Consider the following 126,901-nt stretch of genomic DNA (forward strand, 5'->3'; position numbering starts at 1 on the left):
CCGCCCCCTTTTTCAGCAACATTGGTTCCAGAAGTATTTAAAAAAAAAAAATAATAATAAAATCCGATAGGGATTTAAAAGAAGTCTTCATTATAGTGTTATTGGCCATTAACCAAGCCAACCAGCGCCACAAGGTGAATCATGACATTACAAACTTTGATTTGAAGCAAACAAGTATTTGAAAATCAGACAAAAATACAAAGGTACAAGACTGTGTACTTAATGGCTTAAGTGAGGGAAAGAACTACAATCCTATGAAGCATTGCTAACAGTATATATATATATACTGTTAGCAATGCTTCATAGGATTGTATGACTGATTGTATGTTGCTGAATATATATATATATATATATATATATTATGGGATGCCGTTCAGGAAATTATTGTATTTATAATATGAAGTTTGAGTATATGGAATGAAACTCTGAATGTATGGAATGAAACTTCAATATATGGAATGAGAGTGTGAGTGTATGGAATCAAACTTGAATATATAGTATGAGAGAAACTCTGAATTTATGGAATCAAACTTGAATATATAGAATGAGAGTGAGAATATATGGAATGAAAATCTGAATATATAGAATGAAACTTGAATATATATAGATTGAAACTTGAATATATATAGAATGAAAGTGTGAATATATGTATATATATAATATAAAATGAAATAATGTATGAATAATTAATAATGTATAGCTAAATGAATAATGTATAGCTAGTTATATCCTTGTTATCAGAGTGATGTTCCATGACTTTAAAAATGGCATTCCCTGAAATTTTCCAATCCTTTGTTGAACTAGAAAACTTTTTTGCAACAGCTGGTCATACTCCAAACAGCACAGACAGTTTGGAGTCTACATCCCGTCATCTTGAGGATCATATTTTCATTATTGCAGCATTCTAAATGCTTATGAGTAATCGTGTTCATCAAAATGTTGCTGAAAACATTATGCATCGTTATCGAAGGAATTTATGAATCTCTTAGGGAGATGTTGGCTGAAACAGCACTCCAGGTAGAAGCTGCTATACAAGCGAATGGAATGCACATTTGAAGTGCACATTCTGCATCACTTGTAGATGTGTGCTTGTATGGGTGCTTCTTTGGGTGCTCCCTGTGAGGTGGAAAGCATGATTCTTTCTGTGTTTATCTTTGCCTGATAAGCAGGAACTTCTGAATACGGTTACCAGTATTTTTCCCAGTGCATGCATTACTGCAGCTCATCATTACTTAGGATTGCTGCTACTTTGCTAGTTTCATTCCATATGTTCAAGTTTCATTATATTCAGAGTCCCATTACATATATTCAGAGTTTCATTCCATATATTCAGAGCTTCATTCAATATATTCAGAGCCCAATTCAATATATTCAGAGTCCCATTCAATATATTAAATAGTGCCTATTTTACAACCTGTTTAGATGCTTTTGCAGATCAACGCTCAACGCATTCATATAGAACGTACTCAACACTCCTTTGTTACTAGTTCTAAAGAGATGTAGTAGAATTAGTAGTTTTTCTTGTTTCGACCTAGCATGCACAAAGAGCACTCACATAATCTTCAGAAAATATGAAGATCTGATTCCACAAAGGTTTCCCATTATGATATGAATGTTTCCTCAAAGTTACAAGCATCAAAGATATTTTCACAAGTAAAACCGCACAGAGACACGAATGAACATCTTACACCAGACGTTCCAGGACACATTTTTGGATGACATAGGTTAATTGTGCTGAGATGAAACAATCATTTTTGGTGTAGAAAGATGTGTTGCGCTGTTCCACTCCTGAAATAAAAGACAAATCAGACACACAATTATTTGTTATATTATATTTAACAAATAATTCTTAAAACCCTTTACCCATCAAACAAACTGTATGGGATGACCCCCGAATGGCAATTTACACTGAGATGGAGGACCAGGCCTCTGGTTACCATGTCAAGCAATGACAAATCATCTGAAAAGACTGTTTTATTGCTCAAAAGAATGTGGAAGTTGGCCACATGCAAAAGCAAAGACCATAGAAAAGACACATAAAGCCTGTAAAACAGACTTTTCTTCATTCATTTATATAAAAACTATATGATTTAGATGAAAATAAATGAACATGCAGGACATTGTATCTATTATTACTGTTTAAAAAAAAATGTAGTATTGTTTCTTGTATTGCATTTTGTTTTAGGCATACCTTGTGATTGAACTAGATAAAGTAACCTTATTGGTATCATGCTTCCTATCAAATTAATCCTTGTGTGACGCCCTGCACATTGGTGTATATATTATATCCTTATAGCATATACTCAGAGCATAAAGGGACACAAACTGCCAGCTTACTCCAATCATGCAAATGAGTCAGCTTCCAAATAAAGTACTTTTCCCGCTTGAAAATTGCACCTTTTTTTATTGGTCAAGTCAAACCTAACCTCTGTGGAAATTAAAGAGCACCCGCACAGTTCCCCTCCCTGTCTTCTGAGCATCTTCTGTATGCTGTTCGTGTGGGACCTCACTTGGTCCCGGAGGCCTCAACACATCAAGCCATGTGCAACCTCCCTGGTCGGGAGAGAGGACTCTCCCAACAGTAACAGAGTCAGACTAACATCACTGAAGTTTCGACATCCTTCACTCAACCCTGAAGAATTGCAACTTCACCATCATTGAACTGCTGAACCATCAGGAATGTCTCCTGAAACTGCATATCCGGATGCTCGTTCAACGGCTAAGGCATTGCAAGTATCATACAATTAACTAACTAAACAGAGGTTTAGTATAAGTGGTAGACCCCTTGTTAACAAGGTGCTTTAAAATATGAGAAACTTATGGTTCTGTTCAGATGGTTAAATTACTCTTTTCCATATCTTCCTTCCCTGTTTCTGTTTCCGGTTTCATTCACTTTCACTTTTCATTTCACCCATGTATGCAAGATTGTGTGTATGTGTTTGTTTATATGTGACCCTGGACCACAAAACCAGTCTTATGTTTTTTTTTTGTTTTTTTTTAATTTATTTATACATCATCTGAAAGCTGAATACATAATTGATGTATGGTTTGTTAGGAGGATAGGACAATATTTGGCCGAGATACAACTATTTGAACATCTGGAATCTGAGGGTACAGAAAAATCGAAATATTGAGAAACTTGCCTTTAAAGTTGTCCATTTCTATTGGCGATAGTGCTGCATCCATTGACAAAAATAAATGTTTTATACATTTAAGGTGGGAAATTTACAAAATATCTTCATGGAACATGATCTTTACTTAATATCCTAATGATTTTTGGCATAAAAGAAAAATCTATTATTTTGACCCATACAATGTTTTGTTGGCTATTGCCACAAATATACCCGTGCACCATAAGACTGGTTTTGTGATCCAGGGTCACATATTAGTTATAAATGACCTTTTTAGGTAATTTACTACACTGTGCTTCATTCTCTGCCATTTCACTGGAAACAGTCTATAGCTTGATTGTGCATGATTTTACAATCCTTCCAAGCTTTTCCTTCTAGAAACTGTTTTACACACAAAAGGCTAAGAACTATCATCTGGCTTTCTCTACACTCCCCTTCTTTTCCCAGTCATGTGAAGTTGAAACGTCTGTGCACTCAGTAAGAGGCCAGATAAGCCTTCCCATCAGCCCTCTCACCCCCCTTACCCATGTTGGGGAAGATTTTGTTGATGCAAAGTCAGAGCTCCCCATGGCACTTCCACACTGGCACATTTCAAGCCCTGTCCTATAGGGCAAAATATTAGTGGCATTCTGCATTCATGCAGCGTTTGTTTTGTGGGTCCAAAACAGAAGGGCAAACATGTTCATGTGCAAGCACTTTGTTGATGGCGTGCTTCTGAAGTTACTGTAATGCAAATTTGACATGAGACATAATTGCTCAGCTGAGCTGGGACTCAGCTTATTTCCATGGAGGTATAACACAACAGGAAATCACAATCACATATTGCCAGCAATATGTATGGCAGGGTTCCAGATAACCCACTGAACCTGCCAGCAAATAAATGCAACACATTTGTATGTAGACATTTTCACATTTGTACACTCACAATACACAAGAGCAATCCTATTGGGTTTATTATGGCAGTGTTTGACTGAATACTCCCTAAATTCTAAACTAAAATAATAAATAAATCTTGAACTCGTAAATTGTTTTAAACTTCATGACAGGCATGTTTTTCCTCAGTAATCACATAATTGCAGGGAAAATCCAATGAGAGCAAACTGGTTGTTTTTCTCAAAGGGTTTAATAGTGGGAAACCAAGTGTGGCTGTGTGAGTGAGGACAGATGCGGTGGGTGTGGTATCAGTTTGTTTTAAATAAACCTGAAAATAAAACATTCAAACAAGGAAAATAAAGTGTCCATGATGATGCAATAACTGAGTGACGTACGTCCTTGCCCTGTTCGGATATTGTGGAGGATGGTGAGTGCAGGAAGTTTTTTTTGTCTTTGGAATAACATGCACTGATGAATCCTGCACAACACAATAAATGTTACAGGAGTTACTATGAGTGCATTTGTAATCCTTAAGAATATGAAATCCTTTTGAATACTGAATCAGTTGTATTAAATAAGGAAGACTTACAAATGATGTATATATATAAAATACACTCTAAACCTAAGTGGCTGTAATAGACAGGTATGAGAAACTTATATGGGTTTATATTTAATTTCATTACACCTGTGGACATGCATAAATATGCTCTAACATCCAGAATGTCAAAATTATTAGAAGTTATTTCTCACAAATGGCCCTGAGGGGCTGATAAAGTGCTTTGTAGAGCCAGTTAAACTGACTCACAGAATTCAGGCTGTTTGTATCAGCATATTGCCAAAGGAGATCTTATGTAACTCAAGCCAGCAAGCTTAGAGATGCAAATTGCTGTAACTTGCAAGATAATGTTTTGCCAAGGTTATCCCAACAAATAAAGGTTTTCCATGTTCATACAACTCATGAGAGTATATCAGTGGCATGTGGTTGACTTCTGAAATTAGGTAAAGTCTCATTTACTGTAGTTTTTTTTTTTTTTTTTTTTGGTCTAATGGAATTTCATATACCATTTGATGTTTATAAATGTTATGCTTTTTGAGTGTGTTAAGCCCAATGTATACTTAATTTTTTGCATGTACTCTAGAGTATGCATACAGTGCATGTGACAAACATTTCTTTGTTATCTTAGTGTATTTCTCTAACCACACATACTATGTGTAATCAACTCACACATTCGCTTTGAATTTGATTGGCCTCCTGACTCAGCCAAGACTCATTGACCTTCTTGTTGTGAGGCGACAGTGCTACCCACTGAGGCACCATGCTGCCCCAAAAATGAACTCTCCACAAACTATTTGATCTCATATTTAGTTTTTTCTCATCCATATTTTCACTGCTTCCCTTGCCTCCAGAGATAATGACTTAGCCCTATATGCTGAAAAAACAATCCAGCAATACATTCTTAAGTCTGCTCAGTCATGTCAATTCCATTTGGTCTGCCATGATACCTGATTTTATGAAGGCACAGATGATGCAATCAAAAAGAAGATGGTAACAGCATTGGATATTTTAGTCCAACATGCAGACTGAAATTATAAGAAAAAACAAAAAAACACATGGTGCAGGGATGTATGTATTTGATAGTTCCTATAGAGCGAAAACGGATGTATTTAGGGCATCTTTTAGTGGTCATAGGGGGAGAGGTAATGAGTATGGTTACCACACACTGCTATAACATCTGCTGCTTAATAAACATCCTACACAACAGCTTTTGGGTGTGCTAGCTTTCAAACAAAGTTTCCTGTTAAAATTTCCAGTCATGGCAGCACTATATAAAATATTATTAGGTTGACTTTACATGCATAGTTGCTCTAGGTTTGTAAGGAAGATTAAGGTAAAATTTTGTAGATTGTGAAAAAATATGTGGAAATTGAAAAACAGTATCACTCAGTAGAAACAGTAGAAACTCTTTTTTTGTCCTAAAAACTGCAGAGGTAAGTTATATATACACTCACCTAAAGGATTATTAGGAACACCATACTAATACTGTGTTTGACCCCCTTTCGCCTTCAGAACTGCCTTAATTCTACGTGGCATTGATTCAACAAGGTGCTGAAAGCATTCTTTAGAAATGTTGGCCCATATTGATAGGACAGCATCTTGCAGTTGATGGAGATTTGTGGGATACACATCCAGGGCACGAAGCTCCCGTTCCACCACATCCCAAATATGCTCTACTGGGTTGAGATCTGGTGACTGTGGGGGCCATTTTAGTACAGTGAACTCATTGTCATGTTCAAGAAACCAATTTGAAATGATTCGAGCTTTGTGACATGGTGCATTATCCTGCTGGAAGTAGCCATCAGAGGATGGGTACATGGTGGTCATAAAGGGATGGACATGGTCAGAAACAATGCTCAGGTAGGCCGTGGCATTTAAACGATGCCCAATTGGCACTAAGGGGCCTAAAGTGTGCCAAGAAAACATCCCCCACACCATTACACCACCATCACCAGCCTGCACAGTGGTAACAAGGCATGATGGATCCATGTTCTCATTCTGTTTACGCCAAATTCTGACTCTACCATCTGAATGTCTCAACAGAAATCGAGACTCATCAGACCAGGCAACATTTTTCCAGTCTTCAACTGTCCAATTTTGGTGAGCTCGTGCAAATTGTAGCCTCTTTTTCCTATTTGTAGTGGAGATGAGTGGTAACCGGTGGGGTCTTCTGCTGTTGTAGCCCATCCTCCTCAAGGTTGTGCGTGTTGTGGCTTCACAAATGCTTTGCTGCATACCTCGGTTGTAACGAGTGGTTATTTCAGTCAAAGTTGCTCTTCTATCAGCTTGAATCAGTCGGCCCATTCTCCTCTGATCTCTAGCATCAACAAGGCATTTTCGCCCACAGGACTGCCGCATACTGGATGTTTTTCCCTTTTCACACCATTCTTTGTAAACCCTAGAAATGGTTGTGCGTGAAAATCCCAGTAACTGAGCAGATTGTGAAATACTCAGACCGGCCCGTCTGGCACCAACAACCATGCCACGCTCAAAATTGCTTAAATCACCTTTCTTTCCCATTCTGACATTCAGTTTGGAGTTCAGGAGATTGTCTTGACCAGGACCACACCCCTAAATGCATTGAAGCAACTGCCATGTGATTGGTTGATTAGATAATTGCATTAATGAGAAATTGAACAGGTGTTCCTAATAATCCTTTAGGTGAGTGTATATAACCAGAGAATGTCTAATAGGAAGAGAATTGGCACTCTCTGCTTACTTCCGGTTTCTGGACTGGCTGCAGTAACACGTCTCTGTCCATGCGGGGGCGCTCGCAGGCGAGTGCAGAATGAATGGAGGTCTATGGCGAAAAACCCTCAAAATCCACTTTTCTCAGGATATAATTTTTTGTCTAGTAATTTGAATGTTGTATTCGAAAGGAGATGCAAAGAAATTACACATTGCTGGGTGTTAGATTTTTTAGAGTCACTTATTTGGTTTAAAAAGTCTTTTAAAATGTCAATGACGTCAGAATGCTGACGTCATTAGCAGAATGCTAGCGTGTTATGGGCAACAACAACTCAAACTGTAAGAAATCGAAAAGAAATAAGTACTCGTTCATTCAACTTTCGACCTATAACCCATGTTGAACTTGCAAAACCTACAATAAAATCTGAGAATTCTCAACGGCAATCGGGTGAAAGAGACACATTTAGCCGTCTAGCCCCATAGACTCTCATTCAGTCTGCACTCGCCCGCGATCACCTCCAGTGGAATTCTAATGGAACTGCAACCAAGATCGATACAATGGGGCTAATAGGAAGTGCCAAGGCTCTCCGTAGACGGGCTCTGATATAACTCAGGCTGCGTTTACACTTGGCATTAACATGCGATCACCTGTGATCCGAAGCCAATCAGGTAGCTTCTGTATCTGGATAACAAATCGAATCTCGTATTCCCGCGAAAAAAAAAAAAGGATGGCTCCGGTGCAAAGTCGACCTGAAGTGGTGGGTTTTCTTTTAAAAACAGTTTTCAGTCGGGGGACATTTTACAAATCTCGCAAAATGAGGAGGATGAAGAGGCTGCAAGTACTAATAATGTGGATAGATTCCGTAATGGAAACAGTACAGAGAAACATATAGGTCCGAGAATGTTGCCAGCTGTGCTGGGAAAAATGCGCATTCTAAACAGAAAATGAAGGATTCTGCAACTTCCGGGTGCGAAGGCAAACATTTCAGTATATTTGCTATGTACTTCGCACTCGACTGTTTCGCAAAACCACACAGCTACAGTACGTGCAGCAATTCCGGGAGAGAGGAGGGGAAATAATGGGGAATAATCATCCAATCCCACAATCCTGCATAACTGAGCTGAGTTTGGCATTTATCACCAGAATTCTGAAGCTCAAAGCCATAAGTGGCGGAAGACAGGCTCAGTTCCCCTCCAGAGAATCACTGACTCACCCTGTTGCAAGGTGAAAAAAAGCCAGGCTACACACAACTGTCTGAAACCATCAGTCATCCCTGAGGATTCTCAAACAGACATTTCCTCTTATTAAAATAATAGTTTTGGGTAACAACACAGCCACAATATTTACTAGATTATTTTACATTTTCTGAAGCAAATCAGCTTAGGTCCCTCCTTGAGTGTAACCAACTGAAAGTGTTAGACATTATGTGGGTCACTGCATTTTTATTTTTTTATTGTTTTTTGAGCTGGAAAGCCTGGTTCAAGGTCTTGTGTATCTCCACCCGCTCATTAACCACTCACTGATAGAGTCCTCATGACAGTAACACAGAGAAACACTTTGCATTTGGCAACTAAGAGTCGCTCTGGAGAAGATTCCATTAATTATACATAGAAATCATGTGCCAGTACTGCTGAGCAGAAAAAAACATCAACCCTTTTAAGGAACTGATGAAAGTATTTGGATTAAACACATGAGGTCATGTGTTTAGGTCTCGACAGGACAGATCGAGCATCTCTCCTCACCGGCCCAAAGAGATTACTCATTAATGTATCAGCAGTTCTACAGTGTAGCTCATATGCTGTCCAAGCATGCAAGTCATGAGAGGAGAAATGTACTATTGAATACACTGTTAAAAAAAGCTCTGCTCAAGAGCCCAGGGTAAAAGACAGTAAAAAGTAGGGATATGACGAGACACTTATCTCACGAGACGAGACACGAGATTGGTTTTACGAGGACGAGATGAGACGAGATTTTTTGCTTAATATTTTATTGAAATCCTCAATAACAAAATTCATGACTGTAAAAATAGTCTACAGGTGCATTTTGAAATGTTTTAACTAATAATCTTTTAATGAATGTCATTTCAGTCCTACTTTATATGAGTATGGGGTGGTGGTAGCGCAATGGATAAGACACATGCCTTTGGTGTGAGAGACCTGGGTTCGAATCCACTGTGAGACACCAATGTGTCCCTGAGCAAGACACTTAACCCCTAGTTGCTCCAGAGGCGTGCGACCTCTGACATATATATAGCAATTGTAAGTCGCTTTGGATAAAAGCGTCAGCTAAATGTAAAATGTAAATAGTATAAATTATCAAATGCATTGAAAGACAACACTATACAAGCACTATAAAAGGTTTTGCCACAAACTCAACTGAAGGAGAAAACAAACTGGCTTCCCTCCTGTATGATTTAACGTCAGTCTCTTCAGACCTTACTGTACATGAATTATGAGCTTCCAGAACTTCCGATTGAGGCTGTGTGTGACCTAATTTAACGAATTTCCACAAATTGAACATAGAAATAAAAACAGTATAAATAATTAATTAGAAATTAATTTGGGAACACTTTAAAATAAGGTTCATTAGTTAACTACCTTAGTTAACATGAACTAAGAATGAACAATACTTCTACAGCATTTATTAATCTTAGTTAATATTAATTTCAACATTTACTAATACAGGTTGTATTTTTTAACATTAGTTTATACACTGTGAACTAACATGAACAAACAATGAATTTTTTTTTATTAACTAACATTAAAGGAACACTCCACCATTTTTTGAAATAGGGCTTATTCACGTTCTTTCATACATTTAGATAGGTGGGTAAATGCATTTTTGTCTCAGTGCATGCATTGTTTTAGTTTGACAGGGTCTGCGCTAGCTTAGCTTAGCACAATGAATGGAATCCTTTGTTGCCAGCTAGCATGGCCCGAGTAAAAGTGATAAAAAAAATAAATTAAAAAAAAACACATAACATTACTTCTTGTGGCCTGCGTATTCACAACGAGTACAAATAGCGATGCAGATTAACACTAGGCGATTTCCTAGGCAGATATTGACTTGGGACTATATTAGGGGGAAGCACAGGCGAAGCACAGCTACTTAGGCGAAGCACTGCTACTTGGGCGCAGAGATCACGCAACACATGAAATCCCACGACTTCCGTCAACATACCGGTGTGCATTGCAACGAGTCAAAACACAGAAGAAGAACAACACGCGTGACCTGCACCGAGTGTCTTCAGAACAGAAATGGGATCCCTACCAACATGCCATGTTGTTGGCCCTTCCAGGGCCCTGCATAAGCCTCACTTCTCTCCCTTTATTAGGGGCAGTAGGAACCTTGGGCACATATCCGGGCCGGGGTCTCAGGACAACGTGAGAGTCAGCTGGTCCGAATTCTAGGCACAATTCGTCAACCGAAAACGCTTGCAGGACCCCTACCCTCTTGATAGAAGCCAGCGCCGTCAGGAGCATTGTCTTTAGTGACAGGATCTTTAGCTCTGCAGACTGCAGTGGTTCAAAGGGAGGTCTCTGCAGTGCGCTGACCACCAGAGACAGGTCCCAAGAGGGTATAGAGGGGGGATGAGGCGGATTTAGTCTCCTTGCCTCCTCAGGAACCTGACGATCAGGTCATGCTTTCCCAATGACTTCCCTTCAACTGCATCGTGATGCGAGGCAATGGCGGCGACATACACTTTGAGGGTGGAGGGAGACAGCCTTCGCTCCAACCCATCTTGCAAGAAGGAAAGCACAACTCTAACCGGGCATCTTCAGGGGTCTTCCCATCAGGAAGAACACCACTCAACAAATAGGTTCCACTTAAATGCATAGAGGTGCCTCGTAGAGGGGGCTCTAGCAGAAGTGATTGTGTCTTCCACCGCCTGGGGTAGGTCACCTAGAACCTCTGCGTCCCGTCCAGGGACCAGACATGGAGTTTCCAGAAGTCTGGACGAAGGTGCCATAGGGTGCCCCTTCTCTGAGAAAGCAGGTCCTTCCTCAGAGGAATGGGCCAGGGAGGGACTGTCGCGAGGAGTACTGGTTCTGGGAACCCGGTCCGGTTGGGCCAATAGGGGACCACTAACAGGACCTGCTCCTCGTCCTCCCTGACTTTGCACAAGGTCTGTGCAAGAAGGCTCACTGGGGGAAACGCATACTTGCGTAGGCCCCGGGGCTAGCTGTGTGCCAATGCATCTGTGCTGAGGGTTCCGTCGGTCAGGGAGAAGAACAACTGGCAATGTGACGTGTCCGGGGAGGCAAACAGATCTACCTGTGCAGCCCCGAAGCACCTCCAAATCAGCTGGACCACCTGGGGATGGAGTCACCACTCTCCCGGAAGCGGAAGCTTTTGTGAGAGCTCTTCGGCTGCACGATTGAGCTCGTCAGGGATGTGAATGGCACGAAGTGACCTCAGATGCTTCTGACTCCATATGAGGAGATGGCGGGCGAGTTGCCACATGCGACGGGAGCGCAGACCACCTTATCGGTTGATGTACGCAACGATTGCAGTGCTGTCCATATGGACCAGTACATGCTTGTCTCGAAGCGGCACCTTGAAGCGGCTGAGAGCAAGACGTACTGGAAGCAACTCGAGGCAATTGATATGCCAATGCAGCTGAGGCCCCGTCCACAGACCCGAAGCTGCATGCCCGTTGTACGTGGCCCCCCAGCCAGTGGCATCCATGAAGACCCGCACACCGGCAGCTTGATGGCACACGGCGCATTGAACGCTCAAGCCCTTGCGAGAAAGGGAAGATGAACAACATGCCGACGTGCGTTCAACCACCCATGAACGCAGTTTCAGCATGCTTAAGGCCAGGCATGTGAGACAGTGATTGTGGCCATCACATGAGGACAGGGAACGACCGCATCCAAAAACACACGAGTGGAATGTCACACTCATGTAAGCTCTTTTAGGAAATTTTGCTCTCTCTAGTGCTGAAGCGCACAGGGGGATGTCCGCGGCCATCAGCGGGAAATAGTGCAATCCGCTGAGGCACTCAGCCGAACCGCCACACTCAGAGCTGTGAAAACAGCTGTGTTTTTTTGTGTTTTTTTTCTGAGGTGATCCTACTGTAGTGCGCCGTGACACGTAACATGAAGGTGAGGGCTTCTTCCAAAAAGAACACTCGTAAAGTTGTCTCTTCTTTTGAAGTAAAACTGCTGGAACAGAACATGAATCAGCTCGGCTCCAAAGCGAAATGCAAAGATGCGTTGGACCTGCTGCTCATTATATACCCGCACTGAGTGATAGAAGCAGCTGGCACAATTATCGCATGCCAATATCCATTGGCCCATTTAGTTTCTCTCGAAGTAGATTAGTCTCTCTGCGAAGATCCCATTTCTGTTGAATCCCTCTGACGAACGTTGGAGTGACCTACCTGCACATGAAAGGGAACGTGACTTTACCTATAGGATTGTTGGAAGGGGAGAAATCGGTCCAAAATCACCCCGGATATCTTGTAATGTGTGGCCAGCATTAGTTGACATCACCTGATTGATCATTTATGATACCACCCCATTAAAGATGATTTTGAATTTTACCCATAGAGAACGGAAAGGAAATTCTGTGTTATATGGTGGCATGACATAAAATTGTGCCAAGGAGACAGGCGGAGAGCTGTAGCCCTGGATTATAGTTGTAAAAAGCAATGGCATTGGTCACATGTTTGTTGTTTTGTTGGTACCTGTTTTTATTTATTTATTTATTTTTCCTGTAGCCCACATGCACATTCTCGTAATTGCCAATGGAGATCAAATTGGATATTTTGATACAAAAAGTCCTCAATAAGATGGTAACATGATCCTTGCCAAGCCAAGTGAACCCACAGGACAAGCTAATGGATTCCCTTGAAGTTATTTCCTGCCTAGATGTGATTGCGGTTCTGGCTGATAGACTAAAAGACTAATGAGTGTGTCTTGAAAGGATTATCATCATTATCCTCTAGCTGCATCTTCCCGTCAATTCTAGTGACTGGTCTATGCACATTATGGAATTCTCATTCCATATAATCCCTAATGAACTCAGACCAGGAGCTCAATGACGAACACAAGTGCCAAATGTGATGACTTGTTAGTAAATCCAAAACATTTATACCATCCACAACCAGGGCTGGTAGAATTTGACTGCATGACTTTCACGCAATGTCGCCACTAAGCATCTGACCTGTTTACAGAGACAATCCCCCTGGATCAACCTACAATTAAGTGCCTTACTTAAGGGCACAATGGGAATGTTTTACGGCTTCTTGCAGGGATACCATTTTTCCAGTTACCAAACCTTAGTCACCATCACTCTTTTTACCATTCAGCTCTGTTTTTTGGAAGAGCATCAACCATCAACTTTGATATAGTTTGAAGACTGCTGTATGACAAATTGAGCAGAAAGAGAAAAGCTAAATCTGCTGTCTGGTTAAGTCTCAGTTGGTTCTGCTTAACCTGCAGCTACTGCTAATCAAAGGAATGTGGCACACTGCAATTTTCAGCCCACTAGAGATTTTCTGAGTCAGGAGACAGCAGAGCGCTCACGGCTAGTGAACATACTGCTGATTCAGAACACAAATCAGATTTCTATGGATTGCAAGTGTGAACATCTTTATAAAGGAACAACAGCTGTTAAATGATGGATTCTTATATTGGCTAATTTACCTTGGTGAACTCGTTTAGGTCCATGAACTATGTATGTTATTCATAAACCTAATGTTTTGGTTCAGGTGACATTAGGCAAACTTGAAGTCCTGCACAAATCACTTTTTTCAGAGTCACTTTACTAATCCACACTAGCTTCACTTTAAATCTCAGACTAGCCGATAGACAATGTAATTGGCAAAAATATGAGCAATGCTGGGCAAGGTCTTGACTGAGAAAAAGAGTTTGAATGTTTTTTGAGTGCCAAAAACTTGTTTTATCCACATAATCACAAATACACTTGTCAGTAGATTTGGTATTGTGTGAAATTCAGCATGCAGCTGACTACCATGGTCTGGCATAAATTGTACCAGATCTCACAAGAATTTGTTGGTATTTGCCATCAATATTAAACATACACTTTTGTGTCTGAGCCAATAGTGGTACGACACATGGCATGGTTGCAATTCAGATGAGTTCATGGTACATAGTACTTTCTGATCTCTCTCCCCCCCCCCTTTTCTCTCTTTTTTTTTCTGGATATATGATGGATATATAATGTTTGTAATGCATTTCTCAGGTGATCATCATGGGAAGAGTTACTGTTGCCAGAAACATCTACAGAAACATAAAAAATAAAAATACATTTTTAAAAAAAGTGTCTATAACACCCCTATTTAAAATAATTAGTAGTGTTTATTCTGAAAATTATGACAAAGACATTATTTAAATACTTATGGCTCAGCTTTATACCAGCATTGTTATACTGGATTGCTGATGCTTAGTGAATAAGATGCCAGTTTTGCTCTAAAAACCATGCAGAAAATTGGCGCAACTGTTCAGTAAATTCACCCCCTGCCTATAGCCGCATGATGCAATCAGTAAGAAACGAAATAGCATACAAAGCAGAAAAAGGTTTGGAATGAGAAGAAGGAGAGAGAGCTGAGATAAAAATAAACGCCACTACTGTTGGCGAAGGTCTGCATGGACGATAATACTAACAATCTGCTGCAGAACACTGCCAATGTGTACAGGAAGCGCAGCGGAACTGCACAGGGAGGGGGTGAGGTGCATATCCACATACACACATTCAAACAACTACATATGAATGCTTTAACATCCAAAGAAAGACCAGAGAAAAATCTGACAAAACCCAAACAAACACTCATAAACAAAAGTCAACACATATTCATAAATCCAAAAACAAACACTCCGAAAATAGAGTTTGGAACATGAGGCCCTTACAGACTTTCTGGACTTGGCTCCTTTCCCTGCACAGCTTTCTGGGTATTCAGCATGGTGGATGCACATATCTGGATGTCTTTAGCAACAGATGCGACATGATGGTTTAGGGAGCGTCTGGGTCACTAACGTCACACAAACACACCCACATGTACGCACAGGACTATGTGTGGCTGTCAGACAATGTGTGTTGCAGTGAATACAAACTAGCGGAGTAGTGCTTCATAGGAACTAACACCAAGAAGAATTTTTTTAAACCTTTCATGGTACGTTTGTGAACATCTGGATGCCAAGATCAGAAACATTTGAGGTTCTGAAAAATACCACAAACATGCATAAAAAAAATAAAATAAAAATAAAAAAAGAGATAATTTCTTACATTTTTCTTTAAATCTTATGACAATTACACACCTAGATAATAAGTGCTGCAAAAAATGTTGTTCATTGTTAATGTATGATTACCTATGTTAACAAATTAGTATGGTAACATGTTAGAATAAGGCCTCATTAGTTAGTAATGAATTAACTAACAAAAACTAACAAGCAATACAATGTATTTATTATTCTTTGATAATGTTAGTTAAAGGCACAATATGTAAGATTTTTCGATTAAAATATCCAAAAACCACTAGAATTTACAATGGAAGATATTTTGTTGACTTGTGTGCTTACATTATCCCAAATGTTTCCAACAATGTTTAAATCCAGAGAAATAAGCAATTTTAACCAGTGCAACGTCCCCTGTCTTTGTATCGCCTATGATGGAGGAGGAGGAAGAGTAGATGGGAGTGGAGGAAGAGGTGAAGGAAGAGGATGAGGAGGAAGGGGAAGGGCAAGGCCAAAGAGACAACCATTGCTAGTTGCCCATGTCATTGTCCATGGTATGACTATGAGGGATGCTGGGCAACGAGTACAGCCAAACTTGAGTCTCTTCACCGTCGCCTCGATCATAAGAACCTTCATGGAGAAAACAGGTACAGTAGATGTACTTCAGACTGCTCTCTACTGTAACTTTTGAGTGCAGTACACTGTGCTGTTACAGCACATACATGTACTGTAGCTGTTGCCCTATACTACTGTAATAAAAAGAAATGCATCAAATTGCCTCACATACAGTTTTCTGAATGCTTCCAGTTACAGTTACAGTAATCAGTACTTCTATTTTTCTAGGACACCGAGACGATGAAATGGAAGAAGTCTGCCGAATATTTCAGTTGATGCGTGCCAGCGGGGAACAGGCATGCAAGAGGATTTTACCCCTGGAAAATCCTAACATTTGCCTATTGTAATGACACTGGTCTTAAGGTTTGTCATTGTCACTTCACTCTGACCACATCACATCAATTTTGTAACTGTGCCACCCATTGGTTGAAAGTGATAATCCAATAAATCATATTTTTAGTTAATGTAAATGATTTTTCAGCCATTTTGCTTAAATTCATCTTTAAATGTTTTTAATTGCTCCTTGCTGCAGTTGGTCTGTTGGCATGTCTTGTCGTCTTCTTTGCGCTTGGGGCCGATAATGGCTACTTGCAGCTATATTTCTCCTTGAGTTTGCAGTCCTGTGCCAGATCGTTGTCTAATGTTTCCCGTTGTGTGTTGCCAGTGTACCTTGCCCGCTCCCTTCTTGTCCTGTCCTATCCTGTCCTGCTCTACTCAGTCCAGTCCAGTTGTCAGTCGTGTTTTTTCCCCCCAGGGGGTAGTTTTTTTAAAGTTTTTTTTTTTAATGTTTCTGTTTATTAAAAGAATAAAAAAAAAACATAAACACTGGACAATTACCGTTACACTTGCTATAACCTTGTTTTTTATCTGAATAAATGAATGCCAATGTAGCAAATTACAGGTTCCAAATGGATGCCATTAAATAACCATTTTGGGTTCCCCAAATAACCTTTCAGTGAACAGTTGTTCTTGGCGTGAATAACTTTTTGTTAAAGGGGTCATATAATGGTTCTAAAAATAACATTATTTTGTGTATTTGGTTTAATGCAATGTGTTTACGTGGTTTTAGGTTAAAAGGAGTCATTATTTTACACATACTGTACATTATTATTGCTCCTCTATGCCCCGCCTTTCAAAACGTGATGATTTTTTGCAAAGCTCATCGTCCTGAAAAGTGTGGTGTGCTCTGATTGGCCCGCGATCCAGTGCATTGTGATTAGCCTGGAAATGTCACTGCCCTTACCATATTTGGAACGTCAGGTCCCAAAGCAATAATGACAGGTACTACCTTAATAATTTGAGCCCGAATCTGATCAGAAAAATGCAGATGACCAAGCTGATCGATCAACTTTGCCAGCGCGACTGGACCAGGATGTATCAGATTGGTAAGGTTTTATTTCATTGTGGACATAATGATTAATGATAATGACTGATGACCCAAGCGTGCCGCACAAGCCCTGAAAAGTGAAGCCAAAACGTCTCGATCGCCCCCCGGTGACTGGTCCTAGTATAGGTCATAAGCCCCAAAATTACACTTCAAATATATTTTTTCCAAAGGTGGTTTCTTTCATTTGCTGTCGTTTTTATCACGCTGATGTAAGTTCAAGTGTTTTTAGTTAGTTATGTGATGCGGTGGTGTAACGTCATGATTGACAGCTGTGATTGACAGGTTCTCTGAGCGAAGTAGTCGCTGAAGCACCAACAGACATTTTTTCGGGATCTTCGGAGGACTGAGGAGATTGTGTTTACTTTATTTTAACAAGCCTCTTGTCGTACTGCAATCAATTTTTTAAAAAGTGTGCAGAATCCACTCTCCCTGAGTGCATTCTGCGAGAGTGAGGGCGGAGCGTTGATTTCGCGGCTTTACTTCCTGCTCACTACTGCGCAGGTCTGGTCCCGAAATCGCTACTGCGCAGACTCAAGTTCCAATATGTCAGCGCCATATCGGGACTCTGGCGGCTTCAGTTCTCATCAATGGAAGAGAGCGAAGGGGCGTCGTCCATCTTTTTTTACAGTCTATGGTCGCACCGCACTACATGGGATGAACACTAAACATAAAATTATGTCTGGATTTGTGATCGTAGAAACGACAAACAAGCACTACTCTATACTGCTCAAAACTCGCGTTTGAATAGTCAGTAGAAAATTATTAATGAAAACATACTTACAGGCTGTGTCTGTGAGTCAGAAGCGCCAGACTGTACTTGTAAAGATTGAATTGCCCCACTTTTAAAGGGGTCATATAATGCCATTTTTGTACAAGCTAATATGATTCTTTAGGGTCTAAATTAAAAGTTTGTAATATACTTTAATTAAAAATTCTCATTAGTATTGTAAGAAAACTCTCATTTTACCTGGTCAAAAACAGCTCTTTTTCAGCACGCCGTTTAAGTGCATGTGTCTTTAAATGATAATGAGCTTTGCTCACCCCTCCCTTCTGTTCTGTGGGCGTTTTGCCACAACAACACACGTGGAGTGTTGCCTTGACAACAGTTGAGGGTATATTTTGAAGAATGGCAGCGGGAGTCTCTGAGGACACTGTGCAACCGTATCAATTTGAACCGGAGTCGGAAAACAGGACGTTTCTGAATGGTTGGTTAACGTAATGTCACTTTGATCTATCTTTGTAACTTATGTACTGGCAGGGTAGAGTAGTGAGATACGAACGCTATGTGTTTACTGATGTATACGTTAGTTCATTGACAGATTGATGTTACAGCTAATGGTCATGAAAAACTTTTTTTCGGTAAATGTAGGCTTGTCCGTGATGCATAAAGTTATCTATGCAGTGTTAGGTACAACTGTCAGGGCTGAAGCACTAAAATTTTACTGATCTGTTTAAAAAATAACCAGTCTGTGAGACTATGACAGTCATTTAGGCACATAAACAACACATACTCAGACAGGAGCTAATAACTTTTTCAATGTTCTCGTTTATAAAGCAGTCTGGTGAAATGATTCGCGCAAACATGAAAGCATTGACGTTGATTGTGGGGAATATTCCCTTCGAAAACAAAACTCAGCCACTGCGTCTTCAGCGGTTCGGATTTAGGAACATCAAAATGACTGCTGTGTTCGTTATTACACCCAAGAACAGAACACCACAATCGCTTAGACGCCATTCTGCTCATAGACAGTGCTCCAGCGTATCAACAATGACGCGCGGACTATGATGACAGACAGCTCGTTCACGAGCGAGGGCGGGTCTGTGTTGAAACGCTGCTGTCAATCAACAATCGTGGGAGGGGCATCCGACGATGTAACACGGTCGAACGGCTTGATTTGAGAGAGGGGAAAACATATAAGAAGATTGAAAAAAAAAAAACACTGGATGGATTTTTATCATTTTATGATGGTTGTGTACAGGCACTGCCAACACACATTTCAGTACAACCAACTTGTAAAAGTGCATGTACCATTATAAATGAAACTCTGCCCCCACACACTGTCATAGATTTGTGGGGGCATGTTTGAACTAAGCGTTTTAGGAAGGTATGGCTGAGCCTTAACATTTACAAAGAATATATCTTTGGGTTTGAGACTTTTAGCTTTGTAACTCCGCAGATCTGTATGCACAAACAGCTACATAACAACTAAAGAAAAAAGAAAACAAGAAATCGCATCATATGACCCCTTTAATCTAAATGATGTTTCATTAACAAAGTTTGGGAGGAGCACGTTCAAATGTTCTATCCAATCAACATGTCATCAGCAATCAACACATCTATCCAATCAGCATGAGAGGAGGCCTACATATTAACACAGTCGACTCACCTACATTCCTCTGCAGTTTTCATCATCCCTCCACTACCCCGACTCCTTACTCTGAGCTTGTTCCTACCACAGCTAGGAATACAGGGGGAGTACTCTGGGTCCAGGCCAAATACAGAGCTCTGAGCCCTCTCCTTGGATAGCATGCCAAATATGCATACCATTTACTCTATCTGACTTATTTGTAAGCGTGAACTTATGAAAGAATCTTTTGTGTGATGGAAAGTTTCCAGGGATGTTAAAGGTTCTTCATGAAACCATAGATGCCAATAAAGAACCTTTACTTTTAAGATTGTATACTGTATGTGCAGCTAGATCCAGCATATGACTACACTAAACTGTAATCATGACTTTGCTATGTCAGTGCACAGTTACATCAGTGTTAATGATGGTGATATATCAAACCTGGAAACAATGCTGGCAGCCTCAGTGCACTTCCGCCCACAGGCCGTAGTTGCACCTCAATGTTATTTCACTCTTGTAATAACATTTGTGTCTTTAGAAAAATACAGTACACTAGAAGTCGCATGTCTGGAGAGAGGTTAATGACACACATGGGACTCAAGTGATGAGGTCTGTGATGTCATCTTTATGTGCCTAGAGTCAGTGGTGCTTTAGGAGAAGTCACTTTAAATGCAGTGAGGCAGATCAAGACCCACTGAGCCTATTGAGTAATGGCACCACAAAGCCCTTCATGAAAAGCACCTTAACCAGATGCAATGAAGCAATGACTCTGAGCTGTCTGTGTGTCCTTTGCCACTGCTGGATGTCTGTTACAGCTCCATTACGATGTTATAGAAAGGTTGTGATAAAGGAATAAGCCACTCAAGACCCTTCTTTACAGTTAAAGGTTGTTAATTTACATGATGCAAAAACAAAAATAACCCCAAACATGATAAAATCACTGGATCCTAATCAGAAGTTTTGGCCTAACCAGCTGTGAAGGTGAAATGTGATGTGTGACAAGGGATTCTATTTTTGGAATGGTTTCTATTTCGACAACATCACGGATGGAACTGCAAACCGTGTGTCCAATGACAATGAAAATAAATCTTATAGATACTGATGATCTGCGTTGTATACTTTTAAAAGGGTTTCATTTTAGTTTGAATATCATTGTGTGTGACAGCAACAGCAACAAGAAAAGTGACAATGGATAATTTACATCAGATCTTGAAAATAAATTGAAGCAAACAAGAATATTCAAACTGCGAACTCTATAATGAACAAACAAGTGTATTCCATAATAATAATAAAAAACGGTATCAGTCACTGAGTATGCATTTTGATAATGTAAATTTTATTATTATTAATATTTTATGCTCATCCATTTAGTTTAAAGTGTGAGACATTGCTTGCAGAAAGATCATAAAACATTTGCTTTCATAAAACATTAACAACCGTAATATAATGACGCCAAAGCCAATAAATAATTTATCACTTAGAAAAGTGATAGCATGCACACTTCTATAGAACTAGCTGTATCAATTGAGGTATTATTGTCCATGGCACAAACGGTGCTAGATGAGTTTAATAAGTTCAACCTTTAGAGAATGCAATTGTAAAAGTCATGCTTGCATTAGCAAATAATGATAAACAAAAGTTAAAAGTTATAATATCATAAGGCTTTAGAAATGACTTATAGTGCAATTATACAGTATCAGATAATTAGCATTGTGCTACTGTTATAACAGTGCTAGAATTAAATGTTGAGATGAATGATGAAATTCACACAGGCCTCTTCTTAATATATTTTAGCAAATTGCAATTCAGTGGTTGTTACCCAGTGGCCTCTGAGATACTAACTATGAATGTTACAGTATACTGTAAAAAAAAATTCTCATTGAGCCAATGTTAACAGACTATTGCAACAAGAATTACACTTGGGCCAATTTAAAAATTTTGATGTGACCAGTCACTAGAAAATTTTGACTTGGAGAGGTTAGAATTTTTTTACAGTGCTCAAACCAGCACCTGGAACAAGGTTGCTACTAAAACTTGAGCTACTAAAACGTGAACTAAAACATCTTTATGCGTCACAAAAGTCACATTTACATAATGTAAATGTCAGTCATTAGCGGTGATACAGAAGACTACAGGAATTTTACATTCAGACGACAAAGTACATTACATAAGCAAAATGCCTCCTCACATTTCAAGCAATTGAATTTATTAAATGTAACAAACTACTTGACGTCTAATAAATGGCTAGGCCCACACAGAATCTGCACCCACAGAACTCCACAGAAACACTTTAATATTCAAATGAAAGTTTAAAGTCATAAAATCAGAATATATATTTTTTAATGCAGAATTGCAGTATTTTTGATTACACTTTATTTTAAGGTGTCATTGTTACAGTGTAATAATTATATATTTAAGTACTGAGTAATAATAATTAACAACATGTACTTACTAGGGTTAGGGTAGGATTAGGATTTGGTTGAAGGTTAATTGCATGTAATTATGCATAATTTACTCTTATTACTATGGTAAGTACATGTAACCTATGTAACAAGGACACTGTCAAATAAAGTGTTACCGTATTTTTTAAAATAAAATATTTATCTGTGCACATCATTGTTTTTTTTGTTTTTTCATTTGTTTGTTTGTTTTTTAAATCATGTGCCCTCATAATCTTTAAAGGTGCAGTCTGTAAGAATGACGGCTAGTGGTCGAAATAGGCACTGCAGTCCAAATTCAAAATATCAGAGATCATTGTTTCCCCCACACCCTCCTCCCCAGACTTGACGCTCATGCGGGTTGCCAGTTTGAGGACACGCAACAGGAACGAGCGCAATTGACAATGAAAGCCGAGGAGACTTACACACTGTGCAACAGTCGGGTTCCGGAAGTAAAAACTCCATTCATTTTCTCCATAGGGAAATTGATTTTGAATGATAACTTTTAAACCTTTAAAGACAGGCCTACTGTGAGCTACAAGGTTGTTAATCCATGGTATTTCCTTCTGTCGAAGCCGTCAAACCACGTTATTTCAGTTATTTTCTTATTTTCAAAATACTTAAATATATATAATATGTGTGCACAAATGTTAATTATATATATACATATGCATATTTTGCAATAAACTATATTGTTTTTATGTATATAATTAACATTTGTACATGATAACTTTTATATTTATATGCCAGCAGCCATGTCACCCTGTAGCCCAAGACCGGTTGCCCACTGAAGCTAAGCAGGGCTGAGCCTGGTTAGTACCTGGATGGGAGACCTCCTGAGAAAAACCAGGTTGCTGCTGGAAGAGGTGTTAGTGAGGCCAGTAGGGGGTGCTCACCCTGTGGTCTGTGTGGGTCCTAACGCCCCAGTATAGTGATGGGGACACTATACTGTCAAAGAGCACCGTCCTTCGGATGAGACGTAAAACCGAGGTCCTGACTCTCTGTGGTCATTAAAAATCCCAGGATGTATTTCGAAAGAGTAGGGGTGTAACCCCGGCATCCTGGCCAAATTTGCCCAGTGGCCTCTGTCTATCATGGCCTCCTAATCATCCTCATATACTGATTGGCTTCATCACTGTCTCCTCTCCACCAGTAAGCTGGTGTGTGGTGGGCGTTCTGGCGCAATATGGCTGCCGTCGCATCATCCAAGTGGATGCTGCACATTGGTGGTGGTTGAGGAGATTCCCCCCTTCTATGTAAAGCGCTTTGAGTGCAGAGAAAAGCGCTATATAAATGTAATGAATTATTAATTATTATTTCTCCATAGTTTTTAATTTGATTATGCTGTCCGCAATGCTTCATGGGACTGTAGGTCTTTCCCTCACTAAAGCCATAAATACACAGTCCTGTACCTTTTTGTCATTTTGTCTGATTTTCAAAAACTTTTTAGCTTCAAATCAAAGTTTGTAATGCTATGATTCACCTTGTTGCTGATTGGCTTGGTTCATGGCTTATAATTCTTTACCGAAGGCTTTTTTAAATCACTATGGGGAAACTTAATGGAAAAAATACTTCCGGAACCAGCACTGCTGAAAAAAGGGTGCAAGAACTGTTGAACTCTATAGCAAACAACAAAAATGCAACCATCCAATCAATTCCCCAAATTCTAAATCACGTCCCACCCTGCATTTTTTCTTGCTCGAGAAGTCGTTTAATTTGGATGCACATCACAGAAAGGAAGAAAAGACTATTGCAACTTCCGTTTCATGCTGACTTTAATATGTTTTACCCTGTTTAAATCCATTCCTTTGAATTCTTCAAATTTACCCCAAAACTTGCAAAACAAACGTGAAACAAAAAATTTCGTCTGGGTCCGTACATGACCATTGATTTCTCAACTTAGTCTCTGCGCTACAGGGAGTTCTCATGATGGCCATGTGGCCAAAGACAATGAGGACAGATCGTCACCATGATGGAACGGCAGCCACCGACCCCAAACTGAGCAAGAGTGATGGTGAGACACCAGATAAAATGAAGAGGGGAAGAGAACAATACTTAAACCCGTTCAGATATGGTTACTGTGAGAAATCATCTCACCTGTCATTTTGCTTCAGTTTAAAGTAGGAATGTTTTGTAAAAGTTTTGGTTGTTGTTTAAGACAGAGAAAACAGAATGCAATGGGTGGTGATTGCATATGAATTCATACAATGTGATTTGTACGGTAACATACAAAAAAAAAAAGCATAAAGGGCCACCACTAAACCATAACTGTCAGTGGGGCATAAGCAGACCATATGAAAACGTACAAATGAGAGCATACAAATTCACGAATAGCCACCAATTTGTCAAAATGTAAAATAGTTATGAATTGCCATGAGAGTGTGTTGGATAGTAGTTACGTACACACAGTTACTGTTGGGACTTGTAAAAAGTGCTGAGAATGTAACATGGTAATCCTACAACTATATGTATTACAATTTTAAACAAGGGAAAATGGGGGTTTTGCAAGGTAATACTGCATTTACAGTAAATACCAATTCACATGCACAAGGATATACATAAGGTTACAATTGTATACTTCAAATAATTAACTTTTTACAGTGAGCACATGACACTTCAAATAATTCGGATCTGTCTACCATGCATATGAAATATGTTTCAGCTTCCTATTACTAAAGATATTAGAGTTAATGGTTACACTTTATTTTAAAGTTGTCCGCATTACAGTGTTATTATACATTTAAGTACTGAGTAATATTAATTAACTACATTTACTTACTATAAGGCTAGGAATAGAGTTTGGTTTGGGGTTAGTTCCGGGTAAATATGCACAGTTAATAGCAATTACTACAGTAACTAAATGTAACGTGTAACAAGGACACAGTAAAATAAAGTGTTACCAAGTTAATCAATGCACAAAACAAATATAAACCAAACCAAAATGATTTACACTCCCTTAATGTGAATCCACTTCAGAATTTGCCCTTGACCACTAGCCTGCATAATAAAACCGAACATTGATTTATTAAAAGAAAAAAGAAAGAAAGAAAGAAAGAAAGAAAGAAAGAAAGAAAGAAAGAAAGAAAGATTCAGTGTCTAATAGGGTTAAAGTGCAAGAAACAAGAACTGAAAACAGCAGTGCATGACTGATATTGCAGCTGTGAGCTTAAATATGCAGCACAGTGTATCAAGGGCCCAGGCTGTAGTGGGAGACAGAGAGAAAGATTGTATTTCTGCTCTTCTTCATCATTCCAGCCAAATTGAACAGATTCCAGTGAGTTCAGTGTGAGGCAAACAAGGTGAGGTTCAGTAATGGAATTGGAAATCTTTATTCTTCATACTTAGGTGAGTGTTGTCAAGCTCTATTGCAAAACCCAGTGAGCTGTCTTGTTTTCTAATGTCTATGTGCTATACCCAAAAATGTTTATGTCAGGAGTGTACCTAAAAATACTGTCTATAGGTAGGCAGTTCACCAGGTTTTGGAACAGATATGCTTGCATAACGATGGATAGATCCTTTATTTTTGTAGATTTTTTTTAAATTAAACCTGAAATGACTTTGTAAGACACCACCTCCACACAGTGGTTTATTTCTCCACAGTGCTGTTGGTTGCCATCAAACAGAATAATGTCTCCTCATGTGTCGTCTACCCACGTTACTGCTGCAGGCTCTCACAGTGAGGAGTAACTGACATTGTACAAGGACACTTTTTTCATGGACCAAACAGTATCACTAGCATTGTTGGGAAATAACAACACTCACTTGATTTATACACTGTCACATTTGTTTAGGAATTTTTTCTCTGTTTATTATTTTGAAATTTAGTCATAGTCATATGTTTCCTATTTCATGCCATGTGATTCCCTGTTCCCTGAATGTGATCCTGTCACATTCCTTAGTTCATGTTCTGATTGGTTTATTAAGTGAGTTCAACTTAATGCGGTGCCCATACATGCCAACCCTCCCGATTTTTCCGGGAGACTCCCGAATTTCAAAGCCCCTCCCGAAAATCTCCCGGACCGACCTTTCTCCCGAATTTCTCCCGATTTCCACCTGGACAACAATATTGCTACACCATCCGTTAAAATGAAGTTAATTCGGCCAGCGCTCATACCTGTATTTACATCCTGTTTTCGGTTGAAGTCCAAAGTAGTCGATTGTCGAGTTCACGCGCGTGATCATAGGTAACTAAACATATGCGCGTGAACTCGACAATCGACTACTTTGGACTTCAACCGAAAACAGGATGTAAACACAGGTATGAGTGCTGGCCGAATTAACTTTATTCATATCTTTCACATCTACTGTCCGCTAATGCTAACCAAAGTTTGTTTTTATAACAGTAACAACTATTTTCAACTTCTCACCTACAACCGACAGATGGAAGCCTATAGTTCAGCTTGAACACACCTATTGTCTTGTCATGTGGCTATTAGTTCTGTTTATTCATTGGTTGTCATACTCATGTGTTCCACTGAATCATGTATTTAAGCCCTCATGTTTGCCCTGTCTAATTGTCATGTATTGTAGTATGTATTGCTGTTTCCATGTGTCAGGTTATTGTTTTCAGTCAAGTCAAGGTTTTGTTTTATGTAAAGTTCAAGTTTGTAGTTCATTTTCACATGCAGATTCTATTGACACTATCTTAGAAAAAGTATAATTTATAAGAACTTTTTTTTCATTTGCGAATTAAATCAGAATCAGTTCTGGGATATGTGGAATAATCTGAGCACAACAAAACCACAAGACCTACCAATACAAGATGGAGACATTTTGACAAATCATTTTGAAAACTTTTATAAAGAAATCCCATCATATTGTTCCAAATCACAGAACTACTGACCACATTTACACCCTACACACCCTAATCAATAAACACGTAAAACAGACCAAAAACTGAAAAATATTTGCATGCTTTGTCGATTTCAAAAAAGCATTTGATTCTATTTAGCACAAAGGATTATATTACAAACTTTTACAAAGTGGTAGGGGGTAAGTTTATGACATTATAAAATCAATGTTTTCGAACAACAAATGTGCAATACGAATTGGCAACAAACATACAGAACTCTTCACCCAGAAAAGAGGAGTGAGGCAGGGCTGTAGCCTGAGTCAACATTTACATTAATAAATTAGCGGTGCAGTTGGAACAGTCTACGGGCCCTGGACTCACTCTACAAGACAGAAGCATCAAGCTCTTGCTGTATGCAGACGACCTGGTGACAACAGGGACTACAGCAGCAACTGGACCTGCTGGAGAACTACTGCCAGAACTGGCCCCCGGCAGTAAACCTCACAAAGACCAACATTATGGTCTTTCAGAAGAATCCCAGATGTCAGGAACACAGACATTAGTTCAGTCTAGGCAGCACCGGCCTAGAGCACACGATGCAGTACACTTACCTCGGCCTGGTCATCACTGCATTGGGGAGTTTCAGTATGGCAGTGAATGCTCTCAAAGATAAAGCTCGAAGAGCTCCAAACGCCATTAAGAAACAATTCCAAGAAATTTAATTACCGATTCCAATCTGGTGTAAAATCTTTGATAGTGTAATTCAGCCCATTGCGCTGTATGGAAGTGAGGTTTGGGATCCACTCAGTGATCAGATTCTAGGAACATTCTCTGTAGGTTATTTTTTATAACCTAAAGAGAACTTTCAAGAACTTTCTCTGCAGGTTATTTGTAGTTTTTTTTTTTTTTTTTTACCCAAAGAAAACCTTCCCAGAACATTCCCTGCAGGTTATTTTTAGGTTTTATTTTATAGTATATTTTAAAGAGAGCTTTCCAGAACGTTCCCTGCAAGTACTTTTTTTTATAACCTAAAGAGAGCGTTCCCATAACGTTCTTTAAAAGTTATTTATAAATGTTAGGACAAAACGTTCTTAAAACATTTTTTAAAAAACTGTATGTTTTGAACGTTCAGAAAAACTCAGAAATAATGTTTTCATAACTTAATCCTGTTGAGTGAAAACGTTCTTAAAACAACGTTCATGGAACGTCCTTGTGATGTTTTTTGTACTTGACTGATGTTATAATGTTGAGTGAAAACGTTCTAGAACAAAGTTTTTAGAACGTCCTTGTGATGTTATTTGTTCTTGACTGATGTTCTGATAATGTTGAGTAAAAACATTCTTAGGGCAAAGTTCATGGAACATCCTTGTGATGTTATTTGTACTTGACTGATGTTCTCATAATGTTGAGTGAAAACATTATTATAACAACGTTAATGAAACGTCGTTGTGATGTTCTCATAATGTTGAGTGAAAACATTATTATAACAACATTAATGAAACGTCGTTGTGATGTTCTCATAATGTTGAGTGAAAACGTTCTTATAACAACGTTCATGAAACGTCCTTGTGAATGTTCTCATAATGTTGAGTGAAAACATTCTTATAACAACGTTCATGAAACGTCCTTGTGATGTTATTTGTACTTGACTGATGCTCTCATAATGTTGAGTGAAAACGTTCTTATAACAACGTTCATGGAACGTCCTTGTGATGTTATTTGTACTTGACTGATGTTCTCATAATATTGAGAGAAAACGTTCTTAGAACAACATTCCCAGATAACAAAAATATGTTCTTAGAATGTTTTTCTAACATTCCCATTAAGTTATGAAAACATTATTTCTGAGTTTTTTCTGAAAGTTCAAAACATCCGTTTTTTTAAAGTATCAAGAACGTTTTTTTCTTTTTTTATGTAAACGTTGGAGGAACATTCAAATTCTATCATTTTGGAAATGTTAGGAAAACCTTATTTCTGAATGTTTTCTTAACGTTCCAAACGTTATTTTTTTAATGTTTTCTGAACATTCAAAACTTTTTTTTTTTTTTTTTCGTATTAGGAAAGTTTTTGGTTAATGTGAAGTTGTGAACGTTAGAAGAACATTCCATTCTATCATTTTTTTATGTTTTCTGAACGTTCAAAACATACAGTTTTTTAAAAATGTTTTAAGAACATTTTGTCCTAACATTTATAAATACCTTTTATAGAACGTTATGGGAACGCTCTCTTTAGGTTATAAAAAAACGTACTTGCAAGGAACGTTCTGGAAAGCTCTCTTTAAAATATACTATAAAATAAAACCTAAAAATAACCTGCAGGGAATGTTCTGGGAAGGTTTTCTTTGGGTTATAAAATAAAAAACCTAAAATAACCTGCAGGGAAAGTTCTTGAAAGTTCTCTTTAGGTTATAAAAAAGAACATCATTTTGTGGTGTTTTTTCCCCCTTTTTTTCTATTGTGTTGTTTTCCACATGTCTTGTTAGATTTGACTTGTCTAGTTGTATGTTTGAGTTTGTGTTCTTTTTTCCCTTGTGGTGGGGTTGTGTTTTTCGTTTAGAAAATGTAATTTTTGCTCTTTATGATTCCATTGTTTGGACTGTGTACTTACTACTTTGGACTCTTACAAAATTGTGTGTAGTACTACAGTAAAACGTGAATCTTAAAGTAAAGTCTTATCTGTTATTTTTGTAATTCAAATATTTAATGAACTTAGAAACTTTATACTCTGGGAAAATGTAAACACTCTGGACAAATGTGTCAACGGTTTTTGATACTTAATCTACAAACATGAATTGAAACAGGGCAGCACAGTGGCTCAGTGGGTAGCACTATCACCTCGCAGCAAGAAGGTTTCCTTCAGGTACAACAGTTTCCACCACAGTTCAAACACATGCAGCATAGGTTAATTAGCGATGCTTGAGTGTCTGTGTGTAAGCCCGGTGATGGACGGGCCAGCTGTTCAGGGTGATGTGAAAGTCCAGAAAACATTCAAAAATAAAGTTTTCATAACATTTCCAAAATGATAGAATGGAATGTTCCTGTAACGTACACATAAACCAAGAAAAAAAAGTTCTTAATACTTCAAAAAAAAAACATTCAGAAATAACGTTTTCTTAACCTAATGGGAATGTTAGCAAAACGTTCTGACAACTTATTTTTGTTAGCTGGGTGGAAACCCAGAGAGCAAAGGGTGTGTGTTCACTGTAGGACAGGAGAGATCAAGACAGAGACACACTTCCTCCTTTACTGTCACAAATACAGTTCGAGACCTCTACATAAACAAATTCACTAACTTAATACAGAACTTTACAGCCATAACTGAAGTAGAACAGATAAAGATGATACTAGGAGAGGGTCAGACAGCAGCACTGGCTGCCAGATATGTATCGATGTGCCACAGCCTGAGAGACAGCAGGTAAATGTGTGTGTAATGTGTGTGTCTGACCTCAGTGTGTTTCCCTACTGTCCACCACAGTGACCCTCAGTAATGTGTGTGTGTGTGTGTGTGTGTGTGTGTGTGTGTGTGTGTGTGTGTGTGTGTGTGTGTGTGTGTGTGTGTGTGTGTGTGTGTGTGTGTGTGTGTGTGTGTGTGTGTGTGTGTGTGTGTGTGTTAAAACGCTGTGGTATCAAATGTTCACACATATTTTCATTTGTTACACTGTTAATTTGTACATTTGTAATTTGTACATTTAAATATAAGTTATAATATTTTATTATTTTGATGTATTTATAATTATTATATGTATTCCATGCTTAGGCAATATTGTATTATACAGTCATGCCAATAAAGCAATTTTGAATTGAATTGAGAGAGAGAGAGAGAGAGAGAGAGAGAGAGAGAGAGAGAGAGAGAGAGAGAGAGAGAGAGAGAGAGAGAGAGAGAGAGAATTTTGAATTTGAAAACACCTTTATTACAAATTAAGTGTTTTAAAACATTAAAAACAAACTATTTAAAATAAATTACATAAATTGAGTAAAATACAGATTGTCATCCACAACAGAGCACAAAGCCCCTCCATAACACCACACATCCTCAAACATGGCAAGACATGAAGTAGCTTTATAAAACCTAAAATCAATCAAAATTCTTGACTTCACCATGGCACCAAACATAGACACCAGATTAAATTCCTGATTTTGTTCAATTTTATCTTTCCGACTCATGTATATCGCCATTTTACTTTTGCCCAAAACAAAATTTAACAACTGACACTCTCTCTTTCTTCTCTTTGTATATTTAACACCAAAGATAAAAGCTCGCATTGAAAATTCTTCATCAAAAGACTTAAACAAATTTAGTAAAACCTCAAATAAAGGTTTAAGTCTATGACAACTCATAAAAACATGAAACACAGTCTCCCTTTGTGAGCAAAATGGGCATTCATGGCCTACATCAGGATTCACCACAGATATAAAGGCATTTACAGCAATAATACAATGTAAAATCCTCCACTGCAAATCTCCAATTTTCTTATTCAATGGTGGCTTGTAAAAAGTTCTCCAATTTGGTTTAAAAACTTCATCCAAACCTAACACACTTCGCCAAGGTGTATCAGTTTTTCCATTTAATATTTTTTTATTAAAACATTTCACACATGACTTGTACAATCTCTTACCATTCACTTCTTCAAAGTCCATGACTACAACTTTTTCTGATTCCAGAAAAATTCCACCTTCCTCCTCTAAATTAGGTGAAACCATCAATCTTGGAAAAAAATCTTTATCATTGGGAGTAATTTCTCCCTCACAATGTTTCTTGAGTAAATCGGTCTCTTCCACCGTAAGGATAGTCTGTAACTTTCGTAGTAGTTTTTCAACCACTCGAGTGGATCTAAACCCCAATTGTGTCGCCACCGCATCCACTTCAACAAAATCTGGTCCTGCCAGACTCATTAACTGACGAAGAGTCACCACTTTAGCCTTTACAAAGGCTTCTGTCAGTGACACTGATGCATTAGTAATGTCCAGTCTTGCACCATAAAGCAATGGCTCTTCCAACAGCCAATACAACGATGTGGGATTGCTTATCCTTTGGAGTTTAAAAAGACTCCATACTTTAAAAAGATTCCGATAAAAAACTGGAAATTTCTCCACATTTAAAGTTTTTGGATCCAATAAAAATAAGGATTTGTCCAGAGTTAGACCTGCAGCAGTTTTTAAAATAGCACTTGCCACTGGTCTCCAACTTACAGACTCCGGGCCTGTCAGGAAACGTTGTATAAATTGTGCACGAAATGTTGCTGTCCTACTTTGTAGATGCACAAGTCCTTGTCCACCTTCTTCCTTTGGTAAATACAAGATGTTATGGATCACCCAGTGCATCTTATCCCAGAAGAAGTCTATCAACATCGATTGTATCTTAGCAAGAAAAAGTAGTGGTGGGTCAACACAAGTCAGTCGATGCCAAAGAGATGAAGCAACAAGGTTATTAATAATAAGGGTTCGACCCCTATAGGACAGTATTTTCTTAATCCACTTCCATTTATCCAAGCGGCCCTTTATTTTCTCAATCATCCCTTCCCAATTTTTTAATTGAAAAGACTCATCCCCCAAATAAACTCCCAAATACTTTAGCCCATCTTTTTTCCATGTCAAACCACCAGGAAGTTTGGGGGGCACTGTTATCCGCTCTCCCACCAAAACAGCTTCACTTTTTGACCAATTCACTTTTGCAGCTGATACCATTTCAAAATCATCCAAAGTTTTCATTAAAAGGTTCACATCATTTTGCTCTTTTACAATTACAACAACATCATCAGCATAAGCTGATAAAACAAAAGTACTTCCACAGTTCATCAATGTGAGGCCTTCCATTACCCTTCTCAATCTTTGCAAAAGTGGTTCTATTGCCAATGTATAGAGCATGCCTGATAATGAACAACCTTGCCTCACTCCACGCTGAACTTTAAAAGGAAAACACAAGCCACCATTAAATTTCAACATACTCTCAATGTCATTATATAATACTTTAATATAACCTTTAAAAACCGAATTAAAACCAAAGGCATCTAGAGTCTTCCATAAATAATCATGCTCTACACGGTCAAATGCCTTTTCTTGATCAATGGAAATCAAGCCAAAATTAACACCACAAATCTTTGAAAAATCCATCAAATCTCGGATTAAAAAAATGTTATCAAATATAGATCTTCCAGGCACACAATAGGATTGGTCAGGACTAATTATATCATCTAAAACTTTCCCTAATCTAATCGCCAATACCTTAGACAGAATTTTGTAGTCAGAGCACAGTAAAGACACTGGTCTCCAATTTTTAATATCACTCAAATCTCCTTTCTTTGGGAGGAGTGTAAGAACTGCTCTCCGACTACTAAGTGGTAAAAAACCACCAACCAAACTATCACTAAGAACTGCAAGCAAGTCTTCTCCTATAATGCCCCAGTATGCTTTATAGAATTCAAAAGGAATCCCATCTAACCCTGGAACTTTCCCGTTTTGCGTACTCTGGAGAGCTTCGTACAGTTCAATTAAAGTTATATCTTCACTAAGTTTTGCATTGGCACTTTCTGATAATTTTGGCAGATCTTCAAAGAAGAAACCATCAACATCTTGATCTATCCTATGATCAGAACTATAAAGATTTTCATAAAATGTTACTGCTCTTTTCCTCATTTCGACAGGGTCTGATAACAGAACCCCAGCTTCAGACCTTAAATTCTGAATATACCGTCTTTGACCATTCTTTTTTTCTAATCCGAAAAAAAAACTTTGATGGAACATCCATCTGCTCTACATCCTGGAAACGTGATCTGACCAATGCCCCTTGTGCCTTTCTTTTATAGAATTCAGACAAGGCTGATCTTTTCATGAAAAGAGAATCTAAATGGTCTTGATTTCCTGTTTCTTGAATTAAAACTTGAATATCTATAATTTCCTCTTCTAACTTCTTTATAGACTGGGTTAAAACTCTTGTGACATTTAGAGTATATTGTTGACATAGTTGCCTAATATTTACTTTCCCAATGTCCCACCATTCCTGTAAAGAGGAAAATTGATCTTTTTGTTCTCTAAAAGACTCCCAATAAAACCTAAAAACATCTTTAAACTGTAAATCTGACACCAATGTCACATTAAAGTGCCAATAAGAACTACTTAATTTGACAGAACTAACAATCATTCTACACACAACCAAACTATGATCAGAGAAACCTACTGGAAGAATTGAGCCATTTACAAAAAAACTAAGATGATGTTTGAAAACATAAAATCTATCTAATCGTGCCATTGACAACACATTTTCACGAACATGCGTCCATGTGTATTGTTTAACATCATGATTAAAATTTCTCCATACATCACCAAGCTCATTCCCTTCTATCATTTGTATCAGTTTTCGGCGTGAAGCCATATGTGGTTCTACATGATTCCTATCTATATTTCTTTCGACACAATTAAAATCTCCTCCCACAACCAAAAATTCTTCATTGTCACATTTTTCTATTACTGTATTTAATTGATCTAAAAACAACATTCTTTCTATCTGTGAGGTTGGTGCATATACACAAATAAAAACAAAAACACGATCTTCAAATTGAGCTTTTATCTTTAAAAATCTACCTTTTACAATCTCCTCTACTGAACAAGATGAGGGAGCAAAATTTTTATTAAACAGAACTGCAACTCCTCCACTTATGGCGCGTTTCCACCGAGCGGTACAGTACGGTACGGTACGGGTCGGTACCCTTTTATTTGCGTTTCCACTGCCAAAAGTTGAGAATGGTACCAAAAAGCCGAACCGTACCGTACCACTTTTTGGGTACCCTTCCGTTGGGGTACCTAGCACAGTGGTACGGTACTAAAAGGTGGAGCTAGACTCACTGCAGGACGTTGATTGGTTGACAGAGAATCGTCACTTGCGCGTGCTACGAGGGGAATGACAACATAAGAAGCGCCATTTTTTAATATACAGTTTAATATAATACTACTGTTACTGTGTCACGAAATGTAATTTTAAGAGTTTTTCAGGCGAGAATGTAGTTGTTTAAAGCTCAAATCTGTGGTTTATTTATAAAGATGATTTGTTTTTCCCCGGTTGTGAGATCCATGCGATCAGCGGGCGCTCGGCGCTCATGTTTCCCGGCTGGATGAGCCTTTCCTCGGCTAAGTTCTTCTGACGTTCGCCGATGACTCCGACGGTAGTGGTTAAACATGAGATATAATTCGTCTTGTGTAGACCTAACGGGCGATCTTTGGTCTCGTGAATATATAATTCGTTCCCTGTCAATCGTTTTGGCCGAGGGCTAAGTTTAGTTTCATATTATAGGCTATTTGTATTTAACTTTACTGTTGTAATGTTAGATTAGAGCGTAGCATTTGGACATTTGACTGAATTGTTTGCTTTATTTCTTATTGTATAGCTTCTTGTACCTTTTACTTAAACTTTTATATTGGCTATTATTGATAAAACTGAAATTTTACAAAAAGAAATATGGTTTCTTGTCATTTTCTTATTACAAGATTATCACTGATGTTTATTGCAACATTTGTACAAATGCATATATTGCCTGTAATATGTGTAATTTGTTTTATTATTTAAACGAAAAGAGGTAACGTTAGGGTTGTGTTTTAAATTTCGTTTTGTTATAACGTTAAATAGAATAACGTATAACGTGCAGTGAATAATCAATATACGTTGTGCATGAACCACATTTGTGTCCCTATAATGTTTAATTTATTTAAATGAAAACGAAAAGAGGCAGAGTAGTGTTTTATAACATATTTCGTTTTATTGTTGCTTAAAATGTACATACAGAGTAACAGAGATAACCGGAGTAGCAGAGCGAGCTGAGTGACCTTTTAAGAACGCGCTGTACCATTTGCATGTAGGAGTCGCACATGGCAAGTACAAACTTTGCGTACTTAATATTGAGAAAAGCCTAATGTCGGCGCTTGTCTTCTTGTGACAAACATGTCGAGGAGCAAGAACAAGATCTGCTGTATATGTCATCCATTGTAGTTTACTATGTTCTTCTTCGCGCGAAAATGACGTCGATCGAAACACCACGCCCATCAAGTAAGGGTACTGTTGGCAGTGGAAACGCTAGCCAGATCATGGTTAACAGACCCGAACCGTACCGTACTGTACCGTACCGTACTGTACTGCTCAGTGGAAACGCGCCATTAGTGAAGTATTGTGACTCAGAAAAAGAAGACCTCCCCATTCCTTAGCCCATTCAACAGCAATTTTCACGTCACTATGTGTCTCCTGTAAAAACAGGACATCAATTTTATTCTGTTTCACTACTTCATATATCTGAGCTCTCTTTCTGCAATCTCTAGCCCCATTCACATTTAAAGAAGCAATGCGAATGTCACTCATAAATGAAAATGAAAAAGAAACTACAGCACAGAGAGCAATACATCCAATAAGGGCATAAATACTAAACCATTTCATCATCATTATTCAATTGGAGTTGAATTTTTGTGACGATTTTTTTTAAACGATATACTTCTTTATCTGCAAATCTTCCTTCACTCATTAAACACTTAATATTTTCCAGAAGTCTTCTGAGATCTGGAAAATATTCATCAATTTTCACTCCTCTCATATTTTTGGTCACTTTCAAGAATTTTTTGATCTCATCCACTCCATATTCAAGACATGACCAACTAGATTGAGAACAAACGGAGCCACTGGAATCAGAGCAGTCACTCTCACTACTTTCATTGTCCACTTTATTCTCTTCTTGGTTCTTTCTAGCCTGTTTCAAAACCATGCTCTTGCCATTTTTTTTCCTCTTCAACGGTGTTTTAAAAACAACCTGATCCATATCCATTAATGTGTCCTCATTTTGAATTACACTCTCCACTTGTGACTCAGTATCAGAAAACTGATTTAACCTCGTTTGTGTGTTACCAAGAGCTTCTCCACCATCAATACTGTTGCTTTCAACACTCTCACGGGTTACAATTTCGTTTTTTTTTTCGTTTCTTTCATCAATTTCAACGCTTTGTCTAGTTAGCTCAGATTCAACATTTTTTTCTACAGACACTATTTTTGGACCACTAGAATGCGGCGCATTGGAAGTACTGGCGACTTCTCCGTCTTCATTCTGCTCAGCGTTACCTTTTTCACCATCATTCTGCCCACTGTGATGAGCGCTGTTTTCCGGGCACCCGCGGATCAAATGACCAGACTTTCCGCAACCAAAACACCTCATCGTGTCTGTAGTTACAAAAACGGTGTAATCAAAATCATCCACTTTAAATTTAAAATTTACGTCAAGATCAGTTCTATTTCCGTTCAGAATCATATAAGTGAAACGCCTGAACGACACTACATGTTTCACTAACCCCGATTTACATCCTATAGCGATCTTTTTTATGGGAGCAATCAGTTTGCCAAAGCGCGACAATTCCTTCATCAACATCTCATCTTTAATAAAGGGGGGTACGTTTGAAATGGTGACTTTTTTAGCGGGAGTAGAAAGAGGTAGTACTGGAGTAAATAAACCACGTATGTTTATTCCCTTTCCAACGACTTCATTCGCTTTCTCTACTGTATTTAAGAACAGTACAATTGAATTATTCATTTTGGACGCCGCTAACACACATTCATGACCCACTACATCACCGACCGCTACACTACACTCCTCCACACTCCCCGCAGCCACCACCTTCACACCGTGGCGCCGCGTGAGTGAATCGAGAACATTAACTCCTTGAGTCGCCATGCTTCCCAGTGCGAAGACTGGTTGTAAGCAGGCGCTCAGTTAGGCTTCTCTACTAATTTCACAACAAACAACAAACAAAACAAACTAACAAACAAACAAAAAAAGAGGGGGAAATAATCTTTTAAAGCCACGGCGGGCACAAAAAAGACCACACACTCACCACACCACTCACTCCACTCAACAAACGCCCGCACATGCGCACAGAGAGAGAGAGAGAGAGAGAGAGAGATGCAGTGCAGTCACCTGAGCTCTTGAGATGGTCTGTCAGCATATGATGAGTATTATTACTGTCTGTTAAATTGTTTCTGTTGGCTGGTGAGACCCAGGGGCCACTTACATGTCATTGAGACCGCAACAAAATAAATCAAATGGCATACATACACTCATAAGCACCTCAATAAAACATTCCGTTATTCCTTCATCGTCAAGAGGGAGAAATTAAAGCATCCCTTTTCTTGACTGTACAAATTGAATAGCAGGAAAAAGGGAAAATAAAAAAGCAGATAAATCTTTAAATACTAAAACCTTAAAATGAAAAACGTTCCGATGTGGTAACACTTTACAATAAGGTCCCAAAAGGTGTAAACTATCTAGGTCTATGACCCTATAGTCAGTGCAAATTCCTATTGTAAATTCATACTCCACATTGGGGGATCTTTTGTCTTGGTCTGGGTATTTAAAGTGTCATGTCATTTAGCCTGGTCGTTCACACCTCCGATTTGAAAAATGTCTAAAAAAAATGGGCGTGTAAAGCTGTGGAAAAGTGGTAGTGTAGAGGGTGGGAAGAGGGGAGAAAACAACCAATAAAACACAGACCTTCAACACACTCATTATACAGACACATGAATATTAAAATATGACCTCCAAGAGAAAAAAAAAAAAAAAAAGTTGAGGGTTCAAAATCTAACCCTATATTACAAACTGCCAAAACGAGGGAGAAACGCGGAAGAACATTTAAAAGGTCTAATAATAATATTTTCATTACATTAAGGAGCACTACAAATGACGCATCATAGTGAAAGAATTTCGGAGCATTTGATGTTTTGTTTGGATTATCTTTGAATTGATTATGTAATTGGCATGAAACATTTACCTGACTAATAATAAATTGTTACGTTTGATTTTATTCTGACTTACTCTGAAATGATTGACTAGTGGACTAGTAAACAGACTAAAGTTCAGTTTTGAGTGGAGCATAGGGCACGGCAACTGAGATTTTAGAGTTTCGGCTAACTCTTGGCCCTGGTTCAAGTGTACTTAGAGACTGTATAATAAATATAGGCTTAGGCTAATAAAGGGAATTTCCGTTTAGGACAGAATGTTGCACGACCAACCTAAAAAGGGTGAGCCCTACCTCTGTTTATTGTAATGCTCTAGCTAAGTGTACGTGGGAAACCATCGCATGACAAAACCAAATCTACTATCAGAGAAAGTAATGTTGGTCGGCTTATATCTGTAGTAGTCTAGTGGTCATGACCTCTGATTAGAGAAAGTGTTACTTTAATTCAAGTATATACAGATCTATGGCTAATAAACAAAATACTTTTAGAGAGAGCAAACATGGGAGCGGCCCTCTAAACAGTATAGTCAATTACCTCTGTCCAGTGACGAAGACTTATGAGTTTGTGATCGTAGGCTGCGTTAAACGGCTCGAAACCTTGAGCGACATTGGTAACCGAATGAATGGCAATATGAGTAAAGAGTTAAATAGAATAATCAAAACTATTATACAAATGGTCAATAACCAATTGGAATTCCGACCGAAATTGCGAGGTCACTATAAAATGGAGTGAGATAAAAGTTTCATTGGAATTAAAAAAGACAGAAGGCGCAGGAAACCTTCACCCGCTCTATTGGAAACCATTGTTGGGCCGAGCCTTACAGTAAGGTAGTTTTTAAGTTTAGGTATTGGGTAGGATTTGAGTGGGATTAAGGGAAGTAGAATATGGTCATGCAGAATAAGGCATTAATATGTGCTTTATAAGTACTAATAAACAGTCAAAATCCTAGTCATAAGCATGCTAATAAGCAACTTGCTCATAGTGAGAATTGGACCCTAAACTAAAGTGTTACCAAATGTTCTTTAACAACATCAATAGTTTAATTTAATTTCAGATGTTTAGATGATATGGTTCTTTGTGTTGAAGTTTAAGCTTATTTTCGCCTGCACTGGGCTCATGTTCTGTATGGAAAGTAAAGGTTATTGTTGTCTTTAATTTGACCATTTATGCAGTTTATCTATGCTTAAAGGGTCATGATACACCAAAAAATTGTTTCCCTGAGGTCTACTTATAATGTGATGTTATGTTTTTTGTTTTGTTTTGGGGTTTTTTGCACTCAAAACAGTCATTATCTACTTTTTATGACCATTTTCTACCCCTCTCTTGACTTATGCATTGTATTAATTGGTGATTTTATAATACCTTTAAGGCTCCAATGCAAACAGTTTTTGCAGCTTATGTTCAATAAGTGATTTTTCTGGACTGTGGAAGAAGCTTTTATCTCTCAGCTACGTTAAAATACTTTCAATTCAAAAGATCAATGAAAAGTCTTCATTAGTAGAAAAGTAGAAATGTTTTCCTTGTTTTAAGAGTCAAACATAGGCTACTCAAATTTGTATTATAAATAATTGAGTTGAACCAAAGCAAAGAGAAGTATTTATGTAAGCATGCCGCATGGCTGAGCACATGCCGTTCTCTAGCTTTAGGGCAGGACTGACTTCATTGAGCAGGAAACTAACACATAACACCCCCATTTAAAACATTTTTTAATGTTTAAAGATGAAGACAATACGAAAACCAGTCCCTTGTGTTAGCATTTCATTAAAATTGTATTTTGCACACAATTTAGTTTCTAAAAAGGGGAAAAGCAAGAGAATATCCTTTTTTTTTTTTTTTTAAATAAATATTTCCTCTGGAATGAATTCTCTCAGACAAGATGTTTTAAATCTAGAACAGAGAGGTTTCCTTTGGCTTCTGATTCTTTTCTTGAGGTATTTAGGATCCAAATCATAATATGCAAAGACAGGGGAAAACAATTTAAAGACTATTAAACATTTGAAGAGGACAGAACTTCGCTTGACCTCTTATTCAAATATTGTTTTTCGGCATGGAGAAATATCAACGTTCATCTCCCATTACACTATTTTCACGAAGGCAATTTTGACATTGACATGAATTTATTAAAGGTGATTTATTAAAGGCGATTGAAAAAGTTTTACACCTTAAGAAATGGTGATTTCATGTTTAACTTATAATAGACCTGCTTAGACTGCACACATTCACAAAATCAGGTCCAAAAAGAGCAATATCCATCAAACACATGCTTTCTGTAGGAAAATAAACGCTATAGAGTCATTTTATTCGAATAAGACTTTCCAAACTGCCTCCCTTTTCATTTAAGTGTGAAATAACCTAAAGTTAAAGCAGAAAAACAGTAGTTATCTTTTTTAAATTCCTCTCATGAATCCTTGAATATCTCACCTCATGGGCAGATTCACATATGGCAGACCAGCTGCTGCTAATATATAACAATCATTTAACTCAGTGCACTCATGAATATGAATTCAAGATCGTGTGCTGGCCTCTTTTTGTGGCTAACACTGGAAGCTTACCTTATTTCATTGCATTATTAATCGCTGCAATGAATGGCACACGCTACTAACATTTTAAACATTCTGTGTACAAACAAAGCAGGAACTTGGACATTCCTCTAATAAGCTGTTGCATAAATAGCCAAAATCAAAATGTTTAGCCTCTAAAAGACAATTCCATGTAATATTCCTGTTCTATTCATCCCAATGGCAGTTGCTCAGGACCCCCGGAAGTTTAAATATGCCACACTTAAGAGAACATACTTTTTTAACAAAGTTCTTCATCCTTATTTGACAGTAAAAACACTGCAAAAAGACATTTTCTTACTTCATATCTTTGTCTTGTTTCCAGTCGAAATATTAAAAAAATTCTAATGGAAACAAGCTTATTTTATTTCCCCATTGGCAGATCATCTTGCTTGTTTTAAGCAAAAACTGATTGTCTATTTAACTTTACATTTTAAGGTACGATATTAGATTATTTTACGGATATGACCACTCTACAGTTAGTGTACGCATAAGAACATTTTCACATCAGTTGTGGCCTTTTGACGTATGGAATTTGGGATAAAATCTGATCCTACTTGAGTTTAATAAATGAGAGGTCCCTGGTCTCAAACTGATTGTGGAAAGAACCACACCTTAAAGAAAAATGTAAATTTCTGATGTTCAAGAGTAAGACATCCTCAGACCCTATTGGGTGGTTGAACAAACACATTAATGCTATAATGGTTGAGGTCCTGCCCTCTCGCTGACCTTTAGAGAAATGCTAATTGGCAGCCAGAGATTAAACATTCAAAACATTCAGAGTATTCCCATAAATAACAGCTCCAGGAAAAACTAATTGCCTGGATAATTCCAACTGACTTCAGCTCACGAGTTACAAGGATGGAGCCTTTCTAAAGCTCTTAAATATTCCTCCCTGATACCTTCTGACAGACTGAAGAGAAATGTGCCAACAAGGCAGACATGATCAGAACATAAATATGTGAGCGTGCACCATCAGCATTCATGATATGAAGAGGATAATCTCAAGTGGAATAAGCAGATATCAAAGAACATGAGACATTAAAGTTGTGTTCCACTTTGCATTTATAATATGCACTATAAAGTATGTACTTCATTGGTGATATGAAAGTACAATGGGGTCCAAAACTCTAAAACCAAATAATGAGAATACAAAGACTTTCATGTTCATTTTTCAGGTTCACATTTTACTGAAGTTAATATGCTAACAAAAACATTTGTAGGTAATTAAATAGTATTCAATGTTAAATATTACTCAAACAGTTTTACCTGTTGAGTTGGTCAGCTCATAGACCAACCAAATGAGAAGTATTCTCTGACTTCAGCTTTTGTTTTGTTTTGTTTTGTTTTTTGCTATTTTTATTACTGCTACACTTTTGGGATAGTATTTTCAACACTGCTGATTTGATATGCACTAAATCGAATTTATTATTTAAAGATGGATATTATTTGAATTGTCTTAGGGTCCACAATTAACACCTAACAGGCTCCAAATAATAGTTGCTTTACATAGGGAAACTGCAAAATAATACATACACTGCATGACTATTATGATACTTTTATTGTTTATGGTATTAGGGGGAAAATATTTTTCAGTTTTATTTAATTCAATTCAAAAATTTTAAACATTAGGTATTTTATGGCTAGTAAGAACCCCAAATGCAGTGTAATAAATTAATTCAACAGCCACATCCACTTTTAGTGCCACCCATTTTTCTGCAACTGAACCGAAGTGTAAAGTGCATGATGCAAGAGTATGAAGCAAAGACAAGAAAATCTGCAATATCCCTCTGTTTTAATGCTGTCATATCCAGCTAAATTTGTTTTCCAGATTTGTCTATAACCTTCCTGGTGAATCTTGTTTTATTCTGGATTCTGTCGTGTCATTCTGTGTTCACACTTCACACCACCTGTCTCCAGGGTTATGAGGTAATCCACTGCAGTCAAAGTCATTAACTGCTCCAGTGCTTTCATCAAGCTAAACACTAGTAATAAAATGCAGTGCTTGTTTGAAGTGTTAGGCCTGTTTCACACATCTTACATATGCATGTGTGCGCCTGTAACAGAAGGAATATGTCGAGCAGTTCTTCTGCTGTGTGAAGTGATTTCTGGGTTATTATGTTGAGTTGATTTATAAAATGGTTATCTGGAGTCTGCCTTATCTAGAGTCTGAGCTATTAGAGACTTGATTACCATGAAGTCTAGATCACATTTACATCCAATTTTACTTCTGTCACATGACATGTTTCCATGTGAAACAGACTGTTAAAGGGTAGAAAGTTGTGCAGGACTTTTTATCTATTGATTGGATTGTGAAAAATGGGTGTCATGGAGGCGAGGAGTTTAAAAAGAGAGACTGATGTCAACTGAAAAGGAAGTAGTTTCATTTTAATGAAAGATTACAAATGTAATAACGTACCGAGTAAACCCCCATAAGAAGGCCTGGAACATGTATTAAGAAACACACAAGGAGACAGTAAAGGAGGTTGTGAATAACAAAAACTCATGAAACCAAGTGAAGAATGTGTCTATGTTGGGAGTTTATTTAGTCCATGGTGCTATATTGTACATTTGTCTTTTTTTTTCCAGTGATGGCTAAAAACAAACAAAAAACAAATGTGTGATGAGAAGAAAAAGAACCTATGAGGACAAACGTATGATTCTTTTCTTTTCTTCACCCCAGACTAGCATAGGAAAGGAGTGCCACAATGAAGAAAACAACACACCGAACAAACTACAACACCTTGGTCTCTGTACAGGATACTATTTGAACTATTATAAAAGCGTAACATTTGAAAATAGACATTTAAAAACTGGACATACTGGACTTGTCAGCTTGACGCGGGGCAGTATGCTTTACCACAGGAACCCTTATGCCACCGGCAGTGTTGATGCACAATATAAAATCCACAAAATTCCCACTATGATTTTCTAGAATTGAATTACTGCACCAGAATAGTCAGTCTTTACAAATTAATGTCTCAATGAATGACGGAAACAATTTAATTCGCTGTAAGATCCGTCTGATCGCTTTCAGATTCATGTTTGGCACATTTTCTTACCATAATTGCAAATTAACTCCATTCCTGACTTATCAATTCCAATTCATCTAAAAACCCCTTCAGGTTGTGTGTGGATGCTCATTTTGAAGGCTTTGCAGATCTGCTATAGACTCATGGGTAAGAACATACTGCCCCCTCTAGTAGAAAAGTAGAAATATACTGAAAATGAATAGTTATCCCTGCAAATCCCATTTTAAAACTGACAGGAGCTGGTGTTTGGGATTCTGGATCTAATACAAAAAAAAAAAAACATCAAAGCTGCATTTAAGAGAGCAGGGCATCTAAAATGCAAAGTACACACACAAACAAGAAAACAAAACTGATGAAAATAAATAGAAATATCATAGAATGTAGTTTCACTATAATACCCTACCCCATTTTCATTGGACCGCAAATCCACGATGACACAGGATGACATTGCCAATGAAACAAAATAAAATGTATACAAGCCTTAACAAATATGCAAAGTAACGAAACTTTTAAACACAAGAAAACATCTGAATTTGCTCCAGCATTCTGAATAAAATTAACACATTATTTTTACACCAAGAACAAAATAATACCTTCACATTTAAGAGGAACATAAAATATGGGACTTTACAACAGGATGGAGTTGTGAATTAAGAAAAGTTTACCCAAAAAAGAAAATTCTGTCATCATGTTTTTCCAAACCTGTATGATTTTCTTTCTTCTGCGAAATTCAGAAATTAGCAGAATGTTCATGCTGCTCTTTTCCCATTCAAAGAAAGTGAATTGGGCATCATAAAAGGTGTTTGTGTGAGGAATTTAAATGAAATTTAACCATTGAAAACCTTCCCCTCCTCTGCAGTAAATCTTATTTCCATGTTCAAACTGATGGGTTAGTTTCAATTGCGAGACTCATGACAACGAATGACATTTGACATTATTGATGTTAAACCCTTTTACATTTGAATGTATGTGAACGGAAATGAAATTAGAGAACAGAGAAGGGGAAACAACTTAATTTGCATAGTCCACTCAAAAATGAAATTTCTGTCATCATTTACTCACCCTCATGTCATCCCAAACCTGTATGACTTTTTCTCCTATGGATCGCAAAAGAACATATTTTAAAGAAGTTTGGTGATCAAACAGTTCTGGTGACTATCGACTTACATTACATTCTCAAAATATCTTCTTTTGTGTTCCACAGAAGAAAGTCAGTCATACCAGCTTGGAACAACATTGAGTTGTTGGAATAACATTGAGACTTGGAAAAGAGCCGGATGAATATTCTGCAAAATGTCTTGTTTTGTGTTGAAAAGAATTAAAATATGTGTTTTTTGGGTGAACTTTCCCTTTAACAAGTGTTTCACATTATAACAGATGCTCCTTTGCCCTGTCTGAACAACAACAGAAAATGCCTGTAACAACATAATCAGATGTATAATCAACCAATTGCAAAAAGAAATAAATTAAGTTTAAAAAAAAATAATACAAATTGACACTTTAGAAAATTGTCCTTTAAATTCCCACCGCCCAGTTGTTATGTAAACCATTCCTTTGGAATCCACCCTAAAAATATTGTATGAATTACAGATAAAAAGATGCTCTTTTGTCACTGTTTTACAAAACTATTTTGTAACATGGTTCAGTCTATCATGGAATGTCTTGAACGAGGTGGAGGTCTGGCAGGTTTTTTTTGGAAAAATCTGTCCAAGATGTTGGGAATTGGATGAATCTTTGCTTTGAATTCTGCTTTTGGACGCTGGACAGGAGTACTTGTAGATGCTCAGTTTTGCAGTACAAGATGCTTGAGATCTGACAGATGTTCAGGGTCTGGAATATGGTGGTCACAGACGGCAATGGCTGGGTGGGACATGTGCTGCTACAGGAAGTGTTTTCCGTGGGGGGACTTGGTGGGCATAGTGGGTTGATGGGGAGGGGCTGGATGTGAGGGCTCTTGCGTTGTTTTTTCACATTCATAAACCTGACTGGTCCCGTTTTTTTCACCCTGTGTTGATGTGAGATCAAAGAGTGATCAACAATCATGCGAGAAAGAACATTTCTGGTCAGGCAAAAAGTAAACACATCCCAAATGGGTCACGGAGTCAGTGACAAAAACTGGGAATGCAGACCTGACTGACAGAAATAATGGTGGATGGTAAATATGAAGACTGAAGCACTCTCTGGCTGAGAGAAAGTTAAGTAAACACTGACGGGGCGAATGGGGTGAACTGGGTCTCTGCACGCACAAAACAGGGCACTGGGGAACAAACTAGCAGGGCAGCATTAACCATTATCCTCTGGGAGTTCTGTGACTGTATACATACCACCCTGACAGCTGGTTAAACAGCACCAGATGCCCAATACCTCACACAAACAGACTAAAAGTCCCACATTTACAGACCGAACTCTGAGAGTTCTTGGACTAGTTTTTCATTACACATACTGTATGTCTCAAAACTATGGACTAAAAAGGATTAAACTAAGAAACTAACTTTACTTTTGATCTGTTTACATTCTGTTGGTTATTTTTTGATGTTTGACTTCATTTTGAAAATACTGCAGTGATTCTGGTATTCTGTAAGTCTTTATCAGTACTAAAATCAGTACTCAAATACTGTACTGAATATTTCAGTACTGAAATCAAATTAAATATAAATATCAGAGAAAAACTTAAAAAACGTAGAAATGTTGCCTTGGCAACTAAGTTGAAGCACTAAAATTACTAAAACAAAAACTAAAAGAAATATAAAATTAAAGCTAAATAAAAATATTAAAAATCCTAATAAAAATGACCATAGCACATGAATGAATAAAACTTAAAGTAAAATTTAAATGAAAACCGAAAATATAAAAAGAAAAGCTGTCAAAACATTACTTAATAATATATAAATTATACTAAAATAGCATTGTTTTCATTGTCATCATAGTCCATAAAATAAATAATTTATTAAATGTTGTAGGTGGCATTAAGAACGGATTATTAATATCATCTAATTAATAATATGTATCATCTAATATTCCATAAATTCTAATATTAATATCATGTAATTAAATTCTGCATCATGCTACCTCAATTAAAATTCTGGAGCTGAACTGGAATTTAAAATCCTGAATGCCACCAACCCTGCTATATATATGTATAACAGCTATAAATACGGCAGTATAACAGTGCTGTCCGAGGGACTGAGGTTTTTATTAGAGCACAGTTAATGCTAACAGTAAATCATACAGTTTACCCGTCTGTGTCTAATTCTCTGAGATCCTAAGGACTGCTTTCTGTTTGTGTGAGGTGTGCTGTGGAGGGTTTCCATCGTTACCATCCTGTTAAGGGAATTTTTGGTTTGTTTGTTGTGGTAAGCTTGCAGTGTTCTGCAATTTTATCACTGTTTTTGGAAGACAAAAATCTCAGAAATGCTGTAATGGGTTTAAAGTAGCACTGGAGAGGGTATGGCTTTATTGCCCATAGAAGGGGAGATTTAAATACATCCCATAAACCCATCAAGCTAAGAGACCTAGGCTGCAGAGGGAGCGATGATACAATAATGTATTTGTACAGCAGTAAGGCTTTTCTTGAAACATTGAGTACATGCAGCATTGAAAGGGGAAGCATGTTATGGGATGAAATCATCAATTTGGAATGTATATCCTAAAACAATGGTTGGTGATATTTTTCAAGAGTGTTCTCTTGAAATCACAGACTGAAATTATTTTTCTGGCAAAAGTTCTTCTCTTTCAAGGGGAACTCAACACTGCGTCAGTTGCTGACGCTATGGGGACGTGTCTTGCGGAACCCGGTGTCACATGTGAAATCACGCAAATCGTATTGGTTGTGACTTTAGTTCCCACTGTTGTTGTCTGTCGCTCTTCCAACATATTAGGCTGGCAGCAGGAGTGCCATTAAAATTATTAAACAGCTAATAAAAAAATGGTGGTAAGGAATAGGATTGTGTATTGTTTAAATTTTAACTTTTCAATTCCTAATTTCAATTCCAATAAGGTAAAAAAAAACAAAAAAAACTTCATTTATTTTATGTCTTATAGCAAAACATTTCATTGTAGCTGAATATCATGAACAAAAATCAATAGGCTAAAAACATCTACACAAGGAACCTTTTCCTATAGTTTAAACATACCATAGCATAAACAACTAGCCTAACTAATATAAATTTCAAGCATTATTAAAGAAAAGTAAACACTATATTAAAGCGATATATGATTGAAATAAACGGTGTTTTAAGATTTTCAGGTATTCAGGTTCAGAAACTAATGAAATGTAAAATAACACTGCACTTTATAAATAAATTTTACATTTATAAATATAGTTACAAAAGTTATTCAGTCAAGAAAGAGTGAATTTTCTCTTTGTCTCTTGTTGTTTGATTAGTGTTATTATAGAGACGGCAACAGGAATATTAGGCTGCTGTCCCTTTAAGAGCTGCATGGATCCATTCAGTGCTGTTTTCTGTGCTGCGCACACATCCAAAGCGCACTCACAGAAAAAGTGATTTTAAACCATTCAAGCGCGATTGTGTGCTGTTTTCTGTGCTGCATGCATGTGTAACAGTATAGGTTTAAAATTACATTAAAATCACATTTTCTGTAAGCGGGAAAGCGGGAGTCATCTCGTGTTTGAACCTTTTATACGCACTTGTTGTTCAATGACATTCAATGTTCAATAAGATTGCCGTGATTTCATACGTGCTTCAGACACCAGGGTTCCGCGGGACGTGTCCCCAAAGCGTCTACAACTGATGGAGTGTACATGCATAACCCAAGATGTTTTTGCGCTTTATATAAAGCAAGAAATCAAGAACTGTATTTTTTTCTGTCAGGCATATGAATAAAATAAGCTCTAACTTGAATGCAGAAGATTTAAGCAATTCAGCCACAAGATCTTCAACACTTCAAAACATGTGCATGTCTGCGGCATATCTTATTTTGTAGATTCACTGCAATCTCATATCCTGTCACTGAATTGCTTATATTCACAGCGGTCTTCTTTTAACAGCTTTCATCTTCATGGCAAAATCAAAAATCAGTAATGAATGAAGGATAAAAAATAACACATTAACTTTTCATTTACTTCAGCTTTTTTTTTTAAATAGTTAAATCGATCATACATTTTCAGTTTTCCTCCTCTACAAAACTGCAACTTCCAGCTCAACAAGCAGCACTTTCCACTCTGCTCATTTAATTTTTTTAAGCTTCCTATATAGATCAGAACTGAATAAAACATGCTGAGTGACGACGGAGAAGCATTACTGCAAGATGTAATTTGACATGCAGATCACTTCAATATTTCTAATGTACAAAAAGTAAATTAAATGCATAAAATATTATTCTCTCTTGCTGTAATCATTTAACTAAGGTTACCGACCCCGGTCTTATAATCACAGGTTGTGCTTGAGCACGTAGATACTAACCTATGTCTCATGCAGGAGTTACTCAGGGGTGATCTCTGTTTCCTGATGCACCACCACTTTAGTGACAGACATGTCAGGGTGCTGCTCCTTTGCTTCCTTTATAGCCTGAGCAAGAGCCTGGTGACCAGAGAGGACAGTATTTAAACCAAACTGCAAGGCTAAAAACATGTAGCAATTGTTCATGTGATACGTTTAAAGGCCCCATGAAATCAAAATTGAATTTCTGTGGCTTTTAAGTAATGCATGTTAGCTTAGCATTGAGGTTATCAGAACCATCAAAACTGATATATGCATTTTGCTTTTAGTTTTTTCAGGAAAAAATATTGATGACATCATCTCTTTCTTAGGGCCATCTACAAATTGTTGTCCAATTAAAAAGCTCTCTAGAATGAGAATGTCTTTAAAAATGTTTTGCATCTACTATGTAGCCGACATGGTTATTAACTGCATGTCCATTTCACCTTATCATGGTCAATCTCAGTGTCTCCAGTGATCACGATTCTCTTCTCGATACGGGTCTCTGAGATCCCGCCTTTCACCGTCTGAGCAGAGAAAGGGAAGAGAACGAGAGAATGAGAGAGCCAGAAACACAGTGGAGAAAATATCTCATCTGTGCACTAAGGCAATTTTTGACTAACTTGCAAAATGGAAAGATACTGTGAAATGGTGATATAAATTGGAATTAACAATGGCTTTATCTCATGTACGCAGCCTTATGGCACCATTGTGAACAATGACCTAACTTAGTATGCAGCACATGCAAATTACTTGTAACTTGGATTTTGTAAAGTTTTCTTTATGTTTTGCAGCAATCTTATAATTTTGAGAATTTAAATGAGTTTTATGTTGTGTTTAAATAAGATAATTTAACTTCAATCAGTTCTTTAAGCAGCAGATGGTGCAGGCCTTTTCGATACATTGCAAGTTTAGGCATAATTTGATGCGAAAAACAGGTACCTTGGTGATCTGGGTTGTGGTGGTGGTGCTCACAGTCTCTGAGGTGATGGTCTGTGCACTCAACAGCATCCCAGACTCCTTCTCTGACAGTGCATTAGGCTATTAGCAAACAAACACACATGTGGTTAGAATACTCTATTATATCTTTCATTTTTTATTGTTTATTCACACAGCTATTTCCTAAAATTATGGAGCCCCATAGAGGACATGGTGATGAAAAATACATGAGATGGGAGGGGAAATTATATTTCAATGGAAACTTGCTAACTTTTGTGTTCTGTAGCAAAAGCTTTGGATTTCCTTGAGAAACTTTGCGTGTGCTAGCAAAACATTTGCATTTTCTCGCAGAAGCATTGAAGCAGCTTTTCCTCCCATCTCAAATGATTTCAATCACCAGTTTTGTGTTTGCTCTGAGAATGCTAAGTTTCTCAGGGGAACACATGTTTTGCGCGAGAATGCAAAAGTTTTCTTCACATAAGACAAATGCTTCCTGCTAAAATAAGCATGTTATATAGAAATTAAGTGCAAAACCAAAAAGCCAATAAATGGTTTTAAAATAGTAGTTTTTATTATAATAATATATTTTTTTGCCAATAGCTAATATGACCATGAATATTATAAATTTGAATAATTTGGTTTGAAATTTTTTTTTTAAATGAGAGTGGAAATGCTAAACGTGAATGTCATGTTATGTTCAGTTTGTTTAGTTATATCATGGACTTTTAGTTTGTATTTACTTGTTTTCTATCTTCCTTTGTTCATTTTCCAGCACCTCTTTTGTTTCTATGACAGCACAGTTTGTTTGATTTATTAGTTGTACCATTGTCTTCACTCTTTGTCCGGTCTCTAATCTATTATGATTACGTCAAGTGTGTTCGCCTGCGTTGAGGGATTATATTATTAAACTTTGTGTTTTGGAACTTAATAATTTCTTCATCTGCCTTCCTGCAAACTCCCGGCTGTGACAGTGAATTGGTAGCACTTTATTTTATTTCAGTCCTGTTCTGCATGCACATACTATGTACTTATTTTAGTAATCACAATAACAGAGTAATAACTAAGTACTAACCCTGAACCTACCTTTAAACCTAACCATTACTCATGTAGTTACCTTACTGAGTAATTTCTTGGGCAAGTACACTGTAAGTGCACATACTGTAAAATAAAATGCAACCAGTAAGATTTATATGCTAGAAGTGAATTCAGGCATTATAATATATATTATGAAAGATGGATGAAAGTTTTTTGAAAGAGATCAAATAAACCCTCATTGTGATGCTGGTTAGACATTCTTGGAAAAACTAGCTTCTGGTTAGGTAGTACAGCTGAGAGAGATACTGTACAACTAATAGATAACTCACTCAGAAATGCACACTGGCAGTGACAGCGCTGCAATAGATTACAACAAAAACTGAACTCATACAGCACAGAATAAGAGGTTCTGAACAGCAATATGTTGTTCTGAATACAGATGTGTGCCAAAATATGCAAAACTACCAAAGTAAAATATTGGTCAGTTAAATATCCAACATTGACCAATGCCTATTAGTAACAAAATCACTAATACTGTGTGATATGGATACCAATATGTATTGATTGATGCTGATAGTAGTTTGCAACCCAGTGTTAAGTTCATTACATTTGTGACAAATTCAGACAAATACTGGCACAGGAAAAGAAACCTAGGACAAACTAAAATGATGACAGCAACACAGCAATCTTCACATCAGACAACAGGGTTGATTCAAAAATCGACTCCCCTCACCTGTGCAGACTCATAGGTGATGGTCTTGGTTTCGGTGTGGACTATCGGGATGTCCTTGGTGGTGATTTCACTGCGAAGGGAGTTGGTGACATCAGAAATAGTAATCGTTTTTGTCTTCACCACGGGAGACTGTGAAAGGGGTCAAGACACAGTAGAGAGTGAGTAGAGAATTGCTTTTCTCACTACATTAACTTCACCTCCACACACCACCAATTACCGAACACCATCTGGAACCTTTGGTCAAGTCTTCATTCTGCAAGATTGATATTCTGTGCTGACTATATAAAAAAAGCTACTAGACAAGAAAAAATGCATAGTCTGGTGCAACTTTGAATGGTAAAAAACAAACAAACAAACAAAAAAACACTAGAACAGGCAGAAAATACAAAAACTTCCTAAAAAAAATCTAAAAACTTTCAATATGGCACACTGATTGTATTTATTAAATGTAAGTGGAATAAAGTTGCCATCAAATTGAGCTAATACTACAGAGAAATGTGTTACAATTAGTGCTGCCCAATTAATCAAATATATCGGAATTACAATTTCAAAATTCCATTTAAGTCTACTCCCGGTATGTTTTTTTATTTTTTTATTTTTTATTTTTTAAGAGGTTGAGCATTGTAACCAATCATTGTAACATGCCAGTAATCTGGATAGTCAGAGAACTTGTGTTGAACTGAATTAATGTATTTCAAAATATGAACAGGTATTTCATGTTGCTAGGAGAGTGAATTTGACCGTTTAGGCACTTGATTTACTAATTTATACAACAGCAGTAAAGTAATTCAGGAACACAGATTTTAGCATCTTCTGGATGTTTAGCCACAAAAAGATGGTATAAAATAAGTATCTTAACATAAATTACAAGGAAAATAATTGACAACGATGTATGAAAATGGCAATTATCTCAGTTGGAATGAAATGATGCTGCACAGAAAGGCATCCCCATGGAGCAGAGCCCCATGGACAGCAAAATCTATTAGAGAGCTTCCCAAACACTCCTCTATTAGGGTGAGGAGTGTTTATTCCAAAACTGCATACATCCTATTGACTGAGAGAACCTGAATATAACCATCATCACTCCTAGCAGCCCACCTCAGCTCCGAAATGCAAATTATGCATTTCAAAACCATCACAAATTACTTTAGTTTTGCTTTGTAATATTTTATCTATAGGCACTCCGCCAAAAAAGCTTTTGATTTAGAAACATTTGACACATTGTAAGTCAAATACTGTTTTCATCCAATAAAGGCGACATCAGGTTGACAGATAACGATGGGAAATGAACGCTGTGTCAAATTCAAGGGCTCACCATGTGGCGCTTAAAGAACAGCTCGGTGTGACAAATCACATTAGGTCTGCAAGTCTCCTTTTACAGTTATTAGTGAATTTAAAAGGGGCCAAACATAAGTCACACAAAGCACTCTATCATTAGGAGCAAGAAACAAAAGAGGGTACTGTATATATTCCTTTTTTTTTCTTAACTTCGTAAGCAAATACTGAACAACCTCTTGAACCCCAACACCCCTAAGATAAAGGGTAGGGGAGGAAAAGAAAAGAAAAAGAAAAGAAAAAGAAAAAAAGAAGTGTGTGTAAGGGGAAGGAATATCACGGCTTCAACTACTTCTTAGCCGTAATGACCTCCCTGAGATCCTTTTTCGGCTTCCAGCGAGGTGGCCACTTCGAGCCCTGATTTCTTGGAGGTGAAGCACTCGCCTTCTGAACCTGCCACCGACTGGGCTTGGCTACAGGATCAAAAGAGGGGACTGAAGGACACTGACCGCTACGGGGGATGTATTTTTCAAATGCCACTGCCATATAACATTTCACCTCCCTGAACTTTTGGACCTCCATCTCTACGGTGGTGCCAAAAAGTCCGGAAGGCGAGAGCGGGGCATCAAGGAAGAAATATCTTTCTTACTCCTTCAGCCCCAAAAGGTTTAGGCACACATGCCGCTCTGTGGCGACCATGGCAGCAAGCAGCAGTCGATGGCACGGGCCACTTGTTTGGTGGAGTTCAAGCTGAGGTCTGTGGTGCGGTGGAGCTCCACGACTACGTTTGGAGACACCCCCTCGCTTTGGTCAGCATCCTTCAATAGCTTGGCTTGGTACACTTGCAACACCGCCTTCGAGCACTGGCCGAGCATGCTCCACTCCTAAAGAGATCATGTGCATCATCTGGAGTAATAAATCACTTGCATGGCGTGACACATCTCCTAAATCTAGCTGCCATCCTTGTTACTTTCTTTTCTCAAACATACACACGCTAGATTCACATGCATGACACACAGAGAGCTTCCTGAAGACAAAGAAGCTGATGAAGTTTTCCATAGGCGGCCTTTTAAAGCCCGTCAGCGCGCCTGTGACATCAAAATTGTGACGTCAATCAAATTTGCCAGTATAGACGTGCTTCGGACACTGGCTCACGCAAAGCGCTCCAGTCAACTGATGAAGCAGCGTAGAGTTCCACTTCGAAAGGGAACTCTAATTAGTCTAAATCTAATTATGCATTTTAGGGGGAAATGTTTTGGATTATATCCTTACCATCCAATGAACCACAAAATCTGTTCCAAAAGAGATAAAAAAAAAAAAGGTAACATCTTCATAAGCCGTTTTCATTGGATTATATACCACTCTTATAATCCATATATACTCTTAGTTATACTGAGGAAAAATGGATTATGAATATTTGGAATCTTGAATATATATATTTTTTTCTGGTGTTCTTAAGAGGGTCATATGAAGTAGTTGCAGTTTTTTGGGGAATACAGATAATTTGGCTGCAACCAAGAACCATTACGATAATAATTAAGAATTGTTTTGCAGTGGATATGGGGATTACACAGTAGTGCACAAGAAATCAATATTAGGGAATGTCATGATGTTCTAGATCTGAAAATAAATTAATAGAAAAGTATTTTTTTAAATGTTATTGATTGATTGTACCATGGATTGTCTTTATCATGGAATGGACCTTAGTCAAAGCAAATATCATATGTAATTTGAAGCAAATGGAAATGAGGATATGAAATATATTAAACTAAATAAAACAAGGCCTGAGAAAATCCAACTGAATGAGAATAATTTGTACCAACTGACAGTGGCATTTATTTACACCTGATACACTAAATAAATTATGCAAATCAGGTAACAGAGCGAACACAACAAATATGTACTGGACATCATTTTCAGGCTGCAATCACAGTGCTATGCTATCTAGACACTTTACTGGAACTGTCTCAGTAATCCACCAGTGTGAACCAAACACCTGAAATGTCAAATTAAATATACCATCTACTCTGACTAAAGTCCATAAAAGTGCAAAGGTGTACATATTTTTTTTTATTTTTTTTTAAATAAATAAGCAACTTAAATATTAAATCCAATACGGATTTATTTATTTTTTTAACTAAAAAAAAACAAAATCCAAAACATTCTCTCACTCATTATGGAGAGAGAGGATTTGATTGTTATACCACACAAGACAAAATTAAAGCTAGCATGACAGTAGTTCTGATTTGTTGTATGCATACTGGAGTCCCAGGGAAGGAGAAACATTATAATATTCAAGGGGTGTGTAATTAAAGCCCTGATAACCTACTACTAAGGGCTGATAAAACATAAATACACTTCACAAAGAAGTAGACTAGTTTTTGGTGGTATTACAGAAATTGTCCCTTCAATATGCATTGGCTGGCAATGGAGAGGAGATCTGCAAAGAGAAGCAAAGTGCATTGTGTGCTGAAAACTTGTCCAGAGAAACCCACTGGTCACATGGTAAAGAAAACTACCTCAAAAGGAGCAGCAACAACAAAAAAACAAGCTGCAACTGCATTTACTGAAGAAATTAGCAGTGTTTGCGAGGCAGTAAAATAATGGTGTTAAAAGTTTCAGGTAAGCTTAGGTTTTAGGATTTCGGTGTGCATAATTGAAAGACCGAACATGAAATCAGTATGCAAATAAATGCATAAAAATTAAGACCACTCACAACGTTATATGCAAATACTATGATGACATCAACACTATCAGTTAAACTTTAACTGGAAAACGAATGATAGTTTAGGACTGTCAATGGGACATTTCCAAAATTATATTTTTGTATTACAAAAACAACACTGAAACCAGAAATCATCTCCAAGACAGCGTTTTAGTCTGTGTGGTAAATGTTTTAAGATTAATTAATTGCAGAAATTAAGAAAAATAATAATAAGAACAGTCTCATTTCAATTCATACTCACCTTGATAACACCAATAAACCAAAAATAAAAAATAAAAAGTAATTTGAGTGAAATGTAATTGTTATTTTAAGCAGTGAGTTCAAAATGAACTTAAGGTAAGTGAATATTTACACCATATTAAGAAAACATAGTGCTCTTGCATCCAGGGATTTTGTGTCACAGTACATAAATAGTTTTAAATTATAAGCTGTCAATCAGCATCCATTGTGAAGTGGTGAAATCATTAAGAATCCAAGAGGAACAAACAGAAAAAAGGAATGAACTTGTCCTCTCTCCCTCATTGTCTCATAATCCAGAAAAGCTCAGCTCTGCTGCCTCCCTGATAACTATTTATTTTCTTCCACTTGCTCTTAAATGAAGACAAGCCACCACAGCATCAGCATCAAGACCAGAAGGCTGCTCAACAGGAAGGAGACTGGAGGGCGATGCCGTAACACTGGGTACAGCTGGCAGACTCGGTCAGTACGGCTCTCTTCCACTGCTGACACATCTATGGAGACTTGGACGGCATGTCCCTGAGCCTCAATGTCTTTTTCTTCATTATGGTCATCATCATCTTCATCCTCCTCCATAAGCTGCAGTAGCGGCAGCCCTCCTGGCACGGGCGCCCACCTGACCCTTACCTGCTGTTGCTTCCACGTGCCTGCTGCACACTTCCATCTCTGCGCAGGGCAACGGGACACCAAGAGAGACACAGAACAATGAACAGACATGGGGAATGGGGAAAGACATGGGAAGAGATTGATGGGGGTAGTACTGATGGGTCCGGGCTCGGCATCTGACCAGAGTGTTTTAAGCAGGCCAGATGGATTGAAGCAAAGGCCTTGAGGGTTTTTATGGTGTTTGTGGCATGGTGGACATCTGATTGACATGAGGATTGGCAGCAGACATTATTTTGGCAGTGCAAATATCCATCACTGACAGAAAAACACCATAAAAACCTGCAGGGTTTGAGTGGGTTGGACCACTAGGCGAGATCCTTAGACGATCAGATCAGTGTCTGTCACAGAACTACACTCTGTCATTGGCTAGATCAGAGTTTACTATATCCGTAAAGATCATTCATTACTAACTAAGGTTGGGAATCAAGAACTGGTTCTTATTCAGAAAAGGTTACATTTTTAACGAATTTCATGATGTTCATTTTTGTTAACAGTTAATTAACTAATACTTTTAAATACTAAACAGTGTTTTGTGTGCCACTAAATCTGCAGTACCACAAGCCAAAGAAACTGTTTTAGTTGAGAGTTTGTGGTCTGAATCGAACATGATAAAATGCACATGATACTAGAGCACATGTGCACTCTTTAAAGCCACTTTTTCTCTTGACAAACTAAATAACATAGAATGAAATTTGTATACATATGTAATGAAAGATCTAGATTGCCCTGAATGTTAGCTTGCTTTTTTCACTCAGGAGCATGATCTATTGAAGCCTATATGTCATACTAACAAGAAACTATGCTTCTGACTACAGTTCAAGAGTTGTAGTTTCAACCTCACAAGTTTGTTAATGTTTGTTGAAACTACAGTTTCGGGAAACGCTAAATCATTGAACTATATTGGTAACGATGGAACTATGCAACCATAGCAATACTTTTGGGAAACGCATACCCGGAACAATTGTTGACTTAATAACTGAACCCATAAGTCATTACTTCTGTCATCTTAATCTTGAAATAAACCGAGACGTGGATGTTAATTCATGCCGTGCAGTTGCGTTTTGTGTTTTATTGTATTTTTAAAAGAGTTTTTAGTGTTTTATTGTATTTTTAAAAGAGTTTTTAGTGTTTTATTTACGAGTTTTATTGATATAAACCCTACTTTAAAACGTTTAATATTTTTGCTCAATATATATTTAAGGCCAATAATGGGGAATGATTCCTTAAAATTTGTAAAGGAATCACAAATTGAATGATTAAGAAATCAGAACCATTCAGTTCTTTACAATTCCCATCTCTAGTGCTAACACCTAAACACAGAGATGATCAATATTAGACAAGTGTTTAAGACATCTATGGATAAGCATAAAATATACTAAATAGTTGTATTAAAATGTAACAACTTAACTAGAAGAGCACACTGTCTTGAGAGAATTTGAGAGAATGGAGGAGTGTGTCATGTGGCAGTGTATTGTGTTTAGGTCTGAGACTGGTACATGATGTAATAAGCCTCAGCAGAGGAGGGGCGTGGGTGTGCCCCTCTCTGAGCATTTCTAGACACTCCTGTTTTTGGAGAGGAGGAGGATCGAGGTGGAGATGGAGCTGTGGATGAAAGTGGAGGAGGACAGGACTGTGATCCAGGACAAGACTTTGCGAGGAGAGATGGAGGAGAGTTTACAATGGGAAGGAAAGGATGGACAACAAGAGGGAAAAATGGGGGATCAGTTTCTTATTGTTTGCTCTTCCTATTTGCTTTTTTACTACGTTTTCCTTTTATACTTACTTTGGTTGTCAATGAACTAACAGACTCATGCAGCTTATTTATGCAGTGTAATCCAGCCATGCGATTGGCAGATCAAAGCAGAATAAAGCCGTCAGTAGCCATTCAGAGAGCAGCAGCAGTAGTATAAAGGGCAGAGCTTTGGCAGAGGGCGTGGTCAGGGGGGTCTATAAAAGCTGCAGGCAGTGAGCAGATTCAGAGAGAGAGGAGTTCTCCTACTCTGACTGGGTCATGACCATAGCGTCCAGCGGCCATTTATGCTTCTGCTTGTGTTGTTCTTTATCTACATAAGTCATAAGAGTACGTTTACCTCTGATATACCTCCCGCTACACAGTGAATGGGTAGGAGAGGAGGCATCTTCACCTATGCACACATGCCCACACACACACACACACACAAACACACTGAGAGTTTATAAATAAAGTGCTTATTGCTTATTCAGGTGTCACTGACCAACATGTGCAAGTGACCAACTAGATGCCTTTTGTATCAGTGAAAACTGCAAAATAAAACCAAATTATTTTTAGTCTCTTATCAAGTTCCGCATAATTTATCATGTTAAAGAATCAGTTCGGCAAAAAAAATCATCATTTACTCAGCGTTATTCCAAACCTATGACTTCCTTTTTTTTCTGTGAAACACAAAAGGAGACATTTAGAAGAATAGAAGAGCTAACTGTACGACTTTAGAAGACTCGAAATATAGGATGGACTACTTGTTGGTGCGTTTGCTTCCTTTTACAGTTTGAAAACCTCAGTTTGCACGAGGTCTAATTGCATGGAAAAGAGCAACCAGCATAATTAGCCTTACAACAGCGATTACTTAACCACACTCACTGGGTAATCTATCCATCAAACAAAATGACATTGCGAATCAGCTCACTCACTGATGTACCTGATGACTTTGGAATAAATTACTTCAAATGTAATTTATCATCATTCAAAAAAACAGAAAGCACAAGCTTTTGTATCAGGTTGTTATGTTGAAACACTAAATATAACAGTATAAGTTGAGAAAATAGTGAAACTAAAAGGGGAAATCTACCCCAAGAAGTCAGACAAAATACATGTCATAATCATGGACACTGATTATCTTGGGAAACTGCCACAAAAAAAAAGGAGGTTTGTATGTCATAGACAGTTCAGTAAGTTTGACAGATAACTACAAGGCTTATCAGCACAGCGATTTGATTGGCTATTTGTGCAGTTATTTTTCAGTCATAAGATCAATTATCCTTTGTGTTCCATAGAAGAAAGAAAGTTGAGCTTCATTAGCATGAGGTGTTCATCTAATGATTCAGAATGATTTTAACAGGCTGGCAGAATATGCGTTCAGTTCCAAGTTCTGAACTTGTCTAATTTACTGTCTGTCACATCAAAAAACTGCTTTCAGGGTTGCAGAATGTGCATCATTGCACCATACTTAGGCTGTGTTATAACACGTAAAGTTTCACGTAGCACATTATTCAGTGCATCATTTTGATTAGTGGCATAAAGTCTGATTTACTTTGCACAGGAAGAGAACAGTCTGACTGAAATATAAAGTTGACCAACTAATGTTTGCCATTAAGGGGGAAAATAAAAAAATAAGATGATGATAGATAGAATAGATGAAGAATATAGAGAGAATGCAAATAATGGTATTGCAGTCTCCGAAAAAAAGCAACACTGAAGAAATGGTCGAAAAATGTGTGTAAAAAACAATAATTTCACAGAGATAACTCAGAACAGTTCTGCTCATGGATGTCTAGTTTACTCACCAGTGACCACTAAGTAAATCACTAAACTGGCAAAGTTTGGAAAAATCAGTTCTTCAAAAGTGCTCATTGCTTTAACCCAAAACCTTATCAACGCAACTTTTTGGCACTCTGATAACCTGACTACCAAAAATGTCATAGCAGTCAGTCAATTTATAGATATGGAATGTATATGAGGGGAAAAAAAGATTTTGGTCATCAATTTACCCAGTCTGAAAATGCAATGCTGCGGTATAAAACCACCACTGACAAACATGGATGACTATCAAATATATCTTCAAGAACAGGCTTTTTCAATCTTATCTTCAAGCAAGGCATACAAAGACTCTAAATCCAACAATGAAGTGTAACCTTTAACCCCGTGCGTAACCCCAGTACTCACGTCGGGCTGCAGCTGGCCATTGAAGCTGGCGGTGCGGAAGGGCGAGTGGGTGGACAGACGCTTGTCCCACTCGCTGGGCCGCGGCTCGGGCACCGACTCCATGAAGCTTCGCTTGAGCTCGCTGATACTCGTGTGATGGCGCATGATTTCTGTCTGTGTCTTTTCCACATCCTGAGAGAGAAATAGAGGTCCAGGCGGAAAGAAAGTATACCAAAAAGGTCAAAAGAAAAAGTGCAAGAGGATAGAAGAAGAGAAATTTAGGAACCGATAGCAAAATTGAGAAAAAAAAAAGAGAGAACACAGGAAGATGAAGGACAGATGAAGAGATTAAGAGAGAGAAATAACCCAATGAAGATGTCTCATTAGTTTAATGATCTTACATAAATCACTATTTTACTCTAAACTCAAGGGATGTCACATCTAGGGTTGGGAATCAAGTATTTTTATCAATACACTGGCACTGGATAATTTTAAGATGTTTGGTTCCGTTAATGATTCTTAAATCTCCACAGATTCCATCTGGGGTGGGTTGTGAGCTTGTAGTCTGAATCGATGATGGGAAAGACTGTGCATCACTCTTAAAAATAAAGGTTCCAAAATGTTTTTTTTGCAGAGATGCCATAGAAGAACTATTTTGGGTTCCTCAATAAATCTTTCAGTAAACAGTTCTTAAGAGAACCATTAAAAAAAAAAAAAAAAAAAAAAAAAAAAAATCCACTATAAATAACCTTTTGTACAATGGAAAGGTTCTTCATGGAATCATAGATGACAATTAAAAACTTTACTTTTAAAAATGTGTACATAATAATACAAGAAACAATAAATAACTGTAGATTTGTTGTTGCGTGCAAACAGTGAGGACAACACAATATAAACGTGCTGTGTTGTATAATGTGTTGTCCTCGCTGGTTGCACGCAACAACACATGTACAGTGTGTAGATATCAATGACTGAAGCAGTTATTTTTAATTAATCAGACACAAACAAGTCTTGAACTCATGGGTTTGAACTCAGCAACCAATTCACTCACTGAATCATTATTTTACATGAGTCACTAAGGAACCAAAATCATTAAATTTCTTATGATCCCCATCCCTAGTCACATCGGTTTTCAGTCAAGCGAATGTCACACACAAAGCCATTCTACAGATTGCCCATGGGCCACCAAGACACAGGTCTCTTCTCTTCCACTTTCACTGTCTTCTCATTGCATTTTCCCCTTTTTTTCACCACCCGCAGCTTGATTTGTCACCCATCATCTCCTCTCAGTGGCATCGGGTAATCAGCTATGCTCAGACACTATGACGCTATGAATATTCATTTCAGAGAGGAGTCTTTGTGACTGCTCAAAACAAACGATCCATGTGTGTACAGACAAACTGTGATTAATGAGATCGAGAGAGAGACAGACGGTCTAAAATCTCAGCTGATCTTCATTCCTTTAACTGTGGTAGACAGGTGAGACTTTGGAAATAAAATGGAGAACTGATCTGTGTCTCAGTGCCCAACAGAACATCTGCAACAGTGAAACACTCTCATGAGAAACCAGACCTCATCATCTACATTCACTGACTTAAGACTTCAGCTGAAAAAGCTACTGCATTACAGTGTGTCAAATTTAAGTTTGCAGGCTAGTAGTTTGAAACTGCTACAAATGGTTCTGTTCTTAAATCTCGTGAGCTGACAGCCTAGACAGTATTTTAAAGCATCGTAAGTGTTCTACAAAATAGGCCCAAAGTACACTTTAGTTTGGACAAGAATGCTAGCATATGTATAGTAGACGAATGCACGATCTTTCAAGGTATACTTCATTCGATAGCGTGCATGAACACAGGCATTCAACACGAGGACTAGAAAGTTTAGTTTTTGTCGAGTATTTGACAATTTGATGAGCGATAAATATTTCTTTGCTAAAGAGTTGCGTGTATCTCTTAAACCCCTCACACAAGTACTCGACAACTAATATTATTGCTTCTCCAGTAGTTTGTTGTTCCACCTTGTGGACAAAATGTGCATGTGTGAGCTGAGCGTACAGAGTATGCATGGTTAGAAAAATCTAGCTGCAAGCATACTGTACTACGCTAATGATCAAATTTACATCACATGCACTGAACACATATACATATAAAATGAAATATACTTTTGGCAATAGTCAGCAATTGTTATTCTGCCTCCAAAGAAACCTTTTTGGCAGAAATGTAAGGTAATATTTTATGTATTCTATCATTTACAGAAAATATATCAAATAATTGTTTTTACATCTATTAAAATACTGAAGCTTAGTAACATGCTAACATATTAAAATAATAAATTAAAATAATTTTGTGTGGCACTATTATGTATTAGCCCAGAAATCTTTATTTTGCAGCCAGTGTCGTTTGGCAACTCTCCGTTGGCTTGCGAGTTGGAAAAACCAAACTCTAGTCATGTCAATCACATCATGTAAGATACGGCAAAGATCCGACCGGATACAGCAAAAGTTGAATCTATCAACTAGCTCCGCTGGTGGGAAAACGCTCTGGTTGGTTGTAGCGCTATCCTATTGAGTGCAGAGGGAATTTGAAAGACAACCGTTTATCCCGCCCCTCGGATTGAGCACTGCCAATGGTGTGTTCCCAGATCCAACATCTTGATGTGGGTCTGGCTTGTCAGGCTAATTATGTATAGCTTTCCTGGATTGCTTATGATGCCTTAAAAGCTAGTCTGGCAGGCAGCTCACTTTAGTTTGAAAAAGATCTCTGATGTTATTTCATTAATTAAAATCTAGATGAGGTGGTAATCATGTAAGCACTTCATCGGTTTTAACATTAGCTGTTCAAGCTCCAGTGTGAACAAAGCTTGAGTTCAGACATGGGTCAAATGCTGGGTTCTGATCTCTAAACATGCTGTTTTACAAACTGGTCTATATTCCATTCTAAAGCTAGCGTACTAAATGAATCATATGCTGTCACAATTCAATGCATATGATAGATTTGACACATGTCTGTTAATCAGTTGATTTATGAAACAAAGCAAAGTGCAAAACAGTGCTTGGCTCAAACACCAACAGCAATCTTAACACTTAATATTATAATAGACACAGTGTTATACAAGATGTTTGGTCAGATACAGAGGTCACGGGGTTAGAGAAGAGGTCATGGTGTGGCTGAAGGGGTTAATGTCACAAAATACATCTGGTTGTCAGACTCATTATCAGACTCATCAGACCTCACAAGGACAACAGTAACAAACAGCTTTTGTAGCTTAAATATAAATATGTAAATATATGACTGGGACAGGCTGTATAATCTGTATAGTAGAACACTGCATATCAGTAATATAATCATGTGATCTGATAACAAATAAATAAAAACATGGTGTAGCTAAATGGACGACAATGATATTACTGTAAATCTGGCTAAACAGTACACTTTTTCTGAATATTTATGGGCTTGTCGCACTATGTTTAACCCTGGGTCAACATTTGTTTTTAACCCAGACTAAAGACCATTTTTAAGCCATGAAATTCTGAATTGGATTAAATATCAATGTGCTCAGTCACTGTGTTTAGTTTCAGTGTCCAGGCCATTAAATATACTGGGTAAACCATTAAAAATAACCGTGACAGAAAACATGAATTAGTGATGAAGAGACTATTATTGGCATTTATGTACATTAGCATATTTATGTGGTGACAATTCCACATTTGGATAGTTTTGTTCTTTTTCAATCATTAGTTTTGAACTGTTAAGCCATGACGTCAATTTGCAGGCTAGCCTGCAGGCTAAATGTAGTGTGAAATCTTAAAATCTGACCATGCAGGATTAATTTGATAATCCAGGGTAAAGTATGAAGCATGTAAACAGGAAACAAGATACAGGGTTATAAATTGTTTATTAATTTAAAGTGTGAGAAGCCCATTAGAAATATTTAGAGAAGCTGGAACAGAATAAGCATAGAGTCTACTGCTAAATGAAATAAAATGCTCTAAAGATGTATTTGTCAGTGTTTTACAACTACTTGCTGGCTAAATTTTTGTATCAGATCAATTTTGCATTAAATTATGAACTGAAGGGAAAAAAAGTAAATACATTTCATATGAAATAAGTTAACTCAAAATTCCCAATCATATATTTAATGAAATAGTGCTAAAAAAAAAGTTGAAGAATAAATAGAAGCGAGTACTTGCATTACAGTTAGTGAGGTAAATAGTGCATGCCAAGCCTTTAGGGTTAAGCTACAAAACAAAACACAAAAGAGTGTGCGGTGAGAAGAATGAAGAAAGAAACAAGATGAAACAGAATATCATGCAGTGAGACATGCAGCGGCAAAAACAAGACATTTCCAGAGTTTCAATACAAACCTCCAACATTAAATTGCTATGTTTGATATAAATAGTTTCCCCCTCAATTTTCTTAGCTCTTTTCTGTGAAGAACAGGGGGGAAAAAAGTCGGCAGTGTTTGAACGTAGAGAAAATCATGAAATGATTCTTGGGTATTTTTTTTAAAGATTTGAACTGCAGATGCATTCAGTGTGTGGGGATGTAGAGGGATGGAGACAAATCAAATATGGATGAACCACAGCAGCTAGACAGGGGGGAGAGGTCAAAGGTCAGGGGTGACAGCAAGGTCAGGAATAATTGTGCAATGGGTAAAGTTATGAAAGTGTAATGAGTTTCCAATAAACTCCTCTTTGCCATAATTTGTGAAACGTTATTCACTTTGCAACTCTCTGGTGTTATTAAATCAATGCTACATTTGATTGAGCATCCTGACCACTCTGAGCCACTCTAACACAACCAGTGTAATTCTTGTCTTGAAAATGTTTTGGATAATCTTGGTTATAAGATTAATATAAGTGAGCATTGTCTAATGTCTATAACCACATGATTAGCTAGAGTATATAAAAGCACACTACCAGTCAGCAGTTTGGACATGACCACATTTTTATTTCTCATGAACTTAAAAAGCTTTTGATCTCCAGGTTTACCCTAGTGAAAAAGAAGTGTACTTAATTGTATTGAATGTGCACTTGTAGTGTACTTTAAAATCTTAAAACTATATTTAAAAGAAGAACTACTTGCATGATATAATATGAATTAAATCACAATTAGGTACATTTAAGTGTACTTTCATGACTATGTTCATGTTTATTAACAACACAATAAACTCTTTCCCTGCAGAGTTCAGATATTCATACAACAAAATGATTTTTTGTGAAAATTAAAAAAAATGCTGGTGGTGGCTGAAAACGTAAAAAAAGAAAACGGTGTGGAAAGAGTTAAGTAAAATTTTTAAAAATGTGCTTTGAAATAATTTAAAACGCACTTTAAAGCAAAATTTTATTTTTGACTTAAAGGTATAGCGGAGAATTTTCCTGAATTTTAGAAAAGAACCGCCCTCTCCATTTTTTTAAAAAATGCACATGCGCAACACTCTACCTGCTCCCGAGAGGGAACGCCTATTAAACATGTGCACGAGAGAGCATGCACGAGCTAATCATAGCTTACATTAACTTTTACTAGCAGTGATTTTAAATGCATTTCTCCAAATAGCATGCCAAACTTTACCTGTCAAGTAGAAACTTCGCGACTGAGGCATCAGTGGGAAGCCCAACCTGTGTTCTGAGCGCACGCCATCGTGTGAATCATGCGCACGAGCACGTACGACGGCCTAACGTAAACATATCTCCAGAATGATTGACACTTAGGAGGACCAATAGTCTTGATGATCCACCCGGAAAAAGAAAATCCTCCGCTATACCTTTAATCCTGTTTTGTGCTTTAAAGAAGTATACGTATCTGAAAATGTTTACAAACACATTAAAGCACATATAAAGTATTTGATTATAATTTTAACTGTAGTATGTTATTCAATATAACATTTAAAGTGAATATATTTAAAATGTACTAAATTCTAAATTGCTTCATCATTATGAATGTGTAATTACAAATATATTTTAATACATGACATGCATGTTTCAATAGAAATTACATTAAAGTATATTTTAGTTTGCCACAAATGCTTGTCAGCACATTTGGCAGTACACTTTAACCATATTTCAAGGACAATGAAGTAATTATAAAATTACATGTAAAGATGTACTTAATTCCCACTTAAGTGGGTTAAAAGATATTCTCTTTTAATATTCACATATTCTTTTAAAGCATATTATTTCTGCAATAAGCACTCTGTTTAAAAGTATGGTTAGGATTAAATAAATGTAAATAATGCTATATGTTCCACTTTAACAACCTTTCTAGATCTTCACTTCTAGGCTAGTACGCTATTCATTGCAGTCAAGAGAAAATTATGCAAATCCCAAAACATTCTGCTGATTAAAACTTGTGTGTGGTTTTCACAAAGAAATCATAATTCATAAACAACAATTATTAAATTTGAATTTGAATTATTGAGTTTGAATAATTGAGGATAAAATTTTGAGTCACACATATTCCTGGAGTAGAGTCCTGGTGGTCTTAAAAATATGAAATCTATTGTATGTTACAGCTTTTTCTAGAGTAGGTTCTGTATAAAATGTAGCCAGTCACATTTAGTCTAGGCCTTTGGGCTTCTGGTTTTGAGAATGACACACTACACGTGCTGTCAGGTCAGCCTATGCATATTAGTCAGAGATCCATTGCTTTGCAGTCATCTTATTCTGCCAATGTTGACACTGCAAAAGCATCCAACTACACAACAAGATCAACAGTACTTCAGATACTTGCAAACTGAGGAGGCATTCACCTCTTCCCTCCCACATCCTCCCTAATGGCTAACAACTTTGCCAATATTTCACAGATCAAGTAACAAACAGCAGCAGCCAATTCTCAACACACAAAAACAACTAACAAACACCCACGACTCGCATGCAAATCTCTCCTCTCCTCTTATGGAGGCAGAGGTCTCTAAAGTTCTCCTCTCCAACCAACCTACCATTGATCCTTTTCTCTCCCATCTTTTACACAGCATCTCTCCCACCCCACAGCACTCACATGCATCATAAACGTATCACTACACACTGGAACTTTTCCCACCACATTCAGAATGGCTTGTGTAACTAACATTAAATTCCAGACCACCTGCAGACTAGTCTGTCTTCTTCCATTCATGGCGAAAAACACTTGAGCAAGTTGTGTTCAACAAGGTTTCTCTTTTTTTCTCACAGAACAAGCTGCTAGAGAGCAATCAGTAAGGATTTAACTTGACTGACATGATTTCAAAGCGAACATTCAACTTATTCAGCCTTGCTATCCTTAAATGAAGCCTCACAGGTGGAAAGAGCATCTTAACAATAATCTGTTCTCGTTTTGTTCGACTTTGACATTGTCAGCCACTTCCTCTTTACTATCCACTCCAACTTGAGCATCACATGAATCTCTGCTTGTTTAAAGAGTCATGAAACCCTAAAACACATTTTTTGAGATGTTTGTTTGTTTGTTTGTTTGTTTGTATTGTTTTCTTCCGGTTTAAAAAGAAAATTTGAACCAACATCATAAAAAGTGCGGTAATACCGCGGTATGCGGTAATTCGTAGTGGTGATTGGCTGCCGTGGCTAGAGAGTATGCGTCTATGTTAACTGTTTCTGAGCTTTTCTCCACATTATTCATGAGAATAAACTTTTTTAATCCAATCACTGCACTGTATTATGCATGAGATTAGATTAATCTAAGATTAGTAGAGAATTCAAATGTCACAAAAGACTGTTTCGCCTCACCTCTGCCATAAGTCATAAGTGTATGTTTCTTCAGTACAGTAACACAGAAGTGTTGTTTGCATTAGGAGTTTGACTACCAACACCAAACACATACAGTATGTGCGGAGCACCACGATGAGTTTAACAACACTTGCAGTGCAGATCATAGTTCATAAATGGACCGAAACAGGCATGTTTCAAGCTTTTAAGGACATAATTCATATACTCTAGTCCTCCAAACGTAACACAGCACCATGTATGAACACATATTTCATCATGTCTTCTTCAAATGAAATATATATGTGCAAATAAGGACAGTGATCATTAACGCAAGTTCAACTTCAAAGAAGAATGGACAAAAAAGTAACTATGCCTTTATTCCTTCTGTGTTAAACTGATGTGTGTCATTTGTTCAGAGACTGTAGTACTTTTAACGTAATGAAAATCTTCCTAATTTTTCATATGGACCAATAGCTCTGCAAAGTTATAATGCTGTTTTGTTGATATTTCTAAGAATAATTTATCAAAACGTATTTGATTTGTTCATGATAGTTGTTAGTAGCAGAATTTTGTGAGTTTGTTGTCATAGGGTTATAATTTTAAAATACACCAATGAGCCCCCAACTCTGTTGTTTGGTTGTTTTTTCTCAGCTCATATTTCAATAATCATTTGTCTGTATAATGAGCGTGTTGTAGGTCTGTGTTTTATTGGTTGTCTCCCTACTTCCCATCCTCTACACTCCCACTTTTCCACAGCTTTACACATCCATTTCTTGAGTCTTTCAAATCTGAGGTGTGAACGACCAGTGCTTTAACAGGGGGGTTTCATGACACTTTAATTCCCACCTTACAGGTAAATGCTTTGGGTATCGCCGGGGTACCTCAGGGTTCAGTGCTTGGCCGTATCCTTTTTTTCAATATATACTGCTGGAATCATCCAGGGCATGGTTTTTTTAGGAAAATAGGTATGTCCAAATCTCTGACTGGTAGTGTATAAATCTCATTGATTTTGTTCTTCAGTTTTGTTATACATTAACATGTTTCTGTTGATAGAGCTTAGGTTGTTTTAAACATTCCTTAAAATATGCTTTAAATTGCTTCTCCAAAAATGTTAATGAATTAAAAGTATAAACGTATATAAAAGTGTTTATTTAAAATATTATTTATCTCAGTTGGATTTAAAGTTGGAGTAACTCAGGTTTGCAGCAGGAAAACACAGTTTGGCTTTCCTAAAAAAGAAAGTTTTGGTCTGCATCTATGTAAAAGACAGTGCAACAGACACTGCATGCTAGAGTAAATGCCACAATAACAATGTAAATGTCATAATGTTCATTCGTACTTCACTCATTCTGTAAACCTCAGTATGCACTGATTCACTGGTGCAGCCTGAATAGGTATGTATCTGACAGCTACAGCGCTGTCTGGTACAGCCTAACTCATACAAGTGCAAGCAAGATACAGCCAAAGCAGATAATAAATTATATTTTTGTTGTAAAACATGGGCAGTGAGGAAATGATGAGTACAATGGCATCGTCCTCATGCTGTGATAACTGTATGGAACAAGCTCTGACCTTCCTCATGCGCACCATCTCAGTGTCCGCCCGTGGCGACTGTTTAGACCCCAGAGGGGAAGAAAGAGAGTATGTAAGTGTCTACAAAACAAGTTACCTCTTTGCTTCTCACTTACTGCATCAAAAAACAAGATTCACGATGGTTATGATTTTCTTACAGCTGTTAATTTATGTATTAATAGTATGATACTATAATATTGTCAGCATGCACTAATATTTTAACAAGTTTATCAAATGCTTTCAAATTTGTATTTTTTTGTATGCATATTACAACAGCCTTAGTAATTGGCTGAAATCATGAGCACAAACCTGGCTCTTTCTCTCCCCATTGGTGGCCGTCACCACCGGGGCATCACGGTGCCGCCGTTCTCGCCGGGCTACCGTCTGTAGCAGCACAGAGAGAGTATGCATACTCTTGCGGTCTCAAATAGACCTAAACATCATGTCCATCTTACATGTGTGGTCTCAAATAAAGATGCTTTTTCTTTCTAATGGAACTGTAATCATTCTAGTTATGAAAAGGCCTTGTAGCTTCTTACAGGTACTTTTAGGCTTGCTTTCTGATCACTTACTCCAACAATTTAAAGGTCAGTTAGGAGTCTGTACTGCAGGTTTATAAAAAAGGTTCATGGATCAAAGTATTTCTTACATTTTGTTTAAGGGCGTTTTCACACCTGGCTCATTTGGAGCATTTGTTTAGGAACCTGGTGCACTTTCTCCCTCATTTAGGCATATATGAACACAGCAAACGTGCTCAGATCCGTACCAAAACAATCGCTCCGAGATCGCCTGAACGAGGTGGTCTCGGCCCGATTGCAAACAAACTCTGGGGTGGTTCGGTTGACGTGAGAAAGCTTTACTCACATGTGACTTGCATAAACACATTTTGGTATGCTTTGAAATGTTGCCTTGTGAAAGCAAACCGAACCAAGAATAAAATGCAACATTGTAACAAATTAAGTCCCTGTTTCGGAAAACAAAGCAAATGATCTACAGGTCTGAAAACAAGTTTCCGAGGCTTTCAACTATACTTAAACATAAAATAGGGGGCACTAAAATGATCTAAAACAAAATATGATTTTGTTCAAATAAAAACATAATTAATAAAATAAAAGCATTAATTATGATTTAAAATAAATTTCCATTAATTGTATATTGACAAACTATAGTATATATTTGTGTGTGTGCCATACCTTGATTTCAGGTGTGCCCTCTGCTTTGGTGCTGTGTGTTTTGGAGCCATCTGTCACATGGGCCTTCACCTCACTCTTCCTCTCAGAGGAGCGTAGACGGCCCGTGGGCGTGGACGTCTCTTTACGGTCAGTGCGGGCGGCAGATGCCACTGGGGAAGGAGCCACATCACCCGGGGAGATGGGAGACATAATGGGAGCGCTGACGGGACGAGCATTCTTATCTGGGGTCGAAACCATGGCTGTCAGAGAGAAATGTATGGGACAGAGGACAGATCTGTATGTTACACTAAAATCATGGAGTAAAAATAAATAAGTTCACTTTAACAGTGACAATTGTTTGAGTTTTGTCTGCTATAAAAACAGTTTAGGTGTTTACTGTGCACCTCTGATGAGAAACATAGACACACAAGCAGTAATACACATTCTTATTGTGATAATTATAAAACAATTCAAACCTAAATTAATACACTCTGAAAAAGGAGTACACTTTAGCATACTTTAAAAAAAAGAGTACTTATTATGGAAATAATACACTTTGAATTAATATACTATTAGTGAAAACTGAATGTAATGTTTTTGGACTTAAAAAAAAACATATATATTATAGTTTATATTTATAATAAATGCCACCAGATGAACTTCAGAGTGATTTTTAGCCTACGTAAGTAGGAATTAAGTACATATTTATATGTAATTTCATTATTCTGTTGCCTTTGAAATGGTTCAAGTGTACTGCCGAATTTACTAATAAACATAAAACATACTTTAATTCCATTTCTATTGAAACTTGTATGTTATGTTTTTAAATAAATTTGTAATTACACATTTGTAATGAAGTTGCATTGAAGATACCATGCAGATACCATTTTTTATATATAAACTTCAAATGTAATATTGAATAACACGCTACAGTTAAAGGGGAACAAGCCATTTCTTCACTGATTTTCCCTTTTGTTGTCCCGTGTTTTCTCAACGAGCTCCCCCTACAGCTGTGGGCCGTATATTTCACAACGCTGTAGTAAAAAAAAATCTCACTTGCGACACCCCCCTCCCCCTTTCTACCGCTGCTCATGTGCATTTGTTATTATGGGAGCCGGCCAACTTTATCGTGTGGAGCTATGTCTACCGAGGTGGGTAATACATACACAGTATCATATGGCGTGTGTGTGTTTATGTTGAATTGACGTAAAGCAGTTTGTGTTTCTCGCTCGTTCTCGCTTCTCACGAGACTTCCTATTTCCAATTTACCGGGCAAGGCAAGGCAAGTTTATTTATATAGCACATTTCATACACAATGGCAATTCAAAGTGCTTTACATAGAAGAAATTAAAATAATGAAAAGAAATAAGAATAATTAAAACAGGGACGTTAGTCCCCATGTTGCAAGGTTGGTTCTCTTACGAGAGGTCTCTCGTACTGCGTAAGATATCTTACGCTCGGGGAAAATCCTTTTTCCGCGAGATATTGAAGCCAAAAATTATCCTTAATTTTGTAATAATGCAAAACGCGTTGCAGCAGCAATGCAGACATAGGCGAGACAGCTCGCGCGCCTATTGGCTGCTCTGCGGCAACTGCAGCAGCCTATCGAGCGAGGCCTGGCGTGACGTCAGACCCAATCAGGGCACTTCGCGCCCGCTGCGTCACGTCCCGCCGAAATGGGCGTGGTCTAGGCCTATAAATATCGCTCGCAGGCAGCTATTATCTGATTTTTCATCCTTCAAGCGAAGCACACGCATCGCTGGAGCTGGATTAGGAGCCGCGCCGTCGAGAGAGAGCACCTTCAGCGGGACGAGTCACTGAAGTCGCTGGCCGCGCCGCCTTCCTGCCTTCCTGCTGCGCTTTCCGGCGCTTATATCCTTCTCTTTATTACACTGTATTTCTGTGTGTGTGTGTCGCCGCCGCGACACACATTTCTAAAAGAGCTAGCGTCTTTTTAAAGATGCCTTCCTGCGGCTCGTGCAGAGCCACACTCAGCGACGGGGACCGCCACGTGATCTGCGTTTCCTGCCTGGGTGAGGAACATGCAGCTCTCGCGCTCGCTGACGGCGGATGCCCTCACTGCGAGCTGATGGCAATGGCGACTCTGAGGACTCGCCTAGCCGTCTTCACCGAGACTGCTCCCCCGCCCGCCGCGGCGTCGCGCCGTAAAAAGCGCCGTGCCCAGCGGGCCCCGGAACCCTCCCTCAGCCGCCAAAGCTCGCCGGTTCGCCCGCTTGCTTCCCCGGCTTCTTCTGTTTCGCTTCCTGACGGACAGCGGCCGCCGTCTGCCGCCGCTTCCGTTGATATCGCGGATGAGGAAGCCCTGCTGGGAGAGGATGATTCCTGCTCTATCCTGGCGTCAGGCAGTGAGGATTGGGCGGGCTCTGAGGACCCCGCGCCCCCTGCCCGCACTTCGTCAGGCAAGAGAGCTTCCATCGAGACGGAACTCATGCGAGTACTCGCACAGGCCGCGGCGAGCCTCGGCCTCGAGTGGTCTTCGCCTGAGCAGCCCGCTCACAACCGGCTGGATGGATTTTTCCTGCCTGGGGAGCGCGCTTCACCTGTGTCCAGACCGGCGCCTTTTCTTCCTGAGTTACACGAAGAAGTCGCCAAGTCCTGGAGCGCCCCGCCCCCTATTCTGCTAGAGTGCGTCCTGCTGTTTCTTTGGCATTCTCCGCCGTTGACGATGCCAAGAACAAAGGATACCTCTCGCTGCCGCCGGTTGAAGAGGCGATAGCGGCCCACTTATGCCCGCCCTCCGCTGGACGGCGCGCTAAGCCGGCCCTACCCTCTAAAGCTTGCCGCACGACGTCGAGCTTGCTCCACCGCGCTTTCTCCGCCGCCGGGCAAGCTGCGTCAGCGTTGCATACCATGGCAACGCTCCAGATCTTCCAGGCCGATCTCCTCCGTAAGCTGGATGAGGAAGGACCTGACGCGATCTGCGTGCCGGACTTAAGGAGTGCCACGGACCTCGCCCTTCGTGCTACTAAGTCCGCAGCGCAAGCCATTGGACGGACTATGGCTTCTCTCACCGTGTCTGAGAGACATCTATGGCTGACGCTCTCGGAAATGGCCGAGTCTGAGCGCACCGCGTTCCTCGACGCCCCGCTTTCCGCCGCAGGCCTCTTCGGATCCTCCGTCAAAGATTTCGCGGAGAGATTCGCAGAGGTACAGAAAGCGTCTCAGGCTATGAAGCACTTCCTCCCGAAGCGCTCCAGCTCTGCAGCAGGCCGTGCGAAACCGTCTGCTCAGAGCTCACAGCCACAGCCACCGTCCACCGCCTCCACTTCACAGCGCCGCCAGGCCAGAAGCGCGAGACCGCGCTCCCGCTCATCCGGTCGCCGCCCCGCAGGACGCGGCCCGCGACCTAAGGTTACGGTGAAGCCCGAGGCCCCGAAGTCGTCCTAGCACAGCTAGGAAAACGACGGTGTTCCAGTCCCGCTGCGGCCGGACTCACACCAAAGCTATTCGCTCGTCCAGTTCCAGAAAATGTGACTGTTCCAGTGTTTTCTGCAGCCAACAAGTCGGTTCTGTCACCCGCTTGCCTGCACACAAATGCCGTTTTCACGGCTACCCAGATAAATCCCCAAAAGAGCGTATTTTCTGGTGTCCCGGCCACGGCCGATGGTGTTTCGTGTGTAGTAAGAATGCCCACTGCCCAGTGCCCATCCCTACACATAAGCACAGCCTGTCACACAGGGCTCGCGCACATAAAACCGACTCAGGTCGGTTGCGCTTCAAACATGGTGAATGTGCCCACTACCCAGTGCCCACTAACACCACGTTATGCATGTCTCACGGTTTCTGTAAAAACGAAACCAACGTGCACTCGCTTCACGCAAGCGAACGATGTTTTCGGTGTGATAAATGTGCCCGCTGTCCCGCGCCCACATCCACACATAGACATGACAGTTCCCACGGGAACCGCCCAGCCCTCCCCCTCGCGGTTAACCACCGTAGAGGAGTCGAGCGCGGGCAATCTGCCCGCTGTCATCAGCGCGCCCCATGCCTCAAATGTCACGAGCGACACGCTTGTGTTACAGCACACAGAAGCTTCTCCATCGCTGAGCGAGCGGAGCGCGCTTCGTATTCGACCCCTAGCTATCCATGCAGACGCATGGGCAAAGCTGCCCGGGGTTTCGAAGTGGGTGCTGAACATTATAAAAAGAGGCTATTCGCTGCAGTTTCGCCGACGCCCTCGCCGCTATGTGGCGCGCGTCGAGACCACGGTAAAAACAGAAGTAGCACATCTACTTCGAGCCGAAGTGACGAAACTATTGAGAAAAGGGGCCATAGAACCCCTCTCTCAAGATCAGAGCGAAGGAGGGCTATACAGCAGATACTTCCTGGTACCGAAAAAAGACGGGGGTCTCAGACCCATACTAGATCTAAGGCAACTGAACAAAGTGCTTGTGAAGCGACAGTTCAGGATGCTCACGACCAGGCAAATCCTTGTGCAGATTCGCCAAGGAGATTGGTTTGTGTCAATAGATCTGAAAGACGCGTATTTTCAAATACAGATAGCGTCACGTCACAGGCGATTTTTGAGATTCGCCTTCGAGGGCCAGGCATATCAGTACACAGTCCTGCCGTTCGGTTTGTCCCTAGCACCCCGTACATTTACGAAGTGCATGGACGCGGCGCTCGCACCCCTCAGAATGAGAGGCATGCGAGTGCTGAATTATTTGGACGATTGGCTGATTCTAGCGCAATCTCGCGCAGTGCTCATAGAACACACGACCATTTTACTCGATCACCTCGAGGATTTGGGTCTGAGTGTCAATTGGGCGAAGAGCTCCCTGTCACCCAGTCAGAAAATATCTTTCGACTATCACAACAGCGCGCGGTAGACATTCGACGCACAGCGAACTCTTTTCGCTGCGGCGCGTCTGTCCCGCTCAAAAGATTTCAGAAGATGCTAGGTCTCATGGCCTCAGCATCGTCAGTACTCCAGCTGGGTCTGCTCCGCATGCGCCCGCTGCAGTTTTGGCTGAAAGCGCGAGTCCCACGCAAAGCGTGGGCACCCGGTTTGCTTCGCCTCAGGGTCAATCAGAAATGCGTTACAGCTCTGAAACCCTGGAAAGCGAACGACTGGTACCAATCAGGTGTAAGCCTGGGGACTTCCTCGAGGGTGAAAGTGGTGTCCACGGACGCGTCCACCTCGGGATGGGGAGCGCTGCTCGAGGGCAGACCGTTCTTCGGCCAGTGGTCAGAACGGGAGAAGCTCCTGCACATAAACTGCCTCGAAATGCTGGCAGTGGACAACGCGCTGACGCGTTTTTGTCCCTAAAAAAAGGTCACCACGTCTTGGTCCGCTCGGACAACATGTCTGTGGTATCCTACATAAATCGCCAGGGCGGCATCAGATCCGAGAGACTGTACAGGCTGGCAGAACGCCTCCTGGTATGGGCTCAGTGCAACCTGCGCTCGCTCAGAGCAGCGCACGTGCCAGGGATCATGAATATAGGACCAGACAGACTGTCCAGGAACAATGTTCCGGCAGGCGAATGGTCCCTACACCCACAGACAGTCCAACTGCTGTGGAAGAAATTCGGCAGAGCGGAAGTGGACCTGTTTGCGTCTCAAGAAAACGCTCACTGTCAAGAATTTTTCTCCAAGAGCAGGAGCGCGCTGGCCCATGTGTGGCCCCGCCGCCCGCTCTATGCTTTTCCCCCCGTCTCTCTCCTGCCTCAAGTGATAGAACGGATCAGGGAAGAAGGATGCTCAGTACTGCTGGTAGCACCGTTCTGGAAAAACCAACCTTGGTTCCCAGCCGTGATGCAGTTAGCAAGTACTGCCCCGTGGCCAGTACCAGTGAGGAGAGATCTCCTCTCACAGGCCCGCGGCTCGATCTGGCATCCTCACCCGGATCTATGGTCCCTTCATGTCTGGGCCATCAACGGGTACATGTTGGACTCCCTAAAGGAGTATTAAACACGATCACGCAGGCTAGAGCTCCGTCTACAAGACGACTCTATTCTTCGAAATGGTCAGTGTTTTCGGGCTGGTGCACAGCCCGTGGTGTGTCACCCACAAATTGTGATGTGACGGAGGTGCTTTCCTTCCTACAAGAGCTGTTGGATGGGGGCAGGGCCCCCTCCACGCTCAAAGTTTATGTGGCGGCTATAGCAGCGTTCTCAGAAACAACGCTTGGTCAGTCAATAGGAAGGAACGATTTAGTCATCCGCTTCCTTAAAGGAGCTAAGAGACTGAATCCTCCCAGACCTCCCTCAGTCCCCGTATGGGACCTTTCTACGGTTCTGGAAGCCATGAAAGGTGCGCCATTTGAGCCTTTACAGTCAATCGATTTGAAACACCTGTCTTTCAAAACGGTGTTTTTGCTGGCTCTCGCTTCGGTGAAGCGCATAGGGGATCTGCACGCGCTCTCTGTGAGCGCGGCGTGCATGGAGTTTGGGCCCAATGACTCAAAAGTTATACTCAAACCTAAGCACGGTTATGTTCCAAAATCCCTCAACACACCGTTTAGGGCGCAGATTATCTCTCTGTCAGCCCTACCGGTCCCTGATGAGGAAAGAGACGCGAGCCTCCTTTGCCCAGTCAGGGCATTACGAGCTTATGTGTCTCGCTCGTCTGTTTTCAGACAGACGGAACAGCTCTTTGTTTCGTTTAGCGGACGTTCTAAGGGACTAGCCGCGTCGAAACAGAGCCTATCCAGATGGATAGTTGATGCTATAGCGCTGGCATACGCCTCCAAGGGCATGCAGTGCCCTTTGGGTGTCAGAGCGCATTCCACAAGAGGCATGGCCTCTTCGTGGGCTTGGTCGAGTGGGATTGCCTTGCAAGATATTTGTATGGCGGCAGGCTGGGCCTCCCCGTCTACATTTATAAGGTTTTATAACCTAGAGCAGGGGTGTCAAACTCATTTTCACTGAGGGCCACTTCAGCATTATGGCTGCCCTCAAAGGGCCGGTTGTAACTGTAAGACTTTTAAAATGTTAATATATTGTCTCTTTATTTGATTATTACTTATTTAAGTTACAAATATTGTATATGCATTTGCAGGGGTGTTTCTAGGTTTTAAAAACATCAGGGGATGAGCCCGAAACATCAGGAGCTGGGTAATAATGATTTGATACAGATAATATTGTATTATTGTATATATGCAGGGGCAAACTGGCTCAAAATTCAGCTCTGGCACTGTACTAGCCACACCAGCACACATTACCACACAGTCATGCGTATTCAAATGTGAGGTAGTTAGGGGGGTTCGGGGGCATGCTCCCCTGATAAAATTTGGATTTCTCTGACCTACATATGTGCATTTTAAGGTGTTTAAAGGCCAAATTTTTTGGGGGGATAACAATAGCTTTAAAAGCATGTCAGTGGGCAGTAGCATAAATTATTTGTCAAGATAACAGATTCTTAAAAATGAGAATGAGGATAAATGTTGCAATGAATGATCCACACTACAAAATGGAAATGCAGAATGTTTCTGCTTATTGTTGACAATACACATATTCCAAACGGGAATGGCCTTAAATGAGAAATCTTTCAAGGATTATTTTGCATAGATGTTACATTTCAATCAAAAACCAGTGCAATCTTTTTAAAACTAATCAGTTTAAAGTTCAATTGTTCACTCCTAAAGACAGTCACTTGTCGCCACCTACTGGCTTAATGATGCAAGTGGTGCAAACACAGACAAGCGGGGTGATACAAATGGTGAAAAGGCTAATACTGGTACCTATTTTAAAATAATATAAAATATCAATATATTATTCTTTAATCAGTTCTATGCAGCAGAATCAGATTTAACAGAATTTTTTTTTTTACCAATTGTCGAAATAAAGTAGGCCTATAGTACTACAAAGCTATTTTTGTCAGAGCAGGAGCAGATCAGGGAGAGGACCAGTGAACGAGAGGATCGTGATTCGTGTAATTTTACCAGTGTTGCCCAGCACGGCTATACACCATGTTACAGCAGAGTAGTAGGCCTACTATTGCAAAAAGAAACAAGTCCAGAGAAATTTCATGTCGGCAGGTTTTTTAAGCGGACTTTGCCTTTCCAATGAGCGTGAGCAGAACTCGCAACACTCACACACACACACACACACACGGACGTTGCTTGCGGAACATTGAGCAGAACGCGCTGTGGACACGGCGCGGAGAGCACAGCGCACACACACAGCGGAACCGAGGGGAACGGAACGAAGTTATGCATGTTCGGAAGCGGACTCGCACGCAAAGTCATAAAACACGCTGAGCCAGAGTCAAACCATCGCCGAACACGGAGGGGCGCGGCGGCTTTTTAGTATATTTCGGCCAAAAAACGAAAATGTTATTTTCGGCCGAAAATTTTCGGCAGCCTAAAATTGATTGCATTCCTAATTTTAAGACACCCATATGCTCTCGCGGGCCACATAAAATAATGTGGCGGGCCGGATTTGGCCCGCGGGCCTTGAGTTTGACACATGTGACCTAGAGGTTCCCGCCCTGCAGGCCAGGCTGCTGTCGGTCTAGACTACCAGTATCATCTGACCTGATGCGTTCAGCTCAGAATGCTGCGTTTACTGAGCACAGCTCAATTTTCGACAGTTTAAAGCTGGGCAAACTGTGTAAGACCCACATTTTTTCCCATCTGTTCAGGCCGTACCCCGCCCTGTCTGTATGATGAAATTTGCGTCCCTTCGACGCTACTTTATGTGGAAAAGTGAGGCTGCACCCCTCCTTCTTCCCGGACTCTCTGTGAGTTCACTGAGTGTTTGTGCACTATATGTACCCCGGGCTTTCGCCCTTGGGTCTTTGGTGTCAGATCTCAGCACGCACGGCGTTTTACACTGGGTCCCCTAGCGTAAGATATCTTACGCAGTACGAGAGACCTCTCGTAAGAGAACGTACTCGGTTACTAACGTAACCTCGGTTCTCTCTAGAAGAGGGAACGAGTACTGCGTATCTTGCCGTGCATGCACACGCTCTGGTTGCTTCGATGATGAAAAACCAGATAATAGCTGCCTGCGAGCGATATTTATAGGCCTAGACCACGCCCATTTCGGCGGGACGTGACGCAGCGGGCGCGAAGTGCCCTGATTGGGTCTGACGTCACGCCAGGCCTCGCTCGATAGGCTGCTGCAGTTGCCGCAGAGCAGCCAATAGGCGCGCGAGCTGTCTCGCCTATGTCTGCATTGCTGCTGCAACGCGTTTTGCATTATTACAAAATTAAGGATAATTTTTGGCTTCAATATCTCGCGGAAAAAGGATTTTCCCCGAGCGTAAGATATCTTACGCAGTACTCGTTCCCTCTTCTAGAGAGAACCGAGGTTACGTTAGTAACCGAGTACGTTTTCCGCTGGGGAACGATGGGGGGTGCGGGGAAAGTCACCATTCTCACCAGAACAGGTTATTTAACCATCCAAATGATTTCTAAACGGATTTATTAAATTGAAATAGTTGCCAAGTTCCCCTTTAATGAAGTACTTTACATGTGATTTACTATGTCAGTCAACACATTAAAATAAGTGTACTTCTTTAAAGCACAGCAAAAGATTTTTTAAATAATTGAAAAAGTACTTACTATAAATTTAAAAGTTTTTAATTACAAAGTGCACTTTTTAAAAATGTGTTAAGAAAAATAGTCATGAAAGTGGACTCTCTTTAAGAACACTTAATTGTATGTATGTATATATATATATATAAAACAGCATGCTGTTTTTTGGGCAAGTTAAAATAGTCTTTTGAGTCATCTCAAATATGAAACGATCTTCAAAATCATGTAAACAAAACAGATACAGTGACAGATACTGTTGTTTTTCGTAAGATTAGGAACTTTAGGAGGAAAGAAGAACAAGCTGAGGGAATAAAGCTCCACCTCAGGAAAAAGAGGTTTCTGAAAGAGTGCAGCCAAGGAGCACAAACCAATCATCCTGCAAATTTTTTTTCTCTCACTCCTTTTGAGCTGATCAAGCTCCTGTCGGCCTGTGAGAAATTCTCTGGGCAAAGCCTGACCTGACAATCAAACTGCAACATAAACAATTGCTTCAGGAACTAGAAATCTCACTCTGCATAGACTTCATTGTCTTCACAGGTACATGCTTGGAGTTGTTATCCACAAGAATAAACAATACCAAACTTACCTTCATTTAAATTTTTCAGGAACCAACTTGTTAATCAAACTCAAAACAGCAATCATTCTGTCTTGCTATTCCTTTTATAAGCATTTCAGGGAGGGTCATTTGCGAATTGCAACAACTGAAATCTTTAAAAGACTATGTAAGATTCACTTCATGGAATTTTTATGTAATAAATAACCAACGGTGTCCATCTCTGATGAATGCAGAAAGTAATTAAGTCTGGGTCCGTATTCTACCTAAGGATGAATAATTAAATGATCAGTGGGTTAACTAGGGTTGCTTTTCTGGATCACACCACTGCTGTGATTTTTCTCCCACAGTGAGTTCACCTGCACTGCCTAAAGCAACCACAGTTTATTTATACCACAAGAAAACACCTTCACTTTACCTCAGAGACACGTGGCTCTGTTCCAATCTCTAGTGAGCTGTCTCCATCTACACAGCCAGCTGCTTTAATCAAAATAAAACCACAAGAGACTGATTTGGAACACTTTCCATTGGTAGTAACTCTGAAAAGGACTGTCAGTAAATTTAAGTCTGATTTTAGCATGTTTCTAAAATGAATACTCCATACTCTATTAAACACACAAAAATTTAACTAAAATAAATATAATACATTTAATAGAACAAATACTTCTAAAAACTTTGTAGTAAAACATTTTTTTTATGAAAAAACTCCATAGTCATAGTTTTTTTCCTACGATGTAAGTCAATGGCTATACAGGCTGGTTACCAACATTCTTCAAAATATCTTCTTTTGTGTTCAGCAGAAGAACGAAACTCATACAGATTTGGAACAACTTGAGGTTGAGTAAATGATGGGAAAAAAAAAAATTGGGGGGTGAATTATCCATTTAAAGGCCAATTCACAGATGCTGACTAACGCCTACAATCACTAGATTACGGGATGGCCCCTCTCAGACATTCCATTACCTGACAAACGGCGATTGAACATGTTTAGTTTACCATAAATGCTTGTCAGTACATTAAACAGTACACTTGAACCATATTTCAAAGGCAGTGCAAGTAATTATGAAATGACATATAAACATGTTCTTAGGTGGGTCAAAAAGCACTCTAAAGTTCAGCTAATTTCATGTAATACTATAAAAAATGTATAGTACATAAATACAACTATAAAACATTTTCATTTAATTGCAAAAACATTAATTTCACACTTAAATATACTCTTTTAAAGTATTTTAAAATAAAGTACTTTTAAAGTATATTGTTTTCATAATAAGTACTCTTTTTAAAAGTATGCTGAAGTTTCCCTGTTTTTTTTAGAGTATGCATTGTGGGTTTTTATTTTTTTTCATGAAGTATGATATGTTGTTTTGGAATTTGGCCAAATGGAGGCAGCAAGAGTGTGAAATGGAGTTTAATCACATACTCATTTCAAATATACACAATTGACAACATGACTTAACATTTCTGTCCAAGAATAGCCATAGTCAAAACCCATGCTTGAAGACTGAGAAAGCTGTCCAACATATGATTGTTAGTGGGTTTGTTTGCTGTGGACACAGAGAGTAGCCTGAATGCAGAATGTATCTGTCCTTCAGTGTAAAGCCAGCAGAGACAAACGACTTCTGCTCACAGCTCAAATAAAAACAGATTGCTTGCAGAACAACTTACATAAGGAGTCTGAACCTTCCCAAGGGAAGTACATTAGAGAAATGGAGAGAGGTTGAAAGAAGGAGAGAGAATGAAAGAGAAAATGAGATCTCAAGCAGAGCAAAAGCAAGTATCAGACTTGTGATGTCAACTCCCTGAGGTAACTTGCAGTGATTGACCAGAATCCAACAAAGTTTGCCAATCATCTGCCTCTATTTTCAATATAACTTGCTGTACCCATAGGCAATCAGAGCTGAATACAGTAAATCAAAATGGAAGAGAAAAATAATTTCATAGATGGTTACACACCTCCATCTAAGCTGCGGGATGCCCTCTTACTGGCAGAGCGCTGGAAATGGGGGGCAGGTCTATCAATCATGGAGCTGGCTTGACGGGTCTGAGCCTGAGTACGCCCGCTGTAGCGGAACTTTGATCCCAGAGCCAGAAACTTCCTGGGAGTAGTGGCCGCCTCTGTGGATGTCAACCTGGGACAGAAGAGTTTACATCTCTTCATAAAGTATGTGGACTCAAATCAATTTATAAAAACAAACAGTTACTAAGATGTGAATACATGTTGTGACGCATTGCTTGATATTTATACCTGAAGAATGTGTGATGCTCCACACATACTTTCCACAGCTTTTTGGCGGCCTTGTAGTTGGGCAGTTTAAAGCCAATGGCGCTTTCGTAATGTTCCAGCTGAATTTTTTTTTTAAAAAGTGTTAAAAAGAAAATGTATTCCAACAAATGATAACTGCACATACAGGTGATTGTCATGAACAGAAAAATCACCAATAGTTATTAAATATTATGATGAAATTAACAAACTAGATATAGAGTATATGTGAGACTCCTTGACTTCATGTAGTGTTTAATTTTTAGAATTTCAAAGAATTTTCCAGTTAATTATGCTGACTGAAAAATAGACAACTGAATACATTATTTAAAAAAAATAACTTTTATCTTTTTATTTTATTTTATTTTTTTATGTTGTATTAAACATTAGACTGTGAATAAAGATCATTTATTTTACATTCCAAACATCAGTATCTGGATAATATAAAAGAATGGTTAAAATTGAAAAAATGTATTCCATTTTTTTTAATTGAAAAATTGGGAACTGTCAAACTGTTTTTTAATATAAAATGTGATATGATACTGATTACATTTTATATTTCATTTTATTCCAAAGAATTACATTTGCTGTAAAAATGCTACTTCTGAGTAATATGATGTTGATTCCTCGCATCTTGTGACGCCAAACTCGACAAAGCATGTCTAATGTAGCCATGTTTCATCTGACAGTTACATCAGAGTGAAAGATGTATGGTTTGGAAACAATATGATGGTGAGCAATGACAGCTTCCTTTCATTTCATGGACATATCCTGACATATGACATATCCTAAAACTGTTTTTAGATTGTGTCTTAATAATAATCTTTACAATATATGTGATGTCAGACTTAATGTTAACTTAACTTAATGTTCAAAAAACAAAACAAAACTTGAAACTAAATGTAATGTGGCTTGATTAAATTCAGTATTTTTAAGTCTGTGTACACATACATCAGATGGCCGTATCTTGATGAAGAAACTGCTGCGTTTGTAGGAGACTTTGAGAACTTTTGGCCAGGGGAATCGATTAATCCTCAACTTGTCCTTATACACCATCAGGCCACTGGAGCAAACCCCCAACATTATATCCACCCCATCCAGATCCTGACAGAAAGAGAAAACAGTATTCTGTTATCATCTTTTGACTCATATCATCTTTTGACTCAAGATTTGAGGTAGTGTAAACAAGCATTTTACAAAGCTCTACCACTAGGAGGCGCCCCTGCTTCACTTTTAAAAAAGTGAATTCTATCATTTATTTAAATCCAAGACTTGATGCAAACAGATTGACCTGGTTTCAGCTACCAAATCTGAGCAGTGGCAGGACATGCAATGCTTTTATCACAAGCGCTCCTGTGATATGAAGGACGTTTTATATGACAGCTCAGACTGATGATTTCTCATAAAGCAGGTGGTTTAATCAATTCTGGGGAAAGTCACATTGTCTAACTGAGGCGTAATTGAATGTATTTTGAGTCACAGCACGCTGCAGTAAATGGAGGCTTGTAAATGTATGTATTATTATTATTATTACTATTATTATAACCCAATCAACAACCAAAGTTATTGCAAAAAACAAATGATCAAATAAATGTTTATAAGTGTATCAATAACTACAAAACAACTTCATTTAAATAATGCTGGCATATAAAATTTTTGCATTTAATTTATTTTTAAATGTTAAAGATTTTATTTAATTGATATCGATGTTTATTTCAAATTTATTGATAGAAAAGAAAACCCTGGATTTCAAACTGTGTTGCAAACATATAAAGAAGGAAAGACAACCTGTAAACCCTTATTTTTCGTATTGCATTCGTGGAAAGTGCCTTCTGTCAATCTACTGTACCTTTGCCTGGTGGAGATCAAGCCCATACATGGCCAGTTTTTTGGCATTCTCCAGGAACATCATATCAGCCTGAGCCGGACTCATAGATCTGCAGGGGGAAAAAACATGCTACATATATCCTGCAAACCTGACAGTATATTTGAAAGTGCAACACACTAAATTCTTATCTAATTTTACTCAGGATCATAACATTAACTTAATAACGAAACATGCAAAAAGCGCAAAAACATATTTTAATCTTAACCTCTAGAAAATGTGCTTTTAATTCCCCTGCCTTAACAAAAGTTTCCCAAAAATCCATTTATCATAAGTATATATGTATGTAAATAAATCATAATCATCACCCCACCAACAAGAAACAGTCATGATCACCTGTATGTGCGGTGAAGCTCCATGACTTTCTCCTCAAGCTCTCTGGTCTGTCCTGGGATCAGCTGGAGCTCCTTGGCATAGTCACTGGCGTGAACCTCTGGGTCGTATTCACCCAACTCAGACTGCAGGGCGTAAGAGCCCAGCAGGGCCAGGGTCACGAAAGAACAGGGCAGACGGCCATTCTTGATGTCCTTCCGCAGCTGCAAACACAAGTAGTACCTGCGCAGTGCAAATAATTTCATTTAAGCTCAAAAACTCAAAGACATTATGACCTTATGCGCCAGGATATCACGTTACAAGTTGGGACAAGATTTTGTAGCAGAATGTAATACACAAGAGTCAAAAACTGGTACCGTGACAACAACAGTAAAGTGACGTCAGTGTGCCGCTGTGATTATTCAGGGTGAAAGGGGTTTTGTAATTTACGAGTGTGATAATGAAACTGGCTAGAGAATTGCATGCTCACTTGGTACGAAACAGCAGGAGGCTTTCCATTTTATTAATGATTTAATCTGGCAAGTAACAGAGATTAGTTTTAAAATTAGTGAGTGAGCAATAGAGAGAATAGAGGAATAGAGAGAGACAAATTACTGTCCAATATGGTTGGAAATGGATATAAGTAGAGATGGAATTTTAGAATTGTTTTATTCTTGTGGTTCCAATTCAATTCACATACATATACATTTATATATCTATAAATATATACGATCCGAGATAGAACGAAACATCGACAAGTACAGGTTACTTTGGACTTCGGCGTGTGCTTAAACGGCCAAATACAGTTTGTGTTAAAATATCCATCTTGTCGAGTTTTCATTTAAATGCAGTCAGTTCTGTCTTCAGGGAACATAAACAGTTGGGAAAATAATCAAACACTTATTAATATATTAGATAATATAATAAACATATAATAATAAACCTGCTGCTGTCTCTGTCATTTAATGTTAAACAAACAACAAGAAAGCAAGGAAAGCAAGAGAATCACTCACTGCTCTTAAAATTTGGGTGTTTTTCTGAATGCACTGACAGGGGCCCCCCTCAGAATGTTTTGTTTAGGGCCCCCAAAAGTCTAGGACTGGCACTGCCCGCAGCGAATATATTTCATTAGATCGCAGCATTTGTGATTTGATAATCTCACTAAGCCATTTCACCAAACCGATTTTATTTCTATACGGCTATAATCCTAGACATTAGCCAAAAGAAACGTTAAGGAAAGACAGAGAAAAAGATGGGTGAATGCAAAGGTCATTGAAAAAATAAAATCGCCTGGCAAGAACTCCAGAGAGACTGTGGTGTGTCTGCACATTATATATAGAATAAAGAAAGTACTGTTCACCTGGTGATGTCTTCTGATAGCTGGGCAGGATCAGGAGGGTAGAACTTCACATTGAATGTGAAATCATAGTTGGTGCCTAGATATATGTAAACATGATTTAAAATAGCAACAACAGAAAATAGAGACTGACTTTCTGATAATTATAACATATACCAACGAGCTGAACGGTTACTCACCTTGTACTTGCCGTCTGATCTCCTTAGTAAAGTCCAGCCATGTCTGAAAGAAAAAGGAAGCTTTAACTAAAGGCCTGTTTACACCAAGAATGATAACTCTAAGATAACTACAACAATAACTATATCAGCTTCCCCGCCAAACGTTCTGTATAATTGTAAGCAAGTTCTGCATTTGAATCATTTGCCGTTTTAAATGCTCAAGCTCTTTAAAGTTGGATGGATTCTGATTGGCTCTCAATGTTTTTATTGTTCATCATTTTCTTTAAGTGATTCAGATATTGTTCCTTTTAATAGTTATTGTTATAGCTGTAAACATATCTATTCTCATATAATTAGATTCAGTATTAAAACTTTGAAGTTATAGTTATCGTCCTTGGTGTGATCAGGCCTTTACTGCTATCAAAACTCCTGATAACTATGAAGAAAGCAAAACTATTTTTAAAATACATACAGTTAATCATTTAAAAAACATATATATGATAGAATTAACATTTCAAAAGCTAAATTAAAGCTGAAGAAAACATTCTGTCAAGAAAAAAAATAGCCGGAAATATTAAAAGAATGTGAGTAAGTGACAACAGATTGAGGTACCTTTATGGTTGGTGTCTCCCATATGGCCAGACCGTAATAGTCCTTCTCTAACAGGTTCAAGTGGTCACACACCTTTGCAAACAGCTCCTGGCCTTTGGCATGTTTCTGGAAACAAAGGAATGTAGTTAAATCATAACAACATAGTACTATTTTAGTGTTTTAAGCAGACTTATGTTTTTAAAGCTAATACATTTTTTATTAATTACTATTATGGGACTGCTAAAAGTTAAGACATTTTTACAAGATAAATAGATCACTTGGAAAGAAAGGAGGTCATGTGACAGGAATGTAGCACTTTTCAGTTTGAAACGTTGTTGAATTATGCTGACTCTTCCACTTACTATTTTTGAACCATATAATGTATGTTCTACATAAATAGTTGTCTTTGTAAGTTTGTATCCACCTTATTTTTCAATGCCGGAAGTAACCTATTTTCTTTGAATGTGTGGAGATTCAAAAAAAACTGGAAGAATAACATAATGCTGTAAATGTTAAAGTAATTTGCGCTACTAACCAGTGTGTTTATTATTACGATAATAATATAAATAATATTATAAGTAACAGTTAGCAATATCAAGCAGCATAACACATTGTTGTTACAGCTAAAAAAACTAGAAGGGCTTGAGACCTGAAGACTCGACACATTCAAATTACAACGTTAAATATAAGGTAGATTCGATTCTGATAGACTCTTGTGTGGGTCATGAAATTCAATTGTTAGCTTAGCTCGCTACATGCTAACGTCAGAAATAGCTGTGAATGTAAAGCGAGACTTGCAGGTCAAGTTGCTTCTAATAAGGATGTTCTGTTTCGCTTAGAATGCTTTCTCGGTAGACATCGAGTCAGCTCAGTCTGTTTTTAAGAGCCACACAGTATGATCGCAACAAAAGCAGGCCAAAGTGTCACATCAGCAGAAACAGTCTCTTGGTAGTCTGAGAGTCAATTAGCAAAGGAAGTAAAAGCCCTTGAGCAATGCTTGAGTTTCAGAGTCATTCTCCCGGGACTAGACAATGATACACCGCACTCGATAAGCAACAAAAGCGTTGGTTGTGTGCTTTGTGTGTGTATGTCGCTTACTTCCAGTTCACACTCAAAGAGAGTATCATCCAGCAACTTGACTTTGCAGTGCATGATCCTGGGGCGGCGAGATGCTTTCTCCTTCTTCCCCTCCTCCTCCTCCTCCTCCTCCTCCACTGCGTTCTCCTCCTCCTCCTCCTCCTCCTCTTTCTCTTCCTCTTTTTCTCCTTCCTCTTTTAGTTCTGTTTCTGCCGCACCTGCATCTTCCGGCTTTGGCTCTTCCTCTACTTTCTCTTTTTCCTTTTCACACTCCTTGTCTTTCTCTCCCTCCTCTCTTTTGGCCTTGTCCTCATTTTTCTTCTCCTTCTTCTCTTTTTTCTCCTTCTCTTTCTTCTCTGCTTTCTCTTTCTTCTCCAGCTTCTCCTTCTTCTCTTTCTTCTCTGCTTTCTCTTTCTTCTCAAGCTTCTCCTTCTCCTCCTTCTTCTCTAGCTTCTCCTTCTCTATCTTCTCCTTCTCTAGCTTCTCCTTCTTCTCTAGCTTCTCATTCTTCTCTGGTTTCTCCTTCTTCTCTGGCTTCTCCTTCTTCTCTGGCTTCTCCTTCTTCTCTGGCTTCTCCTTGTCTGCTTTCTCCTTCTTCTCCTTTTCCTTCTTGACCTTCTTCTCCTTTTTCTCCCCCTTCTCCCCCTTTTCTCCTTTGCCTGACTCCAGCTCGGCGTCTTCCTTCTGATCTGCTACGATTTGCTGGAGGAAGACAGAATTAAACATGTTAAAAACCAAAGTTTAGATAATACACAATCAACAATGTCTAGACCCAGGGATTCATACAAAATGATTCTTTCAGTTTTTCCACGGATGGAAATTAACCTCCCTTCGAGAAACTAGTCCAAAATGTTAAAAAATAAACACACTTGTTTCCAGGAAAGATTTTTTTGTGTAAACAAACAAACTAAAAGCCCTTTTTTCCACTTTTGTGTGCAGCTCCCAAATCTCAACATCCAATCAACAAGTGATGCATAAAACCGTTAAAGCTACTTAAAGCATTGTGCCTTTAACTGTAAATTTAAAATTTGCTAAAATAGTTGGACAGAAACCTAGCAAATTATGTCTTAAAAATCTTCGCAACCATAACAAGCGGTTTAATGTCTCTATTCAAGCGAAAAGAGAGCAGAATAAATAATAAAAAGCTAGTGGAGAGGAAAAAGCTGAGGCATGTTGACAGCAGTTTGCAGTGCCTGTTCAGTATGAACAGCCTCTCAGAAAGCTTTTAGTGCTGCTGGAACAGATGAGAGCTGCACAGAGAAGGTTTTAACATGCAACCTTTGACCGTAACACAAACGTGTGAATGTCAGATGTGTGAAGCTCCACAGTCCAGTTAGCCTTTGGACAGACATCCCTTGCTACATGCAAAGAACATCCAGTTGTCAATCTGAGGTCATATCTGACATGTTGTTAAGCCCACACACCATTAGGATAAGTGTTACTCATACTTTTTGTTTAAAAAATCTTGAAAAAGAAAGGGCTGGTTTCACAGACAGGTTTTAGATTAAGCCAGGATGAGGCATTAGTTTAATTAGGACATTTAAGTAGGTTTTATAAAAGTTCCTTAGAAAAAAAACATTACTGGTGTGTGCATCTTGAGACAAAACAATGGCAACCTGCGACTTATTTTAAGATATGTCATTGCAAGTTGTTTTCAGTTAAAACAGCTTAATAATGCATTTTAGTCTGTGACTAGACTTAAGCCTTGTCTATGAAACCGGGGGACTGTCTATTAAACACTTCAACTCAAACACTTCAGCAGCATTACTGTTATTATATATTATATACAACAGAAAAAAATGACATACTGTTGCTTCAGGGGACTTGGAATTTAGTCATATGGACTACTTTATGATACTTTTGTGTAGTGTTGCATGCAACAAAGTTCCCTTTCGAAAGGGAACTCAGACTGCGCCTATGACGCTATGGGGAACACCCTCCACGTGAACTAGTGTCTGAAAAGCTATCCAATCACGGCAATCGAATTTGACTGGCGACAGCCTATGACATCACTACTAGTGACATCACTACTAGTGTGACCCGGAAATATAAAAGGGGCACCTACAGAACATGTCATCATCTTTTTGTCTGAAGGGATTGTTTTGTCTGATTTGCAATTACAATTATGGCAAATGATAAGCGTTTCAAGAAGTGTGTGGATCCGTGTCTCAGGTTTCTGACACCAGATGACACACACAACTTGTGCGTTTACTGTTTGGGCGAAGAGCACGCACGATCAGCTCTTGAGAGACCCGATTGTGCAGAATGTGAGAGTTTTCCTCTAAGAAAACTCCGCTCTCCTCTAGCCCTCTTCTCGAGTATGAGAGGTGTTTCACTCTCACGCCAGTCAGAAGCTCGCATGGGTGAGCTGCTGGATGAGGATGTGTTATCGCTTACATCCTCTGATCCAGCAACAAGTGCTCTGCTGGCACCTAGCCCAAGAGAGCAGGAGACGGCTGATGAGGAAGAAGAGGGATCTGAGGGAGGTGATCGAGCACAGGCGCTCCCAGCGTCAGTGAAGGATCCCCTTCCTCTGAGGGTGAATAACAACCATCCTCTCCTCTCTTCTTCCTCTCCCACCTTTTTTCTTTACCCCAGGCGCTTCTTACATCAGGCCTGAGGCCTGGACCGATGATGATATTTTCCCATTAAATTGAATGCTTGGAGTCGGGCTTGGTAGTAAGCGTGCCCTTTCTAGCTTTTGGGTGGTAGGCCTTCATTCGAAGAATAAAATTTAGGCCGCCGCTCTATGAGCAGCAGGATGATCTTGGTAGGTCTTTATTATAAGGTTGTTTAACTTTAGATCTCGGTTCCCTGTTTAGAAAGTATTAAGGGGTATGTTTGATAGGATATTGAAATTAGGAAATTAGGGCCCTGAAGTTCCCTTTTTTATAGGTCGGTATCCAAACCTTATCATAGGCCTCCTCTTGTGATAGAGTTGTTAGGTTTATGTAGTAGGTGGTGCCAATCTTTGTCACCCAGTGATGTACAGGTTGGCTTCATCTCATCGAGAAATCTCTAGTGAGGCCACCGTGCACGAGAGCTTCAAATATAATGTTCAGCATGGGATGGCTTCCTCCCATTTGGGGGTTTTCTCCTGAGGCCACCGCTTTGTATAAAGCTCCAGATAGACCAACCAAGCGTTGACCCTCATTGGGCAACATGGATAGCCACCTTGTATTTGTATGGCAGGTCTCCTCTCACTTCTGAGAGTTGTTATGAGACTACAACTTCAGACATAGGATATTCAAGTGCCATCCCCACGAGGGCTGCCTTAATATCTGGTTTAGGCATGTGTACTAGGAGTTTGTTGAGACGATCTGCTAGTAGCTTTTTCGTCCTGAGTCCCTCTGTATCTGAGCGTAGGCTCTTTGGATTTAGATCATCTACAGCTTATCTCTGTAAGGTCTAGTTTTTTTCCTGGTACTGGCCTCCTCTTTCTACAAGAGTCGTATAGCCTAGGCCCACCTTGGCATTAGGCGATAATGCTAGTGGATGTTAAGGGTAGAATAAATAGCAGCATAGGTAGCAGGCTATTCCTAAGCCTCCCATGCAGGTATATTCTGGGCGTTGTCATACCGGTCTCTCTCTGGGAAGAGAGAGTTGGAAGCAGTAAGGCGGTGGTCTCCGCTTTCAGAGCTGTATATTGTAGCTAAAATTTCCCAGCTAGTTTTTAGGTTGGTTAACTAGGCCCCTTGAATTAATTTTCAAGTCATAAGGTGAAAATGTCGTTGGCCTCATAGCTGAGGCCTCCATTTCCATTGGGCATAGTGTTTTTTTTTGTCTACCCACATCTTTAGTTTATTCGCCCTGCACCACTGGGGCTCACTTTAGTACACCCTCCTATTTGGGACAGGTTTGAGTACACTCCCTTATAGCCTAAGCATGCCATTGACTGACACTTTTGATAATTGAAGTTGTAGGCCTTTCTGATAGGCCTCCTCAATAGTCAGGTAGCATAAGATTGTACTCCCCTCATTTAAAGGGTCGATAGCGCTCTAGCTGAGTACACTGTCCATTGGCAATGTAAAGTAGGAAAAACCGGGCCCACAGTATTTCTGTGAGTACACCTATGATATCTGAGGCTAGTTCTGGTAATCCTCCTTGAAGGTGGCCCCACCATCTTGTGGATTTTAGCAATAAATTAGATAATCACGTTGTAGGCTCCCATTGAGCCTCCCTGATTCTAGCCCAGAGCCTGTTCAAATATATATATTATTTTCCTAGCTAACCATAAGTCTGGTTAGAAGGTTTAGGACTCTCATGAGGCCTCCCTTCTGGATCAGCACTAGAGATGTAGGCGCTCCCCTTATCTAGGGTCCCTTGTTAGAGTGCCCAGCCTCCACAATGTTTCAAAGCACTGTGTAGATCCAGGATTGAGTAGAGTTACTCTCCTTGTTTGCAAGGGTTATAAAGCGCTATGCTGAGTTCTACTCTCCAGGATGCCCGTCTCTATGTTCCGGTCTAAAAAATGTGAGAGACTCTGTTTAGGAAAACAGACAGGTTGTTGGCAAGACTAGATCAGTAGATTTGATCAGGTCAGCCTCCCTGGTGGCATCTGGCATGTCCCTCTCAGAAAGTGTTATTACCTTAAAGGAAACCCTTCCATGGAAGCTGTTGGTTTCAAGGTGTTGAGCAGCATTGGTAGGCTTTTCCTTGTTTGGAGGCCTCTTTGAGGCTTATAGCTTGCAGTGACCGCAGGGAATAATGTCACTGACAAGCCTGTATGTGACCCGAAGGGAGAGTGTTTTCTTGGAATTTCAGGTAGAAACTGCCAGTTCTGACGTTTTTGCCATAATTGGCATGCACTCCCCTCAGCATGGTGGGATTGTACATCATTCCCCATAGCGTCATCGACGAAGTGCGAGTTCCCTTTCGAAAGGGAACGTCTAGGTTACGACTGTAACCTCTGTTCCCTGTGAACAGGGAACGAGACACTGCGTCGTTAGTCATGCCTCGAGGATGCCTGCTGAACAGTCCCTTCAGACGAAAAGAGGATGACATGTTCTCTAGGCGCCCCTTTTATACTTCTGGGTCGCACTAGTAGTGATGTCATAGGCTGTCGCTGGTCAAATTCGATTGCCATGATTGGATGAGCATGAACTTTTCAGACACCGGTTCACGTAGAGGGCGTTCCCCATGGCGTCATCGACACAGTGTCTCGTTCACATATGTAACCCTCGTACCCTGAAGGAGGGAACGGAGACGTGAGTCGGACGTACCGTACTGATTGGGATCATGCTTAGGGAGCCTGTCACACGCCTACTAGTGCTGCCACCTTCCAGTGCCTAGCGAAACCCTTCAGATCCCCCTGCATTTATTGAGGCGGCGATGGGACATGGCTCAGGCCAGGGAAGTCCACTGCTGTTCCACATTACCCACTCAGACAGATTTGGATAACACTGGGAAAGCATGCCCTTTAGGTGGACAGGGAGACGCTGCGGAAGCCACATCCTTCCCGTAGGGAAGTATCATGTGGAAGTTACACATATGGACTGGGCGTTTCCGGGCAGTACAACATATGGAATGTCACTGAGGTGGCTCCGGCCTATAGCAGGGGGGAGACAACACCGGTCAGAGATGGCAGAACAGGCTCTGCCTAAGGGAAAGCCACGGGTTCGCCGTAGGGAGCCGTACCGTGAAAGAATACACATATGGGATCGCCGTAGGGATCACAACATATGGGACCCAGCCTAGCACAGGTTACACAAATGCATACGAGTGCTAGGCCTGGCGTCGGATGCTCCACCACGTCCGACTGCCGAGAGGTGTTGAGGAACTCAAGAGGGTTCGGCAACGAGGACCTCAACTGGAGCAAGAATGGCGCACGTATCTGGTCCATGGGTGGGAAATGGCACAGCAAGGCGACACTTTGAGCCGGGCCTACAGTGTTAACTGGCTTCTATGAGAAGAGAGCACACAGGAAGCTACCGGCTGGACACGAAGGCTATAGAATCTAGCGAACGTGTTAGGTGTCGCCCAGCCAGCAGCTCTAGAGATATCTGTCAGCGAGGTACCCTGTGCCAGCGCCCAGGAAGAAGCTACACTCAGTTACATAGTTACATCATTTGTAATGAGATCAACCTCATGGCTCTACCATCTGAAAAAGCGCAATAGACAGCATGGATCACGTGTGTCTTGATAACTAATCACATTATAGCCTTTATATGAGTGAATTTCTGTTGTACGTCATTCAGTCACTGTTTGTGAAGACCATAGAAATGAATGACAACTGCTGTAAACTAAATCTTACCTGTTGCAAAATTGTTCATGACTTCTCTTTTTTTGTTTTAAACTCCAAAACTAGATCAATCCAAAATTAATGTTTAATGGCAAACATGATGTTACATTACTGATAGGCTGTCATTAATTAAATAATGGCTATTTCTTCACAAAAGCAATATATTGCTTTTCTTACCTGGTTTTCAGCACTGCTGATTGAGTGCTGGTCTAGAGCAACATCGCCCTCTATACGCAGTTCTGGCTCGGGGTCCGCTATAGGAGCTTTGGGTTCTTCCTGGCTATCCTTCTCTCTAGCCCTCTCCGTCTCTACCCCCTCGCCCTCCGAGCACTGCGAGCGGCGCTTCAGGAAGGAGGAGAAGAGGCGGGAGAGGCCGCGACCAGCGGAGGTGCGCTGTCGCGGCTTTAGCTGCTGTTCCTCCTCTGAGCCCCCAGAGGGCGCAGAGGTGCCGGAGGGACTATTCTGAGCTGTATCAGTGGGGCCTGGCTCCTGTGCAGTGGGGTCCTCTTCTTCCTGCTGCTGCTCAACCACCTGTTTCTTCTGAACGCTCTCCGCCTCGTCTGTCGTCATGGCAGTCACTGGAGGAAGAAAACTTTCAGTTAAAGTTACATATCGAATTTATAGCATTTTATAATTGTTGACTGCATACAAATTCAAATAATATTCATCTTAAATATAATGAGATTAAGATTGGAGAGTGAAAATAGTATTTTAAAAGTGTCCGGATGTTATACTATTTCCAGTGGATTTTCACAGTATGGGCCTGTCCCAATACCTTGCGCATACCTTCCTGCATGTGGCAGGAAGTAAATGTGCAAGGCTGTCCCACATCAGAAAAATGCCAACGCTCAGTGCTCTTAATATACACTAAATCCACACTATCTCTAATTGTGAAAAAAAGGAGGAGACTTTTAATGATGAGGAATGTGCAAACACAAAGCTATAAAATCATTGTTCAATTTTTGGTCAATACATTTCTAAAGCCGGGTGCATATTGTGCGATTTTCAATAGTCCTATACGATTGTTGCTTGTCAGACTGTACAAACATGATCCCCGCAGTAAGCCATGTCACACTGTGGGATCTGAGTTGTCTTTAACGTCAGACTGTACAATAGTCAAGATTCATTAAAAACAGAATACTCACAGTTTTACATAATCAATCCGTGACATGTTCCGTGATGGTGAGCTGCAATTACTGTAGGCCTACATGCGGGATTGAAATGGTAGCAAGCAAACAAAAACTATCTCTAGCGATAATTCTGGTGATGGCTTTTCTTTTTTTTTTTCTTTTTTTTTTTAATGAAGACGATGTGTATGGAGCGAGTGGTGGTCTTTTGTTGTTGCATTAATTGCGTCATCAGGTTCTGTGCTCCTATTGGTTTTGACGGTTGTTGTAAGAGAAGTCACACAACAGGACTGTTCCTCAAAACTTCTGACACTGGCAGAATTTCATTGGAGGTCAAATTTTATCTCAATGGTCATTAATTAATCAGCTGTCTGTCAACATGTCAAACTAGCAATCAAAGACTACAGATATTGGCCTAGGATCAGAGGAATCTTTTAGAATTCACAAAATTTGTCTCAGATAGCCAAATTGTGGCCAAAATCGTACACTCTTCAGGACATGGTGCCACCTGGCCTAATTGCCCATATGGTTAATCAGATTATTTCCTTTGCATGTTCACGACAGTTCATCAGAGATGTATTGATGTCTGATTAATGAGCAACTCAAAGAATCAGTTTATCAGTTGAATGATATGTTCATGAAAACTGATTCAATAATTCAGTCAAGGCAGTTAATAAGCCACTAGACAGAAAGAATATCAGTGGATAATTTACAATTTGGAATGTTCTTTCAAACCAACAAAGCTATCATTTAACTAAAGCTGTAAAATATAGCATGTTTTGGTGTATGGACAACTATTATGATACTTTATGGTGTTCTGTTTTGTGTTGTAGCCTAAAAGCTTCAGTCCCCATTCATTGTAATTGCATGTCTAGAATTTCTTGTTTTGTGTTGCACAGAAGAAACAACAGAGTAAATGGGGAGAAAATGATGAGACTTTTCATCTTTGGGTGAACTATCCCATTAATAATAATTTCACGAGTTCACACATAGGCTACATGAAATCAGATGTAGTAATTTATGCATCTTTGGCATGCTGTCCGGGAGAGGGCTCCGAGCACGGAATTTGGCCCAAACCCAGAGTACTCCCCCCTTTTGACTGGGATAGAAAACCAAGAGTGAGGTGATGGGGTGGTGGTGGAGGGATACTGTCAAACTGTCATGGGACAGAGGTGAGGGAAGGCTATATTTATACCGGCTTCCTCTTGTGCTGATTGGTTGATTACCTGAATGTGCTTCTCCCGAACTTTGTTACATAAAACTTCATTTAAATTATGATAAAAAAAAATAATAATTTAAACTTAATAAACTGAATTTGATTCAAAATAGTTGTGAATTAAGCAGAATCGTTCAAGAAAGAATCGATTTTTTTCACTCACCCCGGCATATGGGTGCAAGAGAGAGATTCTGTGAAAGACGCGCTAAGAACTGCCACACGTTCTACAGCTCTCTATACATTGCAACTGAACCCTTAAGAGTGTGAATAAACAACTGAATGGACCTATCACGCTCTTTCACACACTTGTACACAGCAAACACATGACAAAGTAAATCTTATGTGCTCTTTTAGAATGCATCTGTCTATTTTGAAATAATCAGTAAAGCCATATCCAATTATAACAAGATCACACTTTCAGTGTTAAATCTAATCCAATGAGCGCACATGAACCACTTCAGTCATTGAAGGTGTTACATGAGCCAGCCTACCCCAGACCTAATGACACGAAAACATTATGGGTGTCTAAGGAAGCTGTTACAAAACCTGATGCAGCTTGACCTGGGTTGCACAGACAACAGTGGATTCACTAAGGTGACATCAGTAGATAGGCCTACATATTATTGAAAGAAAGAAAAAATACTATGGACGTCAATGGGGTCCATGAACTGTTTGGTAACCGAGATTCTTCAAAACATCTTATTTGTGTTCAGCAGAAGAAAGAAATTCAAACAGGTTTGGAAACAACTTACGGGTGAGTATGGTGACAGGATTTTCATTTTTGGGTGAAGAATCCTCTTTATTTATTAATTTTGGGAGCTCAAAGCTTACACCCTTAAATTTGTTCATCCGTGCCGCACCACACCACAACATTTTGAGGCTGTCTGAACATGTCAAAACGTTCAGAAGTTGCACTGTTGTCAGAAGCTGCTCAAGTACATGGAATATGTCAGAAATAGAAGGGGCGTCAGTTTATTGTCCACTCCCCATCCTGCACCATGTTCAGTGTAGACAGTATCACTGATTATAATGGGTTTAGTTGCGTTTGGTGCATTGCGCCACTCACATTCACGCATGTTAAATTTCATGTCACACAACATGTTTCCCAGTTCTCTGGTGAAATGTTCTTCAACACCACTTTAACTAATGATGCGGTGTCATCATTCAGTTATTTCAATAGAATTTTACGTACGGACAAAAGACTTTCATAGCAAAATTCACAGCATTGACCAAGAGAAAGCTACTTGATTTGAAAGTGACTTCTGTGTGAAGTGCTTCATATATCACTACAATTCTAATGACAATTTACCTTTTTTGCCTGAAAAATTTTGCAGACATTCTGCTAACGTGACAGTACCTTAACTACAAGAGATGTCACGAGGAAATATTCACACCGGTCACCGGTGTATAAACTTGCAACAACACCAATAACATGAAGGGGGGTTAGCTTTTGAATACATGCTCGCTTTTCACTTTTGCTTTTTAATTCGCGATCACGCTTACTCATATAGGCCTATATTTTTGGCATCAGGGAGCCGCTGTCAGGTAATAAGTGAAATCTGACTCCTGCAGCACTGTGCTTCGACTCAGCAGCTCGTGCTGTATAGGAGCAGAGCAGACGCTAGTGCCCGGTGTCCAACCGAACTAGGCCTAATGGTTTTTATTTCTATAAAAAAGCAAAAGCAGTTTGGGTGGTGCCGCGATGGGCAAGTAAAGGCCCGGGTATACTTCATTTTCTGCATTCTGCTCCGTCTCGCGCACAGTCTCAAAGCCATTCAAAGTATATGCACCATTGTATGCACACCGTCCTGCAAGCCTGCAACCTCAGCCGGAAAAAGTGTAATGCGGAGACAAGAGGCCGTCGTTTATGAATGGATGTCAATGGAGGAGCTTCACTATGCTGAATAAACGGCTTTTATGAGGAAATAGCTAATCATTGAATTAATCGACATCCCGACGACTAGGCTAATCTTCAACATGTTTGCTCTTAAACATTTTACAAAAAAAATGCTGTTTTATAAGAGAAGTCACTGACAATTGTGTGACAGGTATGATTAAGTTTATGGCACTTCTCAAGGCCCTGGGTATACTTCATTTTCCACGTTCTGTTCCATCTCGCGCACAGCTGAGCACGGAAGCCTTTCCAAGTATAGGGACGTCCCGCGTGACGTCACGCCATTTGGAGCAGCCATCTTGACGGAATAGAAAATGCTAAACCGCTGGTGATAATACAGCTCGTCGCGAAATATTCATCTATTTACCAACCTTTGCGGTGATGATTGAAAAATCCTTCCCCGCTGGCGTCCAAATCAAAGAGTTGCTGACCCATCCGGACTCGTGATACCGATAGCCTGCTAAGCTTTTGTATGCATTTAATGAAGCTCCGGTGTAGCGTGATGGGAAGTGAATAAGGTAGCTGTAAATGTCACCGAACTCAATGTCAGGAAGTTTTTCTACACATTTAATGCCTGTAAAAAGAACTCGTGGTGCTTCATATGGATCTATGATTCCTAATTATTTGATCTTCCTCTTGTATATTTCTTTTTATGATGACATGACGTGAAGAGTTAGCTGACGGCCGCTGCGCTAATAATAGATAGTGGCCAGTGGCCGCGACGCTGAAGTGTGTGAGAACAAATGAATAACATCAGTGCGAACCACGAACATTTATTTGGATTAAATATTTAAATATAAAATTTTAATCATTCTGTGTCATTTTTCAATGTCAGTATTTTCACTATTTACATGTTTATGCCCCAAATGCTATAATATTCAAAGTAGTTGACTGTCGTTCTCCTCTACCCTGTGTACATTATTGATTAAATAGCCTAACGTTAGCCTATTTAAAATCGTTACAGGCACCTCGCGAGCATTCATTCATTCAACTATTTTAAAAGACTGGAATGAACACCAGCACACACAAGCAATCTTTTTTATAGTCAATTTAATAAAAAAAAAATGTAACAACAGTATGAAATGTCAGAAAGAGAAAAAAAACTTAATGGGAAGACGAGCACAGGACTGCTGCAGCTTAGTGGATAAATATATTTAGCCTATTTATTATTAAGATTGCACAGTTGGAAAGAAAATATATTTATAGGAACATTTCAGCAGGCTCAAGATAATTATACAGTGACCATTATTCATTATTTTAATCAATTCGCAGCCATAAAACGTGATAATCCGCATTCTCATGTATGTGCGCTTGTGCAATAGTATTCCGTCAAAATGGCTGACACGCGGCTAGGGGTCACGTGACTGGGAGATCCCTATAGGCCTACTCCTTTGGCCGTGAGCGTGGAAAGACGCGTTTGGCGCTTGCACACTATCTAGTGGATTTTGTTTGCAAAGCGCTAAAGTCACTCGCACATGCACTGTTGTACGTGCACTCTCCGCGCAGTCCCAAAAATTGGGCTGCACGGAGGGGGTGTGCAGACGTCCGCGGATCCTCCTGATGATGAAAATTATGCCACGCGGGCGGCCAAAGTAGCCTATACTTTGGGCTTCATTCATTCCTATGGTATCCACAAACAGTGATTGACCGCACAACTCTGAATGAAATTCAATGACATCATTTGTCAAGGCTGTAACGTGATTGGTTATCAAGACACACGTGATCCAAGTTAGCGTTGCGCTTTTTCCAATGGAAGAGCCACGGACCCTCGTATCTCCCCAATAATATAAGGGACTGCATGCGGACAGTGTGCAAGACGTTCACGGACCCTCCTGATGACGAAAATTACTTCAAGCGGACAGTTCGCGGACAGTGCGCGGATCATCACGAAAAACGGACGGCCGAATTATACTTGAGCTTCATGTAATCGGTGTGTAGCTGAACACCATGTAACAACGGTAATATTATTCAAAGATCTCAGAGTAAATATTCTGCTGCTGTGATCTCTGTACTTGTACAGCTTAGACCTGGACAACCACAAAAAGCTGGTCAAATGGCTGCAGGAAACCAGCTGCACCTGAGTTACATCAAAGGAAAATTGCTGAGTCTAAAAAAAAACATGATCTCATCAAACAAGCACTTTCACTGTACTGCTGTCCCATTAAGATTCAGACTAAACTGCCCGATTGCTCAGCACAAGAAACCTTAAACACAACTCGAGGATGTTATTCCTCTCACCAATTCCCAACTCAACATAATCCATTTCATCCTCTGCCCGGCCAATGCATGTCTCTCCTTTGTTCTCTATCCCCCTCCTGTGAAAAAAAAAAAAAAAAAAAAAAAAAAAAAGTCTCCCTCTGGACGGTGTAGCATTGCATTGATTTTTTTTTTACATTTTTTATAAAGGTCTGAAATTTGGGTTCCACCACATTATAAAAAAGGCTGTTTTTATTTTAGTTGTGCTGACATTAATAGTGATAACAATTAATAGAGCACAGCACACAGACAAGTAAATAAACACAGACTCAAATAGCTTCCTATTGAATCCTTTTGTCCACACACATTCACACACAGGTCTGCCGTTCAGTCATCATTCTTTCCCGTTCATTAGCAAAATAATTACAAAGCCTCATTATGAGGGTTCAAGTTTAAGCACACGCTGTCTCTTGAGGACAGAGAGCAAACACAGTGGACTAAAGAAGACAGTCCCATTCATGCAGAATGGCTGTGTGTTTGTGTGAGTGTTTAATAAACTAATCTGGCACTAATATGCATTTAACTTCCCTTTTACAGCAGATATTTTTCATTTAATTTATTCTCAAGAAATCAACATAAAAATATAGCTGCGAGCAGCGATTGCGGGCCCAAGCCGGTGGCACCGCCACCCTGGTGCCTTTAGTTACACTAAAGCCACCGGGGTGGCGGTGTCACCGGCTTTGGGCCCTCCATCGCTGCTCGCAGCTATATTTATTTATATATATAGCCTATATATATATAAATGTAACAAAAAAATATATACATTATATATACAAAAAAAAAGTAAAAAAAAATAAATAAATATATGTGTGCGTCCACGGCGAGGAACGGGCAGAGAAGAGCGAACGTTTTTTAGTTCATTCCTACTTCCATAGGAATTCATTGAAAACGCTCGCTCTGCACCATTATCCATGTCAGTGCAGACGAACATATTTTACTTTCGTTTTTAAGTTAGCAATTCAAAAGCCCCCAGCGGTGTCACACATTGATTAACCGGTGGTAAAATATTCCTCACCGTCACATACCGTTACCTAGTATATTTTATATAGATATAGTATATTTCATTCATTCATTCATTCATAATTACATTTTTAGAAGATAGGTTTTTAGTGTTTCCTTTTTTGACATTACTTTAATCCCTTGCCATAGCAAAACCGTTTGAGAAATGTATTATCTGTTTTCAATTTAGCATCTTTAATGTATTTTCATCAAGTTGAAAAAGTTTGGTGGGAATAAAATAAACTACTTAAGAGGAGTGGGTAAAAATTCAGAGGCTGATTTTGCAAAGAAATCCACATTCAAACCAAAATATCTGACTTCCTGTTGCTCGGATCTAATTACTGTAAATTAGAAAATTGTCCGGCTCGATGAGACCAATATGCATACTGATTTTTGTGACTGTACATAAAATTAACCCCCCCCCCACTTTTGTCAAAAGCATTTTGAAAGTGACACACTTCCTGCTGCCAGTTGGTGGCGCTATAAATTTGACTCACAATAGTTACATTCATCTGATCGGCCTCTTACCACGAACACACTGCTGAAGTTTCATCAAGATCAGTTAATGTATGCAGAAGTTATAACACTACGTTTTTCTCTTTTCTCGCCATAAATTCGTTTCCTCGCCACGGCCAAACCGTTCGAGATATCAAAAATCCGTCCGCAATTTAGCATCCTCAATGTCTTGACTTCATGCACACCGAGTTTGGTGGGGATTGGATGAATTCTCTAGGAGGAGTATTTCACATTCCACAGCAAGCGTTTTCCAAACAACCCATAATAGCCGACTTCCTGTTGGGCTGGCGCAAAACTTAGAGCACGAAAGTTGTTTGGCCCGATGAGATCTATATGTGTGCTGAGTTTCATATTAATTCATGCAAGCTAGTTTGATCTATGGACCAAGTTTTCGGACCCCATTCCAGGGGGCGCTGTTAAGCCCCCCGCCACGCCCGGGTACCAGCTTCAGCCAGGCCCTGATGGCCGCAGGTTCTGACCTGTGTGCAAAGTTGCATGAGTTTTCGAGCACGTTAAGGGCCCCAAAAGCCCCTGAAACCTTGAAAAACAATTATAAAAGCAGTCTCTCCTAACAGACAAATCCCCCACACACACAGAGACAGAGAAAGAGAGAGAAAATTCGCCAAAAAAACACTTCAAACCAAAATATCTGACTTCCTGTTCGTCGGAGATAATGACTGTAAATTAGAGAATTGTCCGACTCGATGAGACCAATATGCATACTGATTTTTGTGACTGTACATAAAATTAACCCCCCCACTTTTGTCAAAAACATTTAGAAAGTGACACACTTCCTGCTGCCAGTTGGTGGCGCTATAACTTTGACTCACAATAGTCACATCCATGTGATCAGCCTCTTACAACGAACACACTGCTGAAGTTTCATCAAGATTCATGTGTCCCATTATTCGCCACAAATTCATTTCCTCGCCACGGCCAAACCGTTCGAGATATCAAAAATCCGTTCGCAAGAATTCAACCTCAATGTCTTGACTTCATTCACACCGAGTTTGGTGGCGATCGGATGAATTCCCTAGGAGGAGTATTTCACATTCCATTGTATGCGTTTTCCAAACAACGTATAATAACCGATTTTCCTGTTGGGCTGGTGTAAAACTTAGAGCACGAAAGTTGTTCGGCCCGATGAGATCTATGTGTACTGAGTTTCATATTATTACATGCAAGTGTGTTTGATTTATGGACAAGTGTTCGGATCCCGTTCCAGGGGGCGCTGTCGAGCCCCCCTGCCACGCCCGGGTACCAGCTTCAGTCCGGCCCTGATGGCCGCAGGTTCTGACGTGTGTGTAAAATTTCAAGAGTTTTTGAGCATGTTAAGGGCCCCAAAAGTGGCAAAAAGGCAGAAAAAAAAAAAAGAAAAAAAAATGTATAAAAAAAAAATCCTTCCGGAAACAATAGGGCCTTCGCCCTTTCAGGGCTTGGGCCCTAAATAAGGTCAAGGAACTTAGTTTTGAGGTTTGTGAGGGTCAGGTTCTAGGAAAAACAACATAATTGTTTGTGTGTGTTCCCTCAGTCTCTTCAATAGAGAAACATACATTCAAACTGACTACACAATGAAATACTCCTTATTAAGAGAGTGCAGGTGTCTGTGATTGCCAAATGCAAAGTGTTACACCTCCCATCCTGAAATGAACCCAAACAGGAAGTGAACTTCTAAACTTCTTGTTTTATCTACTTAAAGCCATCAACAACTAAACTACAGACACCCACCACCTGCTCAACTAGGACTGAACCATCCAGCTGCACAAATGCAAGCAAAAAAGAAAAAAAAGAAAAGAAAAAGATGCTTTACTACAAAGAGTGTCTTGCAGTGCATTTCTACTTTGCCAAACAAAGGTTCTCACAAATCTTCCCTCCTCACATCTGTCTAAGTGTAGATGGACACTGACCCTACAGCAAATGCACACACTTAGTGCTCTGCTAGGGGATCTGCGAAACTCCTTTAGAACCGGCCCACGTTTCCACTGACCTAAGGGCCCAATGATGACAGAGTACAGCAACCTGCCCGCAAACAAACCTGATGATCTCTGTTTACGAGTTTTGAAAACATATTTTTGAACAATTAATATTCAGTAATATTATCAATTTAACTGCACTGACACTAGATAATCAAGGTAAAAAAAAATCCGAAATCACACACATTGTACTTCGTTTAAATACGTAATTTATGACTGTTAAAAAAATATGTTCTGTGCTATTTAGTATGAATGAATGTGTGAATGTATTCTCTATGTACAACACTCATCATGTCGACATTGTTCTGTGACCTACCAAAGCTATGTCAAGACCAATTCCACGACCACGAGTGAGTAAAAGGTTAATTTGTACGAATTTGTACGACCTCACTCGTACGAATTTGTACGATTTGTCTAAACCCAATCGTAGGTTTAGGGGCGGGGTCAGGTGTAGGTGATTCGTACGAATTCATACAAATTGGGCAACTCGTAAAATATGTAAGATTTAGCAAAAATCTTACAAATTTGTATGAGTGAGATCGAATGAATTCGTACGAATTAGCCACCTCGTAAAATTTGTACGAATTGCCGTGAGATTGGGTTGGACATACCAGCACTATTTGCATCGCTTCCCTGCCATTCACAAATCCTCTCCCATGGCCCCATGGGACAGTAAAGTGTCCATTGGATATGCATTTCAGAATCTCACCGGAAGTAGGCCTAGTAGGTTATACGGGCACTATTCTATTACTGTTTTGTGGATTTTTGCCTACTATATAGTAGGGAAGTATGAGATTTCGGTTGCAGCCTGTGTGTAACTAATTATAATAGGGTGAGTATAATAGGGGTATAATAGGGCTCATAGCAATACAGTGTCTGTCAGTTGAATGAGTGTTGCAACGCATCACATCGGGTGCTTGCAGTGTAAATAAACTCAGTTAATAATGATGGTAGTGATCTAGTTTTGTTTTGCGTCAGTTCCTGATTTGAGACCAGCAGGTGCAGAGCCCATTTTATGACCTATACTGTCTTGTATTCCGAGCGGTGTACGTGGAAAGAGGTAGGCTATAATTCTACAGAAGCCATCTCATTTTCATGGCCTGAAGGAACAGGTGAGCAGGGTGTGTGGATGTCTGGAAGCTTCCAGTGACATAACAGCAAACAAACACACTGCTCGTTTTCCCGCAGGCCGTCCAATATCTCCCCCAAATCAACGTCATCCTTAATACAGGCCCTGTCACACCCCTAATATCCTGTTCACCGCCAATATGAGGCCTGTCTACATGCATTTGTGTTACAATGCTTTTGTACGGACGCTATTAATGTGCGGGGTGGAGGAAGGAGGGGCCGTGGGCGTGACGGCATAGATTTACTGAGACAACAATGACAGAAACAAACACACTGAACTGAGAAAGAGACACATTAGACACGCTGAAGTCCTGAACCCTCTCTGAACGTCAGACAACAACACCAACACTGAGTTTATCAGGAGTGAATAAATTTTTTTTAAAAATGTCAACAATCAGGAAAAGTTCAAATAAGGTATCGGACGGTAGACATAATGTGGTATGTAATAATAAATAAAATATATTAATGAAGAATGAATGAATAAATGTTACTAATGTAGTAAAAAATAATTTAAAAATAAATATTATTGTATTTAAATTAAAATTTAATAAGTAAATAAAATTATTAAATATACTAACTATATTCCACTCCAGTTTTTTTATTATAATAAAATATATAATAATAATAAATATTTGATCAAATAATTAATGTTACAAACTCTCTCTCTCTCTCTCTCTCTCTCTCTCTCTCTCTCTCTCTCTCTCTCTCTCTCTCTCTCTTTTGTTTGGATCCTTTGGCCACTAACACTATGGCAAGCCGTTTTAACATTTAATCATTTAAACCGACTAGTCTCTATTTTCATGCTACTAGTACTTATTTTTTAGATACTAGTATCTATTCCATTAAGTACTAGTACTTATTCATTAGCTACTAGTGCTTATTCTTTAGGTATTAGTGTCTATTCTTTACTAGTGCTTATTCTTTAGGTACTAGGCCTAGTACTTATTCAATAGATACTAGTACTTATTTATTAGATACTAGTACTTATTCATTAGATACTAGTACCTATTAAATAGATTCTAGTACTTATTCATTAGATACTAGTACTTATTCATTAGATACTAGTTCTTATTTATTAGATACTAGTACTTATTCATTAGTTACTAGTACTTATTATTAGATACTAGTACTTATTCATTAGATACTAGTACCTATTAAATAGATACTAGTACTTATTCATTAGATACTAGTACTTATTCCAATAGTGACTAGTAACTATTCTTTTGTTACTAGTAACAAATAAAAAAATTTGCCATTGACTTCTATGGGGATCTATCATTCAGATATCAACTATTCAGTTCTGACTAGTATGTATTCCAATTGTGACTAGTACATATATATTAGATACTAGTAGTTATTTATTAGGTACTAGTACTTATTTTTTAGATACTAGTAACTATTACTAGATACTAGTATGTATTCAATAAACACTAGTACTAAGTCATTAGATACTAGTACCTATTAAATAGATACTAGTACTTATTCATTAGATACTAGTACCTATTAATTAGATACTAGTACTTATAAATTAGCTACTAGTACTTATTCAATAGATACTAGTACCTATTTAATAGATACTAGTGTTTATTCCGAATGTTACTAGTAAGATTTTTTTATTTTACTAGTCACAACTGCTTTTTTACTCGTCTTATGTTATGACTAGTCAGAACGGCCACTGGATAGTTCAATAAAAAATCTTACTAGTAAAATAAAAAATCTTACTAGTAACATTTGGAATAAATACCAGTATCTAATAAATAGTTACTAGTATCTATTGAATAAGTACTAGTAGCTAATTTATAAGTACTAGTATCTAATTAATAGGTACTAGTATCTAATGAATAAGTACTAGTATCTAATGAATAAGTACTAGTATCTATTGAATAAGTACTAGTATCTAATGAATAAGTACTAGTATCTATTTAATCTGTACTAGTATCTATTTAATAGGTACTAGTATCTAATGACTTAGTACTAGTATCTAATGACTTAGTACTAGTGTTTATTGAATACATACTAGTATCTAGTAATAGTTACGAGTATCTAAAAAATAAGTACTAGTACCTAATAAATAACTACTAGTATCTAATATGTACTAGTCACAATTGGAATACATACTAGTCAGAACTGAATAGTTGATATCTGAATGACAGATGCCCATAGAAGTCAATGGCATTTTATTTTATTTGTTACTAGTAACAAAAGAATAGTTACTAGTCACTATTGGAATAAGTACTAGTATCTAATGAATAAGTACTAGTATCTATTTAATAGGTACTAGTATCTAATGAATAAGTACTAGTATCTAATAATAAGTACTAGTAACTAATGAATAAGTACTAGTATCTAATAAATAAGAACTAGTATCTAATGAATAAGTACTAGTATCTAATGAATAAGTACTAGTATCTATTTAATAGGTACTAGTATCTAATGAATAAGTACTAGTATCTATTGAATAAGTACTAGTACCTAAAGAATAAGCACTAGTATCTAAAGAATAGGCACTAGTACCTAAAGAATAAGCACTAGTAGCTAATGAATAAGTACTAGTACTTAATGGAATAGATACTAGTATCTAAAAAATAAGTACTAGTAGCATGAAAATAGAGACTAGTCGGTTTAAATGATTAAATGTTAAAACGGCTTGCCATACTAACACCACTGCACTGACACTAATCCATTCTTTAACATGCTCTCCCCCTCCCCCTCTCTCTCTCTCACACACACATCATGTATACACACATGTTGGGTTTTCACGTTTTATGGGGACTTTCCATAAAGATGTTTATTTATACTGTAAAAATTGTATATTATATCCCCTAACCAGAAGACTTCCCCCTCACGGGAGACTTTTCCATTTTCAAAAAGTATCATTCTGTATGACTTATAAGCTGTTTTCCTCATGGGGACCAAAAAATTAGGGAATTTTTTCCCCATAATGTCACACACACACACACACACACACACACACACACACACACACACACACACACACACACACACTTATCCATCTTCCTGCTGCATCTGCCATCCCTCAATACACCACACAGCTCTCTTAGCCAAATAACATCACTTTTAACTCTTAAAAATACACGTGAGCACCATGTGAACCATAACAAACTACTATCCCATTATTGCTAATGGACACACACAACTTTATCTAATTACAGCTCTCTAAATTATCCACACACATCACAACATCATCCTTAAAATCAACACAGGCCTGCCCAGTGCCCACGCACAACATCATCCCTTTACACTTCACCTAAACACACAGGTACACACACACACACACACACACACACACACACACACACACACACACCATCATCCTCTTATGCATCAAGTGCAGAAACACACACACTCATTCAATTATATCTCACTGCAACACTTGCAGTTTAATACAGATCACTGCACTCAGATCCCACACTGTAAAAAAAAAAAAAAAAAAAAGTTATTAAAGTTGTTCAATAAAGATTATTAGAGTATGTTTTAAAATAAAACTATATTTTAGTTTTTCTACATGAAAATGTAATGTTTAATTCAATGTGCTATTTGCTGTTTCTTTGTAATTATTTCTTAAATTTACTAGCAATTTCTAACTGAAAAAAACGTTTCTACACCAAAATGCAGAAGGAAACACTAACATCCACAACACATCTACGGCCATCATCCTTATCTTTCACACACACACACACACACACACAAATCAGATGGTGCAGCGGCGACAGATGGTGTGTGGGGTGTTTTCAGCCTCTCAGAGACTGTGAAAAGTGGACATATGTGAGACCCTTCGCCTCTGACCTGACCGACAACCTCTAGAGGAATACACACACTTATTGACTCAAAGCAATCCTCATCATCATCACTCTCACAAACACCAAATATCAGATTTCATTTGACATATCATGACTTTATCTTTACACATTTATCGTCACGCTAGGGCTGCTCTTTTCTGGAAGAGGAAAGGGTTGGGCTCTATAGCTAAAATAAAATATACTTCAACCTTTTGATGATATTTGATATATATATATTCAATAACTATCACAATTACAGAGTAATCAAGTAAGCACAGAAACAGTTTTCGATCAAAGTTAATAATCTCAAAACTGCCAAATATTGGCAGAATAATTAGTCTATACATATATATAGGCCTATATATATAGGATATATATCAGTCTGTATATATCGGCCTATCAATGCTCAGACCAAATGCTGATGATTGACAAAGTAATAACAAGTTTCAATAATCACCAACTACAGTATGTGTGGATATTCAATAGTGTAGCATCACTGTAATTAATTAAAACAGAACAACATTAAACTTCTAGACTATACTCACTTTTACTTACAAACATTAAGCTAATTTGGAGATTTAAGTGGAGGAGACATTCCAGCAGACACAGATCTGTCTTTCAAAAACAAACATTTGAACATTTTCATAGAAATGTATTATAATATAATATATATGTATATATACTGTATAATGTAGGCTATACAGTTTGAGACCATTCTCAAGCCAGCTGACAATGCTGTGTGTCAATAATAAGTAGGCTATGTTGCCCCCATGTCAACAAGCTTGGCCCCCCATCTGGCCCCCCAAATTTGGAATCGTATCGCACCAAACTATTTTTTGAAACTGGGTGCAATGTCCAGTTTTTCCTGTGGCGGTAGTGATAAAAAGAGTAATTTATTGTGCCATAACATTTTAATCTCTGCTAAGAAGAAATTGCTCGACGACCAATGCAGAAAAGCAAAATCACATGAAGAGGCTGTGAGTATTAGAGTATAGCCTAGAGTTCATGAATGATTTGTCACTTTGTCTGCATTTGCTCAAATAGTTGTAAAATGCAATCGGGGGAATGTCTAATAAAACCACAGCACTTTGTGCAACACTTAACTGTCATTAGATAACTGTGTGTGTGTTCCGTAAATTTATGCTATGACACAGCTTTTAAGCTGAACTTAAACATGTGTTTATGACATACTGTATTTATTACAGGTTAAAATAGCAGAACAAAGGGTTTTTTCACATATTTGAGGTTATTTTTCACTTATTTAAAAAGTGCCACGTGTCAAGTGTCGTCTTTTAAAAGAAATCAAACTTAAGTCTGTGCTCTAAATCATTCAAGATTTACGACAGTTTAAGTTGGAATTCGTTTTTCAGGTATATAGGCTCAAAAATGTAATAAATGTGACCCTGGACCACAAAACCAGTCGCATGGGTCAATTTTATGAAATTGAGATGCATACATCACCCGGAAGCTGAATAAATAAGATTTCCATTGATGTAGCCTATGGTTTGTTAGGATAGGACAGTATTTGGCCGAGATATTTGAAAATCTGGAATCTGAGGGTGCAAAAAAAAGCAAAATATTGAGAAAATCTCCTTTAAAGTTGTCCATTTATGTTGGCGATTGTGCTGCATTCACTCACAAAAATACACGTTTTATATATTTATGGTAGGAAATTTACTAAATATCTTCATGGAACATTATCTTTGCTTAATATCTTAATGATTTTTGGCATAAAAGAAAAATGTATAATTTTGACCCATACAATGTATTGTTATATATTGCCACAAATATACACGTGCAACATGTGACTGGTTTTGTGATCCAGGGTCACAAATGGATTATAAATACAGCATAAATATAATTTAGTACCATAAAATCCCTTAAAAATACAAAATATGAAATGAAAAACATTATCAAACTAAAATATAGGCTAGTACATTAATTTCATTGAATTATTTTTTTTTTTTTTACCCTCATTATAATTATCGTCCTTGGTGTGAATGGGCCTTAAGGGAGTGAGAAGAATATGATGAGTGCTGGAAATCTCAGGTTAAATCCCCAGCAATAACAGCTTCAGCACTGGAATGCTGCTTTTTGATTGGCTGGCAGGGTCAGGAGCTGCTGAGTGGGCATAAAAATGGGAAGTGCGAATCTCACAAGAGGCACAGCTCTGTGTGACATTACATTTATACACACACACAAATACATTCACACCTGCAGTGGCACAAAACTGACACTTTCAGTTCAGAGGTGAGTTTTGACCAAAATAAAAAAATACAGACATGAGTAGTTTTATATCACAGTAACGGTATCTACTGTATGATATGTGTGATGATGCATACAAAGCTATTGTATGACTTCAGATTATTTGGACTATTGTGAAAAAGTTTAGCTTTTTTTGGTGCTTGACAGCTCCAGCCCCCATCCACTTTCATTATGTGGAAAAAAGCAATGTGAACATTCTCCAGAACATCTGATTTTGTTTACCAACGAAGAAAAAGTAATACAAGTTTAGAAATGTCTTTCTTTGAGGTTGGCATGAGGGTGAACTAAGCATAATTTTCATTTTTAGATTAACTATTCTTTTAAAATGCACATGCAAACAATTTTGGCTCTTGATCAGATACGCAACAAAAATGTCTTCCTCTGGAGGCATCGTCTCATAATCGCTTCTTCTTCATTCATACCTACCACTGATGCCACACTAACAGAGGTACTTTGGGGCTACGGTGACAGTAAACAATTGAAAGACAGAGTAAACAGTGTAGTAGAAAGCCTAAGTGATGTGCGCTTTTGTAACTGGATGCAGAAAGTGAGCTTAAGACTGGAAAGCAGCTTTAAAATTAATCGGGGTCCTGTGCGGGATTAGAGAGAAGCTCTCTCTCTCTCTCTCTCTCTCTCTCTCCTCTCTCTCTCTCTCTCTCTCTCTCTCTCTCTCTCTCTCTCTCTCTCTCTCTCTCTCGATGTGCTAATGTAGAGAGAGCAAGCATCTGGATCTCACTGTCAGTTGTTGTTGCTCTGACTGTCGTGTTGTTCTCCATCTTTAGATACCCGGTTTTTGCTCACCCTGGGCTCAAGGACAGAAGCCAGCTGTGAATGACCCAGAAAACTCTAGCCAGAGCAAACCCGATTTACATTACTATAGAAATTAGAAACATGGAGATGGTATATCATCTTTTGCCCAATTAAAGCTTAAGTGTGTTTTTTTTATTTATGTATTTTTTTTTACGTTTAAATATGCGGAGACTGTAAGTAAGCTATTAGCAGGCTGACTTCCTGAATACATTTACATACACTTTAAGATTCAGTCGAACAAACTAAATAATTGGTCTTTTTAAAATGTCATATAAATGCTTTATTACGAATAAAATAAAGGCAAACTTACAAACCTACATAATGTGACTGTAGCTTGGCATTAAATTAACTTTGATTGTGATTAATCTGAAAGAAAGAGCTTTAAATACTTTAAAGGGCTGTATTTATTCCCTTACAGTCATTTTTTCAGGCCACAAAATATGCTAATAATATATGTAGTAAACAGTGCTGCATGAGGAGGATATATTTAAAATAATCCAATATTTCAATTCAAATGTATTTCCAACCATAAAATACATTTTAGGTAAACGCATTTTGGGCAATAAAAATATATTTATATTTTATCAATATTTAAATATGTTTAATAAATATATTAAAAAAAGAAATAGAAAATCTATTTTAGTAGTAGGCTATATTTTTGGCCATTTGTATACATTTTGAAACATATATGAAAATATGTTTTAAAATATTTTTTTTGCCATATGGAATCCTTAAAATATTTAATTACGTCTTATCTATTAGTAAGCTATTTTCTGTGATTGTGTGGACACTTCCGATTCATTTGCCGCCATAGGCAGATAATAGGAATAATAACAAAATGCTGTAAATTATCAAATAATTCGCACTACAAACCAGTTTGTTTATGATTACGTTAATAAATTAAAATAATATAATAACAACTAAAAGTTTGCAATATTAAGCAGCATAACAGACAGCTCAAATAAATGGAAGTGGGTGAGACTGAAAGCCTTGATACAATGAAGTTACAATGGCCTGTTATTACGCTAGGAATAAGGTGAATACTTTGACATGAAGACTGTAGCTCTACATTACTACACAAAACCCGCTGCAGCCTGATTATAATTACGCATGTAATTATAACCAGCAACCTATGTCCATAACCTATGTAACCAGCAACCATGCAGGACATTTTAACAACAACCTACTGTAGCAACACCCTCACAACAAACAACCTAGCATTTTGAGTTTTGTATAGGTATTGAAGCACCACTCACATTTTCTTACAGGGGACCTATTATGCAAAATTCACTTTTATAAGGAGTTTGAACACAGATGTGTCCCCACAGTGTGTATAAACAACCAGCCTATAATAATAATAATAATCTACCCAGTCCTTTTTTATAATCCCCATGAATCATAAACAGTCTCTCCGAACGAGCGGTTCCAGATTTCCCCCTACTCTTACGTGAGTGTAAGCCCCGCCCAAGACTTGTGACAATCTGCCCTATTAGCTTAGCTCCTCCCCTGAGTGAGCTGTACACAGTCCGCCATGTTCATCTCCTCACCAGAGCATTTAACAGCAGCATTCAAGTAAGAAATGTATTCTTATTAAAGCTAGTTATTTAATCAGGGAAGTGAGTGATTTTCAGTTTTTCTTTTGTTGTTTGGTTCATATTAACAGCAGTAGGTACTGTATATTACGCTGCTTTCACTTTAATACACAGATCTAATATAAACATGAGATTTATTTCCCTGCTGTTTACGTTCACTGACATAACATGTTTGCGAACTTTGTGTGTTTTTGACTAAAATTGTTTTCGTAATTCCATTTGGTGCCATTAATGGTGGCAATAGCCAACAATACATTGTATGGGTCAAAATTATCGATTTTTCTTTTATGCCAAAAATCATTAGGATATTAAGTAAAGATCATGTTCCATGAAGATATTTTGTACATTTCCTACCGTAATAAAACATTTATTTTTGTGAATCATCTTCTGATTCCAGATTTTCAAATAATTGTATCTCGGCCAAATATTGTCCTATCCTAACAAACCATACATCAATAGAAAGCTTATTTATTCAGCTTTCAGATGAAGTATACATATATCTCAATTAAAAAAAATTGACCCATGTGACTGGTTTTGTGGTCCAGGGTCACAATTTACCTTTAAAGACCCAATATTTAAATACACACAAGCTTCCAGTAAGACAAAGATTTGATAAACCAAATTAAGCAGCCAATTTTCAGCAAACTGCTGATAGACAGACCAAATGTGACCAAACTAACAAGATTGAGAGGTTCCTCTTGGGACCACCGAAGGGTAAGTGGCTTTAAAGGAGGCGTAAACTTGCACACACACTGGGGCTCAGGAGGATGTACTCAGAACAATCAAACCAATCAATGACCACATGGTCGCACAGGCCGCCACAGTGCACCTGATCTCCATGGACACAAAACGGATGGGGGCGGTCACTCGAGGCAGCGAGAATAAAACAGACATACAGAAGCAGAAAGACACAACGGAGAGCAGAAAGACAGGAAAAAGAAGAACATAACAGAAGAAGAAAATGAATCAAAAGAAACTTGATTTAGGGGAATAAAATGTTTGCAACTTATAGGGCTGCGTTTCACAAAAGCATTGTGAGCTTCCAATCGTAGAGAGCATTGGTTGCATCTAGCCTACATAGAATTTTGAGAAACGCAGATCAATGAGAAACCCAGGGCCCTGAACAATAACACTTCAACTATTAACACTACAGGTGTGCATGGGCTAATGAACACACAGAAGAACTTATAATGTAATTCTGCTAAGAATGTCTAATTCAGCATCACCAGCAGCGCAAAACACACACACTCTGATGAACCCTGGTGATGTGTTGAACTACCATCTGGGCTGAATTGCATTAAATGCAGAAGTTGTTGGGCCATCAAGAAAACACGTCAGGAAAGACCTTAAAAGGAACCATAACTGTGCCTACTTCCCATTCACTTATAAACAGATATTCCTGAGTGCCTTTGCTGCATGGCAGAACAATAACAAAGACCATGCAAAGAACATGCGCGTTCAGAAAATCACATCAGAGAGAACATTGTTGCTTTTTGCACAAGGTGCTTTTTATTACACATCTCTGTCATTTTTTTTTTCTTCTTTATACAAATACATAGGAAGGCTTACAGCACATCCAATTTATAAATGGGGTTTGATTGCATAACATTTCTGAATGGGCACAAGCTGAGGCTAAAGCCTCAGAAACAATAAAGTGAAGGTAGCTATTAAAATAGCAAGGCCTCTGGGTTTGAATGCAATGCAATGCAAAGTATCCAGAAGTCACAGCATATGATTTGTTGACTTCAAGACTGTTAGTCTTTATGACAGATCCAGTGTCAGGGCCTCTAAATATCATAATATCAGCTTTACAGTACACAGACTGATAATGCAATGTATAAAGTGAAACTGCAAAATCTGATCTAATCTGATTTTTTTTTTTTTTTTTTTTTTATGTAATGCAGCCAGGTTAATTCTGTCATATTAAATAATATTGACTCAATCAATAAAACAAGTTTAGAAAGAAAGAAAGAAAGAAAGAAAGAAAGAAAGAAAGAAAGAAAGAAAGAAAGAAAGAAAGAAAGAAAGAAAGAAAGGTAACTTGAGCGCCTTTTAATTTGAGGATAGATTTTCAAATTATCTAACCGCGTTATGCACAACCATCTTTAGTAATAAACACTGACATAGCAATATAATATTGTTTACAGTAAATAACGTTACGTTACACCTGCATGAAGTACACATACGCTTTATCCTGATACAGCCTCACGGGACAATTTCCCACGACACGACACGACCGAACGGACATAAACTACACAGAAATGAACCCTTTTCCTGACGTACATTGTTGTATACTAAATCAAAGCGCATGATAAAATTGAAAACATTTGCCATGAGTGTCTTAAACTATCCAACATATGTGAGTATACGGACAGCCCGCCAACAGTGCACCGAAACAAAACAATAAATCAGAGCGCTCATCAATCGACTATAACTTTAAAACGTCTGTAGTTTTTTGACAGCTGTCGATCAAAATGCTTTGATATTGATAATCATAGTGCGTGAGCAGGTGCGCGTGAATGGAATGTCTGAAAATGGCGCCGAATGTGAAAAAAAAAAAATGTCAACATATTCCCGTCCTCGCGAGCATCACACAATACATAATCCAGCAGCAAGATTCCCCTCTTACCTTTCCCTTAATTCATCAACGGGTAGAAGTAATCCACTACAAAATATCCTGAAACCGCTTTTCCACAGATATCACACAAGCAAAACCATGTACAAAATTATCCAACCTTTTTTTAAAACGCTGTATAGATTCTAGTAAAAAGGGGGGGCTATCTATGCAATGAGCCAAGCGTATTTGTAAAAGCGACCAATGGGAGGGGAGCAGAGGTAGACATGAGCCAATCAGATGTGAGATCACTGAGCTTCGGTCCCTGGCGCTAAGGCTGCAGCAGCATCGTAACCAAGGAGACTTAGAAACGGGATCAACTGGATTCGTTTAGTAACTGTTTAATTTCAGCTGCTACTTTGTTTCCAAATTAGGCATGACTGACTAAAAAAGGAACAATATTTGATCAGCTTTTAGCTTATTATTGTTTATCTCCCATATCAAATGCGTTGCAAATTTCAGGTGAAAAAAAGTGTTTAGTGTTTGACTCAACTGGATGATTTTAATCTCAGACACTTAACGTTACATAATAGGTTCTGCTGTTTTGTGATAGTGAAATCAACTTGTTCTTCCACTGAAAATGTAAATATTTGATCTCGCTTTATGTGTCTTTAACTTCTATGTAGCCTACTAACATTTCAGTTAAATTTGATACAATTTGATCATTTGATACAATGCAGTTATTGTGTGCATAGGCTACATGTTTTTACATTGTACTTATATATAAAAAAACTATAAAAAAAACTACTTCTTGACAGAACCTGAGAAGTTGGTGCCAGCTGTTATTACAATAACAGACATTTTCAGTTCAAAGTCTGAAGTATTGTCTCTTGGCGCATTTGGCAATATTAATGCCTTGCCCAGTTTCCCATTTAGGTGGTCAGCTGAAGGGTTCTGTTATTTGGGAATTCATGTCCCTGCAAACTTAAATAGGCTATAACATCTTAACGTGACGTAAACTGTGGTAAACAAAAACAAGGTGTCCGTGTTACAATGTAAGTATACATTTAAGTACTGAGTTATCATAATTAACTACATGTTACTTGTTAGGGTTGGGCTGAGGGTGTGGTTTAGCGTTAGTTGCATGTAAATATGCACAATTTATACTATTTACTAAAGTAACAGTAGTCAACATTTGAAGTGGATCAAAAAAGTACATCAAAGTTGTCCAAAGACTAGAATGGGTATTGTTCAAAATTCATGTATAACTTTTGATGAAAGGTTAATCCACTTCAAATGTTGACTACTGTATATGTAACATGTAACAAGGACTCCGTAAAATAAAGTGTTACCATGCTCACCTACAATTTTTTTTATGTAAGTACATAGTGGTTAAAGACACTTAATATAAATTGTGACCAATTGTGTGTGTGTGTGTGTGTGTGTGTGTGTGTGTGTGTGTGTGTGTGTGTGTGTGTGTGTGTGTGTGTGTGTGTGTGTGTGTGTGTGTGTGTGTGTGTGTGTGTGTGTGTGTGTGTGTGTGTGTGTGTGTGTGTGTGTGTGTGTGTGTGTCATTTTTAAGAAAAGAGAAAAAATGAATTATAGTGCCACAAATCTCAGATAATAACTATCTGGTGTAGTTCGGGTTCAGATACATCAGATATATGAGGTTTCGCCTGCTATTAATGGACATATAATGTCTTCATAGGATTGTAAATCTCAGCATTTTGTCTAACCACACAATAATCATGACTGGAGGGTTGGGTGTGTTCCCTCTGCCCTCAAAACAAGCCCATCATCCATCACTACTAGTAAATAATGCATGATGGTGCCGCCCTAGTAAATGCACACACAAAAAGAGCAAGTGCACTTTTGTTTGTTCACATTTAGGCCTATTTGTTTTGTAAGCATTCAGCCAAGAATAATAATAAAATAAAACATTTGAAAAATGTCACAAATATGTATTATTGTTTTTGTTAAAATCTAAGAGGGACCTATTCAGTAGAAGACTGAAACAAAACTTGATCTTTTATCAATGGATATATGGATCTCTGTCTGTCACTTTCTAATGTGGTTTCCCACATCAGGAGCATTGGCCCTTCAAGTTCCCATGGATAATGTAAAGGACAGGTGCTTTGCAATACATCTGCTAAAACAAAGTGACAGCACCAACCAGACAGTCAAAGTCCCCAGAGATGGTCGCGACAGAGAGGAGACACACACACCCCACCCCACCCCGTCCCACCCCGTCCCTCTAGAACCTTCTGCATCTCCTCCCCACCCCCAGATCTTCTCCATTAACAGCTGTGATAGTGGGCACCAGCTGGGCACGAAACCCCTAATTACTGCTCTGTCAACCACCACAGCATTAGTCAAATATCTCTAACCTGACAGGCCATAGGAGACCTCCAACTGAATGAATGATGTCATGTCAGACATGCTCACACCAATATGGCCAAGAGATTTTGGGGATCGTTAGTGCAGCCAAAAATTGTCAACACACTTGCTGTGTTTCAAACACAACCTATTACACCCATCATCCATTACAGGGATAGGGTCTTTAGTCATAACATTACATATACACATAGTAATGAAGATAACACTTTTGTAATAACTATCATAAATAACATGAAAATACAGAAAGTAGAAAGAAAATAAAAATATAATGAGTATTACGCACAACAAAAGCATTGATGGCATTACAATGTACAAAGTCCCTGTGTTTTCATATGTCAAAGATTGGACCTATTTGCATTGTAAATTGTGCAATGTTCATCATAACTGTTCATATAAAAAATAACAATAATAAATGTGGACGTATATTTATTAATAATATTATAAGCATTATTTTCTCTTAAAGTCCCCCTACAGTCAATAGTTTTATCCCTTAAAACTCATCTTGGATCACCAAAATGACATATGTAAGTGTTTTTTCCTTGAAAAAAAAAATATTTCTTCATGCCTTAAAATAGCTTGAATGTAACTCAAAAACCCTTGCTTCATTTAGTATACGCAATTCTATGAATATGCAAATTAGCCCCGCCTCCACTCACTCATGCCAGCTCAGTTGACAATCACTCATTGACGTGATTGGTTACAAAGTAGTTTGTGACGTCAGAAACACCAGCGATTTCAAACGCGTTTTTGAGACTGTATTTGGTTCACTGCCGTTTTAAAGAGAAAATACTCAGCAATGGTGTTGACTTATGAATTTGCACATGGTTTGTCTTAAAGGGATAGTTCACTTTGAAATTAAATTTTGGTATGTTTTAGCTTACCTCAAGGGCATCCAAGATGTAGGTGTCTTTTTTTCCGCAGTAGTTTCAATTTTGATATTTTTAGGTCAAACCGTTCTTGTCTGTCAGTCATATAATGCAGGTCGATGGTCACTGTCTCAAAGAGCAAGCACAGAGTCCAAATTAAAACAATTCCCCATCGTCAAAATTAAACAATTCCCCATCGTAAGTACACAGTGATGGCCCAAGACACGAAACGAGCGGTTTGTGTGAGAAAACGAACAGTATTTATATCGTTTTTCTTGAACACAGTCCAAATGATCTGAGAGCGCGGGCGGGTATAGATATATACACTAGATGTCGCATTGGCTAACTGCGAAACCGACATCTAGACATATAAACAACATTAAAAGCTTGATTTTCACCACAGGGGGTCTTTAAAACTGTGACATAATGTATGTTGACTTGTATCTGTTGTCATTTCTGTTGTAAGCTCAGTTGTTGTTAAATAGGCTAATATATTTTCCAGGAGTTCCAAGAGACTCGAGGATCTCATTGCTCAGAGGTAAGATAGAATAAGTCATAGTTGTAAGACAATAACAAAATATAAAGTTTAACAGTTGGGCATCACACAAAATTAAAATATTAAATAAAATAAATATTAAATATATAAATATTTTCTAATTTAAAAATAGATTTTATTTATCAAATAACTGTTTAATAAATGTTATCACATCATATATTGTTAATGATGAATTATATCAATATAAAATCGTGTTTTTTTTTGTTGGAAATGTTGTTCAAAAGTGCGTACCACACACACACAAAAAAGGCTGATGTGATGAAAACATCCACAGTAAATAGTCTCTTCCTCTGAGTGTTTTTGAGTTTCAGTGTTTCTTCCTGGGATGATGTTTTTTTCTTTCTGTTTGCATGTTGTTAATCCAGAGCTCAAGCCAGTGACCACCTGTTCCTCCATTTCCCCATCAGACTCTCTGCTGCCATCTGCTGACATTATGTAAAACTACATGGCAGCTAATAATTTAATGACATTTTTTGAATCTCTATTTCACAAGATGAAGCAAATAAAAAATCTTTATCCTGCATGATAAAAAAAAGATGCATTCCTTAGAAAATTTAGATAAAAATGAATAAAGAAATGTGCTTGGTATTTATCAAGGAAAACCATTTCCTCGTTGCTATGGATTAAAACTATGTTCACCCTATATTTGCAATATTTCCAGTTTTTCAAAGACAGAAATTCTGCATATATTATACACTGTCAATATAAAATGACCATATAAAACAAAATGACTGGCATTGACCCAAACATTCATATACCGCATAGCTTCCTATGACCTGCAGTACACATTCACATTCAAAATAAAGCTTAGTGTGTACTTGATACACTGATTTATCATATCACTAATGCTCTGAAGAAAATATGTATACAGTAAATGCCAAAAGATCATTGCAAAGGTAGTTGAAGGTTGACACATTGAATCTCTTGTATGCAGTTCTTTGGCTGCGTGTTTAGCCATGAAACACATACATAGATGACTCAATCATAAAACCCTCAGTCCTACTGTGAGGTGTCACAATAAAGTCAGGCAAAACATAAATTCAAAAAAGGAATGTAATTTAATCTTTAATGCCTTATTTTAATTAAAAAAAATAATAATGAATTTAATTAGAATTTCTGAAAGTGCAAACCCTGATTTTAAAATATCTTGTAAAATATCTCATTGCACTCTTTTTATCTATCAGTTGTTCCCGGTTACCATCATCTGTCAGTGTCTGAAGAGTGTAAAAAGCTTTTATAGTGATGTGATAACCTTCTCAGCCTGAGGTTTTGTGTTTCAGGCCTCATCTCTGCCAGCACAGATAAGAGATTTACAGATCTCAGATATCTGATCTAATTCTCAGTACAGTGTCATCTGTCTGTCTCAGAAAAAAAGATTGATATTGGTACTTTCTGAATCCTTGTTTTAAAAGCGATTTCTTTACTTTGTGAGCAAATGTGGAGTTTATTGAGGGAACCATGATGTGACCTGAAACAATCACCAGTTTTTGTTCTGCTGAGCTTTGTGAATCTCAATATAAATAAAGGAAGTAATATGGCAAACTCACCACAAATCACACCGAGTCATTTCCAGCAAAATCATCAGCCAATGAAGGATAATCCAATCCAGGATGCGAAAGATAAAAAAGAGAGGCAGAGAAAACATATCAGCAATACATATACAGCCAGATATAAAAGTGTATTTAGTAAACTTTAGTTTAACTTTTGTACAAGTCCAATCAAATGTATCTGTCACCTAGTAGAAGTTGACATAGCTTCAATAAAACAACTAAAGAACCATGAACAAAATTACTTAATGTAAAAGAAAACATGACACCAACTTAATGGTTCTCTTGCAAAGAGTAGTATAAAGATTTTTGTGCGCTGAATTACTGGCTGCGGATAGCATGAAACTATTGAAATTCAAAAGACATTTGGAAGACCAAGCATGTTATTTTTTGAATACTGAATTTTGAATTTTCTTGCCCTTCAAGGTAATATTATTAAAATATTCATTTTGATATCAAAGATGTTTTCGTTATCTTTTGTACAAAGAATCATTGACGTCAAGGCCGCACATTGTCCACAATGACATTCAAAGGCCACATGACTTTTCAAGTCATTCGTAAAGTATTTGATAAAGATTTTAAAAAATATATATTTTACTAACAATTTCTACACCAAAACATAGTTTAGGATTTGTCATAACTTAAAGAATGTATGTTTATAATAACATTTCCAACAATGACCATTCTCTCCACCTCAGAAGACTGAAAAAATGGAAGACAGAAGAGAGAAGAGAGAGTGAAAATATGAGCTAGCTCTCTATAAATACTTTTTCTTGCTCTTATCACTCATAGTAAGGTTCAATATTTAATGTTGCCAAGAATGAAACCAAACTCCCATTAAGCTCATGTTTCATTATCATGATCCTAGCTGTTCATCTCTACGGCCTATCTTGTTCCCCTGAATTCTATTTCCAGAAGATAATGAAGACCATGATTTAATCCAAAAGAGCATGATATGAATGACATTCCAAGAGGTAGATTTATAGAGAAAAATAACTCAACTTAAACTCTGTTCCAAAGGCTACTTTTCATCAGAATACAAAAGGTACAGGACTGGTAAAGGTAAAGGTATCCTTACTGGGGATGCAGAATGCATACAGACAGGGGAGAGTTAATACTGACTTTCTGGTACAGGTGACAAAGCGCCATCGTTTGCAATATTGCTTACAGTATTACACATGTCTAATAAACATTGTGTAAAAGAAGTGTAGGCTACTTAATTGTATTGAAGGTGCGCAGACAATGCTTGCACCGCACATTCTCTAAAATCACCCAACCTCACAGGGGATGTGTTAACACTGTTTTAGCAATGTCACCACTAGAAATACTATTAAAAAAATTTTTTTTATAAAAAAGGCAATCGACATAAAAATGGGTTGCAACATTTTACAGCGACTAGCCATTTCCCCATTGAAAACTCGCCCTCAAGCATTAGCTCACATAAGGGCATGCTACTCCAGTAAGAGTAGGCCTACTGCACTTTTCACCGTGGCCGTCACTAATGCCGGGGACTCACTCATAAAGACAGTCTGGGTCGCCATCTAATGGCGATATAATGTAACTTCTGTTGCTGTTCACGGTCAGGATGGGACTATTTTTTCCAGCGGGAAAATTCGCTTCAAGTCGTGCCTAACAACGCCCTTCAGCCGTGACTTATTCACGATACAACACAGCGTCTCGTACCTTATTGCTTACATACTTCATTTTCACAATTTTATTTTGTAAAATAAATGCCTCTTGGTCCGATGCAATCCATTATGTGTTTATGCATGTGTTTAGGTTTCGTTCCAATGAACTGCAGTAGCCAAGGCGACATCTAGTGTATATATCTATACCCGCCCGCGCCCTCAGATCATTTGGACGCGGCTGTGTTCAAGAGATAACAACGATATAAATACTGTTCGTTTTCTCACACAAACCGCTCGTTTCGTGTCTTGGGCCATCAATGTGTACTTACGATGGGGAATTGTTTAATTTGGACGATGTGGAATGGTTTTAATTTGGACTCTGTGCTTGCTCTTTGAGGTGGTGACCATAGACCTGCATTATTTGACTGACAGACAAGAACGGTTTTGACCTAAAAATATCAAAATTGAAACAACTGCGGAAAAAAGACACCTACATCTTGGATGCCCTTGAGGTAAGCTAAAACATACCAACATTTTATTTCAAAGTGAACTATCCCTTTAACCCAATTGTCAGGGCTTGGTGAGCCAGTTGGTGCCATTGCTATTTGGGATTTCGTTTCAAATACCTTTTGCCAGCACATCTTATGATAGCATAGCATCATAATTCACACCATTATGGAAACAAAATCAGTAAGTCCTGTGACCTTTTTAATGTCATGTAGCCTCTATAACAACTCTTGGTTGCCTCAACCAATGATTTTCGTCATAAACAGAAGATCCATGTACAAAATGCAAAAAGCATATGTAAAAAAAAATCTATCTAATGAACAATAAGTTTTTTCTTCTTTCTTTGTCTCCCATTGAGCACGTTTAAATTCCACACGACATTTTGGGGAGAGGGTCGAGATATTGCTCATTTCTCTGCAGTACGATAAATAGCACCATAATAATGCATATTACATAACTTACAAATACTGACACGGATAGAAATGGAGCCACATGCCTCAGATATGTTTTTTGTTTTTTTACACGACTGAAACTAACCGAAAGTGCATGGTCGGATATTACGAAATAAAACAAAATGACAACAGCAATTTTAGCACGACTTCGAAATGACAGATCTCACGGCAGCATAATGCAGTAACAGTAACCGTGCTAACAATGAGCAGAATGTCTCTATCTGTTTCCGTAATAAATCCAGCTGGAAAGTGTTTTTATTCAAATCATTTTAATGCACGCGCAGATCCAGCTGACAGCGCGAACCGCTCTAACGGTCACTGCTGTAACTATAGCAACATTATCTGTCAATCAGCCTCACACACTTTACGCCTCAGAAATAGACAGTCGCACCTGCTGTCCTCGAAATATCGATACTAGTCATTGATATTTATCTTCATTATTCTGACCAGCCGGCTTAAATGGCTAACCCAGAAGTGTTTAACGTTACCTGCGGCAAAGAAAAAGCGCTGTCCTTTCTCACTGAGCGGTGGTTTTCCAGTAGCCTATAATATTGTTGTCGACGCTGTACTCTTTCGTAGGCGAGCGTCACAGCTCTTCTTTGGTGATGCCCCCTTAATGTTCAAATCACGATTCCTCTTCTGCGGTGTGGGTTATGTAGTGGTTAAACATCTGACTGTGAAAATTGTTGTATATTCAAATCCCAGCAGGGTTAATCTATGAACTAAGTAGGCTACTGATCCCTTGATCAGACATTTAACCTTTGGATACTCGAGGAGGAGCATGCCTATGTGAAAATTTCCAACAATATCAAAAGAAAGAATGAAAGTATAATGAAAGTTAAGCCTTTATTCATTCATTTAGAATTCATGAATTTTTGCATTGTGACATTTATCATAGGCTACCAGTCAAAGGGATGTTAAAGGTAACAATTCTGTCCAAATTTATTCACTCTCCTGTTGTTCCAAAGACGTCTGTTCACAAATGAAGATATGCTATATATAGCTTAGGCTATTTTTAATATTCTCATCATTTTGTCCATCCACTGAAAATCTGCACAACCAAAATTGTCAAGCTTCAAAAGTTCGAAACAACATTGTAAAAGTAGCCTAATTATG

At 38.6% G+C, this 126,901-nt stretch overlaps 1 protein-coding gene across 8 annotated transcripts; it reads right to left on the bottom strand.

Moving 5' to 3' along the window:
• Positions 1-43,862: 43,862 nt before the first annotated feature.
• On the bottom strand, positions 43,863-118,109 carry epb41a (erythrocyte membrane protein band 4.1a). 8 transcript variants are annotated; one of them, XM_082186705.1, is made up of 21 exons: positions 117,908-118,108; positions 95,880-96,280; positions 89,483-90,163; positions 88,406-88,510; positions 87,815-87,857; positions 87,639-87,714; positions 86,303-86,521; positions 85,931-86,018; positions 85,033-85,185; positions 84,067-84,164; positions 83,775-83,950; positions 71,782-72,020; positions 70,898-70,972; positions 70,589-70,627; positions 65,684-65,746; positions 61,342-61,512; positions 52,520-52,648; positions 50,755-50,853; positions 50,259-50,339; positions 49,798-49,914; positions 43,863-46,379 (listed from the first exon to the last, which is right to left on the bottom strand). In XM_082186705.1, exons 2-20 carry the CDS (start codon positions 96,270-96,272, stop codon positions 49,816-49,818), a joined length of 3,027 nt encoding a protein of 1,008 aa, XP_082042831.1. In that variant the 5' UTR covers positions 96,273-96,280; positions 117,908-118,108; the 3' UTR covers positions 43,863-46,379; positions 49,798-49,815. The 8 variants fall into 8 exon arrangements, with proteins under 8 accessions (XP_082042831.1, XP_082042834.1, XP_082042833.1 ...); XM_082186708.1 differs by lacking the exon at positions 50,259-50,339 and having other exon boundaries at positions 117,908-118,109; XM_082186707.1 differs by lacking the exon at positions 70,898-70,972 and having other exon boundaries at positions 117,908-118,105.
• Positions 118,110-126,901: the final 8,792 nt, after the last annotated feature.

The sequence above is a fragment of the Leuciscus leuciscus genome, assembly GCF_965113295.1.
Source record: "Leuciscus leuciscus genome assembly, chromosome: 12".
Lineage (NCBI taxonomy): Eukaryota > Metazoa > Chordata > Actinopteri > Cypriniformes > Leuciscidae > Leuciscus > Leuciscus leuciscus.

Bases quoted from the DNA above. Each gene is read 5' to 3' on its own strand.
- epb41a (XM_082186705.1), bottom strand. From the start codon at position 96,272: ATGACGACAGACGAGGCGGAGAGCGTTCAGAAGAAACAGGTGGTTGAG. The intron at 70,628-70,897 runs GTTTGTGCTCAT...GGGTCTAAACAG, and splicing joins ATGGGGAGAGAAAGAGCCAG to TCGCCACGGGCGGACACTGA. The intron at 49,915-50,258 runs GTGAAATGGACA...TCTGGTCACCAG, and splicing joins CTGAGATTGACCATGATAAG to GCTCTTGCTCAGGCTATAAA.